The following is a 144179-nucleotide window of genomic DNA, read 5'->3' on the forward strand; positions in this document are numbered from 1 at the left end:
ATAATGCTAGTGTGTGTCCTGTCTAAGCTGCAAAGCAGGATGTTAATGCTGTTTTATTTTAGCTGTCCTGACTCCATATTTTCTTGTTGAGGACCCTGGTCCTGACTACCTAACTGTCCAACTAACTGCTAACACTTTTATGCTGGGTACACGGCAGTGGTAAACTTGCACAAATCCCTACTCGTGAGGTTTAAATTCTAGTTGATGAAAACTGAAAATAAAGAGATGGTTGTAAATTCAATAAAGAACTTTTCCTTTCTGAAGAAGAAAACATGAGAATGGGAGAGTATGTGAACCAGACTAATAGTATATTGAACAAATGTATCATGATGACTGTTCTATGACCTGAAGCCTTCTTGAGTGCAGCATTCTTTCCTTACATTTTTTTTCGTTTTGTTTAACCATACCCTTAAGTACATGCTCAGGGCATAACCTCCTTGACCACCTCTGGAGATAGGACTATGATACCCACCTATTCTTAAACATTCTTCTCTTGGGTGGTCCCTCAGCACCTACTCCCTAGCCTATACACTATAAAAGCACATCCTAAGGGTGATAGTTACAGAGGTCTACTTGTTTTGCATCTGCCCAAAATGTTCTTCTGTTCAGTAAGTCCCCTTAATAAACCATTTCTTGTCAAGCTGGACTTGTCAGCATTTTTCTAATGGCTCCTCCAGTCTTTGGAGGTTATTTTGCATATACCCCCCTTATTATGGAACAGACAGAGGCACCTGGGAGTACTGGTGGGGTTTGTTACTATTTTAGGTAAGACGGATGGAGAACAACTCACTATAAATACTTGACTTAAAGGTGGTGAGGGAGTAAGCCATGTAGAGATCTAGGGAAGAGTATTGAATAAAGATGGGAATGGCAAGTACAAATTCTTGACATGTACAAGAAATAGCAAGATGGTCAGTGTAGCTAGAGTCAGTCTAGAAAGGAGAGCTATAGAAGCTGAAGTTTTTGAGAAAGTGGAGCGTTTGACCTCAGAGGGTTTTGCAAATACATGCATTTTGGCTTTTACTTTGAATGAGATACCATTGATGGGTATAGGGCAGAAGAACAATTCACACAAATAAAGATTTCCTTTATTCTTTGTGATGCATATTTAAAAATGAAATGTCATACTAGTTGCGACTCTATAAATTTGTCAAGACTTGGCTTGGTGTGGTACACATATCTGGGGAGACACAGGAATAGGATAGGCCATTGGAATTTCCTTTCTTGGAGTGCGTGGGTTGCTCAATGGATCAAGTATCTGACTTCTTGGTTTTGGCTCAGGTCATGATCTCAGGGTCTTGGGATAGACCCCCATGTCATGCTCCACACTTAGCAGAGAGCCTGCTTGAGATCCTCTGTCTCTCTCTCTATCCCTCCATGTGCTCTTTCTCTTTCTCTCAAATAAATAAATTTTAAAAAATTCCTTTCTTATATTCATAAGTAACCTAAACAAGTTTGGGATACAATTTTCATTATTTCAGTTGAAATTATTCAGTCACCAATTTCCAGGCAAAGAAATCTGAAATGGTAGAAAAAAATCACTGAAGAAAGATCTTACAAGTCCACATAAATGGACAGAAAAGCAGCAGAGACATTTGAATTCTGACATGCCAGTTAATGTCCCTGGAGGGAAATAATCCAAACCATACTTACAGGATGATAAGCCTGGGGGTAAAAATTCACCAGATCTGTAGGTGTGACAACTGCGCTTTCAAGTACTTCTCAGAATATATTAATGATATATAGTTAATTAAAATAATTTTAGTTGCAATTTGGCCTTACAGACTGTTGTTATTACCATACCCCCACTGCAACCTCCACACATCTGTGGGTCATCATTATGATCGCCTTTTTCCAAGAATGTTAAGCAATTTGTCAGAGGACAGACATCTGGAAATAAACCTATGCTAGCTTGAGCATGGCCTTTTAGTTCTATAAACCATACTGCCTCCTTCCAGAAATTATAATTTCAGCCCAATTCCTATATTCTTTGGAAGAAAACAAAATTGACCATATGAACTCCAAGTTTCAAAAGAAAAACTAAATTCACTATAGTAAATAGGACTACTTTTTAAGACACACTTATCTCATGTAGCAATATTTAATCCTAGCACATTGGCAATAAAACAAAAAAAAAGACATACACTTACTATGCTTTTCAGCTTTTTACAAAGAGAGCAATGAAGCTTGAAATCTTTTATTTATTTATTTAAAAAAGTTTTATTTATTTATTCATGAGAAACACAGAGAGAGAGGCAGAGACACAGACAGAGGGAGAAGAGGCTCCATGCAGGGAGCCTGACACGGGACTCAATCCCGGGTCTCCAGGATCACGCCCTAGGCTGAAGGCTGCGCTAAACCACTGAGCCACCCGGGCTGCCCTTGAAATCTTTTAAAAATGAAATTTAAATATACACAATATGTGTTTATTGAGTTAATTCTACCATAATTGTAGCACCCAAAGTCAGCCATCATTGAGATTTAGGTCTATTTCCTTTCTGTTGGATCTTTTTATCTTGATTTTCTTTTTGACAGTGATAGAAACATCATCTTTATAATTTACATGTGCACATAATTTTACCTTGCGGTTTTACTTAAAATACTATGGAAGTATTTGCTGTTTTATAAACTCATCAAAATATAATTTCAGTGTAACATTTCTAAGATATTAGATGATCATGACCTTCACCATCTAAAGTTCTTTACTAGTTCCCCACCACCCTCAGTATAAAACTTCAGATTCTTTAGAGGAGAGTATGAGGCTTCTCATGAGTTCCCTCTGACTCTCCAGATTTTGTATTTTTCTCTAATTTCCCAAACATATCTTGGCAGCCTGACCAGCTGTTCAAGAATGACCTTTGTCTGCTAGGCTCCTTCTCCTTATCATCTAAAAGAATTTGTATTCTCTTTTAAGTTTCAGTTTTGTTTTTTTTTTCCTAATCTTTGTTCTGCAAAATCTGTGATCAGGTTATTTCAGCAGTCTGTTTCATGATCCTACTAAAAATCTCTTCTTTTCCTGCTAATCAGATGTTGGGGTCCTCTAAGATTTATGGCTAACTGGTTGTAGACAGTCTGCATCAAAGCTAAGAGAGAAAAAAAAAAGCGAGGAAAAAAAAAAGCTAAGAAGAGGCTCTTGCTTATTCTTAAACAGTTAAGTATTTATTTACCCCCCACAAGGGAGGGACTGCTATTTACATACTTACCATTACCTGTCATTTGAATACTGCTAATTAACTTACAAATACCTTTCCATAACCATCAAATCTCTACTGTTAACATTGAGATGATATTATGTATGAGAAAAAGTTTGGAGAACTGTCTGAAAAATGATTTGCACATGAATTCTATGTGTCTTGCTATATTTTTATTATAGTAGTCTTAAGTTGACACTGAAAAAAACAGGTATTTATTTCACAAAATTTTGAACATTCACAATTACTGTTTTTATGTACTGAGAATAAGGCAAGCATATTTTTCTCTCCTCAAATTGCTTACAGTCTAACGGGGGAAAATAGATACATGCACGTGTAACTATACTATAACTCTACTTTAATCTCTTTCAGACTTCTAAATAAGAACAACTCAGTAAAGATATAACCATATTTCAGTTTCTACATTTTTTTAAAGGTCAAAATGCCAAAACACTTTTATTTATTTTGCAATGTAAACAGCTTTAAATTATCAAAATAAATCTTGCTATGAGGTAGTGAAATGATGGGGTGAGGCTGCTATTTGTAAGAATTACTGGGACCTTTGTTGTAATCTTACCAAATTTATAGTTAAATATAGGTGTTGATCTGAATTTTTTTGAGGTTTGTTTATCCGGGTGATAGAATATGTTAATATTGGGGCTAATTTATAGCCTCCCTTAGTTCTTAATTGTAAACATGTGTGATACAGTGGTTTTGTAGACTAGTTTGTAGATTCAGCTTTATAAACAAGCTTTCATAGTCTCTCCATTTTAGAATTACCATGTGGAAGCTTCTTTAAGTTTAAGAATTAGTGTGCCTCTAAAACTTAGAGTTTGATTCAAATTGGAACGTAAATCCACCCATTGACATGCCACGTCATTATAGCTTTCACTGTGGTTATGTTTCCTGGTGAAAAAGATATGGGAATAGTTTTGTGATATATACCTATACCTCCAAAGTATAGAAAACATTATGTTAGAAATTCCTGATCAAATATATTAACATTTTGGATTTCAGAAAACTTCCATCTCCTGAACTCTGTGGGGATTCTCTCCAGCTCCGTTGTCTAATCACTACTTACTTGGTCAGGGAAGCAGGAGCTCTGCAGTGGTAGATGGAGTTTCTAGTGGTAGGAAGGATGGGTGCTAGTGGGAGAGGTGAGAAGGTCACTGGCTTATTGGAGAGAGGTGATCATGAAAACATGAACAAATTTATATCCTGTCACTCAATCTCCTTTGGTATTTCTCTTTGCTGGTCTTTTTTTTTTTTTTTTTAATGTATTTATTTATTTGACAGAGAGAGAAAGAGCCAGAGAGCACAAGCAGGCAGAAGGGCAGAGGGAGAGGGAGAAGCAGGTGAAGGAGCAGAGGGAGAGGGGGAAGCAGACTCCCCACTGAGCAGGGAACCTGGTGTGGGGCTCAACCCCGGGATCCCAAGGTCATAACCTGAGCCGGAGGCAGATGCCAACCAATGAGCCATTCAGGCGCCTCTCTCTCCACTGACCTGATAAAGACTCAAACACCTAGAGCAAATATAAGCCCCTTTCCTCCTCAGAATCAAGAGAGAGGTGATGGTGACAAGAATGTAATGGGAAAGACAGAAGACAAAGCGTAGGATTAACAATTATGAAATTAATTGGTAAAGGTACATTCTGAGAAATGTCACAATAAAAGCATTCCTGATCCTCACTGAAAATTAAATAAAGTCAAGGTCTGCTATTTGCTCAGACTTTTATGCCTGCTATTTTCTTGTGAAATTTTAGTCACCCGAGCTTTTTTCCTCAAAAAGAGGACATCCAGATTCTTCATTTTGAGGTTCTATGAGAAGGTAAGATTAATTTGTCACACACAGACCCAACCAGATCCCTGAACAACAACAACAACAACTACTACTACTACTACTACTTCTATTTCTTCTTCTGCTTTTGCTTCCTGCTTCTCCTTTTCCTTTTCCTTCTCCTCCTCCTCCTTCTTTTAAAGGAGAGGGAAAGAATCTCAAGCAGATAACCCATTGAGCATGAAGCCCAATGTGGGGCTTGATCTCATGACACATGAGATTATGACCTGGGCCAAAATTGAGAGTCAGAGGCTCAACTGACTGAGCCAGCCCCTTGAGCTTCTTTTTTTCCCATTCCTTTATTCTCACACAAGGAAGTGCTTAGAACACATTTTAAAGTCTGTGACTGTAACTCTCAAAAGAGCCTGGTTATGAGCAGAATTTTAGAGGTGGAAGACCTGCTCCCTACCAGTAACGTGACCCATCTTAGGCAACTTTCCATAAACCTCTGTCTCCTCATCTGCACTACTTCATAAGGTCATTGTGAAAATGAAGTGTGATAACATATGGAAAGAGCCAAGCAGAGGACTTAGTACATGATGAAAGCTCAATAGATGTATTAATATATTGTCTTTACTAGGTCTATTCCCTTCCCTTCTTCAATATCCCTTCTTTCCTCTTCCTTTCTTTACCACTACCAGTCCTGCAGTCACCACAGACTATATCAGTGATGAGCAAGGCAGTGGGGTGAGGAAAAGCTGGCTGTGCATGGGCTTTACCAGATTTCCTAGCAGGGTCTGAGACAATGAACTCCATTCACCAAGACCAGAGCTGCCTTGTATGTCCAAATAAACAGCCATTAGCAAAGGATGGGTAGGTCAGCTTGCAGCTGTGTTTTTCCATTGTCAGCTTTTGATCAACTTCCACTCCAAGTGGACAATTTACCAGAGTGGTTTGTAGTTATAAATAGGAGATAACTCTTTCAACACATTTCCTTTTATGAAACTGACTGTGGGTTGAATTTGCCTAAAAGAATGAACTGAGCTAGACAAATACCACATTTTTGTTTAAAATATTTCACTAAGACCCTTATATAGTAGAGTTCCCTATTTTCAGGAACTCTAGAGCAGTTGTCCCTTTTATTTTTGTGATTTGTACTATTTAGTTTTTTCAGTTTTGAGGTATAATTGACACAATGATAAGACATTGAAGGACACAACATGATGTATGTATGAATTCACTGTGAAAGGGTTTCTCCATTAACACATCCATTGCTTCATGTATTTATCCTATGTGTGTGTGAGAGAGAGAACATCTAAATTCCATTCTTTTAGCAAATTTCATTTATACAATACAGCATTCTCAACTATAGTCCCCATGTTATATATTAGATCCTCAGCCTTTATTCATCATATAGCTGAATTTTGTATCTTTTAGCCTATAGCTGAATTTTGTATCTTCTCCCTATTTCTACCCCCTGCTAGACCCTGGCAACCACTTCTCCCTTTCTAGCTTTTTCTTTTTAATTCCACGTATAGTGATACCATGCAGTATTTGTCTTTCTCTGTCTTATTTCATCAAGCATAATGCCCTCGAGTCCAATTCATGTTGTCACAAATGACAAAATTTCCTTCTTTTTAAAGGTCAAATAATACTCTTCTCTCTCTCTCTGTGTGTGTGTGTGTGTGTGTGTGTACCAAATTTACTGATTCATTCATTTGTCAGACACTTAGGTTGTTTCCATACGTTAGCTATTGTGAACAGTGCTGCAGTGAACATGGGAATATGGATATCTTTTCAAGAAATTGAGTTTGTGTGGGACGCCTGGATCGCTCAGTAGTTGAGCCTCTGCCTTTGGCTCAGGGAGGGATCCTGGAGTCCCGGAATCGAGTCCCACATCGAGTTCCCTGGAGGGAGCCTGCTTCTCCCTCTGCCTATGTTTCTGCTCTCTCTGTGTGTCTCTCATGAATAAATCAATAAAATCTTTAAAAAAGAAAGTTGGTTTTGTGGGATTGCCGGATCATGTGGTAGTTCTACTTTCAATGTCTTGAGGAATCTCTACACTGTAGCTGCACCAATTCACATTCCACCAAGATGTGTGAAGGGTCTCCTTTCTCCACATCCTCACCAGCACTTGTCATCTCTTATCTGTTTGGTAACAGCCATCCTAAAAGTTTGAGGTGATATCTTACTGTGATGTTGAATTGCATTTCCTTGATGATGAGTTTATGTACCTGTCGCCATCTGTATGTCTCCTTTGGAAAAATGTCTATTCAGGTCCTTCGCTTATTCTTTCTTCCGTGGAGTTTTGTTTTGTTGCTTTTGGTCTTCAGTTGTAGTTTCTTGCATATTTTGGATATTAACCCTGTATGTAGCTATCTCTTTTGAGATAAGAAAAGGACTTAAATTTAGAATTTTAGAATAAAAATTGCAAGTTTCAAATTGTATTCATCGGTGTTCAGAATGTTTGAAAGTTATCTAGGTAACTTCTAGGGGACCAGGTGAATTGAGGATCCCTACTCTTCTGCCATCTTGATGCCTCTGAAAGTTTCAAATTTTAAGTCAGCTTGTGTGATAAACTCAAAACTGAATGCCAGTTTGACTCAAAGAGTAAGAAGAAATGTTAAGTTTGTTATTTTATAAATAATTTATCCTTTAAAAAATCACAATTAGGAAGGACTTGAAAAATATAAAAAGAACTGCTGTTAACCAAATATTCTGTGCACATTTTATGTATTTCTTTCTGATTTTTGCACAGATATTTCAAAAAATGGGATTTCACTGACTACATATTTTTGTGTTCTGCTTTTTTCATTTAATATTAATTACCATTTAAAAACATTCTCAATGTTTAATATTCCATTGCATGAATGTACAATAATTTATCCATTTCTGTAAATGGGGGAATTTATCTCCTTGTTAATTGGACATTTGAAAATTCTTTTTTTTTAAGATTTTATTTATTTATTCATGAGAAACAGAGAGAGAGAGAGAAAGAGAGAGAGAGGCAGAGACACAGGCAGAGGGAGAAGCAGGCTCCATGCAGGGAGCCTGATGTGGGACTTGATCCTGGGACCCCAGGATCACGCCCTGAGCTGAAGGCAGACACTCAACCACTGAGCCACCCAGGCATCCCTGGACATTTGAAAATTCTTATACCTAAATATTTATCCTTATATGAAGAGCTTTGATGGGAAAAAATGATGCCAATGATTTTTAAAGTAATTTCGATTGTATTCTTCAGTTTTAATTGCGAAATTCAGAGAAAAGCATATGTGTTCTGAAATAAAGATGAAGGGATCTGCTAAAGAAGAGATGGCTAATACCATAGGAACCTCATCATAACTTTAATAAAAGTTGCACCAGAGATTTAGCTAGGATAGAGAGTGAAACAAAGATAGAGGAAGAAATGACAGTATTATTATCTGAAAGAAAGAAAAGACAAGTAGGAATCAGGCTGTCTTTAAGATTCTAAGTCAGGATTTCAGAAGCAATGGTGTCAAAGATTTTTATAAGAAGAAAAGACAAGAAACTATCTATATTGTAATTCCAAGAAATGATTGGATATTCAGCTACATACAGTTGTATGAGTGATACTAAATTCTAGTAAGAACTTAGAAGAAAATTAAGTGAAAAACCATCATTACATAGGTGACCATTAAAATAGTGAGACCAAGAAAGATGCCTTTAACCACATCCATATAGCACCTACCATAGAGAAAGGGATGTGATAGGTGCTCAGGGAATATAAAAATGAACCCCCAAAGCAAAAGATGAAGGGATGGGTCAACCCAAACAGCTGTGCCAGATAAATTGTTCTATTTAAACTATATTTTAATACATATCAGCTTTAGTTATGGTTACAAAGTAAAATAAACTAGAAGAGAAAATCAAATGGTATCAGTCCTCCCTTGTAATAATTAAAGAAACAGAATGACCATGAGGTGGTGCTCTTCAACAAGAAATCAGAAGCCACTCAACAGAAAAAAGTTGTTTCTTTTGGCATGCTGATTCTCTGAAAAGGCACACTGAAACTGTGAAATCATAAGGAAACAAACATTAGGCATTTAAAGGGACAAATTGGTGACTGCTCCATCTACCTCATTACCTAAGGCCGTTTTATTTTTTAAACATATTGCAAATAAATGCATTTGTGGTTTTCTAGAATTGGGAACAATAGCAGAGCTTGAAGACTGTCTGTGGGAAGGGCCTGGGTAAGTGGCTGTGGAGTGTCCACGTGGGCAGCCTGGGAGGCCAGAGCATTAGGAACTGGAAGACAGAGGCTTCTGTGTTTTTGCTAGTTAACATGTGTCATTTTCTCCAGAGCACAAGGCGCCTCCATGTGTTTGGCAGAGAATGGTTTTGAGCTGAGCAATATGGAATATTTTGTGAAACAGGCGTCGGCTGATTTATATTAATGTAAAAGCAAGTGTTTTAAAAACTGAAAAGTGGGGCAGTGACACTGGGGGTAGAGAAGAACAGTTCTGCTTTGGTAACTTGTACTACTTTCAGTTATTTTGAACCATTTGAAAATAAACATTGAATAGCTATATATTAAAACATAGACATTTACATTTTTTTCTGTAAGGCAGAGTTATAAACGGGATTCATTTTATATCTTTCATGAGACCTCTAAGACTGAGTGTGGGCTAAACTCATGTTTAAATTCTACCTTCTTTCTCTTGGATAATTCTGATGGTTTTTGCAAAATCCATGTGGTCTGTAGAGTTAAACCACCTGGTCCTTTAAAAGGAGATGCATTTGGAAGTGGGGTCAGATGAGGAAAGACCAACAAAAAGTTTCTCATATCAATAAAAAATGTTTATAACATCAGTTGGGGTTACAAAACATTTAGGAAATACCCCCAAAAAATGGGGGGGGGAGGGAAACAGACTGAGAAAACCAGTTGAAAATAAGGATGTCCACAGGCAAAAAAAAAAAAAAAAAAAAAAATTGAAATAAGAAAAATGAAGGTAGTTTAGGCTTATTGTATATTTGAGTGAAGAATTCTACAAAATTCAGTGGCTCTTTTGAATCAAACAGGAATTCTGCTATTTGGATGTGATGAGGGGAAAATTCATAATTTTCTTAGCAGCAAGTACATCTATGTCCTCTCTGTGCCTAAACTGGAAAACCTGTCCCAACTTCTGGGTAAGGCTCCTGCCGGTGGGATCTCAGTCTTTCATATCTAGACCATATGGGAAGGTAAAGGAACATGAGATGGGAAACTCTCACAAGAAAGGGCTGAATTGTAAAATCTATAAGATAATCAAGAAAGAGGAAAATGGAAAAAGAGAGTTAACATTAGGGACAGATTTAGGCCCTCTCTGGTCCCTGACTAGGGACAGAAAACTGAATTTCCCAGAGAGAGAATATTTTCTTGACTCTGTTGTCTTCTCAAACTCCAAACCTGATCTTGAACTTTCTTTTCACTACTAACTGCCAGTGATGCACCAATATCCTTCTACCCTTGTTTCCCACCCCCCCCCCCATATCCTATAATTTGGTTTCTCTATTTGAAACACTGCATGATGTCCTCCAAAGTATCCAGTGGAATAGCTTCCCCCCCACTCCCAGTCATTTTATTTTATACCTGACTTAATTCTCCACTGGAATTTGGCTTCCTTTGGCTTCTGTAAGGAGTTCTTCTTCCCTGTCTGGCCACCCGATCCTCTGGATGTGCTTCTCTCTTTCCTCTTTGACTCTTGCTCCTTGGATAGTGATATCTCTGATGTACACTCCAGGCTTCTTTCCTTCAGTGCTATGCACTTTCACAAGGTGAACTTCTTCCCCCTTGGCTCATCTTCTAATTCTTTGCTGATAAATCAAAAATCCTGCTCAATACCAGCTACTCCCAGAGCTGCAAATCTCCTTATCTCACTGAGGAACATCTCCATAAAATGTCTGCAGGCACCTCAAACTCAGCAGGTCCCTGAACTGATGGCCATTCTTTCCTGCTGAATCATCCCTCTCTGGTTTTTCTCAACAAAGACAGGGACTCTCCATTTCCTCGCCAGAAACCTTAGGGTCATCCTCGAGACTTCTCTCTCCTACATCCTCCACCTCATATTCATCAGTAAGTCATTGTTATGTGTTTTATATGTTTTGATACCTTATGTTAAATATGAAGGGGTTTTTTGCTTTATATGTTTAAACACAAACATTTGTGCCTATTATCCATCTCTTTGTTTGGACTTTAGTTTTTTTTCCCTGAATTGTTCCAATAACTTTATAACCTGATTATATTGTAGGACATACTTAGTTCTTCATTCAAACTAGTTCCAGGCCTAACTTTCCAGAAGACAAATCCTATCCCGTATATTTCCATTCTTACAAACTTTCTCTGGCTTCCCAGGATCCACTGATTAAAATCTAAACTTCCTAACACAGCATTCAAAATTATTTATGATCTGGCCCTAACATACCTTTCTAGCCTCACCTCATCCCTCTTAAATTACTCCAAAAGACATCATCACTACTATGCCTTTGCAAATTCTAGTGTCTCTGTCTCAAAGGTCTCTTTTCTCATTTTCCACATAGTATTATTGATCAAGACTCATATCAAACATCAAGTCCTTGGTGCACTGGGTGGCTCAGTTGGTTAAGTATCTGCCTTTGGCTCAGGTCATGATCCCAGGGTCCTGGGATCCAGGTATACATGTCAGTCTCCCTGCTCAGTGGGGAGTCAGCTTCTCTTTTTCCCTCTCCTCCCATTTATGTTCCTTTTCTCTCTTTCTCAGGTAAATAAAATCTTTAACAAACAAACAAACAGACAGACATCAAGCTCTCTATGACACTGATTCATATTTTTCTACTGCCTGTTACACATTAAGAATTCTATAAATGTTTTATTTTTTTCAATTGTAAGATGATTCAGATAATTAATTAAATAATGCATTTTGCAAATTTTGCATCAACTTTTATGAGTAAGTAACTTGTGTCAACTACCCTGCTAGGCCATGAAAAGACAAAAATGAATTAATCCTTGCCCTTGAAGGACTTGTTGTTTATTGGGTAATAAAGACAGAGAAATGCATTATAATGCTATTATTCAGCCCTTTGCCTCCATGAATGACTGAAACATTATTTCCTTTCCAATGACAAATGTGAGTTGTGTGTATATCAAATGGATTTCTCTTCTGTTAGACCTCAGGCACATATCTCAGACTCAGCTGAGTCCTAATATTCTTTACTATTTTGCATCATGACCAGGACTTGAAGGAAAAACTTGTTTTCCTCTCTCCTGTAAAGTTGCCTTACCACCATTTGATTTTCTTGGGCTTTCCTAGTTTCCTATAAGGAAAAGCAAACAGGCACTTTCATTAGACGGGTTTTACCACTGTATGATCATGATGGAGAAACAGCACAGAAAGGAAATAATACACAGGAAATAATCAAATTTAAGACGATCTTTCAAAATTAACTTAGCATGTCCTGGAATATTGTTACTGAAGGAACTGGGTGTCCCACTGATTTTTCTGCTTTGAGCTGTTATTCCAGAATGTAAACTTACTGCTTTTTTCCTTCTTTCTAACTGCTGTTAATGGGTTTGCCTATCCCATTCTCTTTGAAGATCTCTCTCCTGAGGAGGCTAGGAATGTCTATCAGAATAGCATAAAGGAATTTAGCCATCATCAACTTAGGCGCCCCTTTAAATTAAGGAGGTAATTCACTTCCCTGTAGACCTTCAGATCCCAGAGGATATCTAAGTCAACTTGACCCCTACCTCTCACAGGAAGGTTCATATTTGGTCTTTATCCTACAGAAACTTATTTTAATGGTACAGTTTACACATTTTCTGCTCTAACTTCTCTTATAGCTTTCCTGGAAATGGACAGCAGCTACATTCATTCACTGGAATTCTACTTCCTCACATACATGAAAGTTTATTAATAAGTAGTCATGTATTTTAAGGCTAAAGATGCACAGGGGCCACTAACAGTAAACTATAGGGGGTAGTAATTTTTTCTGTGTACTTATTTTATTGACTTGTCCTTAGTGCCTAGAATACTGCCTGGTAATTGACAAGCAAATATTATTTTGAAAAAATAAAGGCATTATGTTTTAGTGCACTAATTGTGATAGTCTCAAAATTAATCAAAAAGAATAATGCATTTAATAAATTGTTTTAAGTCCCATGAATAATGATGAGTGCTAATACAACTGAGACATTTTGGCTTTTTTAGATACAATTAAGAAAATTATCTATAAGCTTAGCTTTTTTTAGTGCAGATGAAGAAATTAAAAAATAATTTCTTCAATGTTTTCAGTTGTTTTGTAGCAATGACTTAAGTAATTTCTATATCAAATTATATATTGTTCATATTAAAATTTAAAATATCTTTATAAGAAAACCTTATCTAGTGAGCTGCTGGGTAGAAGAGAGTATTTTTAATTAATTGAGAAGAAATTAGCATAATTGTTTTTGAGTACTCAACAGGTTACAGAGAAAAAAAAACCCAACATAAATACATAAATTCAATGTCACCAATTCACTCTTGCTTCTGTCTTCTAGGAAACATTCTTAAACTCTACATGCATAAAAGCAAGTGGAATTCTTCATAAAGTATCGGGTGGGACTCCAGAATCTGAATTTTCATAAGTACCCAGGTGAATCTGGTACAGGTGGTGGTCAGGGTTCCAATTTGAGTACCTTGTTCCCAGAGTCAACTTGCCACATTTGTAACATGACAATAATATAGTCATTGCCTTTAGAAAGGAGGTCTGTACTTAAATTTTTGAATACTTATTATTTAGTTCATTATACTATGTGATTGAATATGTTATTACACTGAATATTCAGTTATTAAGTTAATATTAATTTAGTTAATTCTAGATTCACATATGTTATTATTTAGAGTGTGAGCTGTGTATGCAGACTGTGTAGATCCAGATTCTCATTCTGTGTTTCATGACTTTGTGGCTGTAATGAAGATTGCCTTGTGGTTTTGTCCATTGTATGCACTTAAAATAATTTTGTAGCTATTTGTTATTATATATATATATATACACAGATCTGAGTGTGTATACCCTAGTGTTTGCACAGAATAGTTCTAATTTATACCTGCTGTCCACTAATTCTCTCTGGTTTAGCATTTGTTATCTGTAAATTTTCATAGTCTGACAATAAATTATTTGGTCATTTTTAAGTGTGTAAATTCAATTGTATATTTTGAGAGCAAAAAATTCATAACTAAATAGCCAGCTATATAAACAAACATTTTTCTTTTATCCTTGACACATAAAATTTGGAATTTTTGTAGGTATAGTTTATCGTGGACTGTGCTAATCTGGCCCCATGAACTCTTATTTCTACAAGTATCTGAACTAAGCTAAGCTTCTCAGCTGTGACTCCACCAAGGAAGCGGATGCATTTGCCAGTTATCCAACCCTGATCCTTTTGAACACAAGGTTAGTTTTATGAATCAATGTTCATGACATTATTTTCTTTACCAGTGGGAATTGTGGCATCTCTCACTCAGAGCCAATTCTGTCAAATATGTTTGTTTGGAAAAGTAGGTATCCCTATCCTTTCATTCTCCCTTTTAATTTCCTAGAGATAAGTTAAATAACCCCACCTCCTGTTTACCTCATCTAATTGTATCTGCTTTCTATGATAAGCATATGTTGGAATATGTTATCTGAACCGAATCACAGAGCAGATACTGTAACCAGTAATTGGTATTTGGATGTTAAAAATTTCTGGTGGAAATTAGTGCTGAAAGTTCATTCAAATGTAGCAGAAGAGTTTGAAGAACTAGAACTGCTCCCATTCTCCTAGTTTTTGGCTAAATTACATGTCTCTTTTTTGGAAGCCAAGTTGAAGCTCTAAATGATGGGTTTCTCCTGGATCTGTGAACATAGTAATAATATCTGTCAGGGAGCAAATACAGATTTTTCTGCTTGACCCAAAAACGTCACAGTGTGTCAATGCAACATCAAACAACTTGACTCTACAAAGATACTACACAATATTCTTTTGCCTTCAGAACTGGTTATTCATAAATATTTCCTTTATAAAAAATAATTATAGATATTTAGCATATGCCAAATGAAACTGATCTATGATTATAACAAGCTGTTCAGGGAAATAAGCTATGGTATTAAGATGGTATATGTAGATATACACAAACACAAGCATATATAAACAGGCCAAAACAAGTTTTGGAAACCCTGTAGTCTTCTTTTTTTGAAATAAAATTAAATCTAGCATCCCAAATCAGTGAATGTCTAGCCTTATGTTTAAGCTTTCAAAAAATCTAGGATTTTGTAAAGCATAGGGAATATAGTTAATAATATGTAACAACTTTCTATGGTGACAGATGGTAGCTAGATTTATCGTGATGATCACTTTGTAATGTATATAAATGTTGAATCACTATGTTGTATACCTGAAACTAATATAATATTGTATGTCAACTACATACAGCTAAACAACAACAAAAATTCAGGGTTTTGTTTCTTTCCCATAGCTTCCTTTGTGGCTGTCATGATGCTTTCCAGACAGTGTAAGTTACTTCATGTCTAATTCAACTCTGAGAATACACCACAGTTACAGTTGCCAGAGATAATATAGGACACCTACTTAAATTTGAATTTCAGAATAACAACAAATAATTTTTAGTATATCATGAGATATTTAGAACAAATACTAAAAATTATTCAACACTTAAATTGTAGATAAAGATAAAAATAAACATTTTTTTACTATATATATGTATATATACACTAGATATCATATGGGTTATACTAAAAAGTTGTTATTCTGAAATTCAAATTTAACTTGGCATTCTGTATTTTTATTTACTAAATCTGACAACCTTAACCCAAATCTATCTGTCAATTGGATTCTTAAACTTAGAAAGGCGATAGCTATGGTTTAGTACTTTTAGCCCCAATGGAAAGAAAAGTATGATATTTGGCTGGTTAAAGTGAGGAAATAGGACTTGTGACTCCTTCATACAAGCAATATGCAACCCAGTGCAATGGATTTCTAATGTTATGGAGGAGTGTGAGCATCCCTTTAGAATTCATCATGATGGGATCTGACTAGGAATAATACGTTGACTATTATTAGCAGTTGGACATCAGGCGGGATGTGAACAGAATGATTGAAAAGAAATCTATACAATCTGATAATTTGAGAATCATCTGATAATGACATGAGTGCCTTGGGTACTTAAATGAAAATTATGATCATTGAACATACTTTTATCACCAGTTTGAGTGGTTGGGAAGACAATAACAATATGAAAAACAATATCAGAATTCAGAATAAAATGGCAAGTTGAAAAATAATGTATATAAATAAGACACAGTTGAAAGTAGAGGATGTGGGCTAATTCTGTTAGAAGAATACAACAATTTCTAAATATTCAGGTAAGAATGTGCAAGTAAATATATCTAGAGAAGATCTCAAAACTAGAAATATAGTAACTAGTAATGTACATTTATTTAAGGAGCAAAGGAGAGGTGTGTGGAAAAAAAAGAGTAAAACATGAATGAAGAGAAATCCTATCTTAATCAGCTTTGGTTGGAGTCAGGGTGAGCCTAAATGCTGAAGATTGTAAATTAAGGAAACTAATAGAAAATTTAATAGAGAGACAAGAAAATAAATGAGATAGAAAACTGACAAGGAACGAAGCACAAAGAGATGGTGATGATTTGGATAACAGAAGGAAAGGTTGCAATGAAATATGCTTACTAAAAAAGATTAAGAAAATAGAGATGAACACCAAATTGCTTTACTTTCTTTCTGTAAAATATCAGGAGAAAGCTCTCTGATACCCGAGGCCATTGCTACTTGATTTGTAGGGAAAAGGAACTGAAATTGGCATGCCTTAATGGCCTATACTTCCTCTGAACTACTCAACAGGAAGTAATAGTTAGTTACTTTTTTTTTTGTTTTTTGTTTTGTTTTGTTTTGTTTTGTTTTGTTTTTGGGGTTGCTATCTCTACTCAAACAGCTGTTCTGCCCTTACCTGTTATACCTTTATTTTATTGAAGATGTACCGAATATTATTTTAGGCACTGGGAATATACAAATGAGTAAGTTACACAATCTTTGACCTTACAGAGTTTATAGCCGTGTGTGTGTGTGTGTGTGTGTGTGTATTGGGAGGGATTAAAAGTAATTTGATATTTCTGAACTATAAATTTCACAGTGAGAAAATTTAAACAAAACATAGGAATGAAAAGAGTGCATATTTATCAGAACTTGATATAAAAGCATTAATGTACATGCAGAATCTATAAGCAGAGAGAACATTATTATGTTAGATGATAGCCCAGAACCTAAAAAGTTTGTTTCCCCCCATTATCTTAATTTACTTACTAGCACAGAGTACTTACAAAATCTGTATTCTATGCATATGTGTGTGTTGAGCATATGTATGTAGTATGCAGGGTTGACTTACAAATTCAATGTTACAGAATAGGCATGCATAAATGCAGTTGATCCTTGCATTCTTAGGGCTTTAAGACTTATTTTGTACCTTCTATGGATTCTCTATCAATCTCATTATTAATTTTCTGGATTTTTTTTTGGATTTTTGATATTAATTTTCTGTCTGGTAATGTTTGCCTCTCATCCTTCTCATTGGAAATGCCTTTCCTGCCTTTAGTTTGTTCTCATCAAATCTACCATGAGGGTCATGAATTGCTGTTTGGTTTGAGCCTTAATGAGAAGTCACTCCCATAAGACCCATGAAGAGAGACAAGGCCAGGCAAAGAGAGATTTCAGTTCCAAATTTCATGTTTTAGAGAACAAAAGCTGCACCATGAGGCTCATTAGGGGTTTCTAGTACCCGACCTCTAAGCTTGTCTCTTATAGAAATACTATGAGGTTTAGAGAAAGACATGCAATGAAAAGACAACTAGAATAAGGACAGAAGGATAATGAGTTTTTTCCTCATTTCTGGGGTCTTCTAAGGCCACACGTACAGGTAGAGTCTCTCCTCCTCAGATCTATCTACTGCTGCATCGGTCTCATGAAAGAAGAAAGAAATATAGGAATCTACAAGGAAAAAGGAGTCTAAGAAGAGGGCAGCTCTATCTCTTAATGATTTCCTCTTTGGACATGAGATAAGAGGACAGGTAGGAAAAAATATAGATGTTTGCTAAAAACCAAATAGAAGGGCTTGTGAGTACTTTACAATTCTTATGCCAAATTATCATGGCATTTATGCATCATCTTTTATAAATAATCTGCTATATGTCAGGAATTGTTCTAGTCACTCTCATGGAACTTATATTCTAGATTCAGGGTTGTCTTATGTTCATGTCTTCAGTAATTCCAGCCAGCTGAGGAATGCTGAAGGCCCTGTAGGCTCTGACCTACTACATTCAGCTCTGTTCCTACTCAACCTCACTAACACACAGAAAAGGTATTGGTTAAAGCTTTGCTGTGTCTTACTGATAACTTTTTGTCAGTGATTCAGCTCAGTTGTCTAGATTTTCAGTAGTAGATTTTCAATTATATTTATTTTGATGACCTCCTACTCATCATTAATACCTTTTCTGAAGTCTTTTCCAAACCCCTTCCTCCAACAAAATGGAATCTATAAGAACAAAGCCACTTGTTCATCCATGGGCTCAAGTTAACAAACAACATTAAAGTATTATGTTGCAAGATAGGCATGCTCCTACACAGAATGAGTGTTTGTTACTGTCAAAACAGTTATGGAGTACAAAAATCCTGAATGAATTACTCTGAGGTAGAAGAATTTTGTGAATGAATGAGTGCAAAGCATGTTAGGTTATCCCATAGCTACTGTGTTCCTAGTGAAATAGTGGTAAAATTAGGTCACCACAGTTCCTTCTAAATGGTGAGTAGTTGCATAAAGTATTGACTTGAGGTATTGTTCTGCATCATTAACTGTAGTATTTGACAATTTCCAGTCAAAGAAATGCTTGAGTCAGAATCCCAATGAAGTACGCAACAGAATAAGGCCTAATATGAAAGGTTCTAATATATTTATGAGATTATAAAATTAGCTTGAATGTTGACCAGAATGTGTCAAAGAAGAGAAATATTCTGCAAATATTTAAAAATACACATCAAATATATTGAAAATGGAATATAAAGTTTATAATTGACCTACAAAAACTTCAAGTGATTTATAATATGGATTAGTTAGTTGCATGTTGTAACAGAATTACTACTCACATAAATGTCTTAATGCTAAATATAGATCTGAATACTTACAATAAATATTAAACTTCTTAACTTTCTATTATAGAAAATTTGTTCTGCTTGTATATCAAAGTAATGACAAGTAGGTAAATCAATAATGCTTCATACATCTTGGCATCACCACTAACCTGAACCTGAAATAACTCTTAGGTCCAGATGAGATGGGTATTAGTAATGGTGTACTGAATGGAAAGAATTGGGCAGCCCAACTTCCTCATTTCCCCAGTCAGTGACCTTGAAAAAATTACTTAACCTCTATGAATCTACATTTCCTCACCTATAAAATAGGAACAATAGTACTGTTATGGAAAAATAAAATAAAATCACATGTGTAAAGTATTGAGCCCAGTACCAGTTCATAAAAGACATTAGGCAAATGTGGATTCTTTTCTTTGCTTGCTGTTCAAACTTAGATTGGAGCAGAAGGAAGGAAGGGAAAGTAGATGAACGTTACATGACTCACACCTTAATGCCTTCACACCTCCTGCCTGTCCTGCATATAATCCAAAGTAAACACCAAAGGATGAGAAAGAACAGAGCTGGGAAGTGGGAAATGCAGCAATCTTGGATGCAATTGCTTTATATAAATATAAATACAAATATATTATTTATATGTGTATATATTATTATTTATATATGTGTATACACACACACCCACACCCCCCCCCCCCCACACACACACACACACTCTTGAACCTCCAGGGAAAACTTAGAGTATGTCAGAAAGGATAGCCTGCATAGACTTCATCTAGGGTTACTAAGTACTCCATCAGAGCTCTGATTTTGCCTTTCTATCCAATGTCTATAGCTCTAAGGCTGAAAACCATTTGTCTTTAATCTTTTGACTTCTAAAATCAAAGCAGGTGAACTATAGTAGTGGATTCAGATTTTGAATTCTAAGTACATTTTTGTATAAGTTTATCATTTTCATCAAAAATTATTTAAATGATAGGGGTCCTGGGTGGCTCAATGGTCAAGCATCTGCCTTTGACTCAGGGCATGATCCTGGGGTCCTGGGATCGAGTCCCACATCAGGCTCCCCATGGGGAGTCTGCTTCTCCCTCTGCCTATGTCTTTGCCTCTCTCTGTGTCTCTTGTGAATAAGTTACAAGATGACTTAAAAAAATTTAAATGATAAACATGGATGACTGGAATACATTATTGTTTTTAAATGCATCACTTCCCTCATTGAAGTGGGCACAAGGGGCCATTTGAAGAATATTTTGTCACTTTGACAATTAAGATTGTAGATTTTGCCATCAGAAAGGGCAAAACTAGGTACACAGTTGTCCCTGCTTTATATAAATCAATTCACTAACTGGGGACCATGTTCTGCTACTAAGAAATTAAAGGTGATTTTTTTTCCTCTTTAAGTGAATAGTATTTCTTGTAACTCTAGCAAGTGCTTGAGTAGTCACTTTACACAATTCTTTAGATTTAAAAAATAAATCCTGGTAATGCTTTGAAAAATTAAAGCAAGCATCACGGATTTTGTGGCAGTAGTGAGAGACAGGGCAGAAGCAAGCAAAAATGATACAATTTACTAAGTCTCAATTTTGATCAGAAAAAGAAGTAAGGCAGTAAGATGTGTCACTTTATATAACCCAATTCAATCATGTCAAACATATCTTGAGGTCCCTGTCAATTTTATAACAAAACCTGCCCTCTCAGTCAATATTTTCATACTTCTTCAACTTATCAAACATCTTCTGACTTTTATCACTTTATAACATTTTGAAAATTCCCTTTTCTTTTGAACAAGATGTCACTGACAATTTGGTGGCAAAACTCACCCTCTGAAATGTATGTCCCAGTCTGAACTGCCTTTAACTCTGTTCTTCTGCTCTGATTACCTGATGCTCTTTGCAAATACTGATTATAAATGTCATGAGCTTTAGTGACTCACCTTCAGTTTCTAATGCTTAAGGAATGGATCATTAACTTATTTTAAAAATTTCCCCAAAATGGTTGGCTCTACCCACTTGTCCTTCATTTAATTACCAGCCTGCAAAATAGAAGAAACGGAAGCTGTACTAAATTGACATCTTGGACCAGAAAAAATAATAAGGTTGCCAGCAGAGCATATTTAAAAGAATGATTAATCTCTCTAAATTTGATAGTCAAAACATTTTGACACTAACTGGCAGTTTTAATGATCACTATAATTTAGCTGATAGGTTCATTAATAAAACTCCAGGACAACTTTGTAACATTTAACACTGAGATCACTACAGTTAAGGTTACAGAGGAAAGGGAGCAGTACCTTAGGACCTGTATAACATGCTCTCAGTAATCTGGGCAAGAGACTGTGCACAATCATTTCTGGCAAACAAGGAGCTATGAAAGTTATCTTGTCTGCCAGTAGCCCTTGGTCTTGTCCCATAAGTAAAGGGTCTCAGAACTCTCCCACATGACTCACCTATCTAGAGGGCACTCTATAAATGTTAGCTACTGGCAGGGGAATTAAAAAACACAAGCATTGTCAATCAAGGAAGTATAACAATTTTTTAAACCCCACTAGAAATATGAGGACTTCCTAAGGTTGGTTTTGGTGCAGTAATTTGGAATGGTATGGCCAGTGATTTGGAGATTAAAGTTCAAAACGCTTCTGCGAAATGCAAATTTCCTCCATGAAGCCTTGAGATTTAAGAGTCATAATTGAGTTCATCTCTCTCAATAAAAAGTGAAGTCATAACATTAATATCATTTAATTAAGTCAACTAGTAGCTCAGCAACTCTTTGGTGATGTTAGACAACCCTAAGTGTATCATGGGCCATTAGAAATTTAGTCATTATTTTAATAGCTTCAAGGCATAGTTCAGGTATTAGTCAAGGCCTGATAGAGGCTGCAACATTGAATACTCTTAACATATAGCTGGGGAGTAATTTGAGAAGTATCCATTTTGTCTGGATATGGGAGAACTGGCAAATGATGTCAAGGTGGAGAGTAAATATAATAACAAATATTCACTGAGTGATCAGTGTGTGCTACAATATCTTGGATAAAGCCTGAAAGACAAAGAGGCAAACCAAATCACCAGCAGTCCATATCTATTCTTCTGTCCTTCTATGTCTACAGAGTTTTGGCTGGAAACATGAGACCAAAACAAAGATCTCATTTCCTCGCCTTCCAGTAGCCATAGAATTAGGTTAAAGGAGGCAAGCGGAAGGATTACATAATATCTGGGAGTCTTCTTTAGGAAATAATATTCACATAACCTTTGTTCAATGCTTCTTCACTCCTTCTATACTGTTTTTTGGAATATACATATGCTGTTTTGGAGAGCGAAGCTGAAGCTACATGTTACAGAGCAACAAGACTAAAGGAAACATGTTCTCTGATGCTGTGAAGGGCTGTTCAGCTTAGACTTTCTCTAACGGAAAGGAATCAACTTTAAAATTATTTATATGGGGGCACCAGGGTAGTTCAGTCAGTGAAGCACCTGCCTTGGGGGCTCAGGTCATGATCTCGGGGTCCTGACATTGAGTCCCACATTGAGCTACCCACTCAGTGGGGAGTCTGCTTCTCCCTCTGCCCCTCCTCCCTCTCGTGCTCACTCTCAAATACATCAGTAAAAAATTATTTATACCACAGCTATTATGATTTCTTCTCATTGGTGAGCAAATCTAATCCTAAGTCTATCAAAATAGAGGCTAATTCTAAATCTGTGATTAATAACCCCTTATTCTATTTGAAACATCATCAGTAAATAAGTTCTATTTAAAATTTTTACTTTTGATTTCTTTTTTTAAAGATTATTTATTTATTCATTCATTCATTCATTCATAGAGACAAGGGGGGGAGGTGGGCAGAGACACAGGCAGAGGGAGAAGCAGCCTCCATGCAGAGAGCCTGACGTGGGACTTGATCCAGGGTCTCCAGGATCACGCACTAGGCTGCAGGCGGCGCTAAACCACTGTGCCACTGGGGCTGCCCAACTTTTGATTTCTGTAAAAAAGTATTTTACTCAATGCTTTCTCTCCTCTTTCTTGTTTTCTTGTTCTTCTCTCTCCATCCAAAGAATAGAAAGGAAATTTCCATTCTTCCAAAGTAATTTGTACTGTAAAACACCTCAATACACATACACACACTACAGAGGCATTCTCTTATTTAACCATGTTGAATAAATACTTATTCAACATCTACTATTTTTTCAGGTTTTCTACTATATAGTGATATCATCAAGATAAATGACATTATAAATGGTTTGTAACTCATAATGCATTCTGACAGATACTTAGTGTAAATATATCATCGGGACAATGGTATAACAAAGAGGTGACTAACTCTGCTTAGAAGTCTTGGGTTTCACATACTATTTGAATTAAGTCTTAAATGTTGGGTAAAAGGAGGCAAGACATTTTAAGCAAAATGGCCCATGGGATGAAGTAGCATTATGAAAAGCTACTGCATATTTCGAAAATGAACTTTAGTATATGGAGAAGTAGAAGAAGGTGATCTGAGCTGTGTGTTATAGTAAGGTCCTTAGACATTGTTAGGGACTTTTAGATATGAAGTGGCATGATCATTTTGGTGCTCTAGAAATATTACAGAATAAGCATTTAAGGGGATGAAATGAGAAGAAGGAGATAATTTGTGTAATATTGGACTGTTTATTAAATGAAAGTGGGTTTGAGATGAGGACATGGATTCCGAGATTTGGCCAGAGGCTTAGTGGTTCTTACAGGGTAGGGCAGGGAGTAGAGATCTGAGAAAGAGAAAGAATTTTTTAAATCCTTAGCATACAGATAAAAATTGAAGTCAGGAGGTGTGTTGACTCCTTCGTGGAGAGAGTATAGAAAGGCAGGATACAAAAGCTGAGGACACAACTTTAGAAAATAGATAGAGGAAAAAATAGCACGTGAAGGGGTTTTTGGGATAGAGGAGAAATCAAGGGAGAGTAATCAGGAAAGCCAAGAAAGATAGAGGAGGTGGGACAGGCTAAAGTAATATTTTTTTGATGATTTGATTAATGTCTATCTTCTCCACCAGACTGAAAGCATCAGAATGCTTTGTTCATTATCCTCTTTTAAACTTATAACTAGAGTTCAGTGACTAATGTATTGTAGCTTCTTATTAAGTATATGTTGAATGGATACATACTGAATACAGAGATTAATTGAAGCCTAGAAGGGACTCAAAGTTAAATTTTTGGGAGAGATTATATCAAGCACAACCCAATATTAAACTCAATATAAACAAACAAACAAACAAACAAACAAAAGACCATAGTTTAACACCCCCATCCTACTTCTGGTTTATGAAAAGAGTGAAACAAGTACATTGGAGGCTCCATCTAGAGAGATTGGGGGCTTTATGCCATTTATCAGAACTTTTATTTGTTAAATTAAGCATATTAACTCTTAGTATGGAAATGATGATCACCTGTATCATCTATAGGGAAAGATTACTAATGGATTCACACTTATCTGGCCATTTAGCTAAGTGAGACTACCTTGATGAAGAGACTGGATAGGTGCACCATGCTTAATTTACAAAACTGCTGAAACAACAGAAAATTGAAAACATAAAAAATCAAATAAAAAGACAAAACCAAAATATTGCATCTGAGTGGAGAATTGCATTTTAGGAAAGTAGAATTATTCTCTGAGCTCGAGACATATAGCTTCCAGCAAACATTAGTACCAAGAACAGAGAGAAAACTCAAATGAAGGAAATGTTAACAAGAATTCATATAGAGACAGCATAGAAAAAAAATCGAATTGAGATTATAAATATCAGATTTAATGTTACTGAGATCCTTTCTGGAAAACTCATTCTAAGCTAAAATATAAATATAATAGTTAAGCAATTTTTGGGTTATAAAGCCTTAAAAATTAAATTGCTAGGTATGGAATGTAGAATATTTTAATTTAGTTTTTAGTTTTTTCTGCATGATTGGTACTCAGATCCAGAGGGTTATGGAATAAACAAAGCAATGTGCTATTATTAAATAAAATTAAAGAGATTTTTTGCTTTGTGTCCTTTTATCTCTATTCTGATTAGCTAGGCACATGGAGACAATAAAACTATGTTCAACTTGACCTTTGACCTTTATAGTTTTCATAAAAATAATGAGATTTCAAAATAAAACTTTTATAGAAAATGAATTATGTTTAATGTTCAACAGGGTTAGGTTATACCACTTTCAAGTCCTACCCAATTATCAATGCTGAGGTTCTCCTTTTTCACAATTACTGTCTCTTTGTGTTGAAGACCCTCATCTGCCAATTCAGGAGGCCCATGAATGTCATTCCAGATGAGGCCTAGCAAATTCTTGGGTTATTTGTATGACTATTTAAGTTAGAAGTTCCATGGCCAAAGGTCAGGCATCTATACCCACTCCACCACCAGAGACATCCTGCTCTGCCCAGGTCATGAGTAGTCTCTATATATGGACTTGTCTTCCATAATACTCTCTGCTGCTGGCCACTAAAGGTGATGGGCAGTCTCCCCATGAGGACACTACTTCTCTCCATAAGGTTATTCGTATGCTCCGTGTCTACGCCTCTCCCTCTCCCTGATTTGCTATAAGGGCATGTTCCACATGATTCCTCTTTCTCATTTCCTACTACCTTCCTCCCTTGCCCAGATAAACTTGTATTGTCGCAGTGTGTGTATGCACATGAGGTGGTCTGTTTATTTACTACTCTTTATTCTGTTTGTAAGCTCTATACCATGCTTTCTTCAGGCATCCCTTCTACATTGACTCCTTCTTGCTATTTTTCATTCTTACTGTAAAAAATCATATTTTTCTTTGAGGAAATATGGGTACCACTGACTCACTGGTCAAAAGATCTCATATGCAAAAGTGAGAAAAACCAAACATGAAGATTAGTATTTCAATATGACACACAGAAAATGTAACATCAATGTTGTTGATATTTCATAGAAGACAAGTCTTAATCTGGATTTGGGGTCTAAATCAGCATATAAACCTAACATAAGAAGTAAGCATTGTGTACAGTAAGTCTCTCTCTCTCTCTCTCTCTCTCCCTCACTCTCTCCATATATACCCATCTCTTTCTATCTGCTTAAAGTATCCGGCTCTTTTTTTTTTTTCCACAATTTCAAACTCTTGAAAGGGAAATCTGGTCCAACTTCTGTTTTTAAGCCAGACCATTGAAGTCAAATTTGCCAACCTGTTGTGAACAAGTTATCTTGGATCAGATTCTCACCCTGATTTAGTTAAGTTGTGGAGTAACATGGTATTAAAAGTGACCACAACAGGAGGGGATGTTTATCTGTCTCCTCATATACTACCTCACCTTGAGACTTTATCTTCCTTAACTCTATGCCTCTATTGTCTTTCTCAGTGGAAACAGTCAGCTGTGGCTCAACATTGCTTATATTCTTCTAGTATATTTTACAAGATGAAATAGAGTTTTATTTATATACACACACATAAAGTATTTTGTCTTTAAGCCTAGTGAAAATAATTTAATAAATTCTCACCAAATGTATTTTCTCAGCAATCCTCAGAGATGCTTATATGCTGATAGGTATTGTCATACTTTCAAAGGGGGATACCACATGTATTTCCCAAACTTATTTAAATACACTAACAATGAGACTGAAGAAAGAGAAATTAAGGAGTCAATCCCATTTACAATTGCACCCAAAAGCATAAGATACCTAGGAATAAACCTAACCAAAGATGTAAAGGATCTATACCCGCAAAACTATAGAACACTTCTGAAAGAAATTGAGGAAGACACAAAGAGATGGAAAAATATTCCATGCTCATGGATTGGAAGAATTAATATTGTGAGAATGTCAATGCTACCCAGGGCAATTTACACGTTTAATGCAATCCCTATCAAAATACCATGGACTTTCTTCAGAGAGTTAGAACAAATTATTTTAAGATTTGTGTGGAATCAGAAAAGACCCCGAATAGCCAGGGGAATTTTAAAAAAGAAAACCATAGCTGGGGGCATCACAATGCCAGATTTCAGGTTGTACTACAAAGCTGTGGTCATCAAGACAGTGTGGTACTGGCACAAAAACAGACACATAGATCAGTGGAACAGAATAGAGAATCCAGAAGTGGACCCTGAACTTTATGGGCAACTAATATTCGATAAAGGAGGAAAGACTATCCATTGGAAGAAAGACAGTCTCTTCAATAAATGGTGCTGGGAAAATTGGACATCCACATGCAGAAGAATGAAACTAGACCACTCTGTTTCACCATACACAAAGATAAACTCAAAATGGATGAAAGATCTAAATGTGAGACAAGATTCCATCAAAATCCTAGAGAAGAACACAGGCAACACCCTTTTTGAACTCGGCCACAGTAACTTCTTGCAAGATACATCCACGAAGGCAAAAGAAACAAAAGCAAAAATGAACTATTGGGACTTCATCAAGATAAGAAGCTTTTGCACAGCAAAGGACACAGTCAACAAAACTCAAAGACAACCTACAGAATGGGAGAAGATATTTGCAAATGACATATCAGATAAAGGGCTAGTTTCCAAGATCTATAAAGAACTTCTTAAACTCAACACCAAAGAAACAAACAATCCAATCATGAAATGGGCAAAAGACATGAACAGAAATCTCACAGAGGAAGACATAGACATGGCCAACAAGCACATGAGAAAATGCTCTGCATCACTTGCCATCAGGGAAATACAAATCAAAACCACAATGAGATACCACCTCGCACCGGTGAGAATGGGGCAAATTAACAAGGCAGGAAACAACAAATGTTGGAGGGGATGTGGAGAAAAGGGAACCCTCCTACACTGTTGGTGGGAATGTGAACTGGTGCAGCCACTCTGGAAAACTGGGTGGAGGTTCCTCAAAGAGTTAAAAATAGACCTGCCCTACGACCCAGCAATTGCACTATTGGGGATTTACCCCAAAGATACAGATGCAATGAAACGCCGGGACACCTGCACCCCGATGTTTATAGCAGCAATGGCCACGATAGCCAAACTGTGGAAGGAGCCTCGGTGTCCAACGAAAGATGAATGGATAAAGATGTGGTTTATGTATACAAGGGAATATTACTCAGCTATTAGAAATGACAAATACCCACCATTTGCTTCAACGTGGATGGAACTGGAGGGTATTATGCTGAGTGAAGTAAGTCAGTCGGAGAAGGACAAACATTATATGTTCTCATTCATTTGGGGAATATAAATAATAGTGAAAGGGAATATAAGGGAAGGGAGAAGAAATGAGTGGGAAATATCAGAAAGGGAGACAGAACGTAAAGACTGCTAACTCTGGGAAACGAACTAGGGATGGTAGAAGGGGAGGAGGGCGGGGGGTGGGAGTGAATGGGTGACGGGCACTGGGGGTTATTCTGTATGTTAGTAAATTGAACACCAATAAAAAATTAAAAAAAAAATAAACCTTTTTTTTTTATGGATTGGTTAAGTCTCTATGGAATATCTTTTGGCAAAACATTGGCCGACAGCATAAAATACACATTCATTATTTGCTATATTTAGGTCTTCCACAGTCTGTATTCTCAAACTTATGTCCCATATATGAATTTTCTGGTTAACTATATAAAAGGACATTTCAGCCCCATAGTTTATACCTTTTTATTATATTTAGCTCTGCCATACATTTCTGGGTCTAATGGGCCAGAAAACAAACTCACTGTAACCTTTCTGGCTCTCATTGCTCTTCTTGTGCTTCTCTTTCTAGATCTCCCTCTTTGTCTTATTCTCCCTCTTTTTTCCCTCTTCTCCTTACCATCACCTTGTCCCTTTGCTTCTCTTCTCTACCTTTCTCACAAAATTGGTCACTTTTTTCATTTAACCGATTAACAAAAATCATAATGGTAAAGCCATAACCTATAAGTTTGGTATAGATTAAAAAATATAAAAGGAAGGAAAAATAATTCATCAAAATTTTCTAGCAAACTTAAAAAAATAATAGTTCCAGTTAAAATATTTCTAACAAGAAAAAACAAAATACTTTAACTGCTATAAGAATAATGAAAAATATTTAATAGACTTAGAAAAGTTTGAGGACTTTTTCATGAGGTTATCAATATTTTCATAATTAGGATTAACATGCTTGTATTCAGGGTATCTTTTAAGTCAAACTATGTTCTGGGCCAAAGAGCAATCATAAATGTAGGGTGGAAATATCGGGAGTAAGAAGAAATCTTCTATTTACTCACTCTCATTCCTTTTAATTCACTGGCATGTGGTTATAACCTGTTCATATGGTAGGGATATTTTCCTTCTACTTTACCATCCTGAGTCTAAGTGTCCTTCCTCTTTCTTTCTATCAACCTATTTTCTACTCATTCCTCAAGAATCCTTTCTCATGAAACATTCTGTGACAACCTTAGTTTACCTTAAAATCCTTAAAGAGTAATTATGTCAATGGGAACTTTCTGTCAATTACATATACTTAACAGCTTGTCCTGACAGCAGAGTCTGGTTGTGTATGTGTATTTGTGTGTGCGTGAATTGTGTACAACTATTGTTACAGGCTGTTAGATGGACAATATAATAACATTTGACTATACCAATGAAAAATTAAAAGTAGCAAGAGAATAGAACAATTGACGTACATAATTTTTGATGTGACTTTTTGAACTAAAAAATCATTGGCTAGTTGAAATAATGGTCAAAGTTAGTTCTGCTAAGGCACGGAGACTACTTCAATTGACAGGCAATTCTTGCACAATTTTTAATAAACTAATTAGAAGAAACAAATGTCACAAAATGTTCATTACGTATTAAAGATATATCAAATTCTTAATTTGTTTTTTTTAAATTCAAATGCTTTATTTTCCTATATGGCGTTTCCAGCAAAAGGCCAGATAGATCAAATTCTTAATTTGAATTCCAAGAAGCACAGGTAGCATGACAACTGCGAGTTTAATTAGCTTAGGTTGATAAATTGCATCTTAAAAATAAAGATTATATACCACCCAAATGAATCCTTTCACATAAGTTTAAAATTTATTAGTAAGTGAGGCATTCATAGACTAATTATAAAAGTTGTTAGGTTATGAATATAAAAGGAAGGAAAATAGTAAATTCATATATCTTGTCAAAGACATTTTAATTCCTCTTGTGCCCCAGTCTCTGGAGCAAATGAAAAGACCATAAAATTTCAGGAGAGAGGGTATTTATTAGTGTTACCAACTTTTATATTTCATCTAACTGAAATTGCCAGCTTGTCTTTCAAAGTACTTTCCCCTCAAGTTAGGTAGAAGTTTAGTTCCTCCAGAAAATATTTTCTATGGTTCCCTTAGCTCTCTCCTTTATTAAGTTCTATGTTGATTGGGTACTGATAATGAAATTTTAGAGAAAGTCAAAAGAAAAAAAAAGTGTATTTTTTCTATTTATTAAGTGATGATGTTTATTTCTAATAATTATGGATTTTTATGATTAAAAACAAAATTTTTTAGTAATTTTAATTTTCTTAAGAAAAAGAGACTTAGAAAAGTATTATTTTTGTCTTTCAAGTTAGTTTGATATTCCAACAAAAAGCCATGTTCATGGTACTCATTCCATTTTAAGTGTATACTTTCTTTTTAATGGAAATGGTCAAATTTTACTCTACCTCTCCATCCCCACTAATGTCCTATCCTGTCTGACATATTTCCATTCTTTACAGCTTTTCTTTAATAGTCCAAAGTCATCATTAATGATGATTCCCTTTGATAGTGTAAGGCTCTGTAGGTAGTGCCCCAATTTTCTGTGGGTAGGAAACAGGCTGGAAAATCAAGCTATGATTTTTTTTTTGAGTAATATCTTATGGAAAAGGAAGGATGACTCAAAGAGGGGAACCAAAAGCCTCAGAGAATCATTTCTTGGGAGCCAGACTATGCACTAATCAACTAACTAACAATACATATCCCCAAAATACATTCAAAATTGCAATGAACCAGTGACTACTTTGTGCTTACCTTTTTTTTTTTTTTGGTATGGGAAGATTTACTGTGATTATTCTGACTCTGTTTCTATATTTTGTGTTTAGTATGTATGTGTAGGAGCAGGTTCACAGACCTACCCATACCTAAATATTTAAATGACCCAAAATGGGAAAACACAAGATGCCTCAAATGCACTGAACCTAACTGAGATAACGAGGACCTGGATCTCAGACCTGAACCTCCAACTGAGCATGATGAGGTAAATCATTTACTTTCTGGGCCTTAGTTTCTTCATCAGTAAAATGAGAGGAATTAAACCAGATTATTTCTAAGGTCCTTGCTCTTTTTATGATTATATCACCTGCATTTTTCTATTACTTATATCACTTTACTATTTTGGCTGAATCAAGGGTGACTACATGATTTTACTGGACACTATAGGCTGTACTGGGTCTTTTCAGGTAAGAGATTCCCAGATCACAATAAGTATTCCTCTCTATATTCTCTAAAAATCTCCATAGTACCTATTTTAGAGCCATGTATCCATTAGACACTTAATAAATAAAAAATGATAATAGGACCATGTTAATCTGTAGCGTCCTAGGCTTATTGCACTGTGGCTGCTGACATTTCTTTTGCTTATTAAAACCATTAATGTGAGTATGTGCTTTTCGCTAGTATAACATGACAGGTGAGAGAACTTACACAGCAGTGACCTATTTCAGGACTTCACAAGTCACTGAAAATTGATTTCTAACTTCGTGATAGAATGAAGAATAATTTACTCAGTGTGAACTGTCCTTGGAAGATATTTTTCATGAGGTCATTGCCACAAAGGAGTTTCTCTTTCGTGGGTTATTTGGGATGTGTTTTGACAAGATGAACTTTGTTTCAAAGGGATACTTTAATAAGTAGCAAAGAGACCACTGATCAGCCAAGTGAAATACTTAAAAAAGAGACCTGAAAGCTAGGTTTCATAACTGAGGAAGGCTTGATGAACTATCTATTTGGGGGTGAGCGTGTGCTATGATGCATATCTCAGAACTGTGGTTTTCATCATTCACAGTCCCACTAAATGAAGGCAGAAAGTTTCTAAAGTCAATTTAAATAGAACTGTATTTTTTAAAAAGACTTATTTATTGATTTTGGAGAGAAAGAGAGAGAGAAGAGTGAGCAGGGGGAGGGACAGAGGGAGAGAATCCTCAAAGAAACTCCCCACTGAGCATGGAGCCCAAGACAGGGCATAGTCTCAGGACCCATGAAATAACTACCTGAGCCGAAACCAAGAGTTGGTTGTTTAACCGCCTGAGCCACGCAGGCACCCCAGAACCTTCCTTCTTAACAACCACTTTATTTTCAACCTGCAGCTTCTATGTGGACAAAAGTAAATAATAAAAAGATAAAAAGTCTCAAATTCTTTATTGAAATCCTTCTTAATGTCAAGTGTTTTCTAATGGACACTAATGCCTGCCTCTTGGTCCTTTAACCTGTACATGGAGGTTTGAGCGTTGAGTTTACTAATCAAAGGAAAACCAACCCTTGAGACTACTTTCAAAATTATGTCTAGAAGAAAGAAAAAAGAACCACGGGAATATTCACAACTGAAACAGTTTTTCCTCAGTAGGTATCACAGAAATGGTGGTTATATAGCATAAGAAAGATTAGTCTGTTGTCTGGTTAATATAATCAATATAATCAGTTAAAGGGAACAAATCTGACATTCTATCAGATGCATTTCCTATTTTTGTTGCTTGAGTGAATGATGTAGACCTAGTCTCTAAAACTAAAGGACAGGTTTTCAGTACAGAAGGAAGAGTCCAAACAATCAAAGCTATTATAATAAGCTTTGTCTCTCTCTTCTTCCATGTACACATCAACATATGTATATATAATTAAGGTATAAAGGAATTTTGAGACCCAGAGTAAAGTTATTTCTTACAGAAAGGACTGCTTTGCCAGTGTTATTACTTCCATCACTATTACCTGTCATTTGGAAATTTTTAGAGGAAAAAGGACTTTTCTTGACACACTTTGATTCCTTATTTTCAGTGTATTCTTTCAGCATAATAATTGAAATGAATTTCCAAGATAATGCTTAAATGAAAGACTTGATCTTTTGTAGTCCATTGACTTTGCAATGCTTCCAGTTGGAAAGATAGTAATCTTAGAAAACTGAAACCTCTGCATCTTATCTGACTCAGCACACTTCTAGATTGCTGAGCCAAAGAAAGCCAGGCTAGTCCTACTGGCAGCAGTAGGTCGGAGAAGTACTTCTTGCTCTAAAAAAACTGCATATGGCAGTGTCCCTGGTGAAATCTATTCTAAACTCTATGTGACTCTGGGGAAGTGCTACAGGAAAGAATAGACCCCTTGGGATGGCCCTGACCTCTGGTAGGAATCTGTGTCAGCCTGATGAATGAAGTCTTTCTAGGATAATTATCCCGAGGCTTTGAGAATTCCTTTAAATTTCTTTTGTAGCGTTAAAGAGCTCATAGGAGCCACAGGGCCCATTTTGCCTCTGCTACTTTGACCACTTCTAGTCCTGCAAGCTGGCAGCTGGGCACAAGTCACATTCAAGTTGTTCTGGTCAGGGCTTGGATTTCCTCCTTGCTAATGGAAAAGTTAAAGAAGAGAATTGAATCATACTCAGAACATTTCCATCTGAAGACTGTTTTAAGCAAGGATATGATTTTCACTTAATATTCAGAATTTATAGCAGTAAAAGCATCTTATTCCAAAACAACATTGAAATGAATAATATGTGAGTTTTTGGTTGATTTTATTATAATACATTTCTGCTAATGATTCTGGATCTTAGCCCAAGAAAGTCAAGAAATCAAACACTTTCCTTAGGACATAGACTTGTTCTTTTCCAGTTGTTTTCTCTAAACCTTCTCATTTACTAATAATGAAATTGATTTTGAGTGAGCCTTTTTGAGAATGTTCATGCTATATTTCTTAACTATATCTTCAAAATCTCCCCACATCTATTGATGGAAGGCATGATATATAGCATTACTACAATGAGAGTGGGAGGATGACTCACATGAGGCATAGATGCTGTTTAATCCTAAAGAAAAATAAATTCTTTTGTTCGTACTTAAGCTTCTAAAGTATTCATTATTTTTTAAAACCACTCAGTGTTCTCCTGTCAACACTCAATAAATCATGGATTCTGGAATTATATCAAACTGGGTTTAGTTACTGGTTTTGTCATTGAGCCATCTTACGTTTTTGGTAAATTATACTGCATAGCAGGCAGTGAAGAAATGTTGGCTTCCTTTCTTGATTTTTCCTGGTTTGCCTTTCATGTTACTTATTGCCCACTAGAAACACACTTCTTTCTCTTCATTTTAAAGTTCACTTTCTTATGCATATAAAACAGCACACTTTCTATGCAGGTGCTCCAAATATAGTATATGTGAGAATTAAATTGTACACATAACTGGAATATGCCTGCTTGTATGTGCACTTGTGCGTCCCCACATACACACACACACACACGCACGCACATCATTTCCAGAGCTGCATTTCTCAATCAGTAGCAGTTATGTCTCTTGGAGACATTTGCAAATATGTGGAAATATTTGGGGTTACTATGATGATGGAGGGGCACCTGTGGCATTTAGTGAGTGAGACCAGAGATGCTAAACATCCCGCAATGTATGGGACAGTCCTGCACATTTAAGAACTATTTTAATATCAAGAGCATATTTGATAAACATTACTCCAGAGGAAACTCTACAAAGAAAACATTATTAATGTAAAACTTTAAGATATCCCTTCCTATCTCTGGTTTCTACCAAAATCCCTCATAAATATGAGAGTTGATCCCGAAAGACATCCTCTCTCTCTAGTCCTAACTACAAAATATTTCTCTGATACTCATGGGCATTTGCCTCTCCTCTCCCTCTTCATTCCACTCAGTTATTGATTATCCGCTTCCACTTGGCCTATCTGGTTTCTTGCATTTTTCTCTGAATTTTCCCTTTATCCTCTAAAAGACTTCTAGAAACAGTTCAGCAAGCAAGAACCTTTTGCTTCTAAGAAGCTAGAAGAAGGAAAAGGGGAGAATTTGAGGATTCAAATGTTTATATTTTTATTCCTATTCTACACGCAAGTGGGCATTGCTGCTCTGTCAGCACCTATAGTCTCAAGTGAAAGAGATGATCTGGAAGGGCAGGATGGGGAATAGATTGCCACTCCTGCCAACACTTTTTTTTTTTTTTACAAAAAATTTATTATTTGAGAGAGAGAGAGAGAAAGAGACAGAGTGAGGATGAGCTGGGAGTGGAAGACAGAGGAAGGGGGAGAGAAAGAGAAGCAGATTCCTTGCTAAGCAGGGAGACTGACATGGGGTTCGATCTCAGGACCCCAGGACCATGACCTGAGCCAAAGGAAGATGCTTAACTGGCTGAGCCACCCAGGTGCCCCAACCTGTCAACAGTTTTATATGCATCTTCCCCAAGGCAGGCAAAAAGACACCAATACTGATTGTGACCATGTCCCAAAGCTGACACTGTAAGTAGACACCCAGGTGGTAAGTATCATCAGGAATCTGTGCATCTCTTTTGAATCTATTTACCTATCTATCATATATAGATAGGCAAATAAATTATATTTTCCACCTCAGCAATGTCTTTAAGTGTAAATATAAATGTTAATGGTATATAGGTATGTAAAACATTATGTTCTCAAGGTCTAAAATATTTGATAAAATAGGGGTATGTATTTTTAAGAATAAAATTTCTTCCTTAATATGAGTAAGCTCATAATTATGTTTTAAACTACTGAAGGGTTTTTATTTTATCAAGTCAATTGTTGAAAGAATTCAAGTCAATGTATAACATATTCTAATTGATAGTAAGAATCTATTCACGTGCATATCTCATTATGGTACTCAAATGGTCTTCTAAACCTATGCATTGACTTTATATTTCAAGAGAATTGCAAATAGAAGAAATTACCTTCATGTTGGTCTATCTTGCCTGTATTTGACTATGAAGATCAATTATGACTTGAAGCAAGGCATACATAATTTATGTAAGGGCAAGTTCAAAAAGTTAGAGATACTACCCAAACATCCATATCTTTCGCAAAACTTCTATGGCTCAGGGATGCCTGGGTAGCTAAGTTGGTTAAACATCCGACTCTTGATTTCAGCTCAGGTCATGATCTCAGGGTCCTGGGATTGAGTCACGAATCTCAGGATTGTGGCATCGAGCCCCATGACAGGCTCTGTGCTCAGCATAGAGTCGGCTTGCTTCTCTGCCTCCCTCCACTTGCTCTCTCTCTCTCTCAAAAATAAATAAAACCTTAAAAAACTTCTATGGCTCAGAAATTCAACTTTAAAATCATAGCTTACATTTAGAAAGAAAACAAAAATTCCGTTTCATGTATAGGCATGTTAGGATAACCTAAAAAATGTCATAAACACATCACATTCTTATTTTACTTTTGTTCCCTGTGCTTTCTTATAAGAGTAATTCAAATCAAAAGAGAATAGAAATGATATTCATACAATAGAAAGAAAAATCCATGGGGAATGAAGAAACTCTATTAAATTTGGAAAAACCATATAGCATATTAGGTTTTTAAATTTACTGTTTCACCAAACAGTATTTCCAAGGTAGGAAAAGAGGTCTTTAGTTTGGTAAAAGCTAACATTGAATTTTACTTTTAAAGTGAGTGCTTGTGAAAGTCCACTGGGATATTGCTGTACTTGGATAACTAATGTTCAAACTCAGTTGTTGGTTGAAGGACAATAACAGGAATTCTGTATTAAGAAAAAACTCAGTACAGGCAGGTCAGGAATAACATTCAATTCAATACATTCAAAACCATAGGTATTTTAAATTGTTATTTTGATGCAAGGGGATCTCTGGACCACTTACTCTACCTAGCCATCATGTCTTCACCAAGACTCCATAACTAAAGAATACAGCAGTTAGATATTCTATAATCCTATTTCTCTGGCAGAACTTCTGCATAAAATTGAAATAAGGCAAATATTCATTCCATGATGATGATGAACTTATTTATAATGTTTTGTTGGCATTATACATGATAATTCTATCATTTCTCTTATTACGGAGTTCAAGAATAATATGGTATTGCTGCCCTTTGACATTGTTGGATGGAAAATTATTTTAAAGCCCTAGGTATAAATGGAAAGACTATGGTGCAGGTAGACTGGATTGAGTACTTGATCATTCTGGAAAAAGCAGTGGTTTAGGAGTTGTTACACTTGATTTTGAGCCCTGGTAAAAGCTTTATGCAAGTCATTGAACTCTGGTTGTCCTCATTTCTGAAATGGGGATGATGCATTTCCTCCTTTCCAGCTTTAAAGGATAGTTGTAAACAGTACTTAGCAACCTTCTGTGCAGCATCACCATGCTCATTCTGTGATAACTTGCAAATCATTATGTTGTTGCACTTGAACATTAAAAGGGAATTTTTTAAGTTAGATGTCAATTCTTTATTAATCTGTAAGATTGAGGTAAATGGCCCAGGTCTTATTCATCTTTTTATCCTGAGCACTCAGGCATAAAGGCTGATACACAGTGGGTATTCAGAAACTCATTTGCTGACTAAATAAAAAATTTTCAAACTGTTAAGACTATTAATTGTACTCAAAATTAACTTTTTTCATCTCCATGCCATCTTTTCTGATTGCATTGTGTTTTTCTCTTTGCCCATGTTATTACCTAGTTTCAAGTTTCTTCCCTGAAATGTTTTCATATTAATGTAAATATGTATTTGTCCATGTTGAATAGAAAAGAAAGTGATCTAATTAGATAAATATCCCTTTTTAACTGATACATTTCACTGATACTGTCAACATAGCTAGAACCTCTTCAAATTAATTTCTAACAAGAATATAAAATATACAAAGTTAGCTAATTTTTTCTTTGGTAATATAAAGCATTTCAATATCATGCTGTGCCTTTGGGACATAGAAGAAAGGATGCCAGGGAGGAAAAAAGACAAAGAAGAGGGCAAAGAAAAAAACTAATATTTTTTTTCTAGGCCTCCATGTGCTAAGAGTGTGTTGTCTTCAGTTTTATAGAAAAGATAAGTGAGACTCAAAGATTAAGTAACTTGCTTAAGGTCACATATCTGATTGGTAGCAGAGCTACCCAACGTGTTTAACTAAAAAAAACTTGCCATCTTTCCACTAAACCATTTTATAGTACTCCAAAATATAGTTACTCAGTACAGGATAATTTAAACTCTGCTGAAAAATTATTGAGTTAAGCCAAAAACATATTTTTACCTATAACCATATATTTTAATAAGTACTTGAAAACCATGTTGCAGCCAAAGCCTCTTCCACTCTGCTCTGTGTTGGGTGGAGAACAGACCTTCATTCTGAAACTTATGAGCCTTTAGTAGGCTTATCTGACTTAATGGATTTTTGTTCTGTGGTTTTCTATCATGCTTTTTGTTGAAGAAAGCTCCTGATATTTGGGTGTCAAATTAAGGTGACAATTCGTGCTCTGTTTTTTTAGCCCTCAGTTTATGAGTCCAGTACTGTTCTGAGATTCACGCCAATTTCTTGGGCTATTATATATGAATTTTACAAAATATTCTGTTTGTATGATCTTTCTAACTGAATTAGAATAGTAGTATTTAAATCAATTTCATTCAAAAGAAAAATTTAGAGGCGGACAGATATAGGTTCATGGATTTCCCTTTCTTTCCACCAAATAAGTACAAATGTTCCTGTTATTTCTTTTGAATTGTGTCATTTTTTATTTTTCCACTCAGCTCCAATCCTTGATCAGTTATTGAGATTTCTTTGGAAAATATGAACACTTAAGAAAGCAACCCCTGAAGTGAATTCTCCCAAACATGGTGATTTTATTTTAATTAACATAATTTATAAACCCCAACCTGCTACTTCACTAAGGGAGTTTTCAGAAACTTGATGTGCAGACTGATTTTCCAGAAGGATGACTAAGTGAAGCCTATTTCTTAACTTTTAAAAATTACTGTTACTTGTAATAGTAGTAGAGACAGAGCTTCATAACCAGAATGCCTACTTTGGGAATGTTGCTGTAACTATGTAACTTGAAGGGTGAGCTTGTATGTGTACACTTATATACAAGCAACACAAAACAAAAAACCTCTCCTGTGAAACAGACTATTATATGACAAAATGCCAAAATAGGATTCTATGGTAGGCATAGTTATAAAAACCTACCAATTATAGAAGATCTTGTTATATCATGAACCTTTACCAAGTATATCACTGCATGTGAAATGTTGTGCTATACAATTTGGAAGACACAAAGAGTTATAATATCTACTCTCTGACTTTAGAGGTTTAAACTAAATGGAAAGAGAGCATATACACATTCACAAATAAATACAATGAAAAGTCAGTATATACATGTGGAATAGTAATAAGTAGTATCAGAATCACAGAGTGGGTAGAGAAAGCCTTGTGAATTCAGATAGTCATTAAAGCTCTATAGACATACAAGGTTCAAACTACTTGAAATAATATGTAGGAATTACATAGGTAGAGATGGGGATGGGATGTTCAATGCAGGAGGATGGCACATGCTCAGTGAGAAAGTGATGATGTGCAAAATCTCGTGGAAGATGGATGTGGCCAGAGTGGAAAATCTCTGGGCAAGAGTAGAAATGAAGTGGGAAAGACAGTTGTGAGAACCAAAAACACTAGATAGGCATTTAGATCTCATCCTATCTGAGAAATGTTTGAATGATATTTTAGGAAAATTAATCTGCAAGCTGCACATAGTATTATTTGAAACGTGGTGAGATGGGGAGGAAAAGGGGAACAAGAGCAAGTAGAGTGAGATCAACAAGACCACCACGTGCATTTGTGCCGGTTGTGCCCTGAATATTTCTGGGTACTATTATATAGACCTACATGTCTGTGTTCAGTGACTTTGCAGATAAAAGGGAGATAAGAATAAATGGTATCAAAATGGAGGGCAAGGAATTAAGAAATATAAGCAAAGAAAGGTTTAAATTAATGCAGAAAGTTGGGGCCCTGATTAGCAAGGTCAGATTATTTTTCAAAAAAACGGAAAATCTAAGCATGTGTGAAGTTCAAAGAAAAGGAGACAATGGCAGAATGATTAAAGAGAGATATACTGAGGGTGCCCAGATGGCTCAGTCAGTTAAGTGTCAAACTTCAGCTCAGGGCATGACTGGGATCATTCCCATATCTGACTCCCTGCTTGGCTGGAAGTCTGCTTCTCCCTCTGTCCTTCCTCTGCTCATACTCTCAATCTCTTTCTCTCTCTCCCTCTCTTTAAATAAATAACAAATAAATAAATAAATAAATAAATAGATAGATAGATAGATAGATAGATAGATAGATAGATAGATAGAGGTACTTCAAAGAACTAGTTTCTAGGGATCCCTAGGTGGCTCAGCGATTTAGTGCCTGCCTTCAGCCCAAGGCGTGATCCCAGAGTCCCAGGATCGAGCCCCACAGCAGGCTCCTGCAAGGAGCCTGCTTCTTCCTCTGCCTGTGTTTCTGCCTCTCTCTGTGTGTCTCTCATGAATAAATAAATAAAATCTTAAAAAAAAAAACTGGTTTCTAAAAAAGTTGGGATAGAAAGCCCAGATGGAAGACCTGGTCTGTGGTAACATTTGGATACTTTTAATTTTGAACCTAGAAGGAAAGAAGCAAAGATGGATATGGATCATTTCGTCATTATTTCCTCAAAGAACTACCACAAATAATACAGGTGGATTAACATACCTATGGAAAAAGTTAAAGAAAAGTCAGACGACTCTGACACACCCAATGCTACTGTTTGTCTATCTGGGAAGGTAGAGAGAAGATTTTCATATGATCCTGGGGCTAAGTGGCTATACTTGTTACAATGCTGAATTTTAATATCTGGTATTTTGGGGCCAGAAAATAAGCCCTACTGTGCCTTCCAGCAGCATATCCAGGTCTCTAATAATATATTCAGAGGGACAGGAGAGGTGAGATAATCATTTTACTCAGTCAATAAATTCATTGTTAATGTCATATTAACCTTATGTTATTAGGTCACTTTATACAACTTTAGCAATTAATTAGGTTGTGTAATTAATCAATGAATATTTACTTAACATTTTACAATAATCAAAATATTGGGCTGGCATTTAGAGGCCACATAGACTTATACTATTTGGTTATTATCCTCAAAGAGCATACTGTAGAGTTGGAAAGAATACACACACACACAAATAGGTATAATAAAAGCTAGTATAAAATACCAAATGATGGTAAAGTCAATAAATATTATGGGAACTCAGAGGAGAAATTAAATGATCATTAGGGGGCAAAACTTTGTAGAAAAGTGTGGCTGTCCTATACCCTGAAAGCTAAATAGTGATACCTGTTACACTGTTTAATTTAAATATGTGCTTTTGTTTAAAACCAAAGGGATACTCACACACAAAAATAATAATAAAAAATAATAAAACCAGAGGGATATAATAATCCCAGGTATGTTTATCATAATTTGTAGTGCATATTATATCTGTGAGTTCTGTTTTATTTAGAATTAAATTGCCATTTTGGACTATTAGAGGCTTTAATAATAGACATTTAATTTTTCCCTAAAAGTAATACACAATTATGATAGGAATCCTGAAAAATATAAAGAAGTGTACTTAAGTATTGATAAAACACAATCCCACCAGAGATAAATACTATTAACATATTGCCATATATTTTCCTATGGCAGGTTTGAATATTTTAATGTAGCTCTTATCTGAGTCTTTCTTGTACTTCTTGACTCACTTCTTCCATTAGAATGTCTGTTCCTTGAGTTCAGTAAGTGGAAATTTATCTTTTCTGTTCTCTATTGCATAAATCACCATTTTCTCCACATGTGTAACAAGAAATAGGAACCACTGCTTGCTTTTCACAGTAGATCAGTCAAATCCTCCTTTTTAAATTTAAATTTTCTGTAGAAAAAGTTACTCACAACTTGTTTTCAAACTAAATCTGGAGAACACTTCTTATGTGTATCTTATTGTAGTTAAAAGGCCTCCTAGGAATGAACTCCCCCTTCTTATTATAAGTGATGCTTAAAGATGAAGTCCTTTTTCTTTGTTATAGGTACATGATCTAAGTTCCTGTCCCATCCTCCCCTCCTCCCCAAGGCCACATATGAGATGTTCTTTTTCAGAAGCTTTTAGGTTTCTGAGACACTAATTCATTCTAAATCATTATGTACTCTGGAGTGGGATGAAATTCTGAGAAATTGTTGGCAGCTGCTTTCTGTGGAAGGAAGTTCTTAACCATGTTAAACACAGAATGAACTGTTCCAGAACAAATGTCTGTGACTTTTGTTCCCACTTTATTGCTTCTCTGAAGGTTCATGTGAACTGCTAGAGAGTGTTCCTTTAATCATGTTGAAGAGTCACAAATAGGATTTTGAATAGAGTTGGATTCCCAATAACGGAATATTTGCTCTTTTGTCTATGAGTCAACATAGTTTATTTTTTGAGTTTTAGACAAAGAAACTAAAAAATAGTGGCATACCACAGGAAACTGCTAAATTGCTCAATGGCTTATACTTAGGGGAGGGAGCTTGCTAGATCTGTTAATGGAAGTAGCTCATACCTACACAAAGAAGCATGATAATTAGGGCTATAACCATTCCTTTAACTTTACTTTAAAAATATACTTATAAACAGCATTTTTTATTGAAAAATAATGATGGTAAAAAATTCTAACAGTTCCATAGGCCTTCTTCCTAAAGACTATTTGTGTGTATAACTTAGGAATATTTTTTGTATATATTTTGAATATTTTTTGAATATATGTTTAATCTATTTTTTTCCATAGAACATACAATGCCTACACTATTTTGCAACAAACTTGTCTTTTATGTCTTCCATCTTTAAAAATTATCTTAATAAGATATCTTTTAAATACCTAGGGAATGATCTTGCATCAGTGTATGTCTATGTATATGCATTGTATTCATTACAATATATGATTTTTATATAGATATACTACAATTTATTCCCCTATAGGTGAATATGAAAATTGCTTCTGGAATTTATATACTTCAAACAATCTTCCAAAGACTATTCTTGTATATCCTTATCTTCATGTATTGAAATAATAGCTGTGGGATAATTTTGGTATATGCTATACAGAAGACTAAGAGACAAATTCTTGACTCTTTGATTTGATGCCAAAATGTAAAGTCTTGGAAGTTTATTCCAAGACCATAGAAACTGAGTTTAGCAAAACTATTATCATTTGAATGATCAGAAAACTTTGCTTGAAGGGAAATGGCGGGTCAGCTACTTGGGTTGTAGGGCAAAATGCCTTAGGGAAATAAGCCTTGGATGCAGTTCAAGTACTTATGAGCCTTTGGGAGCTATCCAAAGTACTGAGGAGCTGCCACAGGAAGCAGTCTGTTCCTGTAGACCAGAAACCTCAGTTTCCGTGTGTGTGTGTGTGTGTGTGTGTGTGTGTGTGTGTGTGTGTGTGTGTGTATAAAATGTCTCTCCTGCCTTGGATCTTGCCCTTCAGATTCTGACCACTTCTAAGTCAGCTATCACTCCTCAGCCTCTTCTTTGCCTGTTTTTAACTCATTCCATTCTCCATCACCCTCAATCCAAGTCTATTGTGCCTGTTTTTCCAACCAACATCAGCTGTGACTCACTCTTACCATTTAAGTCAGGATTTCATGATAAATAAGCTAAAAATGCATCACTAAAGTCATGGGAATTTGGCTGATTCCTGATAATGGTCTCAGTTTATATATCTATGTGTGTATATATATAGTCAGTTTAAAGTACATCAGAAGATAATACCAGAATATCTTGGAACATTCTATTTGGAGTCTGCTTTCCTTCTTATTATAAAGAATGAACTTCATAATATAACAGAATGACTTATTCATATGTCCAAATTATTTGCAAATTTCTTCTAGAGCAAAGAATTTTTTCTTCCTCCTGAAGGCATGCCAATGGATAACTTCAAAAAGCCAAACTATTCTATTCTATTCTATTAGTTTTGAGATTCAGACCACTTAATACATTGGCTGTTTGTGAGGGAATATCAGAATTCCTGGAGCTTTTCAGCTGGAAAAATGTAGGGGAGATATTTTTCTATATTTTTGGCTCACATATTCTTGGAAATCCTTTCACTAAAGTACTAGGTTATAGGAGATACGACAAAAGGCATAGGACAAAGGAAATCTCCCACCAGAGGACTCAGACTACTGGGGATAGGACAAAGTCTCATATATTTCTCTGATGATGATGAAAGGACGAGGTGGGGAGGAGAATCCTTGAATACAAGAATGAGGACACATAGTCAATATTGACTGGACAAAGAAAGTTATTAGTTAACATGACTGAACAGTCTAATAATGCACTTTAATTCACAGGCTTCAGATACCCACTATCACCTAGGTTGTCTATTTATTATTTATTTTCATCTTTGCTTCATTTGTGTTGACTTCCATCTCAAATATGTGGTCCCTGGATGACCACAAAAGCTCTAGCCCTACATTCTCCCAGATTCAAATTCAATGAATCCCTTTTCCTACCTTAGTGAAAGTCTAAGACTAATTACTGTCCTGTTATTTTTGCTTTTAGTCACATTGCTTATCCTCAATCACAGTAGATGGGGCATGGAATTTACTATCTATTTATTTATGGATCTCTTCTACTCTGGATCTGGTGAGAAAGTTGATTATCCCACTTATAACAAATTCAGGGATTTCTTATCAAAAGAATGCAGACTGGCCAATAACAAAAACAAAGATAAAATAAGAATAAAAATAAAATACACTACATAATGGGAAGTAGAAAATATACTAAGGGGAAAAACTGAGTAGTGATTATTTAATAATATATTGAAAAACTAACATTTATTAAAGGTTTTAATTTTTTTTAGATTTTATTTATTTATTCATGACACACACACACACACACACACACACACACACAGAGGCAGAGACATATAGGCAGAGGGAGAAGCAGACTCCATGCAGGGAACCTGATGTGGGACTCGATCCCGGGTCTCCTGGATGACACCCTGGGCTAAAGGTGGCACTAAACTGCTGAGCCACTGGGGCTGCCCAAGGTTTTTATTTGTTTTGTGCCAACTGTTCTTTGCTAGGTTCTTACTAGGTAGGTATTTTTTTTTATTTTAATAATCATATATAATTATAAAAATGAAGAAATTCTATCTTTTTGTAAAACAAGATATAAATTAGTTTTTTTTATGAACAAGATAGTTACATTTTGTTCCCAATTATCTCTCCCTTTTCTCAAATTAAAGGATTCATTAAAACAAGTGAAACTTGTTCACAGAAACTTATAAAACCTTAGCCTGGGGACTGACATTATGCTTGCTAAAAACAGATATGAATACTTTGTTTCTTCCAAACTTATCATAGGCTTTCAGAATGCACAATGTATAAATAGTGACTTTTTTTTTTTTTTACCTGGAGAATCCCTTAATCATTCTCTTCCACAATGGCAGGGCTGGACAGTATATAAGCAAAATCGGCTCATTATATTATCCACATAAATCCATCTACAATGGTACTTGATTATTAAGATCAAAGTAACAACCTATATAGGTTGTTTGTATTGTTGGTTGTTGTATTGCTTCCAAAGCCATCTTTTCCTTCAAATTGCCACTGGAACAGAGCAATAATCAGCCCCTGCATTTGGCTCTTTGGATGAACAGGAAACAGTATTACTTTATACTACTTGTCTGTTGTCCATTTTCATTTATTTGTTCCTACTATCCTATACTCATTCTGTTTTTAATACAACTCTGCTAACAATTCTCTTTTCTTCTTCTTAACTTAGTTTTATACCATATCCAATACTTCATTATGATGCTTCAGAAAATTCTCGTCCTGGCTTCACATCACAGTAGTAACATTTTTGAGGTTGCTGGTTGCCCACAATTTTCTTAATTTGCTTTTTACACTCTCTTTATAGTATAGTAATACTTAATATCTATCATCTACAGTCACCAATTTCTTATTTTATATGGTACCTTTCAAGTTAAATAACTATTTTATCATTAAGAAACTCAAACTCTGGGCAGCCCGGGTGGCTTAGCGGTTTAGTGCCTGCCTTCAGCTCAAAGTGTGATCCTGGAGACCCAGGATCAAGTCCCACGTTGGGCTCCCTGCATGGAGCCTGCTTCTCCCTCTGCCTGTGTTTCTGCTTCTCTCTCTCTCTCTCTCTCTCTCTCTCTCTCTGTGTCTCTTGTGAATAAATAAATAAAATCTTAAAAATAAAAAGAAACTCAAACACTGATTTGGTTTACTTGAGGAAGAAAATGAATAAAAACACAAAACTAGTGATTAATAAGTAGAATTCTCATCTCTTTGAGTTAATTCTTAAACAATAGAAGGTATCTAGAAGACTGTTGATACACACATATATTGCCCTTTTGAAGTATATTTTCTATACACACTTGTGCAAAGAGATACTAAGAGACATTTTAAAAATATAACTCAAAAATAAGTAACAGGATAATAGGAATTTCTCAATAATTCACACTGAAGTAATGTTGGAAATATAAGAGTAGTTAAGGAAATAATAAGGCTGGAAGAGAAAAAACCTAATAAATTTTATGGGGGAGAAATTGGAGAATTAATGCAAGCTTATATACATCTTATTGTTCTTAAATTATTTCAAAAGTATTAACCTTTTTATCTCCCTCACTACATTGTATTTTCTTTGTGTATCAGGATCATAGAATTTGACCTTTGAAATCCTAGGTCTTTCTGTATGGAGATCAAATTTAGTGGGTTTTGAATATTAAGACTAGGAAGATAGTCAAATCAACTGAATGAACTATATCTGTATCTGTCCACCACTGGAAACCAAGTAACAATCTAATACACAGTCACTTAAGTTATTTATGTGACTGTGACAGGATAACATTTATTAATATCCTGCCTTATCTGAATCACCATGGGAATCCTGTATTTTGTGATGAACCTTCAGAGAGGAGGAGTATTCTAGACAGGCAGCAGAAAAGAGTGGTTATTTGCTTGGGCCCTAATGCCAGACTTCCTGGCTTAGGGTCTGGAGCTGCCACTGACTAGATGTGGGCACTTGGGCAATTTACTCAACCTTTCCATAACTTTAACTAGAGATTATAATGGAATTTATCCTATAGCATTGTTTGAAGAATGAAATGGGTTAATAGGGTAGAGTTTATAGAAACGAGACTGCAACTTACTAAACTTTAAATAAGAGTAAGCAATGATTATAGGTAGGGAGAAGAGGAAAGGTTTGAGAAAAGTTAACATAATATACCAAATAAAAAATCAAGAGAAAGAAAAAGAGGCAGATGGAGTTGGAAGTGGGGAAGACAGGATAAGAGGAAAATTTGGTGAAACATTTTGGGGAATGATAAAATGTGAAGAAGACGGGCTTCTCCAGAGCAGGAAAGGAGATAACAGAGAGAAAACAGGTAGAAAATGTTGCCAAGATTGATCATGAATTACATTTTCTTTAATATTCTCTGAGAGCCATGAATAAAGAATGGGACTGCTTTGTAGATTTATCACATGGAGGGAGAGGATTTGTGTAAATTGGATACTGTTTTAGAACTAAGCCATATAAATTCTCACTTTTATAGGTTTTATTTATATGTTCCTTGATTCTCTGTCTTTGCTGTCCAGTCCTTTTGGTTATTGAGTTAAAGCCATAACCCTCAGAAAATATGAGTGAGAACAGTAATGCAGAGCTTATACTTCGAGGCTCATGGTAGAGAGAGGGCATGAAAACAAAGAGCCTTTTAGCCCCCTTATGAGCTTATAGGTGTTGAGCCAAGGAAATTGATAGGCACATTTTACCGTGATCACTTTCATTAGAAGAGTTCAAGTCCGTCTGAATCTGGAGATGCCTCCAGCTGCTTTTTCAATTGTTTGTGTGATACTCTTTACCATGGTTAGTATAGAAAACCAATTTCAAAAAGCAGTGTAGCTCTGATATGATGCTAATAAGAATGAATTTTAATGGCTTTTGGGAAAGTAAAATAACATATACATTAAAATTAAAAATCCAGATAAACTTTGTTCCATTGATCCAATATCTGGACATCAATTCTAGAAAAATAAAAGCACAATAGTAAGAACATAAATATATATATACACACAAGGAAGTTAGAACTATGTATGGATGAAGTGAAAAAAATTAACAGGCACATATATGATCTCAGTGTGTAGAGATAAAATTGAAGCCTATCTCAAAATACAAGAATATGAGCAGTAAAATATTAAGAGAAAATGTGTAAAAGAAAATGCAACCCATAATTTTACTGTTAATACATTAAAAATGAATATGCAGGAGCACCTGGTTGACTCAGTCAGTTAAGTGTCCAACTCTTCATTTCAGCTCAGATCATAATCTCAGGGTTGTGAAATGCAGCCCAAGTTGGGCTCCTTGTGAGTATGGAGCCTGCCTGACATTCTCTCTGTCTCCCTTTGCCCCTCTCCCCTGCTTGCATGCTTGCTTTCCCTCTAAATAAAGATCTTTTTAAAAAATTAACATATATTTGAAGAAATTATCAATAAAATGAAAAGGTAACCTTTGGAATCAGAGGAAAAAATTGCAAAATATGCATCTGATAAGGTGTTAATATCCAAAATATATAAAGAGTTCATACAACTCAATAGCAAAACAAAACCAAACTAAAAAAAAAAAAATCCAATTTAAAAAGCGGGCAAAGGACCTGATTAGATGTTTTTCCAAAGAAGATATTCAAATGGCCAACAGGTACATGAAAAGTTGCTTAATGTCATTCATCATTAGGGAAAAGCAAATCAAAACCACAGTGAGATATTGCCCCACACCTAATAGAATAGTTTTTACCCAAAACAAAAGAGATAAATGCTGGTGAAGATATGGAGAAAAGGGAATCCTTACAGACTGGGTGGGAATGTATATTAGTATAGCCATTATGAAAAACAGTATTGAGGGTTCTCAAAAATATAAAAATAGAACTGCCATATGATCTAGCAATTCCACTTCTGGGCATAAATTAAAAGGAAATGATCAAGGCATATCTCTACCCACATGTTCACTGTAGCATTATTTATAATAGCTAAGACATGAAAACAATCTAAATGTCCATCAACAGATGAATGGATACATACATACATACTGGAATACTGTTCAGTTGTAAAAAGAAGGAAGTTCTGTCATTTGTGACGACATGGTTGGAGAACATTATGCAAAGTATAATAAAGAAACACAAATACTGAATGATTTCACTTATGTGTGGAGTCTAAAAACAAAAACCAAACTCAGAAAAAAGGGATTAATTAGACTTGTGGTAACCAAAAGTTTGGGAGTGGTGGTGTGGGGAGAGGGGATTGGATGAAGGTAATCAAAAAGTACAAACTTCTAGTTATAAGATAAATAAATACTTGTTATGTAATCCACAATATGATGACTATAGTTAGCAACTTTCAAATATACCATTATGGTCATATTAAAAGAGTAGAACCCAAACATTCTCATCACAAAGAAGAATTTTTTTTGTAATTATATGAGGTGATGTATGTTAACTAAATAATTTGTGGTAATCATTTCATAATATATGTAAGTCAAGTCATTATGGTGTATACTTTAAACTTATCAGTGGGATGCATGCACCCCAGTGTTTATAGCAGCTTTATCTATAATAGCCAAATTATGGAAACAGCCCACATGTCCATCAACTGATGAATGAATAAGGAAGAAGTGGCATATATATATATACAATGGAAGGTCACTCAGTCACAAAAAAAGAATGAAATCTTGCCATTTGCAATGACATAATGGAGGTAGAGAGTATCCTACTAAGTAAAAGAAGTTCATCAGAATGTTTGTCAGAAGACAAACATCATGTGATTTGCCTCATGTGTGGAATTTAAGAAACAAAACAAGCAAAGAGAAAATAAAGAGAGGGAGGCAAACTAAGAAAGAGTCTTAACTATATAGAATACACTGATGGTTATCAGAAAGGAGTTGGGTGGGGGATAGGTTAAATGGGTGATGGAAATAAATGGGTATACTTGTAATGAGCACAGGATGATGAATAGGATCACTATATTGTACACATGAAACTAATATTACACTGTATGTTAACCAGAATTTGGATAAAATCTTAGAAAAGAGTATAAAAAATAACTTATACAATGCTGTACATCAATTATATCTCAATAAAACTGGAAAAAATAACAATAGAAATTAACTTTCAAACATTAGAGATGCACATTACCATAAGGTGAAAGTTAAAGATCATGCAAGCTTAAAAGGGGGGTATTGTTTATAATTATGGAGGGATGTTGCCAACTGGGATGATCCTGAGCAAAGAACATCTAGTTATCCTACCTATAATTTGCCCACAGCTGCATGAATATTCAAAACCCCACACAGTTGTCAAGACTACTGAGTTTTAGTTTCTCTGAGCCTTCCAGATAATCAAAAAATGTTAGAATTCATAAAGAGCTTAGAGATATCCTCTAGTTGAGTTACCTAAGTTTATAAAAGAGAAGACTGAAGCTCACATAGGAAAAATGACTTGTCCTAGGTCACACAATTCTTTGGCACTAAACTTATTTACAAAACCCAGGAGTTTGATACACAGTGTAACACTTTACTATACAATTTCATAAATAGTAGGAATACTATAAAGGCACTAGCATCTTTGGGGTGCCTGAGCGGCTCAGTCAGTTGAGCAGCTCTTGATTTTGGCTCAGGTCATGATCTTGGGGTCAGAGAATCAAACCCCACATTGAGTCTGCTGAGATTCTCTCCCTCTTTTTCTGCCCCTCTCTTCTTCAAATTAAAAAAAAAAAATCTTAAAAAAATTCTAGCAGCTTCTTATCCAAAGTCAGGATTTCTTGTTTGGGGGTAGATGGTGTTTCCATGTCAGGAATCAATAATGTAAGGTTTTCATTACAAAGTTATTAAGATCAGCCAAGAACAGGGTTTGTATATCTGAGCATAGGACACCTGAGTTTTTATCATAAGTCTCCCATCCTTTAATGAGGTTTACATTGCATCATTTGTGCATGAAGATTAACCACTGGTTCAACAGTCAGATCTAAATAGTGCCAGTAGCAGATTCACATGGTTCCCAGAAAGATAGAGACTATGTTTATAGTCCAAAAGCATCACAAAGATATATGAGCCAGGTGCCAAGGAGACCTAAAACTCTGCCAAAGACATTTAACTTAGTATTAGCCCAGAAGAAGCTTCCAATGAGAAGGTCGTGGCTTGAGATGCCCAGAGTGTAAATGATTCACCCAGGATCCTATAGGGTCAGAGTAAGTAAATAATGTAAATGTTGGTGGTCAGGAGTACTGAAATTTTAAGTGGGTTAGCCAATGTAAGCCTTTTGAGAAGGTGACATTGTGGCAGGATAGAATAGAAGATACAAGATAAAGGATAGGATAGTGGATACAGAGAATTCCCTATGTTCATTATTTGATTTTGTGAGTGTGAGTTCCAGACTTAGACTAGCTGGATTTGAAATCTGAACCCACTACTTTGAAAAAGTGACTTAACCTTTGATGCTGAGTTGTCCTAATCTATGAAATGGGGGAAATGAATTGGCCTTACCTTTAAGACCTTCAAGTTGTTGTATAAATGAGATACTACTCATGAGTAGCAAGCTTGGAATAGGGCCTAATATGCAGTCTGCAGATACTAGATATTAGCTGTTGTTATCACTGTCTGCAGAAGCAGCCTCAGGACAAGCAATGTGCCAGGGACCAGCACCATGAAGGCTGGCACTGGGGCGGCTTTCTCAGTCTCACAGCCTTCAATGCCACATCACTTCCATCATTACTTTGCAATAGGAACATATTGCAGCAAAAAAATCAAAGCCTGTTTTCTCTTCCTTCTAAACTTCTGATGGGCTCCCAAAGAGAGACAAAAGTTTTTCCTCTGTATTTGCCACCCATAAACTAATAGACCCAAAAAGGGAAGAGCATTTATTTATACCAAGGATATTCTTGCAACATAGATTTTCTTAGAGTTGCCAAACTCCTTAGTGACCAGATCCAGATATCTTGGTATTTGTACAGTACCTAGAATAATTCCTTGCTCAAAGTTGCAGATTAATATATATAAATATGATACATATGAATTTATAAATGTTTAACAATTAAATCATTGAAAGATTATAAATATAGGAAGAAGGCTGGCATTGAAAGAATAAAACTACATGGGGAGTAAAGCTTGTAAAGCCTGATTTGGTTAATTTAAAAAATACATTGAGACGAATGGAAATTACCAGCAAGAGGATGTGGAACCATCTGGAAAAAAGAAACTGAGAGACATTAGCCTAAAACAAGAAAGATGCCTGGAGTGAGAAGGGAATGAAGCAGAAATATAGAGAAAAAGAATAGAAAGTGGCAAGGAGATGAGAAGATGGAAAATAGGTACAAGAGGCATAGAGTTTTATAGGAAGATAAAAACAGTAGATTGAAACAACTGGGTTTTTGGCAACCAGAAAAAAGATAATGAGCATGACAAGCATGAAGCTGCACTGAATGTCTGTTCACAGACTATTTGTGACTCACTGATGCAGCTATTTCACAAGAGATTTAAAAAACTATTTGAGAGAAAATTAAGGATATTGTACACATAGGACTTTTTTATGGTTCATAATGATTATTTACTTTTTGTTACAACATATAAAACTATTATAAACTATGGCAACGATCTTCCTTCAAAATTTTGTGTAAATTGTTTTATTCTATATAAAAAGCACATCAGATTGGAAATGTGTGGAAGGGATGCTTCTCGCATTCAGTTTTATGTCCCCAAGCTAATTCCACTTCCATGCCAAGTGGATGTTGGAAATTTTCCGTTGACTATTACACAAATTTCAAAAAGCCAATCCATTGAGTCAGAGGATAGTTTATGGCCCATTAACAATACATTTGCTTCTCAGAACTGTAAACACGGCCTTATGGATCTTAATGTAATTGTTTAGGACGAGCGTGTTGGCAAGAACTGTTGGAGTCTGTTGACACAGTCTGGAAAGCAATGTGTTTTAAGCAAATCTGCAAAATGTTACCAACTCATTAAGCTAAGAGCTTTATGCCTCAGTGTTCTAAAGTAATTCTGTAAGACACATCCGAACAAGGCTGTATATCCATTTCTGGTTCTGCCATGATTGATGTGAATATAAAAGGGGCTGACTATATTTCTCATTGCATTATGCTGATGGTGTTTCATCATTATTGTTGCTTTTTTTCTTAAACATTATTTTTTCATTCTGTTATAGAACTAGAAGAATACAGAGGAGCATTTATATGCATTCTATGGAATTGATTTCACTGTGTTGAAATATGCCATAGGAAGTGCAAAGGTGCATCCAAAACTATGTTCCACAGATGTAGTACTAACACAGATACACTTCCACTCTCCTGTATGTTCCTTTAAAATTCAGTCTTCCATGGATCCTTGCTACCAGAAGAAATTTTAGATATCATACAGTCCAACCCTGTCCCCACTGAAGCAACACTTTCTAGAGTATGTCTGTTGGAGAGACTAAAATTCAGTACATTTCAAGTAAGGCAGTCTTGATTCAGTTAAAGTGTTTTCAAGCACAAATGGAAGAAACATAATTCAAACAAGGGGAATTGGTTCCTAAAACTGAAAAATTCAGCAGTGTTTCTCATTTGCAGCATGGGTGGTTTGAAGGTCTCAAAGTATATTACCATCTCTCTTCATCTCTTAATCTTGCTTTTTTTCCACATGACTTTCTTCTCTGTCTGCCTTTTCTTTGAGGTACCACTCAGGAGTCAGCATTACATCTTAATATCTCCATGGCCAGCACAAAGGGAAATTCTGTTTCTAACAATTCAAGTCTAAAGTTCTGGATTTGAGTGTAGCCAAATGACTTGCATCACAAACCCACCTCTAAACCAAACACTGGACCCAGGGAAGAAGAAAGATATGGAATGCTCAAGTTAGGTCATGAACTGACACAAGAGGCAACCACCAAACCAGGGCGATTTGGTCACATAACCGATCTGGCCTAGATTATTTACAATTGTTTTCTTTCTTTCACTCTCACCAACACAGTGAGGCACAATTCTCTCTTTTACCTCAACAGTCGATTCCTTCCTTTCTACTGATACTGCCTTAATTCAAATTGTCATTGAGACTTTCCCTGGCACTATATTTAGAGATAGACTGTCTCTAGTCTTCTCCTCTTTAAACTGTTTATACTGTTGCCAGAGTGATTAAACTCATATTTCTCTTCTGCCCCACACCAATCCAGCCATCCCTTTTAATATCTTTCTTTTTCCTTCTCAAACTCTACCTTAAGTCAAGATTGGTATTTCTCTCTTCCACTATCCCATAATTTTCTCTATCTTAATTTACATTAGGTCTTAGTTGCCTATGTCCTCCACTGGATTATGAGTAGTTAGAAGGCAAAAACCATACCTCATTCATTTTTATATCCATAAATATACTGAGCCTGAGGTCTTACCCAAAGTCTTTCAATAAGTGCTAGCCAAATTTAGTGAAATATGGAACTGTCCAATTTAACAATAAGTGTTTTAAGAATGCAGTCTGGGCCAAAGTACTCAAGGAAAGGCACATATATTGGTATGTAAGATTTTATACCTTACTAAGTGAGAGCCAAAGGTAAGTCCCAGTGTCTGCTCAACATCAGGAGATACTTTTCCATGGGTCTCTTGTATTTCTATAAATCTTGCAGGTGAAACACTGATGGCTTTATTCTGATCTATATTTTCAAAAATGTTTTTTTTTATTTTTTTTTCAAAAATGTTTTTATTGAAAACATATGGCCATTGAAAACAGAGATAGTACCTCCCTCTACTGCAAAATGCATGTTAGCTTATGGTGCATTATAAAACATTCACGTTTCCTTAGGGTTTCTGTTCTGTATGCAACCCACTGCATGTGGCCCTGAGTTAGTCCTCTTCACAGCATCCTGTGGGCATTGGGATTCAGGAAACTGATACAAGGAAATGGTGATTCTGTGGCTAGTTTATCTCAATGGATAGTTTAAACATCTAGGATAAGGTCAACAATTTGCTTATAATATCTATAGAGTATAGCAAGAACAAGCAGCAAATTGTCAAATTATAGCTACAGTTATTGACCACCTATTATGTATCAAGTGCATTAAATGAATTCATTGCATTCTGTATTCCTTATTAAATACTACCACCACTTACCAAGTTGTATAAGCAGAACACCTGGGTTTCTTCCCTAAGTTGTCACTCTCACTTTCCTCTATGCCTAATTAGGCTTGTATTTCTAGAAATCTTTATTTTTTTTAATTCTCTTCTTTTCATATCCACTATTTCTATCATAATCTCTCCACCCAGTTAATGAGATAATCTCTAGTCTTCTCTCTTCTCCCCATCTTGGGATCCCTACCATCACTTCTGTGTACAGAATAAGAATAAACATTCAAAAATGGAAATAGGACAAAATTACCTTCTTAAAAAGACTAATGTTGACTTCCATTGCCCTCTGGATATAACCTATATTCCTAAACTCCAGCTGCATTTAACAGAGACTCTGAATGCTGTGCATTAAATTAAATAGAAATGTATTTCTCTCAGGTATCATTTTAGAGATAGACCATGGTGGTTCTTCTCATTGAAGTTACCAAGCAAGAACATGCTAAAATGATCATGATTTATCTAAGTTGTATACTTCTAGATAAGCCAGTTTTTCTGGTCTCTACCCCATCCCTCATGAGAATAAGAGTAGAAAGTTTTTGAGAAACCTTCTATTCCTGACTTTCTCTGATTACAGGAAAGATAATCTTATAGAAATTTAGTTAAGAAAATAATAATGATCTTTTATTACTGAACTATTCCCAAAGGCTGGGCATATAGGTCTCTCTGTGCCTTTTAACTAGTTTTATTTTTTAAATTAATATTTCATACTATCTAATCCTCTTCATAGTATTTGTGGAAGCAGGATGACTGTAAATACATGAAAAATTTTTCTAGAATTTCTTTAGAAAGACATTTGCAGGGACCACTCTTAAATGGATAATGATATCAAGAGTTTGTTTCAGCTTTGCTGAGAGCTTGTGCTCTCAGAAGCAATCCTTGATGTATTTTTACAAAGAAGCAAAGGAGCATTGTGTCCTAATTATAACAATGATTGTACAGTTCTAAATAGGAACACTTGGTAACATAAGAACTGATTAAAAATGGTGGTAGTGGTAGGGAGGGGGCTTTGAATGCAAGGGAAATCCCAAATATTTATTACCTTTTATTCTTTTAAAAAGATATTTTAGTTGATATACCCATTGCCCATTTGTTTTCCCTTTCATCTTTGCAGGAACATGGAATCAGAAAATTGAAATCATCTACATCTAATTAAAATATACATGATCTGGGATGCCTGATTGGCTCAGTCAGTCAAGCATTTGCTTTTTGCTCAGGCCATGATCTTGGAGTCTTGGGATGGAGCCCATGTCTGGCTCCATGCTCAGCATAGACTCTACTTCACCCTCTGTTCCTCCTCTGCTCATGTTCTCTCTCCAATGAATAAATACATTCTTTAAAAAATATACATGATCTGTTTCTACATATGTATTCAAATAGAGGTATAAAGCTTGGAGATAAGGGGATAAATTAAATCTTACATCTTGGAAAAAAAACTTCATTAAACTTTAAAGAAAGTATCTTGGGTGAGGGAGGGTGCATGCTTACTGACCTTAGGTTATAGAGAAAACAGTCTTTTTCTTTTTACATACGTTCTTGCAATTGTAAAAATTGCCTCATGGCATATAATATATTGACTTTGGCAGCTTGCATATACCTAGTCTTGCCAATACAGTTATTTGGAATTAAACTTTCTTTAAAATGTTTAATTGGAAGCCTTAAATTGCTCAGCAGACTCACAGCCCTATTGATTGCATGTCTCCCAAAGGGCACCTCTTGACCACAAACCTCCAAAGTGCTAATTGTTTTACTGCCCAAAGCTCTAAGTACCAAAAGGTTGTGAATTGACTTGATGCCTGACTCAGTTATTCATTTACAATATATTTACATCACATATTATTATACAACAATCACAGACACTCTGGTGTTCAATTCAGAATGCCTGCCTTAATTAGTCCCAAAATTTATTTTAATGTGAAATGACTTGCCCCTTCCCAAAGATTTTGAAATCTGGAAAGTGAGGGTGATGGTGGTCAATAGGGATATATGTTGAGCATAAGGCCTAGAAGCAATGCTGACAATAAAGTTTTTTTTATTTTTTTTAATGAAATTTGGGAGATGCTTGCATTCCTTTCACTTCTGGACTTCCCTCTGTCCTGCAAAACGTTGTGGATGGGGCAAGAGTGCAACATAATCCATAAGTAGTTTTGAACATTGACCAGGTATCCTTAGCCTTAAAACAAGATATTGAGTTTTGCATCATTGAAAAGTTATTTTAAAGGTATTTATTTATAAAGTGGGTAGAATGAAGGATATATAACCTCTATGACAAAATTTCCAATTAAAAGGAATATCTCACAGAAGGAAAAAATGCATGGGAAGCAGGCTGGCAGTAGACTTTTCAATTATGTCAAAGATTCTCTTCTCTTAAAGAAAAATATGGGTCAAACCAATATTTTATTTTTGCCATCAACTGATGTCAAAAGAAGCAAAAGATGGCATAATTATTTATGAGATAAAGATACATACTTGAGGCATGACAGGTTCATATGACCCACTTATCACCTTAAATACACAATCTCTGTGTAGTTTGCATTAATCTATTGATCTGCTTATTAATCACAAACAGAAAATTGCTTCATTCATTTTTCAGTATTGAGCATAAAATGAAATTACCAAATAAATGTCAAATACCTAGCAAATTGGAGGCTCTCTGGCTTCAACCCTCACCTTAGTGTTTACTACTAATTTTATTTTATTTTATTTTTATTTTATTTTTTTTAATTTTTATTTATTTATGATAGGCACACAGTGAGAGATAGAGGCAGAGACACAGGCAGAGGGAGAAGCAGGCTCCATGCACCGGGAGCCCGACGTGGGATTTGATCCCGGATCTCCAGGATCGCGCCCTGGGCCAAAGGCAGGCGCCAAACCGCTGCGCCACCCAGGGATCCCTACTACTAATTTTAATGTGCTTTCTGATATAACAAAATAGAACCACTTACTCATCTGTAGGTATCCTCTTATGCTTGTTCACTTCCACGTCTTTGCTATTGCTGGTCTGTTGTTCTGGAAAACATTTTTTCCTAAATTTCCACAGTCAAAAACTTAACTATCTTTTAATTCCTCTTTAAATATCATTTTCTTGGTCCACCACTGTTCTGTCTTGGGGGAGAGAAATGATTCAAGTAAGATTGGAAGAATACTATTTTCTTCCTGTTGTGCAAAGGGGCCTAAGAGCAGAAGTAGAACAGTTACAAGGCTGATGGGATAGCCTAAGAAAGAGACAATAATGACCTGGAACAGAGAAAATCAATGGAGAAGGTGTGAAATGGGCAGATTGCATATATATTTTAAAAGTAGAATTAATTGATCTTCCTCATGAATCAGATATAGACAATTAAGTTGGAAATGTATATTACAGACCCAAACTGATAACAAAGGAAGGCAACTGGATACAATTCTGGATCTCAGAGGAGAATGTCAAGGCTGAAATTAGGAATATGGTCATTAATAGCACAGAATACCTTTAAAAGACATAAGAATAGCAGCTATTATCTAGGGAGATATGTAGAGAGGAAAGGACTCTGAAAGGACCAGAAAGGCAAAATGAAACAATGGTCTGATTTTGCAAAATCTTAGATGCTAAGAAAACATGGGAAAATTATCCATTGATTCTGGAAGCCTGGAAATCACCTGGAACTTTGACAAGGTCTTTGATCAGAAAATTTTTACATAGAATTATGAACTGAAGTTCAGAAAATAGAAAAAAAAAAAACAAGTGTAACAACAGATGAAAGCTGAAAAATAGGACAAAACTAATTGGACAATGTGGTGTTGTGGCAAGTTTCTCTTCTTTCATATGGAAGAACATGTCCATTAACGATCCAGTGAAGAAAAGAAGACTGAAGATACAAGAAGAGGAAGTCAAGGCAGCACATGTTTTAGAAAGACTCTAAAGATTTGACCCAAGGGACAAGGAAGGAGGTAGTGGCCTTTGGCCACAGAAATGGCAGTCTGAAAAAAAAAAAATGGCAGTGTATCATTTTATTCTGAAGAAGAGAAGATAGATGCAGGGGTAGCTAGAGCACAGATTTCGTTGTGGGGATGTGAGAGCTGGGAATCAGATAGCTTCTATTTTTGTCAATAAAGTGCTGGTTAAGGTCTTCCAGCATGGGAGCTGCAGAACATAAACCTGACTCCTAGAGGAGAGAGGAGAGTTTTTAGGTGTTGCCTCTGAAAGTGGGAAAGTGAGTTTATTGCAGAAGCAGATAAAATTTCATGGGTACTATTGTGTGCCCAATTGAGATTTGAAATGGAAACTTCTCAACCTGATTTTGTGATTTTCTTCACTCACATTCAACTGCATCTGGAAAGATGCAGAAAAGATCAGATTGCTTTTTCACTTTACATTATAGTTAAATATTTACATTTCTTATTTTTCCTCTATATAATAAAGTGATAAAGAAGCAATATAAAAAATATACGATTCCATCTGTATTCTCCATAGCACTTAGCACATTGCAATCTCTTAATAAATTTATCAATATGTTTTGGAATGAATGAACATTTTCCTTGCTGTCTTTGCAAATCAGGTAAAGGTTTTTCTTTGTTTTTGTTTTTCTTTAAAAAAATTGAATACTATTATTAATCATTGTTAATGAAACGAATGCAATACAAGAATGTCAGGCTTTTAAAATCAGATTTAAAATAAAATACTTGGGTTTTGTTTTGTTTTGTTTTGTTTCTTGGGGTCTTTTTTTTTTACATTCCTTTCAGTCTGTCAAGAATCTTAAAAAAATATGTCATATTGAATCTTCCAAAATTATATCCCAAGGTGGAGAAGCACAAGAGTGGCTGAGAGACAAAATAGAGATGCAGAACATTTCAGCAGATTGCCTCATTGGACTGTAAATGGTGTTGAGACAGTAGATAGTGAAGTCTTGGTGGTAGCCTGAATTTCTTGCTGCAAATGCCAAACTGAATCATAAAATAGCTAAAACTGTGATGCCTTCTTTTCAAGCAATGTGACCTGAAGCTAATCTTGATATGGAAACCTGTTTACATATTAACAGAAATCCTAACATTTAAAAGTCTTACTATGAGATCTCAAGTTGCTTTCAGTATTTTGGTAACTTTGAGTTAAAATATTGGCATAAATTCATAGTAAGCATAATGGGTTTAGGAAACATGTCTTCAAGACTTACTGTTTAGAAACTATAATATGCGTATATATTCACCACAACACAACACAGAACCATGACCTGTCACTTTGGGAAATGAAGGCTGGCAGTTGTTATTGTTTTCCCTTTAATTGGCCTTAAAATAATCCAAGTAAGTGATAGTATTCTCAAAGACTCATATATCTGACAACTTGTCTTTATCTGAAAAAATATAAGTTAAAATAAAAGAGCCAAAATGAAATGATGAATAGGAAAAATAACTAGTGAAAAGTATTTGGGGAATTATTTGGCTTTTCTTTCTCTTCTCTTCATGTCCGTAGAGAAATAGAATACATTAACTAATTAACTTTGATCCTGTTAAGGGAAACTTCAAAAAGAGAGATTTGCTTATGAAAATATAGTCTTATCATAACATGCTGCTTATGTACTTGTCAAGTTCTTGTACATGCACACAAACTAAAATGCCATCGTTCATTCAACTTACATTTATTGAATACCTATTATGGGATTGACAATGACTATAAACAAGGAACAAAAGGCAATATAAAGACAATGACTAACAATGTTCAGATTGGATGGTCAGTAAAGGCCTTGCTGAGGAGAGGATATTTAAGCTAAGATCTGGATGATAGAAGGGAGCAGTGCATGGAAAGGTCTGAGATATCTTTCAAGTAGAGGCAGTAGAGAGTAGCTTCAGCATTTTTATATGAGAAGATTTTAGGGATTTACTCTTTAAGAGGAGAACCAAGAGAGTCCTGGTATCCTATCATTGTATAACAAGCATACTTCTCTAAATCAGACTACATACCCATTTATTTTAGCTAGATAGTAGAAATAGACTAATAGAAAAAATATGATGATGTTAAAGCCCTCATTCAGTGTTTGATGAGTAAGATCCCTTCACGCTGCTCTCTGGGAAGGAAGAAATAGCAAATACAGGAGTCACAGGGTAGGAAAGCATCAGTGCAACTGGAGTTTTGGAAGAAGAGTGGTGTGAGAAGAGATGAAATGAGGTCAGGAAGGAGAGAGGCAGCAGATCATGTGGAGGATTGGGGCTAGGCCAAATTAAGATATATGTCTTTTATTTTGAGTGTAGAGAGCAGCTGTTGGAGGGTTTTAAATAGATGGATAATGTGATTTTACTTATGTTTATTTATTCTGCTTTATGAGGAAAGGATTAAAGATGTGCCCAAGAGAAATCAACTATATCAGTTGGGGCTGTGACATTGGCTGGGCAGTGATGAGGCTTGAATAGGTTGGAGACAATGCAGACTGAGACAGGATAGCTGGTATGGAGGCAGAGCATGCCAAGTGTATAAAGGACTGCATATTGGGAGGTAGCAACAGGGAAAATGATAGCCTCAGACTCTTAATCAAAACCAGAAAAAAAGTATATGTGTCTTTTTGTGTGGGTGTATGATTGTTGATAATTTATATTTTAATACAACTGTATACTAGTTAAAATTGATGTCATCAAGTTTCATTGTCTCCCAGTTATACTAATTTTGAGAGCAAGATATAATGTCAACATACTCAACTAAAGTACTTACTTTGATTTGTTAGTGATTCCAGTGTAAAATAAATAATATAGTGAGCTGCTAAGGAAGAAAAATTAAAATAAAATTTATTAAAAAGTATGAAGTAATTTCTAATCTCTTTTGTATTCATTTGTGTCATTAGCTACCATATACATTAAAAATTTATAATCTCTAGATAATTTTACAATTGTTGGAGGCTTACAAGATCTTAAATTTGAAACACAAAGCAACTAGGATATTTTTATATTATACCAGTGCACATGATATAATATCTTTTAAATATTGCTATATGATATTTACAAATATATGGTAGCAGACTGAAAAGCACTTCTCTATCAATTATCATTTTCTTTTACAGCAATTATGTGAAATGCCAGAATAGTCATTATGATTATTAACCCACTGAGAATACCAAGACTTAGGTTAAATGACTTGCTCAAGATTGCACAAATAATCACAGAAGAGCCTGACTCAAAACTCATGACTCCAGCTCTAAATAAATAAAGCTAAATAAAGCTACCTTTCAATTATAGGGAAAACGCTCACACACACAAATACAGAAGTAGGTTTTAATTTAGAAGTATGCTTATACATAAGCTAATTTATCATATCTACTAGGAAACATATCTACAACATATGTTAATACCATTGGATGACAGTGATATTTCTGGATAAAATATAGATCTAAAAATATTTTGGAAAATTATAAAAAGAATTTGGATAAATAGGTCTTCTCTAGAAAAATATTAAAAATTTAAGTCTTTAATACATTTTGAATTAATTTTTGTCAGTGGTGTAAAATAGGGGTCCCATTTCACTCTTTTGCATGTGAATATAGTTTCCCTAAGACCTGTTACTGAAGGGAATATTCTGGCCCCACTGAATAATTTTGGCTCCTTGTCAAATATTATTTGACCACATATGCATGGGTTTATTTCTGGGTTTCCAACTCTATGTATTGGTCTATGTGTCTGCTTTTATGCCAGTACTATACTGTTTTGATTACACCAGGTTTGTAATATAGTTTGAAATCAGGAAGAATGATGCCTCCAGCTTTGTTTTTCTTCAGTATTATTTTGACTATTCAGGGTCTTTTGTGGTTTCATACAAATTTTAGAATTGTTTTTTTCTTTCTGTGAAAAATGTCATTGGAATTTTTTTGTCATTGGAATTTTGATAGGGATTACATTTGAATCTATAAATGGCTTTGGGTAGATTGTATATTTTTGTTTGGTCGTTTTTTTGTTGTTTTGTTTTTTTGGGTGGGTTCCTTCAAATTTTCATTTAAATTCCAGTTAGTTAACATGCAGTGTAGATTTCAGTGATTCATCTACATAAAACACCCAGTGCTCTTCACAAGTACCCGCCTTAATACCCATCATGGATTTAACCCATCTCCCCACCCATCTCCCATCCAGTAACCTTCAGTTTTTCTCTATAGTCAACAGCCTTTTTCTTGGTTTGCCTCTTTTTTTTTTTTTTTCTCCTATGGTCATTTGTTACATGGGCATGTGGTATCTTTCCATATAATTGTGTCTTCTTCAATTTCTTTCAACAATATCTTACAGTTTTCAGTGTACAGATCTTTTACATCCTTGGCTAAATTTATTCCTAAGAATTTTAATTGTTTTTGATGCAATTATAAATGTGATTGTTTTAATTTCTCAGATAATTTGTTGTAGTGTATAGAAATGTAACTGATTTTCATAGGTTGATTTTGTATCCTATAACCTTACTGAATGGATGTTGAGTTTTGCCAAATCTCAATAAATTCAGAAAATGCATTTGACAAAGTTGCAAAGTTGTCAAATGCATTTGACTCACTCATGATAAAAAATCTCAATATATGAGATGGGTTACTGGAGCTTTATTAGTTTTGTTTGGCTGATTACTCACCATCCATGTAGCCTTGAATTTATACCCATGCATTTGAGGAGCAAATACTTTCTCGTGTGTTTACAGACTGGGTTTGGCAGTTAAAGACCTTCTCCTGCTGGGTTTGCAGACTAATGGGTCTGCTTCCAGGATTTTACTCAAGTGGGCCTAGTTCCAGGTCACATGGCTGTTTCTGGGTCTGCAGTTGGCAGGCCTATCATTAGAGACGTGGGCAGGCATAGTTCCTGCCAGATCCTGACTTTGACAAAATTGCCTCTGGGACCTTTGTTGAGCATGGTGGGAGCCAGTTACAGGGCTGCTTTTGACAGACAGTGGGCCTATTGCCAGAAGCATAGATGGTTCCCACTGGGTTCCTGAGGAGGCTCCCTCTGGGTTTCTGGTGGCTCTCTGGGTAGGCAGGATAACCTGCAGAACTGTGGTAGAGGGAGCCAGAGCCAAGTCATAGGGCTGCTTCAGAATTTGCAGTCTCAGGATTAAGGTTGGCTGGCCAGTAATACTGGAACGGGGAAGGGGGAGGTACAGGTGGAGGGTACAGATAGGCATGTCTTCTGCTAGGTCTCTGTGAGAGTAGGATTAATTCTGGACTGGTGGTGGAGCAGGGCTGGAGCCAGGTCACCAGGCTGCATCAGGGTCCACAGTTGGGTCTGTAGCTGGAAAGCCTGTTACTGGGGCCACAGATAGGTGTGCTCCTCTGGGTTCATTGCTGGATGACACTGGTTGCTGGACCATGACCAAGCAGGGCTAGAGCCAAGTCCATAAGGGAATAAGGCTGCTTTTAAGTCAGCAGGTGGGACCATGTTTGTTTAGTCTGCCACCAGGGTGCAGTCCTGCCTTCCAAAAACAGCACTGTTAATACTGGACTTCAACAGTGTTTTAGAATCTCCTACCTGGATCCCAAAGCTCCCACAAAAGCACTTGTGTTGGTAGATTTCTTTCAAATCATTGTGTTAAAAATGAACTGAAGCCTGAAGATCTCCTATTCTGTAATCATGTTGAAATTCTTGTTATCGTGTTTTTTATACTGGAACTCTAGATACTCCCTTATTCTTGGATATATGGAATATTAAATAGCAAGCGTTGGTACCTTGAAGAACTATGTTCCATACACATGAACATATTATTAAATTATATTAGTCTCAATCTTCTCTTCTCTGTATTAGATAAAACCCACTTTGCTCTAACCATTTCTTTAATTTAAAAAAAAAACAGGAACAGAAAAAATTGTTGTTCATAATATGTCTAGTCCATGAAATACTAAGACAATATCTTTAAAGGGTATTCCAGAGGAACAAGTTTCTATCAAGGAAGGCAATATTTCAGCTTTACCAATTTTTTTTTCAGGTTTTAAATTAGACAAGAGTTTTTAGTTTATCTTTGCTCTAAAAATAATTAACTATGATACTTTGAGTACTTCAAGGTACTTTGAGTCAAAGTAGTAGTAATTTATACTTACCAAAAGTTACCTAGGTTTATCTAGGTTTATCTTTTTACAAACCATGAGTGATGATACCAGATTTCTTTTTTAAAGATTTTATTTATTTACTTATGGGAGACAGAGAGGGGGAGAGACAGACAGACAGACAGAGACACAGGCAGAGGGAGAAGCAGGCTCCACACGGGGAACCTGACCTGGGACTCTATTCTGGGTTTCCAGAATCATGCCCTGGACTGAAGGTGGCACTAAACCACTGAGCTACCAGGGCTCAGATATATATATATATATATATAGAATATATATATATTTTTTTCAGGGCTCAGATATTTAAAGCAAATCGTGCTAACAAGATTTTTATTTGGTGATAATTTCTCTTAGAGAAGACGACAGATCAGTAATACACATGCTTATTTTCTTTCTCTGTTATTATGTTCTCTTGCATAGATTTTAAAAAGTCTGAAATCTCTTTATCCTTTGTTTTGAAGGTGGTAACCAAGGTTAGAAGTAACTCTTTTTCCTAATAGATAAAATTTTCCCCCAGAGGTAAAGTTTAGGCTGCTGCGTACACCCTGTTGCTATTGGCAGGCACACATGAGCTTAACCTCAGACTGGAAGAACTTACATTTCACCTCCAAGGGAGATGCGATAGGTTACATTGCATGTATACCCACAAGAAGTTTCATTAACAGCATCTGTTATTTCCACTCAAGAAATCAATACAGACTGTAAAATCTCTGTGGCCACCAATCTTTTCTACGGGGCGGAGCATTTATAAAATGCTTTTCTCCCTCTGGGGAGAAAACGTGTTAAGTGTGTGACATTACAGGGCTTTAACAGGCAGCTTTCTATGGTGGCCGCATCGATATTTGGTCTTGTTGTACTGGAATTTTCTAGTATGCTTCTAGGCACAAATGATATTTAGGCATGGACTTAATCATCAACCAGCTACTGCTTTCACTAAGGAAATTTCCCATGGGAGGTAAAAGATTTGGCCCAGACCTTATACTTTTGTCTGTCAGAGCACTCATAATTGATGGAATGCTGCTTGGCTGTAGGGTGGTAGGTAGTTTATTCAGAGATGCTACTGAGGACTGGGGTTTGGGGTTGAAATCTCACCTGGAACTTTGAGAGACTTCATACAACTCATTTAACTCTCATGTTGTCGTAAGAAATTAGTCTTCTAACTAGCACATTTTGCTCTTTCTCTATTATCAGAAATAAGCATTTGGCTCTCCACAGAAATGCACTGTGAAGTCTTTAGCAGCCTAAGGCAGTGCTTTTCAAGCACTCCTTTTTTTTTTTAATTTTTTTAAGGTATTTACTTATTTATTTATGATAGTCACAGAGAGAGAGAGAGGCAGAGACACAGGCAGAGGGAGAAGCAGGCTCCGTGCACCGGGAGCCCGACGTGGGACTCGATCCCGGGTCTCCCAGGATCGCGCCCTGGGCCAAAGGCAGGCGCCAAACCACTGCGCCATCCAGGGATCCCTCAAGCACTCCTTTTCTTTCTTTCTTTCTTTCTTTTTTTTTTTTTTTTAAGATTTGGGTTTGGATTTTAATTCAAAACCATTATTAAGATTTATTAGCTTCCTCCCTAAGAGTCAATTTTACCTTAATCCTATGTAGAGGCAAACCAAGAACAAAGCTTTGATTTTTGTAAAAAGGTATTTTGTTGTTTCTTGCTCTATTTACCCAAAATATTTAAGGAAGAAATCTCTCTCCTGGTTCTTAGCTTGTTTAGGTTGATAGAGAACACAGCTTTCCATGAGTGGCAGAGATAGTCAGGGAAACGTCCTTGGCTAATGAGCTGAGCTGTAGTAGGGACTCAGGTCGGAGTGATACTTCCAAAGGAATACCATGGTCCATGGAAAGGCTTAACTTCAGGGTGGCTTGTTCAAACTTTATTTTCACTTATTTACAATGCAGAGATGGCCAGAGCCTGGATTGAAAGAGGTCTCGTCCCAGAGCCTCATCATCTCCTTGTGGAATATCTATTACCTTTACCTCTGTACTTAGGGTCCCCTGTCTTGAGGGATAAATCTTCTATATTATATTAGTAACTGCAAAATTACAATAATTATATTAACTGTTTTAGCCATCAATGTGTACTTAACATTTTTAGTTAAATCCTTTCTCTGCCATTATTATAAGACATTTCAAAGGAGAATTCATGCTTTAGATACATTTTAAGTTTGGAAATAACTTCCTATTTTTAAGCAGACCAGCTTTCCATATGTATAAACAATATTTTCACAATATTTCCTTGCACTGGTGAGTGAATCATTACAAATATCATGGGAAGAAAAATGAGGGAGGCAGACCTATTCTTTGATATGCTGAGAATTAACCCTCCAAACTGTATCTATTAAAAAACAGGCACTTTTTTTTTCAAGTTTAAGGAACCAGTATAGTGAATTTGAATATTCCTGAGTCCTCAACTTAAGATATAGAAGAGTGATTATTAACAAACTATTTATTAAGGGCCATAGTTATTCCAGCCATTTTCTTCTTTCATTTTCTTTTCCTCCTTTCTTTGCTTTCTTCCCAACTTAGCTTATCTTCATCTAAAAATATTACATCTCAAGCCTAATATTATTTTGATTAACCCAGTGCAATTTGTTCTTACAGAATGGAAGGCTGTTTTAGTTCAAGTCACTAAAAAATTCAACTGTCCTAGGTTCTCAGAAATTCATACATAGGTTTCCATCACTTAAAAAGAAGTAGTAAAATTCTAGCAACCATATCCCACTTCTGTTCAAAATTTAACAACTGTGATTTCAAAAGTTAATGTTAATACCTAGAGTGCAGTTGGGTTTATGTAGCGAAGATAAACACAACCAACACCAACTCCTTCCTTAAGTGTCTTCCATATGGTTCAACAGCAGGAGTGATCTTTGTCCAATTCATTTTCAATATATTTATAGTGTTAACTACTTAACATTACATCGTCATAGAGTTCCTTTTCCCTGAGAGAATTTGCTAAATTTGCTTCATCTTTTCCAAGACATGTATCTGGTCATCTAGGAAATTTGTACCTAGGACTATTTAGATTTTAACATTTAGAATTTATAATGAGTTATAAAAAGTTCTAGTTATACTTGATACAAACAGAGCCTGAAGTATATAAAGCTATATGTCATTCTGACAATAAGAATGTATCAAGTCCCTCTTACACTTGTTGAAAACTTGGATTTTAATTTATTTAGAACCCTTTTAGTCACCAAGCAGAATTCATTTAAAATATAGCTTGATTTCCATAGTAATTTAATGGTGACATAACTGTCTAAAGTTAGAAACATCCATATCAAACTTCTAAATAAGGCAATCCAGTGATCTTCCTCCTTTAAACTTTCACTAGATTTACTTTCTATCTACACAGAATGGCATTTAAAAATGTGGACCTATACTATCCTTTAATAATTTTACTTGTTCTCCAGTTAGTTCCAACTTGATCCCACAATGCCAAATATACTTCTGGGAAGTTAGATACTTGCCTACTGCCTACGTACTCATTGAGTTCCTTAAAAAGACCTATATTTAAAGTCTGTATTAGGCTTCCTTAAATAAATCACTGGGAGCCAAGACTGTCTATATGGTTGTCTATCTTGATCAGAGTAACCAGGTAAACACATCTTATTCTATTCTTCTGTAAATATAGCTTTTTAGGCATTTATTACTAAGTGCTGAGAAAAGACAAAGTCTTTAAGATAACAAAACCAAATACTTTGCATTTGTGTAGTTCTCTAGAAATTCAATATACTGGTAAATTATAGTCACCCACTGAGAAAATAATGGGTGCTAGGCAATACGACAACTACTTTATATACCTTATCTTTTTTTTTTTTTAATTTTATTAGAGAGAAAGAAAGAGGCAGAGAGAGAGGGAGAGGGAGAATCCTAAGTAGGCTCCATGGCCAGCATGGAGCCCATTGTGGAGAGCAAGGGAGAGTCCAATGCAAAGTGCCACTTTGGGCTCAATCAATAACCCTGAGATCATGATCTGAGCTGAAATCAAGAGTTGATTGTTTAACTGACTGAGCTATCCAGGCATCCTGTATATACCTTATCTTTTTCAAAAACCATAAGCTTTTGAGACAAATTGCTTAGGTTTGGATTCTAAGTCCCAACTTTATGACCTACTACCTGTATGATCTTAGGCAAGTTAACTGATCTTTCTGCAGCTCAGTTTCTTAATCTGTAAAATGGACAGAGTAACAGAACATGCCTTAAAAGGCTGTTGCAAGAATTTTTTTTTTAAGATTTTATTTATTCATAGAGACAGAGAGGGAGAGGCAGAGACACAGGCAGAGGGAGAAGCAGGCATCATACAGAGAGCCTGACGTGGGACTCGATCCAGGGTCTCCAGGATCACGCCCTGGGCTGCAGGCGGCGCTAAACTGCTGCGCCACCGGGGCTGCCCTGTTGCAAGAATTATACAGGATATTTACATAATGAGAGCTTAGCTAGCACTTTGTGTGGCACATAGAAGTGCTCGATAAATATTATCTTTGGTTTACATTAATTCTGACAAATATCCTGAAAAGTAAAGGTTATTTTTCTAAATGTATAGATGAAGAAACAGGCTGAAGGAAAAAAAATACATATGGCATCCTTATACAAAGCTATTTGATAAAAATGCAAAGATAGCTCTTTTATTATCAGGACAGCCTAGATTGTGCTATGTAACATGAAAGTTCAATAACTCAGTGACTTAAAAGAAACAGTTATTTCTTGCTCATGGTATCTGTCTATTGTGAGTTGGCTGGAAGCTCTGTTGCTATGTCATCACTGTCCTCATTGCAGGACAGGCTGATAGATTTCCCAAATATTCACATGACAGGAAGAAAGAGAACTCTCTAGGTTCTTGCAGTGATGAAGTGACGCACATCACTTCTGCTCATAACTATTGGGCCCAAACTGTTATATGGCCACATCCAACTACAAAGATCTAAGAAGTCTAATTCTATCAAGGGTACTAATGACTACCACAGATCTCATTATTCATTCACTTCAATTATTGAATTCTTAAAATCTACCAATCACTTTTCTGGGCACTACAGATAGAGTAGGGAACAGGCCAGATAATGGAATAAATTTCCATGGTGGTTACAATCTAATATGGTAGATAATAAAAAAAATAACAGAAAGAATGAATAAATGGATAAATTATTTAATAAGAAAAATCATGTTAACTATGCAAAAAATTATAGAAGGACCATATCGCAGAAAGTAGTTTATTAGTTACTTTAGACTGATAAGTAGGGGGGAAAATCTGAGGAGGTGACATTTGAAACAAGATCTGAATAACCATTAAGAACTTGTCCCATTAAGATCAGGAGGAAACATTCAAAGCAGAGATACAGTGCAATAATTCCAAGGTAGGAACACATCTGCTGTGCTTGAGCTGAAGGAAGTACAGAGGAAGCATGATGGTTGAGGGAAAGAGTCTTAGAGGATAAACGCTAGAGGTAAGTCAGGGAAAAGTTTTGCATTTTGTGCTGTTTGATGGGAAGGTGAAGGGCGGGGGGGGGACATTGAAATAGTATAAGCTGGTTTGTAGTTTGATGGGATCCCACTGGGTATTGTGCAGAAATGGCATATTAAGGGGCAAGAGGGGAAACAGAAAGTAGATAGATATGACATATATTTTGAGGAAGGTCTATAGATCCTACTAATGTACTAAATGTGGGAGGTAGAAATAAAGATGAATCAGTAATGGTCTCAGCATTTTTTGGCTTGAGCACCTATTTAGATAATGAATTAGCACTAAGATGGGGAAAATTCATAATAAAAAGTTTGTGAGGGTAAATGGGTAGGAATAAGGAGTTCTGTGATGGTGATGTCAAGTTTTAGTTGAATAGACAGCATCTAAATAGAGACATAAAAAGGGCAGTTAGATATACGAGTTTGGAGACTAGATTAGGTTTAGACATAGAAGTATGGAATACGTTGCTAACTAGATGATATTTAAAATCATGGTACCAAATAGACTAACCTACCTAAAGTGTATAAAAGGAGAAGAAAAAATTACCAGCAGTGAGTCCCATATCACTCTAAAATGTAGTGATCTGAGCAAGTAGGACACTGAGATAGAGTGACCAGTAATAGGAAAATAATCCTTCACTGAAGCTAGGAGGTGAAAGCCTTTCAAGAAGCAATCGGGGGCACCTGGGTGGCTCAGTGGGTGAGTATCTGCCTTTGGCTTAGGTCGTGATCCCAGGGTCCTGGGATCGAGTACTGTCCACATCAGGCTTCCCACAAGAAGCCTACTTCCCCCTCTCCCTATGCCTCTCTTTCTGTGTCTCTCATGAATAAATAAGTAAAATCTTTAATTAAAAAAAAAAAGCAATCAGTTGGGGGCACCTGGGTGGCTCAGTGAGTTAGGCATCTTAGTTTGGCTCAGGTCATAATCTCAGTTTCCTGGGACCTAGCCTCGAGTGGGAGTGCCCCCATCACCTGGGAGTCTGCTTCTCAATCTCCCTCTGCCCCTCTTCTCCTCCTCCCCTGCTGTGTTTGCTATTTCTCACTTTCAAATAAATAAATAAAATTTTAAACAAAAAATGAAGCAATCAGTTGTACAAAACATTCTTGAGAGATCAAGTAAAATAAGAAGAGAGAGGTGTCTTTTGGGTTTGGCAATATGGAGGTCAGTGTTTGCCTTATTAAAAGCAGTCTCTGTGGAAGGATATAAGGAGAAGCCTAACTGGAGTGAGTTGAGAAGAGACTGAGGTGGAAAAGTGGAGGTGAGACTTTAACCATGAAGAGGATATAAATGGGGTGTTATTGGAGGAGGATCTAGGGTCAATGAAAATACTTAAAAAAAATGAGAGGTGATAGATATAATCCAGCAGGGGGAAGGAAAGGAAGGGAGATTGAGAGAGGAGAAAAGAGAAACTTACTGGTGCAGAAAAAGTTCAGGAACAAAGATCCTGAGAAGAAAAGTGTCTGGAATCCAGGATATAAGAGGACTCTAGCAACAACAGTTCATGTGCAATTGCAGGAAGGAAGGGGAAGTATGTGTGCAAACAGTGGTTTATCAGCAGATTTGTGGAGAGTAGAGGAGAGACTAATGGCTGGATTGCTTCCTTTTAAAATTTTAAATATAACTAAAACCATTAGCTGAATGTGAAGCAGGGAAATATAGGTGGTTCCAGGAGCAAGTTCAGGGTGCAAGCTAGTCAATTGGAAAGTGGTAAAACAAAAATAAGAAGTATGAAAATATTGTTGTGTTGTGTGATAATTTCATATTTGTGTTTCATGCATTTATAGTGAGATCCGTTATCTTGATTTTATATTACTCTCAGCAGAATTCAATTGTTTGGAGGCAGGCATGAAAGGGCAAGATAGGTAAATTTAATCAGAGATGGGGCTTTGCCAAGAAAGATGGAGGAAGAGCTATGTGAAATAATTGTTTGTAACAGTAATTATAATGCTAATTAGCTCTAAATTTGCTACACAGAAGTGAAGATATGACAGGTTAGAGGGTAGAGCTTAATGGTGAAAAATGGTATGGTGCTGGATTAAAAATCTTACTCTTTGGGGGTAGACAGGCATATAAATAATTAACTATAAAACAGTGTGATATATCCCATCTTTAGACAAGTTTAGAGTCCTATGGGAATAATTAATTCTGCCTAGGGGCAGGGGTTGGCGAATATATCTAATACACTCACTTCTAAGAATTATGCCAAATCTTTAGAGAAGAGGTAGCCTTTTTACTACCTAAGCCGTAAATAACATTCAGAATTAGGAGAGCCAGTCACTGTGTTGAGAACATAAGCATATTTTTCTACAACCCTCCAGAAACAGAGATATCTGTTAGGAAGCTATTATTGTAATCCGGGCACATGGAGGGAGATGCATTAAATCTTACCAGGCTCTCAAGTGACAATTGAAATGAAGAAATGATGCCCTGTTGAACATTAGATCCAGGGGACAAAAAGAGGGAAACATAAAAGATGTAGTTTGGAAGACTGGGAGAAATAGCAATTTCATTGTTTAAAAAAAGAGCCTGTCTAGGAGAAAAATGGTTGACATTGGGAATGAGAGATTTGAGGTGGTTATAAAACATGTTTTGGGGTCAGGTGGAAATACAGAGTTGGTGTGCCAAGACTAGAAATGAAGACCAGGAACCACTAGAATAGGAATAATAGCTGACCACCACATTTATCAAGATGCTTCTCAGCACAAGAACCTGTGACTGTTACCTATGTTATCGATTTTAACGGTACCATAATCTGTTCCAAACTAGACATCAAATTTTCCCCTCACTACTTCTGTAGTCAGCCCAGACACTTAACCAACCTCCACATATTCAGGTCTATATCCACTCCTTGCATTTGTTTTGTTCTGTTTCCTTTATCTGGAATGTTTTTTCCTCTTTCCTTCATGTATACATCAATCTTATCTAACTTAAAATCCACTTTTTCCTTAAAACTCTACTCTAGACCCATATTGTAGATCTGTAACAGACATATAACTTCTTTTTACATTTAGGGTTAGTAGTTGTTCTCGTATTAGCTCTTAATTTTTCCATGTGCTTAGCTTTATCTTCCTAAAAGAATTTACTGGCAACAGAACTGTAATCAAAGGAGCTTGGATTTGGGATCTTGAATCTGGCTTCAAATCATCTTCAGCTTTTTAACTTCACAGAGCAGTGCAAAACATTTTCCTAAACTGGTTTCTTCATCTATAAAACAAGGATTGCAATTCTTAACCCTCCGTTTATTGTGAGGTTGTGTGAAATGAAGTGATGTTAGAGTTTTTCATTTGTGGACCACAAAATCCACTCTAACTAGTTGTGATGGTTAATTTTATGTGTCAATTTGGTGAGGCCATGATACCTAGATTCTTGGACAAACATTCTAGATCTTTCTGTGAAGCCATTTTTTTTAGGTGAGGTTAACGTTTCATTTTTTTTTATTTTTTTTAATTTATTTATGATAGTCACAGAGAGAGAGAGAGAGAGAGAGAGGCAGAGACACAGGCTGAGGGAGAAGCAGGCTCCATGCACCAGGAGCCCGACGTGGGATTCCATCCCGGGTCTCCAGGATCGTGCCCCGGGCCAAAGGCAGGCACCAAACCGCTGTGCCACCCAGGGATCCCAAGGTTAACATTTCAATCAACAGACTTTGAGTGAAGTGAATTATTCTCTGTAGTGTGGATGGACCATATCCAGTTCTTTTTTAAGATTTTATTTATGTATTCATTCATGACAGAGACAGAGAGAGAGACACACACACAGGCAGAGAGGGAAGAGCAGGCTCCATGCAGGGAGCCCAACGTGGGACTCGATCCTAGGACTCCAGGATCATGCTCTGGGCCAAAGGCAGAAGCTAAATTGCTGAGCCACCCAGGAATCCCCCCAAAAACCAATCAATAGAAACCCTTAATAGAAAAAGACTGACCTCCCTGGGAGAGGAAATTTTGCCAGCAGAAGATCTTGGGACTGGAACCACAATTGTCTCCATGGCCTTCCATGTACATTTTGGTTTTGTCAAGCTGCACAATTGCATGAGCCAATTTCTTAAAATTAATCTCTCTATATCTATCATTTCGGATCTGTTTCCCTGCAAAACCCTAATACACTAGTTTAACGGGAAAGATATGTATCACAGTGTATTAGATAAGATAAAGAAGCTCCAGGAAGTTAAGGGAACAAATTTTGAATGCTACACAGCCAGGAACAATAAAACCAGAAAAAGCTCCCCACTATATACCGATAAATTCTTAATGGCAAGGGAGTCTGGAAATGTAGTTTTTAGTTTTCCAGTCTTTATTATAAGAAGACATGCTAAAGGGAATTACAATGGAGTTGAGTGAACCAGCTTACAGTATTTGTGACAGACAGCACATGGGAAAGTAACTGGAATTAGGCCTGACACTCGTAGAAATCCACATGCAGCTATAGAAGTACAAACTTCATGAGAATGTAAGTCATATGTTATTCCCCTTGCTGTGCTTTTAATGCCCCTAACTTCTGATGTCCAGGTCACATATTCTAATGCAATGCACCGTGGTATCACAATTTTAAAACTTAATTCCTCCCAGGACTAATTTTCCTTGTATTCCTGAAATCACATTTTAGTCATAATTTCAGTAGTAGACCCATATTTTTTTTAATGACAATGTCTGGAAATTGGTTCATTGATTGATTTTACTTTGGGTCAGTTGATTTAAAGTGTGGAAGAGACAGAGGTAGTAATTTTCATAGCACTCTGTATCAAGGAGACTAAAATTGATAAGCCTGATAGTTACAAAAAGGATAAAAGGGAGTAAACAAGTATTTTGATTACCACCAAGGTTAACCAAGCTTTAGGGCAGAAAGTATGAGGATTATTTTAAAATTCTAAGCCAACTTTTTTAAAAAATCTCTTTTTTTCCATGAAGAAATAGTATTTGTTAACTCCTTTGATTCTTTTTGTTGATCTGATGAAACTTTTAGGGCTGGACCACAAAGAACTGAAGACAGGTTCATAGCCAACAGCTAATACAACTGACTCCTATACTTCATGCTAGATACTAAATATTTAGCCAGGGCTAAATATTGCCAGTGTAATTGACTTAATTCTCACAATTGTCTTATGATGTAGGTAAAACCTCCCCATTTGACAATGGGTAAACTGAAAATTTGTAGCTTAAGAAATTTTCCAAAGGGCAGAACAGGATTAGAACAGGACTAGATATCAGGCTCCAGGTTGGACCTCCTAACCACTACATTTTACTATTTCTGACTGAACAGCATTATGGTTGGAGGGCAGTTACTTTTGGTTCTTATAGGTATGCTTTCGCTTTGATGGGCAAGAGAAAGAAGAATTCGTAGAACATGGCTTCCAAGATTTCACTATCTATACATGAAAGTAGCTTATTGGATCATTTTCTTTTTCTCTTTTTTTTTTTTTTTTTGGTCTTATTTTAGCTTTTCTCCTTTTTTTTTTTTCTATTAAAATACGAACATAATAGATGTAGCCCTAGAGAAGGAATACACTTTGACTCCTCTAGCACTAACCATGAGAAACTGGGTGCATACACTCAGATGGACGAATGGATGAAGTTGAAGGGTCTCTGAGGAGCAACATTTGAAGTAGTGCCTAAAGACTTGGTCCGGAAGGCAGAGGAGCATATGGTATATTTGGGGATATTCATATGCTTATCAAGTGAATTAAAGATTGAGGACAAAGAAGGGTATCATCCAAATAATATATCACAGTGCATCAATCAGATGATTGTAGAGATTTTCTCTCTGTGGGAAGAGGAGCCTCATATAAAACTAATTTGGTCTTTGGTGGGGGTGTGGGGGTGGCACTTCAAAAAAATTTCAAGTCTTAAGAGAATTACATAAATACAAAATTACATAATTACAAATTTTTTGAAGAAATGATTATAAATGGGGACAAAATGACAGCATAAGTTTCTTATTTTCTTTTTCTCTTAAAAGGTATTATGATTTCATTCATCCCCGATAGTGTTGGATTTCAAAATTAAAGCCTGTCTGACTAAAAATGAGAAGAGACTGTATTTCAATGGTTCTCCATTCTCTTTGTCCTAGGAGGTAATTATCAGTCATTTTCCTTGAGAAGTTTACCTTCTTTTCATGATCCTAACAGAATTTGCTTAACAATGAGGAGGGCAGAAACCTTCCATGATGGCACTACAGAATCTCCATCTGTAAATTATAAGGTTGTTTGAATTAGTTGGTTTTTTTTTTGGTGTGTTTTCTGAAAACAAGCACGAGAACGAGGAAGAAGAGCAATTTAAACGTGTGAATCCACTGCTTTTAATATTGCATGTAACCTGGGAACTGAAGTTCTGGAAGTAAATTATAACAAGAGAGGCTTCAATGTGGAATATGAAAGGAAACAGAATTAATCTCCGGAGAGCAGTTCTCACCATTTAGCAGGCTTGCCGGCCTGGACCCAGATAATATACAGGTATGCTGAATAATGTACTGAATGTTTGCCAATCCTTCAAGCTGAATTTTTCTTACCCCTGGGAGAGAAAAGTCTTTTGTGTATAGGCCTTTGTTCTTTTTAGAGTCCATAACCCTGTTTTATCTGCTATCGGTGCTTCAGCAGGAAGTAGGTCTGTTAATTTCAGAATATGTACAATGATAGCACTGTGAAGAAAATGGTACAAAGGAAGGGTAATTGAAGTGGAATTTTACATTTTTTTTTAAACAAAAATAATGGAATATTTTGAAGTTCATCTAGGAAGACTCCATATGTTCAGTATAATACTGAACTCCTCCTTAGTTTTTAAAAAATGTATCCAGTATATATTCCCATGAAACAAGGCAGGGGAGAAGTGATTTGCCCTGTGTTAACTATGGGAAAAATCCAGGTAAAGAGGTCAGGTGACTTCCCCAAGAGCTAAATGGAATTAGGCCAAATACTTTAGAATTTCTGGCTTACTTCTAACTGTGAGTTTACCTACTTGCATATTTGCTACTTTAATTATAGTATTTAGGTATTCCCTAAAGTTGCACAATTTTCATCCCTCAGAAGGGCCACCCCTCAGAGCAAGCCTAATGGGATGCACAAGGGTTGGCATTCTGAATGATTATCCCTACAACATGGCAAATATAAGGCATATTATGTCGGTAAAAAATGACTGGGGCCAGATGCTCTTTCCAGGATGAAATCACGACACTGAGCAGAAAAACCGCACTCCTCATGCATAAGTCCCCACACCCCTGTTTTTATTCCCTTTCCATACTTCTTCTACAATCTCAGGAACTCCAGATCCTCATGCTGGAACCTCTTTAATATCAAGGGCTCCTTCCCGAGGCATCTAACTCAATAGATTGAAAATCTTATCCAAATAACTACCATGTTTTGGTCTTGACTCCTTCTCTCATCTAAACTGAGCTGTCCTCTATTCCCTCAGGATATTGCTGTGCAGCAGGTGGCCTAATTCACTAAAAGTAAATGGGTTTTAACACCTCTTAAACCACATGTCTCTTCCCACAGGCTGTGCATACATTCACTCTCTCTGTTACAGATGTCCAGACCCAAAGCAACTTTCACTTTCAAGCTCCTTTCTCACTCGGGGCCATTTCCATACTGGTTTCTCCATACCAAAGAGAATGCTGTGTAAAGGCCAAGTAGCAATCTATAGATTGCCCTGGGAGGAAACAACCACGTGATTACAGTAGTACACCCCGTTTTTCTGAAGTTTACAATATGCCACTTCATTTTTATGAAAGACCTATGTTAGTACCGGTTTTCACTAACTGGAAGAAATCCAAAGAGGATTTCCGCTTTATGAAAAAAAAGGTTAAAAGTGAAAATGACATTTGGCCTTTGTTTTGCAGCGAGCTCTGTTATAGAGGCAGTATGCAACACGAGCAGTAAAAGTGACCCCCTCAAACTCCTTCCCTGGGAACTACATTCAGCATTTCCGCATCAAGTGGCTGTAGCTTTGAACTGTGTGAGCATCTGTGTTTTACATTGGTTTGAGTGTCCATCAGCAAAATATGTCTTAAGGTATCAGAAAAGCCTAACGGGTTATTTTTTTTTTTGCATCTGGAAATGTTTGAAATTTTTCCATGCAAATTAATAGTAATTGCTTCTTTATGTTATGCCATTTGGGCTCATGAAAGATTACCTAGGAATGCTCTACTTTGGATAGGAGAAACCTGCATAACTTTCCTTAAGAGTCTCTTCTCTCTCCAATTAGGGTGAAAACTCCTGGAAGTAGTGCCTGCTGTTTTTATTGCTACCTGCATTATCATTCTTGTCACTTTTACAAACTGATGCAATTTTACCAATAATGAAATTATCAAAAATTTAATTCTTTTTCATTCACCTTAAGATTTTCATCTCACCTCGATGTTCACCTATATGTGTGTATTTCAACTAAAAGCTCAACTGTAACTCATGCTCTTATCACTCTGAATGTTTCACAGTAATATTTCAGATATACGTAGGCATGTTGCTAGGTAATGCATGTGTAGGTGGAAATTGATTTAAAGTTTAGAGTTTTTTTCCTGTTTAGTTTAGTATTTTTCTTGTTTAGAGCTTCTAATGGCATGCACATAGCCCTGGTTAGTTAAAATATGTATTAAATATTACTTTAGAATGTAGAACTAAATTTCCAAGGTAGAAACTGGCCTTTATTTCTTCCTAATGTATCTGTCTTCTGTATACATTGACCAGAGTTTATCTGTTAGATATAGATGGGGAGTTTCTGAGTCATCAGAAAACTGGAAAACAAAGTAGGAATGATCAGAAGAGCAATGATGCACATTAGAAAATGTCAATCAAGCTGCTACTGGGTGTAGTAGATAAATTCTCAAATTGATTTGAAAAGACTGCTCTTACATATAAAGTTTGAAAATGCTCCTTTGATACATAACATTTCCAATTAGTGGTTTGCCCTATGTTTTCTGAAGAAAACTACCCTCAGGTTAAGAATCATGAGAATTAATTATTTTGATATTCTGTGGGAGCACTATTAACGAACACGTTGGAACAACAGGTATAAACTAGGACAGTCTGGTGGAAACCAAGGCAAATGTTTACTTTTCAAGATGTCATATGAACATCCCTATATCCACACGGGGAAGGCAATCACTATCAAGGTATTTTCATCAGAAATGTGTTCTGCTCTCCTAATGTGTGCATTTAAACCTCTTAGTTATTAGTGTCTTTATGGAAGTGTCCAACCCTGAAAAGTCTACATCTATTAAAATACTCTGAAGAACACTACAATAGCTCACATCTACTGCTTGAGAGACATTTGTCACAGTGGATAAGAGAATGGGCTTTGGTGTCAGACTTGGTTTTCAATATTAGTTTCTGCCCTTACAATTATACAAATTCAGCCTGTTAGACTCTATGAATGTCAGTTTTCTCATCCATTAAATGAGGATGATATTAATGGTACCTGACTCAAAATTGTCATGCAGATTAAATGCAATAAGGTAGGAAAGGACTTAGCAGAATATCCAGCATATAATCAATGTATAATGTCAATTTTGGGAGAGGCACTCACCATGGGCTCTGAATATCCTTCCTGAGTGTATCTAGAACACATGATACTGAGCTTGCTTACCCGGGCTATTTTACAAAGTTGAGTTTGCAGTGAATAACCCTGGGGGAAGGGAGGAGCAAAGTCTCCCTCAGGACAAAGAGCAGGCTTGCTTGCTGCTTGCCCTCAAACACGAGGTTCCACAAGTATTCCTCAGGGCAGTGCAAGCTGACTTGTACAGGCAGCATTCATGTGGGCCTTTTGTATCGCTCCATGGAACCTGGGGTCAAGGGGAACCAAAGACGACATGTTGATACTTATGCCACTTGCTGGGCTGTGAGTAATCGTCTCTGATCCAGGAGTCTTGTATCTTCCGCCAGTATCCTCATATCCTTAAAACAGTAACAGGTTAGCTTATTAGTTTATAAAGAAAAAAAAAAATCTCAGACTCAATAATTTTGGTGACAAGGATAGGATACTGAGAGACAGGTGGCTTTCTGAGAGAAGGAGGACAAAACCCCAAGGTTCAGGTTCAAGGATATAAAGGACTCCATGAAATCTGACAGGGAGTACTCTTGCCTAAGCGAGAATAGAGGGTGCTAGACAGAGTAAGGACCTTTCCTTGCCCTACCTATTAATGAGGCAGGTGGTAAGAAGTAATGTTGAAGCCATCTTCCCGAAAGACGCCTTGGTTGTAACTCTCTATCCTCCAGACAAGAGGAGGAAAGGTTGTTACCATGACAGTGAGAGAGTAAGCCTCACTGTGCCACCTGAAAGGCAAGGTGGCTCATGGTCGCAGAGCTGAGTAACCTCTACAGCAAGAAGATCAGCAAAAATGACCTCGTTATTTGACAAAGATCTTTAGTTGGACCAAAAATACAGGATGTTTGTTTAACTGATCTGCACATGAGCTGCTGCTTGAAACAAAGTAAATGAAAAACCATTTCTTAGAAAGCAGAGGCAGCCGTGTGTGAACCTGCTACAGCCCAACTTGGCTGCCAACAAAGACAGAACCCTGGGTAGAGGATGACCAGAGGCACGGAGGGCTGTGAGGTTGGAGCCACAGTGACATGGGTGGGGGCAGAAAGAGTCCTAGGTGCTTGGATGCTGGCAAGTGTACAGAGAAGAAAGCAATGCTGTGTTTGCATTCCACTCTGAAATAAGGGATCCAAAGGAGAAAAAAAAAAGTCTCTGTCCCCGACCTCCCTGCACTATCTTCTGTGAGACCGTCTCCTCTGCCATCCCACCCATCATGCATTCCCTGCTGGAAGAAAGTGTGGTCTCCCTGAAGCTGATGCTATGGGCTCTAACCCATACACCTGTTATCCTGTTGGTCTGTGTTCCCTTAGGGGAAAAGGGTGCTCAAATTCAACTGTTAGGGTTTTGATGGGGCTTACATTAACTGAAAGGAGTTAGTGCGACATCATGTGTGGGGCCCACTGGGATGACTCAGTGTACTCTTCTGTGGCTCCCACACCTGAATGTATAGTGGAATGGTGTGTTAGATGCCTGCGTGTCCCCACCCCATGAGTGCTGGAGGGAATTTTCTCGCTCAGGGTCTGTTGCACGTACTGTCTTTTCCAGGATGATCCCACAGAACCAATAAAAAAATCCCAGAAGGGGAAAGGGACATCATAATTTTAAAGATGCAAAGGCTGTAGGAATAGTCAGAGAGGTCATTTTCCAGCAAAACAGTGCCATCTGCCTGACAAGCCACCAAGTACACCCCTTTTGAAGTAACAGCTGTTGGCCTGCTGCTACTATGCTCTTGATGGAACTGAATACCCTACTCATGTAGACCTTGTGACTTTCCAGTTTGACATTCTTATTTCTGGGTGAGTAAACTTGAACTTGATGACTAACAAGGTAGATAGGACCTGATATGCTTCACCAGTTATATGGAAATAGCATGTTTATTAGTGCAGCTAGCCTGGCCTTGATGTCATCTCAGTTTTACATGAAAAGGAAACTTTCTCCTCAAAGAGAAAATTATCGCTCACTCTACTGCCTGAAGTAAAGCAGCAGGAATAATGGGTCCCTAGAGTCACAGAGATTCCCTTAGATATCAGGGCCTGGTTCAATGATAGTTTAGCTAAGTTGACGCCTGATGCTTTCCATTGGGCCATTGCCACTGCTCAGCCTCCAGGTTAGATACACAAACCAAAAGCAGATGCTCTCAAGTCAGTACTCCCAGCCCTGATCAGCCCTCTCCTTGATGAACCTTGCTACATTTTATTGACACCTGGACTGTTGTTAGTGATCTAGTCATCTGGCTGCCACTCAGAAGATCTCACAGTGGCAGATTAAAGAAACTCTTCTTTAGCTCAATTGCAATGGCCCATTCCCTGATGAGACCAAATAGAATCTAGAAGGTAAGCCCTACATCACCCAGGTCACTGCCATCACCACCTGAATTCATTATCACACCAGATGTGGTAACAGAGACACATCAGAGACTAGATACACAGTAAATGATTTTATGTTTCAGATGCAGAAGCTACCGCGGTTTGTTAGATTTATGATTCCTGCCAAGGTCGAACTATTCGTATTGCAGAGAAGGAAGACGCGCTGCTGGGGACATTGACCCTGTCTACTCCTGACAAATTCAATACATCAACTTGACCCCCTCATGGGCTATTGCTATTTTACCATTGTTGAAACTTCAGTTTCCCATCTAACCAGCCAACTCTGGCCACAGCACTATAGGGCTTGAAATTCAACTGTGTTATGTTTTCAGCTTTTCAGTCTATTTAGAGTTCAAAAATAGTTTTGTCACAAAAAAAGTGGTCCAGATGGGCTTGGTCCAAAATGGGTTAATTATTAAGGTATTTGATGGACATTCCACATTCCCTACCATCTTAACAAATCTCTTATTGCTGAGCATCTGGAAAGTCTTCCTTAGAAATCAGTTTAAAAATATTTGACACTCTCTCCCTCATCCCTCCCAGTCTAGACACCTTAGTGAAGTAGTTTGGTCCCTGAAGGCCACTGTCCTCAGAAACATGTTCATCTTTTTTTGTTTGTTTGTTTGACTTCTGGGTAATCATCAGTAGAAAAAGAGTTGGGGTTATATGGATCTATTTTGAACATTCAGGATTCCCCCTTGACCACTCCTGGGCATGATGCTTCCTTCTTTTCTCTAAGTGCACGCAAACCCACTGTGTGCAGATCTTCCACCCGGCTCTCTGCTCCACCCCCATAGGAGTCAGAACAAATGGAACGCACACATCACCATCACGCTGATGCTCACGTGGCTTGCTGTGCTGTAATAAAATCCTTTGTCTCTGAAGCAGGGGCCTATGTTTTCTACCAGAATCCATGAAACAATAACAAATGTATTTGTTTGCAAGAAGGGTAAAAATAAATTTCTCAGACATGACAATTAGTGATTATTTGCAACTTTCTATCCTTAGGTCATTGATCTGAAATCTAGGTTGCTGAAGCTTTCTTAACACTAACAAAAGGGAATTTGAAGCTAATGCCTAAGCCTGACTCAATATGCAAATGTTAAAGTTAAGGAAAACTGCTTTTATTTTGCCCTCTTAAAACAAAACAAGCTGATGATTGGGTGTCATGCGGACTAAAGATAATTATCTATGAATGTCAGATCTTATCTTTTCTAAATTACAAATTTCATGATACGGAGAGATCCTGAAGTTGGGGGAAGCTGTTTTATTATTATTTACTCAAAATTAGTGGTAAAGAATTCAGCTAAGGGGTAGGTTCACACACCTTAATTTAAGATGTTTAAATTAAAAGACTTAAGATTCACATGCCTTATTTAAGATGCTGAAATTGAGGCATGGAGAAGATTATAATAAAATGAGGATTTAGTCATACCTGGATTTTAACGAGGTGTATATTTTTGTAAGAACTCTGCTTTTCAAAAGCAATTGCTCTTTTTAGAGCTAAGATTGAGCCATTCATTACATGTGTGCCTTTGAAGGAAAATAAACACCAGACAACTTGAGGCCTTGAAAAATGTCTAAAGTGCTTCCTCATTGCTGTTAAGGCTGTGTGGTCTTTCTCTCCTGCTGTTCACCACCCACTGGTCAGTCAACGACAGTCAATCAGCAAAGAATAGCAGCAGTAACCAACGGGAGAGAGCACATACAGTTTAAACTGCCAGCCCAGGAGCTGCCTGTGAAAGGCACAGGCCTGAAGAAATACATATTTGATTCCTATCTGGCTTCTGTGATTTCCATCTTCGTCAAAAATATCACATAAAGAATAAGATTCAATTAGAGAAACAAATTTTGTTTTTATCATTTTTTGAAGATACGCAGGGAAAAATAGTTTGATTCAGGACTATGGCTCAGCTCTATCTCCAAAATTTCCTGAGTGCCTCCAAGCCAAGTGATGACAAATGATTGCCTTGTTTGCTGAAGAGTCAAAATCCTTTGCTATAATTCTAGGGTAAAATCTTTCATTTCTTATTGGTTTTCCCCAGCTTTCCCTGACACTGTGAACTATGAACTTGGTTCAGCAGCCTGTATGTAAGGCACAGAATAAAAAAGGGAACTTTTGAGATCCGAAACAGTAATCACATTGACCTACTAATGAATGATTGTTTTAAATTTCCAAATACATACTCAATAGACTGTGTAATACAAATATATCTGGATACATATATTTATGCACACACCATTACTTCTACATTGTTTGATGAGCTTTTATTTGTACGTAAATATTAGCTTTTTACTCATAATATCTTTTTTGATCTTTTAGGCATATATTTCATTTGTTTAATGTTTCAAGTTTTTATTTAAATTCTAGTTAGCATATAGTGTTATATTAGTTTCAGGGGTAGAATTTAGTGATTCATCGCTTACATATACCACCCAGGGCTCGTCACAACAAGCGTCATCCTGAAGAGCCATCACCCATTTACCCCAACTCCTGTCCACCTCCTCTCCAGCAACCCTCAGTTTGTTCTCCACAGTTAAGAGTCTCTTTTATGGTTTGCCTCCCTCTTTTCTTGTTTTTTCTTTCTCCTATGTTCATCTGTTGTTATTTTTTTTTTTTAATACCACATGAGTAAAATCATATGGTATTTGTCTCTCTCTGACTTATTTTGCTTAGCATAATACACTCTAGCTCCATCCACATATGGCAACATTTCATTCATTTTTACAGCTGAGTAATATTCCATTGTATATAAATTCCACCTCTTCTTTATCCGTTCATCAGTTGATGGACATTTGGGCTCTTTCCATAACTTGGTTATTGCTGATATTGCCGCGATAAACATCAGAGTGCATGTGTATCTTCAGATCAGTGTTTTTTATCCTTTGGGTAAATACTGGGTAATACAATCGCTGGGCTGTAGGATACTTCTATTTTTAGCATTCTGAGGAATCTCCATCCTGCTTCCCAGAGTAGCTGTACCAGTTTGCATTCCCGCCAAAAGTGTGAGAGGTCTCCCCTTTCTCTGCATCCTCGTCAACTTTTGTTATTCTCTATATTGTTAATTTTAGTGAGGCATATATTTCAAAGCTTATGTTAATTGATTTATTAATTTCTTAATATGATTATTCTTCTATGCAATGTATGGTACAAACCACTTACGCTGAGTGTTGTGGAGAAAAAAGAAAAGAATAATATAATTACTGGAATCTAGGATTTTACAGTTAGAAAAGGAAAATAGTACAAGAACACTATGCTAAGTCAAGGTCAGATGTTTATATATACTAGAATGGAGACACCAATAAAAAGCATAAGCTTTAGAAGAGCCAGAGGTCATTTTTGGCTTTGATGTGAAGGAAGGTTCATGAAGAAAGTACAATGAAAGCTAGGGCCAGAGTGTTGATAATGAGGCTGGAATCAATCACTGTGTTGTTGATTATTTAGTTAGAACACTTGCCACAACTTGTACTTTATTTTCACTGTATTCTCAGAAATGTGCCTGATAAGTCAGATTGGTCCTATCTCAAAGCAAGTCAGATTTTCCACAGAATTCTAGGATTCTAGTTCAGAATTTTCAAACACTTTGATTATGCCCACAGAAATAAATGGGTTTTACATCATGATCCAGTATACTGGATTTTAGTATACATTAGTGTACAACTAAAGCAAAATGTTGACATAAAAATAGCTACTCTCCTTATTTTTGTTTTTCATTTTTATGGAGGTAGAACTCCTAGAGTGAAGCACACATATCCTAAGTGTGCAACTTGGTGAATTTATACATGGAGGTATATAATACCTTCATGTTGCCACAGCCTCAATTATGATATAGGACTTTTCTAGGCCCCAAGAAGTACCCTCATGTTCCCTTACACAAAACACTCCCCAAAGAGGTAACCACTATCTAGAATTTCATCAATAAACTATTTTTTGTCTATTTTTGAATTTCACGTGAACAGAGTATCTGATTTCTTCCAATGAACATTATGTCAATGCTGTCTACTCTAATTTTTACTTAATTTCAGGTATATAACCAATATATTTTAAAGCTGAGATGTAATTCATATATGCTAAAATTTACTATTTTAAAGTATACAACTTATTGGTTTTTGGAGGGGGCCTGTGTGTCTTAGGACAAGAAATTTCCTGATTGTGCAGAGATCCAATTTCACCTGAAGGTGAGAGCTTAGGGCCCTCTCAGGTCTTTCCTGAGGATGTGCCCAGCCCTGGACACAAGCATAGTCCACTGTATGCATTTGGCCTTCTAGATTCCTAGAATTTTATCAGAACTTGGCAAAGTTTCCAATGGACATAATTTCTTAGATTTTCCTTTTAAGCTTTAGCCAGTTATTTGCCTCAGTTGTTGTTTACTGCATCGGGCATCTGTGATGTTCAACAGTTGCCTCTGATTGTTTTTAATAAGTGCCTAGGGTAAAAGCTGTTTCCACTGGTCAAGCTCTAATCAGGTAAATAAAAATCCAGTCTTATGAGTGGATTCTTCAAGAATTTGGATTTGTCATTCCAAATAATGACAATTCTCTGGGGATGTAGTATGAAAAAGCTCCCTCCTTGTTGGACCCCCTCCAGTGGCAGCCAGTCTGCTGGATTCATGATTGTGGCTGTTGTTCTGCAAGTCTACTGCAGGAGACAGAATTAGGGCAAGGTAAAATGCTACAAAACGACGTGTTTTTGCAAAGATCCAGCCAGCTCCTCAGTTTGCTGAAAGTCTTTGTTTAACTTTCCAAGTTCTGAAAAAGTTGATTCTATTTCACCTTCGTTTTTATTGCTTTTACGGACATTCTTACTTGATTATATTCCGTGACATCACCTCAACATTCATTTTTTTTTTTACACACTGTAAAATTTTTAGTCTTTTTGGTTGAAATAATGATTATCACTCACTAAATTATTTAATGGCCTACTCATGGGTTGAATTCCACAGATTGAAAAATCAGGAATCTAGTCACCTAATAGCATTTATGTAGTTTTACTACCAAGAAGCATAGGAACCTGTAGAACACAAAAATGAATGTAATAGCCATAAATGAGGCTGCAAAGGATGTACTAGCATACAGAGAAACAAAATGTGAGGGTGTTGATACTGCTGGATAACTCAAGCTCTCAACCTCCACATTTGCCTTGATTATTGTGAGGCAGTAGACAAAAATATATTTGACTCGGCAGCCCTGGTGGCCCAGCAGTTTGGCGCCACTTCAGCTTGGGGTATGATCCTGGAGACCCGGGATGGAGTCCCAGGTCAGGCTCCCTGCGTGGATCTGCTTCTCCCCCTGCCTGTGTCTCTGCCTCTCTCTCTCTCTCTCTTTCTTTCTCTCTCTCTCTCTGTCTGTCATGAATAAATAAGTAAAATCTTAAATATATATATATATAAATTTGACTCATTTTATCTATATGAGGCTATTTCAAGTCTCTACTTAAATTTTTATCTAAAGCTACTATTATGGGATGAATTTTGATGCCTAACCACCAGTACCTGAAAATGTGACAACGGGGCCTTTGAAGAAGTAATTAAGGTAAAATGAGCCATATGGGTGGGCTCTAATCCAATATGACTTTTGTGTTTATAAGAAGAGGAAATTTGGACACAGACAATATACAGATAGAGGACAGAGCATGTGTGAAGACAGAGAGAAGATGGTCATCTACAAGCCAAGGAGAGAGCCCTCAAAAGAAACCAAACCTGCTCATACCTTATTGGACTTCTAGCCTCCAGAACCATGACAAAGTCATCTGTTGCTTAAGTCACACAGTCTATTGTATTTATCACAGCCCTAACAAACTGATACAGCTACTAAATACATATACCTAATTTGCCTATGCCTCTTTTTCTTTTATTTTATTTTTCCCCACTTAATCAAAATAACATTGTCTTCAATGAAGTATTATACATGATAGGCATAAAGCCCTAAAACCACTTCCCCTCAAACAAAAAAAACAAAACAAAACAAAACAAAAAAAAACAAAAAACAAAAAACTACTTTGGCATGCATTTTGGAGATAAAATTAAGTTTTTTGAAAGACTTTACCTACTCAATGGAATTTTCTTGTGGGTTTTGAGTATATTTCAAATCCTGAATAAAATGTTAAGTTTACAAAAGCAACCGAGATAAACTTCTCTTTGTGGCTCCTCTTTTCCCTATCTTCTGAGACACAGCATCTACTCTATTTTTCTCTTAGTCTAGGCTACAAGCTTCATGCTGGAAGCAGGTGTTGTGGAGGTGTGATCCCATTTTCTTTGCTTGATCAGTACCCTTGGGTTGCTGAACCTTAGTGCCTCCGATTCTATGCTGTATCTTTGTACAAAGAAGGATCATTTCCCTGGTTTGATCAGCTCAGGTGGTTTTAAATCTATTGGACTAGTGAGGCTGTTCATTTGGGTCCAAACCCTGTGCTCCATTGTAGAGTGAAGACCGGATATGTAGAGGTTTACCCACTTTTACTGTGACCTACAACCTGCCATGTTATTCCAACTGAGTTCAGTATGAATGCCCAATAGCTTCAAGGCTTTTAAGGTCTATAAATCTCAACCACAATACAAAGAACAGAATCTTTGCACAATCTTCATGCATGCTGAGTATAATTTATGTGGAAATTATTTTAAGCAACATTATTTCAAAGACAAAAACTTTTAAACAGTATTTTCTTCTCTAGAACTGTTTCTTTAGCTGCTTGTTTAGGATATTTTGGTGGGAAGGACAAATTGTTTTCCTGTTGCATAGAGCTGATTTGTCTCCCTTCATGTCATCGTGATTTATGGGATTTTTTTTTTCTTTAATAGCTCAGACAAGTTATGTGCAGTGGATGTGAAAACTTAGCAATGTTTAAAGAGGATCATTTCCACAAGTCCAGATATTTTAGAAATGAACTACACCAAGAAACTAGAAATAAGCATGTCAGCAAACTATTAAGCTTTTATTAAGCATGCTAAAACTTTATGTACTTATTTATAACATTTGTATCAAGCATGTGTGAGTTGTTGGTTGAGAAACTGACATTTACTGTTGTGGTTGGCTATGACTCTATATACCAAAAGAGATAAATGACTTCGTTTGAAATGTCTCCTATATAAATAAATTTTGATTAAAAACACTCAAAGAATACAATAAATCAGTAACAAATAAATTATAATGCAACCTCTGGAACTTGGAGATGGTATACATTTTTTTACTATCACACCAATTATAGGTAATGTGGATGGAATGAGATTTCAAAAAGTTTTATCCTAATATTGGAAAAAAAGTAAATACTAGTTGTACTGAGTTATTAAGACTTGAAAAACAAAAAGGCATACAGATACTCAGCTAATATGCATGAGAAATTATATAAAACACCTCACATTATTTTGCTTATGTTTTGATTTCACTTTTGTCATTAATGCTGAAAGAACTACATTCTATTCTTAACCCTCTAGGCAACAAGGAATTCTTGATGCCTGTTTCTATCACATATAAGCTGTCTCAGGAGAGGAGTAAGGTGCTCCCATGCTGTGAAGCTTCACAGTGGCTAAACATCCAATTCTAAAGATCCATAGGCATCTGCTTCATGTTCAGAAGCCTGTAAACCAAGTGATAACCTGTGCGTTTTTCCCTCTCTGAGCTGGGAATACTTCAGCAGAGTTTTAGCAGCCAAGGGACTCTGCCTAATATAATGGATATATTCTCAATCTATTTTGACCAGTTGTGTCCACTTGGAAAAAATAAGACCCGTGAAAATCCAAATTTGGAAAACAAAATTAAAAAGTGGATAATTAAATCCTCAAATAATATAGCATTAGTTTTCTTGAATAGATGAGCCTAAGTGAATTTTAAAATGCAACTTGATTCAGTTTGAATTCAGTTAAATAGGGTACTGGGCATTGAGGAGGATACCAAAAATGTGGTAGGCAGGGTTGAGAAATTTTCACTTTAATACAGGGACAGACCCTGCAAACCTAAGCAATCAAAGTGTAAGATAAGGTGTAGCATTGCATAGAGTAGACTGGTAAAGTCAATTTAATTCAGGAGAGATCTGCTTACATATTTGATGAGACATTTGGTCCAAATGATTTTTGGGATCCCTTCAGGTTTCTGCATTTACATAGTATATGTACTGCAGATATTTAAAAAAGGGAAAAAAGTAGTGGCTAGTTAAAAAGGGTTGTTTATTTGATTTTAAAAATGGGAAAAGTGCTCAATTTGGGTTTTAAGAAAATGCAATATTTGGACTGATGTCCAGAGAAAATATCTAGTTGTAGAGAACAACAGAAAAGCAAAAAGGTAGAAATGATGTTGCATGCACGTGGAGGAAACGGTGGTGGTTTAATGGAACAATCATGTGTTTCAGATACTGGGGAGACTTAAATGATAAGCTAAGAAATTCTGATTGGTTCTTACAGGACGGCAAGTCCTATGCAGAAACTAGAGGAAAAGGGGGAGAGTGTTGTGAAAAGAAGCATTTTGGAAAATTATCCAGAAGGGGTCAACAAGGTAAATGAAGGACCGTGGAAACCAATTAGGAGGATACTGCAGAAATGAGACACCAAGGAGCAAGAGCCAAGGTAGTTGCAGTGGGCATGGAGAAATGATGCAAACAAGCATCAAGATGTTATTGGAAGTATGGAGTTATGTTGAAGAATTCTATTAATAATAGCGCAGAGGCCTGAGAATACTCAAATTCTGTTCAAGCTCCTTAGGCTTTGAATAGCTAAACATCTACATCATAGTTTTCTTTGCTCTATGTCCCCAGATAAGAATTTTAGCTTCAAACTGGGCTGGTTTTTAATTTACAAAGAGAATAAACTGACCATGGCTATAAGGTAGAAGAGAAATTTTCTGACAGTAGATTTAGTACCCTAGAGAATTACTAGATAATCTAGAACCAGGTTAGTGTTCTGCTAAGAACTAAGAAGACTGAAACTACAGTTAAAGGAGAAAGAGTCTTTTTTCTTTTTTTCTGGGACTTCTTACTTCTAGGTACATTCCTTTGATAAACTCATCCACCCTCTTGACTTAGATCAGCAAGTCCAGGAACAGAGCTTGTTGCAAAGGTGGTCAATATCTCCTTAGCCTCAGTAGAGACAAAGCAAGGAGAACAGCTTAGGTTTCTAGACAAGTCTGGGCATTGGAGATGATGGGCAAGCAGACAAGGAGGATAGGGGTCCTCTACCTTTGCCAAGAGCCAGAGTGCTGAAGGTCCTACCATCCTTTCCTCTGCCTGGAACTTTGCAGAGATAAAGACAATAGCTTTAGAATGCGTAGTTCCAGATTTGATGGGCCTCACACGCAAGGTGTACACAAACTACTATGCCTCTCTCTATTAATGTGTTCCCAATCAGAATTCATTGCCTAACCATCCTTCATCAACACTACAGTGTACACACACACACACACACACACACACACACACACACACTCTCTCTCTCTTCTTCCTTCTCCTGTAGTTTCTCTTTTAGCGAATAACATTTTTGTCCACACAATTTTTCAAGACCATAGTGTAGTTAGCATATTTAACCATTGCCTTTCCCCATTCCACCAGCCACATCTAATCACCATGCCCACGGATTCTTCTTCAAGATCCTTCCTTCTTCAGAGCATCACCACTACAGAATTACCGGTGCCTAGATAATTGGAATTGCCCCTTATGTGGGGGCATTCTGACTTCCATTTCTCCTCTTTGCAATCTAGTTTCTAAATTGCAAATCTTTAAATCATTTGAGTATTTCATCTAAGAAGGAATTTAAACTTTTCTGCATGGATTAGGAAAACTTCTCATTTTCTGTCTTAGCTTTGATGCTCTGTGTTCTAACCGCTTTAAGCTGGTGTGACCTTTTTTGTTTCAAGCCTGTCGCATAAGTGGTCCCCTTCTCCTAAAAACTCTTCCCACTCTCATTACCTGGCTAATTCTTACTTATTCTCCATTATTCTTACATATTCTACATTCTTCATTATTTCATTGTTCATTGTAAGTAGAACTTCCTCCAATGACATCCCCCAGCCATTTCCTCACCTTCCCCCCAACCCCCGGGGGTTTAAGCTAGATGACCCTCTTATGTACTGTCACAGCCTGCTGCACTCTACCATCGAAGCATTTGTTTCTGGTGTATCTTTGCCTGTTGACCTGTGGTATTTCTTTGAAACTCTAATCTCCTATAGATGCTAATCTGTAAAGCAGGGATTGATAATATCTATGGTGGTTATAATGATTGAACACCTGTGTAGAACCTGCAGTGTAGCAGCAGCAGATTAATAAAGAGTAGCTATTATCACTAAGATTTGCTATTCTATCCAGTTGGTTATAAAGATTGCCCTATTCCGAGAAATAATGCATGAGGATTTGGAAACAGGTAGAGAATGAGGAATAAAGAAATTAACTAGAATAAATGGAAAGGTTGGCATTGGCTTCTTAAATTACTTCTTAGACACACTTCATTACCAGTTGCTCGAATTTAGTGCAGCAAAAACCTTGTCTCTGTTGGGATGCATCATTTGGAGAGATGTGGGCTTTCCAGCCCAGCCTGATATGGTTGTCTCACTCTCATGTCTGTCCCCACCCTGTTTGAAAATAAGTCACTTCACATTCTCTGGCTCAATAACCTTGTCAGAGGGAATGATGGATGTAGGATTGAAACAACCCACATACAATCACAAAGAACAAGGCTGAGAATAACACTACAGCAAGTAATTAAAAACAATTCTGCTCCCTTGGAAACCGTCCTCTGCCTCCCGTCACCCTGGCCTGTATGTCTTGGCAATGTCGGTTTGCTGGCTGCCCTTCCTGCCAGCTCACTTTGGCTGGCTTTGGCACATGTGCAGCTGGCAGTCTTTGTCCCTATTACTGAGCTCCTCTTCAGAGCTGCCAGGCTTTGGTCAAAGGCTACAGGGGGCACTTTGAAGCCCTTCCAAACATTAGGGCTTATGGTTGGGAGGTCAGTTTATTATGATGTGCACTTAATCCACTTTTTTTCCCCTGACCTGATGTATCCTAGGTGATTTATAATTTTATTTCAGAATAGGGGTAAAAAGAAAAACTTTTTTTTACCTGCTTGAGAAGAGTGCAAACTCTACCTTTGTTCCTATGTCATGCATTCCTATATATCTCCAAGAGGAATAAGGCAGGTATATATATCAAATAGATATAATTTTAGCTAAAGCTACTTCCTGAAACATTTAGTCAGAGATGATTAAAACCAAACGGCCAGAATATCCTGTTGTACATGGAGTTTCCTATTTGCAAGCTGGTTTACAAATGTTGTTTTAATGTTGTTTTCCACAGGATCTTAGTCAGTTGTTTGGAAAATAAACCAGCAACTATTCTCTATAAATAACACAATCTGCCCTATTCTCCACTGCTGGCTATGGCCCAAATATAAACCCTTTAGGACTGGGAAGGGGAGAAAATTCTCTCATGGTGTTGCTCTCAGAATCTGACTCAGATGGAAAATTGAACTGGTGATTGCTGTAGCATTCAGCTAACTCCTTCCCTTTTGTCCATTTTCCTTCTAGTGTCAGAACCCAGTGAACAATGTGGTTCTCCAAAAGCAGGAATGCTGAGGACTACTGGATGTCAATGCTGCAAAGCCTTCTTTCTGCCCCACCCTCCCAATTACACAAAAGTACAACCTCCTGTTTGTTAGAATTGTCTTCCTCCACTCCTGAACACAAGCCCCTTTCCTCCTTGAGGGATGCAGGCTTGATTGTGTGCGTTTGTCAACATATTCATCAATGAAATGTTTATAAGTTCTCTACAAATATTATCTGGTCAATTCTGAAAATACTTCAGATGGGTTTTCATCTGAGCATGCTTTATAAGGGTTCTTCTATGATCCAAAGCAATTTTCAGACATCCTCATCACTGATCAAATCTGGGGTAAATTTCCAGTCTATTCCATCACACATTTACAGTCTATAGGTTAGGCCTGATTTTCACAGTATGGGGGAAGATTGTACACAATTGAGCCACTTTGGAAAGCTTTTATAGTTTTTTTTTTTTTTTTTGTACCAAAACAGGAGGTCACTGTTAGCGAATGACTTTTATCAATGGCATTCTCGCTTCTCTGTTACCACAACAGGACCCTACATATTTTTTCAATAATAGTTTTTTTCATAATTTGTTGTATAAGTTTTTTTGGTATAAATAATATTGTAAACTTCTTGAAAATAGTGACTTCTTTAATTTTTATTTCCATAATGCTTAATGCACAGGAGACACGTAAATTCTTATTGAAGGGTTAGATGAAAACCAAAACAGCATAGAAACCCCAAGTAAGAGCCACATGACATGAAACTACAAGTCTTCCCAAATCAAAACAAACTTATCTATGGTTCTCTCATGTACTTCACTGTGCCAACTTTATTGTAAAGCCTATCTGTTTTAAGAATGACTATAATTGCATTTTCTGTTCTCAAAAGATTTTCTCATTACTTACAAGAAGCTGCCCTAAGCTTCTCAGCACACTGTGAATTATCTTTGTTTAGTCCTCTGGCATCTTCTTGAGGATCCCTCCTTTGAGGAACAATTGCTAGTAGTTCTAAACTGGAGAGATGATTAAAAACAACAACAACACCCGGCTGAAGTATAAAATAATTGATGGGATGACTACCTCCAAGATTGGTTGTGATGGGGAGGGGAGAAAGCTGGAATTTTTAGAAAACTTAATTGTATTCTTTTACAAGATTTAGCAAGCTGACAAATGGCATCATTATAGCAGAGTGTTGCATTGAGCTCCATTCACCCTTTAGAGCTGGCTAAGAGCCCTCTGTAGACAATGGGCTGCATATAAGAAATGCACAGATGAGTTTAATCATAGGAGCTGCATCTGGCCCAAGCAGAAATCTCTTTCACAGTAATTGGCATATAGTTAGGACTGGAGCAGCAGATGTTGCTTTGCAGTTTGAAGAATCTGATCTACAATCCATTGAAAACATGAGCCTTAACTGCAATGGTTGGACCTTCAGTACATGACCCATTCAAATAGATTCTGAAGTTCTGGTCCTCTTTCAGGTTAGCCCACATATCTCTAGCAAGACAGGAATCTGTGGTAATGTGTTGCTCTTGGCCTTCAGGGCTTTTCAACAAAACAAATTTGACAGACAAAGCTTACTTCTATGTAAATGTGGGTAGGGCAAGGGAGATGTGGCTGGATTATCCCCTCTTCATCTCTGAATGAATAAAAACTGAGTTCAGACAAAAATAACACATTTCCTGCAGCACATTGGTTTTCTTCTCTCATTTAGGAAATGAACCAAACAAGTGGCAACAGAAAGTTTTCTTTGCTTTGGGGCAGTAAGTAGGATTCCAAAGTGTTAACCTCACTGCGACAGAACCATGGGGTCAGTATTAAGGGAAAGAATCACAGAAAGCTTTCATACAGCCGACCTGCCAATGGCTGGCAAAGCTTCTTATGCCCACATCTGAGCAAGTTAGAGATCATTTATCCAGAAGACTGGTGTCAGACTCTAAAATCCTCCCACCTCCCCACTAAAGTGATGCCTTCAGTATTCTCTCCCCAATTCATTAGAGCTATTAAAGTTTATTTTGATAAACAAGAGTAAACTATCTGAAAAATAAATGAATAAATCTTAACTAATGGACATAATAAGCAATCAAATTCTCTCATCCAACTCTTCAAAACTTTTTACTTCTCTATTTATAATTTTTGCTTAAATTTTTCCCCCAGAACTGATCATCCTTATTCTATAAATGAGGTCCTATAGACCAAACATGTTAAGTGATTATCTCATGACCACACAGAAAACTAGGAGCCAAACCAGATCAATAACTATATGTTTCCAATCAAGTGTTTTTCTAACTTCTTCCTCATTTCCCTCACCCAAAATAATCAACTTTCTCACAAGTTACAGATATCACATGTTTTATTCTATGTATTTCATAGGTTTCTTTCTTTAAGATGACAGATTTGAAAATGGCAAAAATAAAGTGAACATTCTAGGACCTATATAACTTAAGTTCTTTGTTTCACTCCATTTCTTGCTCCCCTCCCTTCTTCCTCCCTACCTCCCTGTTCCCAAATATCCGCCCTTTGCCTATCAACTACTATGCATTGGTCAGGTCTTCTGATCAATTAACAATATTTTTTTGCTGCTAGGGAATGATAAGATGGGAATTTTTATAATAGACATTGATAATCAAAGAATTATGAGAGGAGCAGCAAAGATACCATTAAGCCCAAAAGATTCTTCCTCTCTTAGAAATGGTGATTTCACTGTAGAATAAAATAAAGCAGATGGTGAGAACACACGCAGAACTAATAATTGATAAATGATAACAGCATCTTGTATTGTGACACTGATTTCCAAAAAGGCATGTTAGCAGAACTTCAAGTGGAATAAGAAGGTAGAGGGAGCACTCCCGGGATGGGGAGTAAGAAGGTACCTGGGAGCAGTTGAGGGATACAGTTTCAGAAAGAATACCAATCAACCAACCAATTCTTAGATAGGTATCTTAACTTTTTCTACTTTTAGTGATAATAAAATGACCTTATCTGACCACTCTGTGTGTCTCTTCATAACTTTTTCTATGCTTTGATACTGGCACTAGACCACCTATACTGAGAATGACCAGGTCATCTCTTTGGTTTCCAATCACAAGGCTGATCTCCTTGAAGCCATTTCTCCACTAATCAAGTCTTCTCATATAGGAGTGCAAAGGCCGAAGTTGCCCCCGAATCACTTGGAAAATATATTGCCTTCAGTTTTGCTCCAGTTCTAAATAGATCAGATGACAGTGAAGAGCGAATGAGCTATTACTCTTTGTATCTCTCTTTTACTCAATGCCTGATGGCTTGTCAACATCTACCACTATAATGTAAATTCTATGGGGGCAGAAACATATCTCTCTTGCATTTTGTTTTATTCCCAGCATATAGCACAATGCCTATCAGAGAGAATGAAAGAATAAATGAGGAAATGAATGAATGACCAAGGGGGAAAAAAAAACACAAATGAAATGTTCAATGGGAGGATCTATAAGGATCTGAGTCATTCATTCATTTATTCACATCTATGTGCCCTTCTACTTGGATAAACATTTTTCCTTTCTGTTGGGAATCATAGTTTTGTGACCAAGCATTGGCTTTCATCATGTAGATGTAGAGGTTTCTTCCTCCAAAAGACCCAAAGGCCAATCTCGCATGAAAAGCAATCTGTGAGCTTGCTGATGGCTTTTGATCACTTCCAGCTACACCACTGGGCTTCTTATTTTGGTAAAATATGCCTTTCCTAAATCATTGTGACAAGCCCACAGTGAACGTTTGCTGCTGACAAAGGATCAGATTCCAAGACAGAGAGGGACTATGCGGAGCAGGAGGAGAACATTTGCATCTCAGGATCAAAGCCAATGGACTGTAACCACACAGTCAACCTAATCCACTGAGGGGGACAGAGATCACCTCCAGAGAGGAGATTTTCCTTCCCTGACAAGGTTAGGACAGCAGGTGCATGAAAGTGCACAAGGACACAACCATAGGAGGAAAACCAGCCTGGAAATTAGACAATGGTTATGGAATATTTGATTACCATATATCAAATTTAGCTGGCCAGAACATTTATTTTATTATTTATTTGTACACTTTCTCTTGTTCTTACAGAAAAGATCTAAATTGGGTGTGCTAGAAAATATTTTTATCAGGAGTTAAAAACTATATCTGTTATTATAGGAAGATTAACGAGTGGATTGTTTGAAATGTATTTGTGTTTTAGAATGTTTTTGCATTCATATTTCATTTGGACATCTTTTCTGTTATAGGAGTCCATGACATTACAGAATGAAGCCACATTCTGATTCTGATTTTGAAGACCTAACCTAATTAGAACTCTTCTTTATTTACACACATTTCAAAATTTTTCACACACAATTATTAGCCCAAGATTTGCCATCAGTTTTAATATCTCAGTAAATTAGAAGGTAATTAAGTATTTTGGTTAAAGAAAAAGTGTGGTTTTAAAAAATGAATGAGGAGGAAAAAAATAATGTGTATATTTACTAAGTTAACAGTGGAAAATATTTTTAAGCAATAGTTGATTTTATGGAACCAGTATTGTGAAGTGTTTACTTTTTTTATTTTTTAAAAAGATTTTATTTATTTATTCATGAGAGACACAGAGAGAGAGAGAGAGAGAGAGAGAGAGAGAGGCAGAGAGAGAAGCAGGCTCCATGCAGGGAGCCTGATGTGGGACTCAATCCCGGGACCCCAGGACCACGCCTGGGCCAAAGGCAGGCAATAAACTGCTGAGCCACCCAGGGATCCCCTTGTGAATTGTTGATACCAATTTGGATCAACCGTTGGTTCAATTTCTGCACACAGATGAAATAGTCACTTTGTACCACATACCAGACTTGGTATAAACCATTCAATTTTTATGGATGTCAATATGACCTTCACTTCATAAGTAAAAATATGAAAAAACAAATATACAGAGAAAAAAATAAATCACATTCTCATAAAATTATCAAACATTCAACAGTTTTCATAATTTTGCCTCACTTGTTTTATCTTTTCTCCCTCCATTTTTTCTGAAGTATTTTATAATAAATCCCTGTAACATGTCCTTTTACCATTATATACTTTAATGCACATTTATAAAAAATATGGAAAATTTCTTATGTAACTGTAATCCTGTTATCATCCATTCAGTGTCACCTAATGGTCTATATTAAAATTCCTCTAGGTAAATACTCCTCAATCTTATTTGAATTTAAAACTTTTGGGAAAAAGGAATTTAAAATAAAAACAAAAATGCCTTCTTACCAACATAAAAATTACTGAACTTATATTTTTTAAAAACCCCATTCATTTGAAAAGACTGTGAAATTTGTTTTATAAGCACTATCTATTATGCACTGAGTTCAGGTTTGAAACCACATAGCTTTTTTAATAGTGTAAATATTTGCATGACAAATTGAATGTCATTTATATCAGTATCCAGACTACTTCTCCATTTTTCTCATATTTGCCTCATATAAAGTCATGTTTGTTTTCACAAACCTTTGAAAATAATCCACTGACATCACTGGTGTGTTAACTTCTGAGAAGGAACTGAAGCCACCCTTTCCAGCCCTATCTTCCTGCTTGTTCATGTTTGGCACTATCTACCATGGGAATAATATAGCATTCCAGTAAAACATGGAACTATAAGAAATGCCAAGACAGGTCAAAAAATATGGAGACAACTTGCCTGGTCTTTTTTGGTGTCATTTCCAGTAGTCCTAAGCTTAAAAGTAGGCTTTTAGCTCTGCAAACTGGCATCAAAGAGAGACTGCCAAGATTAACAGCTTCTCTTCAAATAAACCAGAAAGCTTCTGAAGATTCAAAGTAGCAGCATCAGCAAAAGCTTAGTGTGCCAAGCTTATTATACAATACAGTTCCTGCTTTCCAGAAGTTAGAGTCCTATGCAAGTTTTCATTATGACTACATTGAGATTTGTGTAGCTAGGAGGAACCCACTCTTACTCTCCAAAGGATGAAAACTACTGGGAAAGGGTAATCTCCATTTTCAGCTCTGCATTTCTGAAATTTGGTAGGCTAATAAAGTAAAAAGGTAGAAACTCTTTAGTGTTGAGATTTAGATATTGTGAAATCTACCCTTTAGAAAATCTTTTATAATAAAATGTGTACTTATTTAGGATATTGGTTTATTTTTAGACTTGTGTGAAGAGCCCACACCTGTAGTTGGCCTTTGCCACATTCATTCAATATTTACTTTGTTCCTATTTTATACAGTAATATAAAGCATGTCCTAAGTCTACAAATCTAGATAAGCAAAGTCCTTGATCTCAAATGGCATACAGTCAATTATGAAATACAACTGACTTAAACAATGGTCACAGAATAATAGAAGCAGCTAAACCCTGTCTAGCTTCTCACTGTCTTGCCTCATCTTTGTTGTTACCCTGATTCCACACTGCTACCTGACTATGAAAACCTGTCTTTTCACTCAATGCCTGGTCATGCTCTTTGTATAGTGTCTGACATTTATTTTTAGTCCTATCCTTCCTGGTCCTGGCTTACTGTTCTGTCTCTGCAAGTCACTTCCACCTACAGTCTAGACATGAACCATTTGAAGTCACTTTTAATTCTGTGATTTACAAATTTGTAAAAGCATGGGGGAGGACCAATAGAGGCATATGTCTTACATAAAAGTTAGAGTCTGGATATAGTTCTTTGCTGCAGAAGTCTTCATGGATCAAGTTTGCAAAACAATATCCAGTAAAATGGGAAAATGTTTAAAAGTTTCCAAATAAGAATTTAGAAAATAATTAATAGCATTAAAGTCCCTATTAAAATGGACTTTAAAATGGATGAGAAAATTCCAGCACCAGAAAAGCATTGCACATCTTATCTGTGTCAATGAACCTAACTGAGGGAGCAGTCTATACATTTTTGCTTGCAATTAGCCTTAACACAAGGGCTTAATGCTTAAAAGCCAATATTCACCATCACTAATTATTAATATTTCTGTTCATCATTGCTATTAGAGTTGTGACATTTTCCTGCTAAATGTGGTTTTGTTCCTCTCTTGGCTTTTCTTACTATGTCCATTGGAAAGAAAAGAATAAAAGTGGATCAACGTGGCTAAGTGAAATAAGTTAGAGAAGGAAAGATAAATACCATATGATTTCACTTATACACGGAATCTAAAAACCAAATGAATAAAACAAAGAACAAAAAAAGACCCATAAATACAGAGAACAGACCGATGATTGCCAGATGGAAGGGGAGCAAGGACATGGACAAAATGAGTGAAGGAGAGTAGAAGATACAGGCTACTAGTCATGGAATGAGTAAGTCATAGGAATTTAGCATTGGGAATATAGTCAATAATAGTGTAATAGTGTTGTATGGTGATGGTAGCCACACTTGTGGTGAGTATAGCATAAATATAAACTTGTCAAATCACTATGTAGTACACCTGAAACTAATGTAACTGGTCATCAGCTATACTCATATTTAAAATAAAAAAAAGAAATTCTGTAATATGCTATGATATGGATGAAACTTAAGGACATTTATGGCTAAGTGAACTTAAGGACATTATAGCTAAGTGAAATAAGCCAGTCATAAAAAGACAAATACTGTATGATTCCACTTATATGAAGTAGTGAGAGTAGTCAAAAGTCAAAATCATAAAGACAGAAAGTAGAATGGTAGTTACAAAGGTCCAGGGGGAAGGGATAATGAAAAATTATTATTTAATGGGCAAAGTTTCCGTTTTATAAAAAGAGGAAAAGAGCCGTAGAGATGGATGGTGTTGACCGTTGCACAGCAGCATAAATGTATTTAATACAGTGGAACTGTATACTTAAAATAGTTAAGGTGGTAAATTTTATGTATATTTTTACAATAAAAATTGAAAAAGAAAAAATATATCCATGTTAAAACTTAGTAGTTGGTATATGACTAATATTTTTCATTGGAGTTCAGTTGTCTAGCTCTAGCTCACATTCAAATGAGTCTAGAATCTCCTGATCATTCCCAAGTTTAAGAGTAACACTTTGGTAAAATGTTAATGAAGAACGTTCAGATCATTTTAACTCGGGCTATACAACGAGGGTTTATTGTTTTACTTAAGAGGCACTACATAAGTAATGAAAATTGTGCTTGAATTTTTACAAGAAGGAGAAGGGAAAGAGGAATGTGGCAAAGGTGGAAATAATTGCTAATGAAGAGTTGATTACTATTCCTTTTTTTTTCACGGTGCATAATACAGTTGAAGGAAAAACTGTGGCTATCATTTCCAATCTTCTGATCTTAACTTCTTTCCATAGGTGACCAATTTTAAAAGCAGAAACTTCCAACAGTTTCTATAACACACTGAAGTGTTTTTGTGGGCTAGAAGCTAGCAGGAGCCCAACCAAGTGTTAAGAAATCATTCTTCTAATTTGAGGCCTCTGGTTGCTCACTGCAGCATGGGTGCAGAAGCCAAGCCAAACAACAGTGAATTTTACTGGAGAAGAAACAACTTTTCAGATTTTAAAATTAGATCATAAGTTTTAAATTAAGAATATCATCCAACTTCTAGAAATTATTACTAACATCTATTTTTTATGAAAATATAAAATTGGAAGGAAAAGAAAAATGTCCCCTTCTTAGCTTAGTGGAAAGGGATCCTGGCGTGGTGTATCAGTGCTGCGCATTCATCCAAGCCCTTTGCTCATCCTGGAGATAAGACTGTGACAGAAGTTCCACTGATCCAACAGAGTTCTCTGTTCAAAATCTGTTACCCATTCATCTGAACAAATGAACTTGCTACTTACTCTCCTGGGTAACAGAAAAGAACTTTAAGAGGTTTAAGAACTCAAAACCCCAACTATTTTGTTCTGAACACATAGGCTCCCACAGAAGAGTGCTTTCTAGATAATGCCTCATTGAGTGCCAGTATACTTAAATCATCCATAAATATTATAATGACAGTTGAAAGAAAATTGTCAATCCTTAATTTTCTATCAGCTTGCTCTGTCCAGCAGTCATAATATCTCTGTGAGTTATGTTGCCACTAAAAAAATTACTACTAAGAACTCAAAAATATTGTCCAACTTGCTTCTCAGAAGATGATCAATGATGAGTATCTGTGAAGAGACATGGTCTGCCAATTAGAATGTTTTGTGAGGTCTTCACTAAACATTCAAAGTTCCCATCCCTGATTTTTGTCAAAGAAAAACTGGATGACGTTTAGAGTTACAAGCTGATAGATATTTGGAAACTAGGGTTTATTTACTTGAGGTATTTTTTTATTTCTTTGCATACAAAAGTCTTTACTTGGATATTTTCTATTATGATTTGCATAATCATACATAAATTGTTTAAGAGTCATACAAAATTTTTTATTACATAAGAATTATTTAAGAATTATATAAATATAATTATTTAAGAATTATATAAATATTATTATTTAAGTTAACTGTATAAGAATAAATTAAGTTAGATCATTTTACTCCAATCAGGATTACAGCTATATGCACCAAATAACCAGCTCAAATACTTATTTAGAAGTGAGAGATTCAGTTGAAAAACACTGCCTGGCTGTGAAGAGGACCTTGATGCTCTAATAAATAGGCTGTTAGGGTGAGTTCCAAAATGGTGTCACATGCCACGGCCAATCAGAGAATGAATGGGTTTGACCAGGATTACAGCTGGGCAGTAGATAGTGCTGGGAGGCTGCAGAAAGGTCAAAGAAGCAGGATATGCCTAAAAATGTTTGTCCTTGTTCCTTCTTCTTTAAACACCTTGTCCCTTACTTCCTCTCTTCAGTCACCTTGACCTCCTCACTAAAGTTGGCTGCTAGGAATTGTGCTGGTTTCTTGGCAACCACCCAGTCTTTTCTATCCCATAGCCATGTTCTGGATGTTTTCCCTCTGCCCTGCAGTTCCCTGCCCTAGCTTCCACAGCTTCAAGTCTTCAGCTCCACAGTGATGTCTTCTAGCTTTCCCCTGTACTCTGGGGGGGGGGGGGGGGGGGGGGAGAGAGATACTTTTAAATAAATAAAACTGTATGTATTTGCACTGTTAAATTCTTTTTTAAGATTTTATTTATTCATGAGAAACACATACGGGGGGGGGGAGAGAGAGAGAGAGAGAGAGAGAGAGAGAGAAGGAAGCAGAGACACAGGCAGAGGGAGAAGCAGATTCCACACAGGGAGCCTGATGTGGGACTCGATCCCAGGCCTCTGGGATCACACCCTGGACTGAAGGAGGCGCTAAGCCGCTGAGCCTCCCAGGGATCCCTTGCACTGTTCAATTCTGATTTTTGTTTACTCCCATCTCTGGAAATGCCTAAACTATTTTTGCCCCAATTGTAAACTAGTTTTTACCTGCCACTGTAAGTCTCACTCTAATTTTTGTGGTGGTTTTTGGTTTTCGTAATTCAATCCCCCAAGCCTTCTTGATTACCCTGATGAGTTCTTATTTTCTGCCTCCTCTTCATGCATCATTTTTACTTCTACATCATGTCCGTGGGGTTGTGGAAACAACTGACAATGTGGATGCCCTAAATCAATTGGTTCAACCTGGATCACTGGCAAGTTACCTTAAACAGTGACTTTATTTCTCCTTCTTTTAGATTTTTCATTTGTCCAATGGATGAGTCAGAACAGATGATCTCTAAAGTTTTACCCCCAAATTTCCATGACTCTATAACTACTCCTATTCCTCTTGCTCCTCTTGCAGCTCAGTTTTTAATGTTCATTTGGTGACAACTCCATCCTCCTCCCAACCTCTCCCCTGAGATACTGAATACCATTCATCAGGCTGTAATTAATTTAATTTAGATGTCATCTCTTTAAAAGTGTTCTTGAGGGAATAGAATGTGGCCTACTATGTAACTTATCCAAGGATAGATTCCATCAGGGTTAGTTCTATCTCCTTGTATTGATTCCTAAAAGTTCCAGTAGGGCCCTCCCTGGACAGCCATTGCTGCTCCAACATTTCTGTCACATGTATCATCCAGCTTTTTAGGTAACATAGGTTTTCCAACAGAGCATTTTAAAATACCTTGAAGGAGCCCTAGAAATGCAACTTAATATAGATGCAGTCTATGAAGTGAGCTGTCATCATAAGGGAATAAATAACTTCTGCAAGCAAAGTGGCTACATGAAGAAACAAAGGTTACAAATACCTTTGTCAACCTCATCAAGGAAAACAGTCATATTTGTCCCTACAAACACAAGGAAACTCCAAAATTAGAACTCTACCCATGAATACACATATATACTTGTATAGGCGTGAAGAATGATCAGTAGGAAAGAATGATATTTCTTTGCCAAGTTACAGTTTGTAAAGACAAACAAGATTGGGCCACAGAGCCATCATTTATAATATTTGCTGAAGATGTAAGTTAAAAATCTTACCAGTTTTTCCTCTCTCTTCATTTTATAACTTAGGACCAACATAGTAGACAATGCTTTCTGTGTTTTACTCATTATTTTGGAAAAAAACAATTTTTGACAAATAACTTTTTAAAACTAACCAAAATCACTGCTTCCTATATACTACCAATAATTTCTGCTCTTAGAAAGAAATGAAATACAGTAAGAATAACTAAATAACATAAATTTCTCCTTAAGATATAAGAAATGTAAAATTCTTCTTCAAACATAAACAAAGGTGCTATTTTGAACTCAAAAAAACCTTTAATATTTTATTCCTTATAGCATAAATATGAACACTTTGGGCACTTCCCTTTCATACTCTAACCATGAAGAGACAATAAATACACTTAATGCTTCTGGAAACCACAATAAGATGAGAGTGAATGAGGAGGAACAAAATGTCACATAGTTCAACTTTGAATGCCATTAATATAGACTACGTATTTACTCACATGACACTAACCAGTCCGGAGAGCTTGCTTTGACATTAAATTAGAGATTTTAAAGGCTACTTCAGATAAAGGTGATAATAAATAAAGACAGAGTGGTAATAATGTGGATAAAAATGTGCTTGAATTTACCATTACACTGATGGATGGATTCTATTTTTGCTGGGAACATTCATAACACTATTTCTGTCCAGATAGTATAGGAATAGAATTCTATAGCTGTGTACCAGCTGTTCTTAAATTATATACTGTGCATCGATAGCTCTTGAGGTCTTATTAAAACACGGATTACTGGGCCCCACTTTCAGAATTTTTAATTCAGTAGCTAGTACTGCTCACCCAGGAACCCCACTTTGAGAACTGCTGCTGTATAGGATACCGAAAAGCCACTTAATTTATCCCCCTGCCCTTGCACAGGAGATGGTGAACAAACCAGGAGGCATGACTTATGACAACTGGGCCCCAATTATATTCATTACATCATTAATGATCTAATTTTAAAAGCAGCCATGGGTCACAGGTCAGGGACCTTATGGGCAATATGAAGAACTGTCTGAATGTTCGTTCCTGGTCACAGGATCAGATAATAGATTGTCAATAGCAGGTCTGCCAGTGGGAGTTATGAGCTTCACCTCCCTCTCCCTGCCCATGGAGGCTCTTCAGGGAAGCTGTTACTCCTGGTGTCCTGTGGGTGCCACAGCTCTCCCAGCACTGCAGAGAGGAGACTTACGCCCGAGAGAGACTAAGTCTAAGTGATGGAAGGACAATGGGGGTGGGGGAGTCCATGGGAGATATTGGCAAACAATAGAATTTCAGGAAAAGTTGTGAGGAATGAAATGAGAGAACTATTACCATTGCTCATTTTCGAAATGCTATACAATGTTGGGAAAATCATTTCACCTACTTGAGTGTGTTTTCTAATTTGTAAACATGGCTGGGGAACATCTCCATTGCAGGAGATTTTGAAGATGAATGAGATAATAAATACATCTGTATTAAAAAATGCACTATAAGTCTAAAAGTTAACCTTTTCAAATATTCCCAGATATTAATATTTCAGTAGCTAAAGCATTGCCTAATTTCTCACTGATATTCTTCTATTCAATAAAATAGGCCCTTGACACTGTTAGAATAACACATTCATCTCTACTTCCTTCTAGGCTGGGGCACAAATGTATTTTTGTTTTAAAATTTTTTATCTTATTTTTTTTTTTAGATTTAAAGTATCTCCACACCCAACTTGGAACTTGAACTCACAAAACCTGAGGTCATGAGTTGTACACTCCACCAACTGAGACAGCCACGCACCCCCTAATTTTAAAAAGGTTTTAAATGTGCTTTGTAAACATTGGTCATTTTTTCTAAATGTTTCTACTTTATTATCGAGTGAAGTGTAGGACAACCAAGTATCTGGTGCTTTATTTTTACTTGACCTGTCATATTGATTATTCACTACTTGAACTTCTCTCAATTTTTGTACCATTCTTTCTGAATTAGTTCCTTCCTTGGATCACTCTTAGTTCCTCTACTTGTTTGTCTTCTACTACCCACACTTTTTTTTTTTTTTTACTACCCACACTTTAATTCGAACTTTGTATACTTTTGTTTTTAGCTCCAATTCTCATTCTCTAAACTATCTTTGGCAATCTTTTCCCATCTAGTATAGACTGTGTGTCTCTGTGCACTTAACAAATGCATATTTAAAGCCCTAACTTTCAGTGTGGCTATAGTTGGTAATGGTGAATCCAAGGAAATAATTAAGGTTAGATGAGGCAACAAGGGGAGGGGAGACCCTGATCTACTAGGATAGCAGTTATAGGAAGAGACACCAGAGAGCTTGCTCACTCTCCATGTTATACACGCAAAAAAGGCCCTATGATGACAGAGTGAGAAGGTGGCCATCTATAAGCCAGGAAGAGAGCCCTTAAACAGAAATAAAATTAAAAAAAAAAAAAAAAAAAAAAAAAAAAAAGAAGTCAAATTTCCCAGCACCTTAACCTTGGACTACCCAGCCTCTGGAGCTGTGAGAAAATAATTTGTTTAAACCATTTAGACTGTAGCATTTTGTGATGGCAGCTGGAGCATGCTACTGTACCATCTCTGGGTTGTAACTCCCAAACCTATGCTGACGAACAACATACTGAGGCTTCTTTCCTAAGCTCCAGTTATGTATGTAGTCATCAGTTTCCAAGACCTGAATGGCCACTGGTAAGCTCACACTCAACATTTCCAAACATAGACTGTTTTAGCTCCTCTCCAACCTGTACCTCTGAATGTGTTACGTATCTGGGTGACTCACTCATCACCCAGGCAAGAAAGTTGGAAATTGTTATTTCTTTATTGATGCCAGTCCTCTTCTAAGATACTTGAAGGTAAAAACCATGTCTTTGAGTTTATGTATCTCTAGAATGAGATTCAAAACCTGGCAGTTTTCAGGCACTGAAAAGTGAGTAAATAATGATTAGCTCTACTCTGCCACTTTGTCCACTCTACCCTATGCCTCTGAGTCAGCCAGACTGACTTGCCAGTTCTGATGAGAGCAAATTATGACACCTCCTTATACCATTCTCCAAGCACCCCTTTCTGCTAAACTCACTCCAAATACATTCTAATCACACCAGTCTTATAACCTAAACTTTGAAATATAACTATCTTTAGTTTTTGGTCTTGCATTTCTCCCTTTGGACTTACCAGCTTCTCTGTTTAATCTTGATTCCTCTGGCTTAACTTAGACCCTCTAAGGATTTTGACATGGAATTCAAACCCTGGATATTTCTGTTTTGAGCATCTTGTGGAAATTCTATAACTTTGCCTCTAGCTCTGGTCATAGAAGCCTGAGCAAGGTCACTCCAATCCTCTTTGAGGTGGGGAGTGAGTAGGCTTGTATACATTTTTTAATAATAATAATAATGATAATAATAATAGTATTTATTGAGTATCTGCATTTAGTGTTAAGCATTTTACATAGAGCTTCTCATTCATTTCTCATATTAATTCTAGATAGGAGATAGTTATTATTTCTATTTTGTCCATGAGGAGACTAAAGTTTAGGGACATATCTTACTGGAGGTCATACAGTTCATGAGTGACAAAACACAGATTGGAATCAAGTCAGAGTATTAAGCCCTATGCTTTGAGATTTTCCAATGATTAATTAGTAGATCAAATCTGAGTAGCAGATGTGTAGCGTGCACCCAGCTCAGGGTACATCCTGCCAATGCTGTGTCAGTTACTTACATAATAGAGTTCAGAGGTTGCTTGCTCAACTGTTCAGCAGTGGTCATTAAAATAAACACAGGGGTTAAGACTAGGAGCAAAAATGATCTCAGTGCTACAAGCCCATGTGGAATACAAAATTTATTCTTTCAGAGAAATAGGATTAGAAGAGACTAATTCTGTCACATATCAGAAGTGATTTAAGAAGCTTAATCACCCTTGGGCACGGGATAGTGCTTCCCTTAATGTTTTTCAAGAGGAACGTCATGGGCTGAGTCTTCTGTCCTAAGTGCAGCTGTGGAGCATATAAAATAATTTGCCTGCCATAAAAAGCACTTGTTTCTAATTGGAAATGTAATGGATTAACTGAATGCCACACATGTGACTCTTAGGAGTCCATTTAAAATAATAACCTATTTAGGAATAATCACTTAAAGTGTATCCTCTCTAAGCTGCTCCTGGAGGCAGGACACTTAAATTAGTTTAACAAGAGCGTTGTAAAAAGAAAATTTACAAACTGCTTGTTTTATCACTTTCTTTTACAGTTGGCTGTTCTTGCAAATGTACCAGTGTTATTAGGTTAATTTTGTTCTTTATCCTAATGTATTTAATAAGAGGAAGTGAAATTGTGTCTTAAAGAGACACTCATTCTCTTTGGTCAAACTTGGCAGTGATTACGCAGGATAGTTTCTCTAAGAGTAGGGTCAGCTCACCCTGGGGAAGTGAGTTGAGAGATCCCTTAACAAAACTCTTCTTCATATGAGCAACCATGTATTCAATGCCCTAATGTCACACTGCCTTTGCTCCATTAAAAACTCCTTTCCCTCTCCATCTAACCACCTTACTAGCAAATTAAAAAATATTGCATGGACAATGAGTTGCTATGTGCACACACGTTACTGAGTAAAGATCTCAGAGAATATTTACAAACTAAAGTACAACATATACATGGGGATTTAAAAATTATCTTAAGCAGCTTTGTTTACTTTTCATCTTATAAATAAAAGTTGCGTAGATATATTCAGTTAAACGTAAGCCAGTCCCCATGTAGCACTTCTATACACTATAGACAAAATGATAAGGCAAAAAATGACTGCTATGGGCTATCCAAAGATATAGACAAATTTTATTTAGTCTTAAAAAATGAAGATGAATTCAATTACTGTTCAAGCATTTTTATCAAATAAAAGACCACTTAGAGTGTCCTACAATCGGCTAGAATTTAGTGTAGGGGGTTCTTAGCCTGAAATCCATAAACTTTCCACCTGCCCTGCAAAGGCTTCATGAATTTTTATGTAAAAAAATTACCTTTTATTTCACTATCTCTAGCTGAAATTGATAAGTACCTTCAATTACTAAGATAGGAAAAAAACTGCAACACACCATTAGCAGTATCTATGGTTTTGTCACCAGTAAAAATTACAAATATTTTCATATCACATTACAGTTATGGCAAATATATTGAATTATTGTTATATTTATTTTGAAATTATGGTAGCTATTAAATGTATCACTTGAAAAAAATGTATCACTTGATCTTAATTATTAGTAAATAAGCATATATATTACTATTTGGATGAATCATATGAAATTGTCAATACTTGTACATTTTCTACCTAAAAAACTGACAGTTTCATATGATGCAGCCTAATATATCTTCATTTTGTTTTTAAAAAATATTTTAATGGGATCCTTGGGTGGCACAGCGGTTTGGCGCCTGCCTTTGGCCCAGGGCGCGATCCTGGAGACCCGGGATCGAATCCCACATCGGGCTCCCAGTGCATGGAGCCTGCTTCTCCCTCTGCCTATGTCTCTGCCTCTCTCTCTCTGTGACTAACATAAATAAAAAATTTAAAAAAAAATATTTTAATAACTGTATTTCAATAGAATTTCTTTGTTAATTTTATGTTTCCTTTTATGCTTTAAAAATATTTTTCTGAAGAGAATTCAAAGGCATCTCAAACTATTGGAGGGATTCACGGTACAAAAGTAGTTTAAGAATGCCAGTGGTTAAAGTCTCAGCTCTTAGTTCAGACACACGTTAATTTGACTCTTCGTTTTTTCACTTAATTAGCCATGTGACTTTGAGTTCGTTAATTTCCCTATGCCTCAATTTTGAGATCCAATAAAATCAAATGCAGAATATACCCTGATCTCCTCATAGAAGTCAGGGAGCTACTTCTTACTCAGTTGAATGATGCTCAATACATGTTATTACTACTACTCCTATTTCTATCATTATATTTGTTTTTTTGTTTAAAAAAAAAAAGATTGTGTGTGTGTGTGTGTGTGTGTGTGTGTGTGTGTGTGTATTTAAATGACTTCATAATAGGAGTTCCTGAGAGTCTCAGTTGGTTAAGCGTCTGCCTTCTTTCTGCTCAGGTCATGATCCTGAGGTCCTGGGATTGAGGCCTGCATTGGGCTCCTTGCTCAGCTGGGAGCCTGCTTTTCCCATTCCCTCTGTGCCTGCCATTCACTCTCTCTTTCTGTCAAGATGATGATAATGATGATGATGATAATAATAATAAAATGACTTCATAGTTGTTATGGGTTGAATTATGTCCCCCCTCCCCAAAGATAGGTTGGAGTCCTAAGCCCTTGAGAGTGTCTTAAGAACACTTGAGAATGTGACCTTATTTGGTCTTCAGAGAGGTAATCATATTAAAATGAGGTTATTAGGGTGGGCCCTGATCCACCCTAATAGAAATACACCTAGAAAGGGACAATGGAAAATGTGGACCCAGAGACAGACCTGCATAGAGGGAAGGCCACATGAAGACAAGATTGAGATGATGGATCTATAAGTCATGAATGCTAAAGACTGTAGGCTAACCAATAGAAGGCAGGAGGCAAGGACGGATTCTCTCACAGGTTTCAGAGGAAGACCACCTTGATTTCAGACTTTGAGTCTTCAGAACTGAAACAATACATTTCTGTTGTTTTAAGCCACTCAGTTTTTAGAATTTTGTTGCAGGAGTCCCAAGAAAGCAATAAAATAGCATTTTGAATTTTTATTTTTTGTGCACATCTTAGTACACCTTTGGAACACAGTGCAGTTTCATATACATGTATGTGTGTATATACATACACACACACACACACACACACACACAAATGCCATTCTTTGTGTATGGATCCTTAAGGCTCTTTTTAAATTCCTTAATGTGAATTAGAAATTGACAGTAAAAAACAGCTCATAAATGACTATGATTTTTAGAATAATAAAAAGGGAACATTTAAAGTACGAAGGGAACTGAATTATGTCGATGAGTAACCATAAAAAAGGCAACATATACCAATACTTTATTCCTCATTGCTTAGAGTAATACACTAATTTGTCATGAAACACTGCCCATTTAAAATGAGGTCTATGATCACTGTCTGTACAGAATGATGTCATTGAAAGGCCTTGCCTGGAAAAAGAAGCTGAAGAATCAATTTCTCTCTGTTCTAAAAGAGTAGCATTGTGATAAAATCGGTGTTTCGCCTCATATAGTGTTGTATTCTCTATGCTGTTCTAAAGGTCAGAAGGGGTTCCAGGGAATTACTTGTCACCTGTGGTGTTCCTTAAACAAAAGCCCTAAAACCTGAAAAAAGAAACCTGAAAGGAATTCTTTAGTGTAAGCTTTTAAGAAAACAATCATATGTCCTGATTTCTAAGATTTGCATCCATATTTAAAAATACATTTTATAATTTTCTGAAATGTGAATGTCATTGCCAAAGTAAGGCACATGTGGTCAGCTACTAATGTCTGAAGAATTTAGCTATAGGTGAAGGGAAAGCCTAGGCTGCTTGGGGCAAGATGTGAGTGTCCTCGAATTTAGCGAGACAAAAGTCAGGTATTCAAAACATAGTACTTCTCTACAGTTAGAAAAACAGTTATATTTATTTTCTTTTCTTTGGGACATAATGCTTTCCTTTTGAGGTTGTTTTGATGTTGTTTGAATGTAAATGAAGAAACAGCACATTAAAAAAAACACATAATAGCATTTATATTCACATTTTCCATCCAATTTTCAGTGCAAATAAAAATCAGATCCTTTTTCACTCAAATATTTCATGATGTGATATGCCCTGGTCTTGGTGAGAATTCATACAGGAATAAAGAAATGGTCACAAAATACTGAGAAAAAAATTGGTGGTCTCAATCATCAGTAGCTTAAGAAGTATTTGTATTTACTATTTTATTTAATTGATTTTATTTATTCTTGAGAGACACACAGAGAGAGAGAGAGAGGGGCAGAGACACAGGCAGAGGGAGAAGCAGGCTCCATGCAGGGAGCCCGACATGGGACTCGATCCCAGGTCTCCAGGATCACACCCTGGGCTGAAGGCGGTGCTAAACTGCTGAGCCACCTGGGCTACCCAAGAAGTATTTTTAAAGTCTTGTTATAGTGATAACTTCAAATTACTACCTTAAACATTCTAAAGGATTGCTGTTTTCTCTTACGACGGATCAACTTCCAAAGAAATCGCCCTTGTGATCTATATCATAAATCTAGGGAAAAAATGAAGCAATTGTTTTCAAACATTGGATTCTACAGAGCATGGACATGTGATTTCTTAGACAAGGGGAAGAGCACTGAACGGTCCAACTCCCTGTCGGATGGCAGTTTTTCAGGGCCCAGGGAGGAGAGGAAATCCAAACAGCCTGGAGATCTTACTGCTTGAGGATACCAAAATGTGAGTGGAGGAAAGCGTAGGCATGTCAAATGTGCCTGGCCAAGAACTGGAGCCCAGAGAGCTGCAGAAGAGGAGGCTTTAGAGATCAGAGGCCAAGGTCCTCAGTCTTGGGCCGAGAATGAATCTGCACATAGGCAAGGTGGAACTCCTGAAGACCGAGGAAACAAGCATAGGTCAAACAACCCCAAAGTCCCACAGAGCAGGCAATAGACTGTATTCCAAAGTGTTAGAGGAGGAATATCTGAAAATGCAAGAGACAGTGGGTAGCATCTTCAGTAAGAGTCTCACTTTAGTAAAGGAGCTAATAAACCCCTAAAGTAAAGGATGGGCCAAGCCCTTACTCTCAAAGCTTAAAAAGGATCACAGTTATTCCAAGTAACTTAACTGTGTGCTGCAGAAAAATCCAACGCTCTTTAAAGAACAAAATTCACTCAAAAATGTAAAATTCATATCTGAAAAACCACAAAGGTTATAGAGAAATAGAAAAACAGAACTCAAAAAAAAATCAATAAACAGACACAAATAGCAAAGATTATGAAATTATCAATCTTTTGAAACAGTGTATCATAAATATAAATATAGCCCATAGTGAAGCCTACGCACACTGTCCTGTTTGAAGTTGCAATTCTCCTCCCTTTAACCCAGTCCCTGCCCAGTTCTCCTATTCCACTTACCCTGATCTGTCTTTTCAGAACCCTTCATCTTCTAACAATATATGTAAAACTATTTTTTCATATTAGATTAATTTAAAATCTATTAAATGTACTTATTTAACCAATCTACCATCTGTTTTCCTCTGCTAAAATGTAAGCTGTGTGGGAACTAGGCCTTTCATCCATCTTGTTTACTGGGATAATCTGAAAGCCAATGATTTTGCCTGGCACATAGTAGGAGCACAAATAATATTGTTAGAAGAAAAGTTACTGATCATCATTTACATTTGCAAAATTGTTCTAGGTTTCTGGAAGCTACAAATTAATTAGCATCAATCTGGCCTCAGGTTCTTTGGCATGAACATTAGAATGTTTAGTTACACAAGCATATGGCTATAGAATTCAAACGTTTTCTCTTTAGAAATGCAAATTAAAAATCAGTTCAAGCCCATCTCTTCTTATTTTCCCTACCAATTTAAATATCACTTGAGTTGCCTCAGTAATGAGAGATTTGAAGAAATAATTTTGATGCATAAATAAAAATATTGTAGAAGTACTGATGTAAGTGGATCTCAAATGGAATAATTAAAAAAACTTTTCTTGTTTATACTCTTTCTTAAAAGAATTTTGGGATAAATGCAATAAAATCATATATACAATAAGACAATTATTATCAGGATTAGTAAAGGAGATATATGACACCAAAAGAAAGATTATCATCACAGAAAAATGGAAGATATTTTGAGAATGAAACATGGTTTGCTTTTAGACCATGGCAAAAAGGGAGAATAAATAATTACTCTTATTTTTAAAAGCAGTAACAACAGCAACAAAATGAAGTATATATCATTGTCTATAGAGGCAAACAAATTCCTGGCTTTAAATTCCATGCAAAATTTGTCACTCAGATTATGTATTTATAATATACAATTTACAATGCATAATGTAAGGAATATTATCCTCAAGCCCAATTTTATATAGAGTTTAGAAAATATTCTTTATATGCCTAGTTTTTGAGACAAATTTTAGAAATCAAAGCTCAAGAATAAATAGTAACTCACAGAGGGCATTCATATATGGAGGTATAATAATTTGCTGATGAGATACGTTGATGCCAGGATATGGTTATCTAAATCATCAAACGATTTTTCTCAAAATTCATATCAACAGTATTTTGACAGTAGTAGCCAATTAAAAGACAATTCAAAATTGAGCTCCCTAAAGAATGCAGATTTTTCTACAACATCAATAAGTTTTATGTGTAGGAAATAAAAGGCAAAGTCAGAAATCTGTTCTAAAAGGTGAAAAGACTGATTTGCAATCTAACCTTAAAGATAGGCTAACTTTCCTCTGCATGTGAGATACGAGATGGGGGCAAAAAAATAAGGCCCACTTTTTCTAAAATACACCTTTTAATTTGTTCAAATGACCAGGCACAATAGAGCCTTCGGGGTTGCTCCATGAACTCTGAGCAGATGTTCCTTTGGCAAATTTTAAAGGCAGGTGTTACCAATCAGTTGTACCATAAAACAATCATGACAAGACTTACACAGGATGTTAGGTTTTGAGTAACAATGCAGCCTGATGGACCAGCCAAAATGAGTAACTTGCTAAGGCTAACTCTAATGTAGCTAAATAGCTGAAGTAGCTATTATTTAATAGAATTAAAATTTTAGTATAAATCGGACAACTGCACACCAGGAGAATCCTTTTGAAGACCAGAGTTTGAGTATTTATTTTTTTAAATATTTTAAAATTCAGTTATTCATGAGAGACACAGAATGAGTGAGGCATAGACACAGGCAGGGGGAGAAGCAGGCTCCATGGAGGGAGCCCAATGGGGGACTTGATCCCCGGACTCCAGGATCACGCCCTGAGCTGAAGGCAGGCACCCAACCTCTGAGCCACCCAGGTGTCCCGAGTATTTATTTTATAAATAAATGTTACCTCACATTCTCTTGGGATTATGATTGGATTAAAACAAAGATTTTAAGAAAGTAATTATCAGTTAAAATATTATCTCTATATTATGTCTAGCAATAAGCAATCAGAAATTTAAACTAAAATGCTATTTACAATAGCCTCAAGATTATTAAATACTTCGAGATAAATCTGATATGTGTCAACCCTGTAGTAAAAAGTATAAAACTCTGAAAGAATTAGAGAAGAGTTAAATAAATGGAGAGAAACACAACATGTAGGTGTCAGAAGAACCCAATATTGCAGTTCTTCCCAGTCAGATTTATCAATTTAGTATAATCCCTGTCAAAATCCCAGAAGATATTTTTTGGAGAAATTCACAAGCTGATTCTAAAATTCTTATGAAAATGTAAAAGACCTAGGACAGTTAAAAAAAGTCTTTAAAAAGAATAATGAAGTAGGAGAATTTAAACTATCTGATTTAAGATAAAGTCAATATATAGAGATGCATCACATCTCTACTTACTAATAATGTAGCAGAAAGAGAAATTAAGAAAACAGTCCCACTTACAATGGTACCAAAAATAATATAATACTTATAAATAAACTTAACCAAGGAGGTAAAAGACCTATACTCTGAAAACCGTAAAATAATGAAAGAACTTGAAAAAAAAAAAAAAAAAGAACTTGAAGACGACACAAAGAAATGGAAAGATATTCCATGCTCATGGATTGCAACAATCAATATTGTTAAAATGTTCATACTACCCAAAGCAATCTACAGATTTAATGCAATTCCTGTCCAAATACCTATGGCATTTTTCACAAAACTAGAACACATAATCTTAAAATTTTCATGGAGTCACAAAAAGACCCCAAAGAGCCAAAGCAATCTTGAAAAAGAACAGAACTGGAGATATCACAATTCCAGATTTTAAGATATACTACAAAGCTAGAGTAATCAAAACAGTATCATCCTGGCACAAAAACAGACACATAGATGAGTGGAATGGAATGGAGATACCAGAAATAAACTATAATCATATGGCCAATTAATCTTTGACAAAACAAGAATATGCAGTAGGAAAAAGTCTTTTTTAACAAATGGTGTTGGGAAAACTGGACAGCAACATGAAAAGGAATGAAAGTGTATCACTTTCTCACACCATATACATACATAAACTTGAAATGTATTAAAACCTAAATATGAGCTCTGAAACCATAAAAATCTTAGAATACTGCATAGACAATATGTCTCCTGAGATATGTCTCCTGAGACAAGGAAAATAAAAGCAAAAATAAACTATTGGGAGTACCTCAAAATAAAAAGCTTTACATAGGAAATGAATCAACAAAACTAAACGACAGTCCACTGAATGGGGGAAGATATTTGCAAATGATATATCTGATAGAGAGTTTATATACAACATATACAAAGGACTTACACAAACAATAACAAAAACACAAGCAATCCAATTAAAAAATAGGCAGAAGACTTGAATAGACATTTTTCCAAAGAAAACATGCAAATGGCCAACAGACACATTGAAAAGGTGCTCAACGTCAATCATCATCAGGAAAATGCAAATAAAAACCACAATGAGATAGGACCTCCTGGCTGTCAGAATGGCTAAAATCCAAAACACAAGAAACAAATATTGGTGAGGATGTAGAGAGAAGGGAACTCTTGTGCACTGTTGGCAGAAATGCAAACTGATGCAGCTGCTGTGGAAAACAGTATGGAGGTTCCTCAAAAAATTAAAAATAGAATTGCCTTATAATTCAGGAATTGCACTACTGAGTATTGACTCAAAGAATATGAAAATACTAATTCAGAATGATACATGCACCCCTATTTATTGCATTATTTATAATAGACAAATTATAGAAACAACCAAAATATCCATCAATAGATGAATGGATAAAGAAGAGGTGGCATATAAATGCAATGGAATATTATGCAGCCATAAAAGAATGAAATGTTGCCATTTGCAACAATATGGATAGATCTAAAGAATATAATGTTAAGTAAAACAAGCCAGTCAGAGAAAGACAAATAACCATATGATTTCACTCATATGTGTAATTCAAGAAACAAAAGAAAGGAATGAAGAAAGTAAGAGACAAACCAAAAAATAGATTCTCAACTGTAGATAACTGATGGTTACCAGAGAGGAGGTGATGGGGGGATTAGGTAAATAGGTGAAGGGGATTAAGAGTACACTTATCATGATGAGCACTGAATAATGTATAGAATTGTTGAATCACTATATTGTACACCTGAAACTAATATAACACTGTATGTTAACTACACTGGAATATTTTTAAAAAGCAAACACACACACAATGAAGTCACAGTTAATCAAGAAATTGTGGTACAAATATATTAATGGAATGGAGTTCAGAAATAGATTCATGCATACATAGTCAACCATTTTTTAACAAAGGTAGGAAGTTAATTCAGGGAAGAAAACACTCTTAAATATCGTTGGCATGCTGGAATGTTTGGATATCCATATATAAAAAAATCAACTTGTATTCTTACATTGCATCATAAAAATTTATTTATAATGCATCACAGACTGAAACGTAAAACCTGAAATTATGAGGATCCCTGGGTGGCTCAGTGGTTTGGCCCCTGCCTTTGGCCCAGGGTGCTATCCTGGAGTGCTGGGATTGAGCCCTGTGTTGGGCTCCCAGCATGGAGCCTGCTTCTCCCTCTGCCTGTGTTTTTGCCTCTCTCTCTCTCTCTGTGTCTATCATGAATAAATAAATAAATAAATCTTAAAAAAAAAACCTTGAAATTATAAGATTTCTAAAGGAAAACAATGGAGAAAATATTTGTGATATTGGGTCAGGCAAAGCTTCAAAACATTGTCCAAAAAAGAAAAAGAAAATTGGAATTCATCAAAATTCAGAACTTCTTGTTTTAAAAGACAATGAGAATCGAAAGGACAAGCCACAGACTGAGAAAAAATATTTGCAAATCACATGTGCTAAAGGACTTGCATCCATAATCTACAAAGAGATCTCAAAACTCATTAATAAGAAAACAGTTTAAAGGAATCATGGAAAAAAAAAAAAAAGGAATCATGGCCCAAGAATTAAACATATATTCATGGCAAATAAGTGAGGATTTGAAATGATGTCCAATATCATTAACCATTAGAAAAAGGCAAATTAAAATGATCAGTGAGCTACTACTTTAAGCCTGTTACAAGTGCTGAAACTAAGAAGACTGACCACACCAGTGATTATTGAGCATACGAAGAAGGTAGGAATATAAAAAGTAGTCTTGGAAAACAGCTTGCCAGTTGTTTAAAAAGTTAAAGATCCACCTGCCATATAACGCAGCCGTTCCTATTTCAGATATTCAAAAATGTTTGCCTCACATACACTATTTGTCGGGAAAGTACTGGCAGATATTCTTGAGTATATTAAGAACATAAACCAAGAGATAAAAAAAAAAATAGCCCAGGCAAAAGGGGTCACACCAAGGACAAATTTAGAGTTTGTAGTGCAAGGATGTTTCAGGAAAGTAGGTGGTCTGCAATGAGCAACCCAACAAAACTGAAGCAGAAAGGTGGTTTTTAGAGGGAAAAAAAGTCACAACTGATAGGTCATTTGATGGGTTTAACAGTGGGGGAAATTTTATTTAAAAATGAAGGAGTACTACTGTAGGAGGTAGTAGAGAAATAAATGAAAAACAAACTGATGCAAGAAGAAAATGAAAAATTGACCAATAAACGGTCACAATATACTGCCTCAGGCACGGACAGTATCTTGGCACATGTTAATGAAAACACCAAATATTAATTTAACCAAAAATTGTTATATATTTTATAAGAAAGATCAGCAAGGGAGAAAATGTGTAAGGGAGCTGAATAAATAATTTAAGTATTTGTTGCAAACCAACTCGAACCAATCAGGTCCTGCAATCAAGCCCGGCACACACACCCGCACTTTTTTTTTTTTAAGTTAACACAGAAGCTTCCAAAAATTTAAGTGGGTGAATTTTAGTTATGTTCAAACATCCTCTAACCAGACTTTAATGAAAAAAGCCAGTCTCAGAACAAATTTGTCACATGTTTTCACCGATTGAATAAACATTTCTCAGCAAGCAGACACATAAATGGTTATACAATTTAGGAAGTCTCTGTTCTTATATGTTTAGATATTCTGACCACACCTAGCACAAAGAGTTCATCAAGACAAACCAAAATGTGTTTTTAAGGCAAAATGCAGTTGATCTTATGGTGGGCAACTGACAACCAGAGTCATCTCAAATTACTCTGTTGAGAGGACTCTCTAAGAATTAAGCCTAAAATCAGCCAAGCCTGAAGCTCCAGGCTTCTCCAGACTATTTCTATGTATGGGTAAGGGCATGTCTGAAATATTTCAGCCAGTCCACATATCTTGAATGCTGCTAATTTTGCAATGAAAAATCGTTCAAAATTTCTCTTTACAAGCCACTAATTCACCTATGGAAATTTACTTTTTTATATTTATTATCCTAATTATCAAGCCCCTAGTGTAGGGGGCAAAGAGCAAGACACACATTTGTAGTGACAGCCCCTAGGGGGCAGGTTTCCTGATTAGAATTCTCACTGACTGTGGGTAAGAGATATTTAGGGTTGTGACCATACACAGAATATCATTAAACCAACTCAAACATGGATCATTCTGTGCTAAAATATTTTATTTTTATTCAGTTTTAATTTTAATTCTAGTAAACAGTGTTATATTAGTTATTAGCTATATTAGTTTCAGGTGTACCCTTCCATATATCACCCAGTGCTCATTACAAGTTGTGCTAAAATATTTTAAAGTACTATAGATAGTATGATGAAAGTCAATAGATGAATGTTGAAAGTGAATAAAAGAACTAGGGATATAAGTATATTATTTAGAAACTTGAATGTAATATGAGAAAAAAGCTGTAATAGTTTCAAGTGGTTACCCCTAGAGATTGAGGGGTGAGCTGATGTGTGCAGTGGGGCAAGGAACAGCCACTGCATTTCATTTTAAGTCTTCTGGTACTGTTTAAATAATTTTTAAACCATACACATGTATTTCTTTGCTAAGCATAATATTAATTTGAATAAGATAAAAGGTGAAAAATAACAGCCAGAATAGGAATCCTTTCTTGGGGAATTGAGAGATGCTTCTGCTCCCCTATGTGGGAGGAAGGGATAAAAGCTTCCAGCCTCCTGTGCTTCAGAAAAACATGTCAGTTGTTCCTGGGATCCACTGATGTATGCAGGCATTTTTGCTGTTCTCTTTTGAATAAAACAGATAGATGATAATAAAATTAAAATTGCATACGAAATGGAATATAGATGAATTAGTGAAAGGAATATGCTTTGCTTCAAATCAATAAAACCCCACAAAGGGTTCAAGACCTTGGTTTAATAAAAATGAACAAGTTAGAAAATTCCCTGTATTATACAGGACTAGGCTGGGTGAGGATCTTTATAAGGAGAAGTGGAGGAACAGAATTCACTCAAGTCCAAGGCAGCCCATGGGTGCCCCAACACCCATCCTGTGTCAGACATTGTGCCAGCTGTTGCAATAGCACGGCGCCAAGGTGTTCAGTTTGGAAGAGGGAGGACAAACACAGGCCAGTCTGTTGATGGACATTATCCACGATGTCAAATGCCACAGTATCCTCTAAACATGTCTGTTGGTGCACGTCTGAAGGTTTCCTCTGCTGAGAATGAACAAGCTCACTTTTGGAATTACTAACTTCCACTTATCAAAGTTCTTCAAAACTTAAGTCTCACCTGTGCTGTAAAGCTTTCCTCTGCTTCCCTCTCCTCTCCCTCAGCCCATGTCACGTCATACTTCCATCACTACACTTGCCAGCTAAGCTGTAATAGTTGCCTTTCTAGACTATCTTTTCCAAACAGATTGAACATTTAAAAAAAAAAGGATCAGTAACCCTTATCATTGTTAAATAATAACGTAATGCTAGGGACGGAGGTGCTCAGTTAACGTTCCCTGAGTCATTAGAGAGAAATTTATTCTGGGGATGCTGGTGGAGACATGAGTTGATGCCTAAATGGAAATTTCAACATAAATAGGAAAGCATTTACAGGGAGATAAGGTAAGTATAAAGCACATTTTTGTGAAAGGGAGAGAGAGTTCAAAGATACGATGATTGAAACACCATGGGGAATTTAGAAAATTGCTTATAATTCAATTGCTATAATTAAGTGTAATTCAGATTGCTGAGAAGGGGGAATATTCATACTATAATTTAAAAAATAGTAAGGGATCCAATCACAAAAAGGCTTATATTACATTTATATGGGTTTCATCCTGTAGGTCATGGGGAACTATTTAGGTTTAAACAGAGAGTTAATAAGATGTGTACCTTTTTTTCCCCACAAATAAAAGAGCTTGTTCTTTTTTGAAAATTTAAATAGTATACATTCATTTTGAAAGTTCAAGACAACACAGAAGAAATATAAGAAAAAAAATGTTAAGATAGTATAAAAAAACCTTGTAAAATGTCTACTTCCTTGACATATCACCATTAATATTTGGCTATCTTTTCATGTATCTCTTTATATGAATCCAGAGATGAAATATACATTTTACATAAATTGAATCTTATGTCTATTTTTATCATGTAAATATTTTTAATTTTCTCTTCCTGTTTTAATCTACTCCTTTCCCCTTCTCTTCCTCCATTCCCTGTTAAAGTGTACACATTAATAATCATTTGTAAATATGATTTTTGCCATTATTTGAGAAAAATGAGTTCAGATAATGTACTATTTTATTCATTTGGCTTTTTCTACTTCTTACGTTATGGAAAACCCCTCTATGTCAACTGGTATAGATCTAACTCAGTCTTTTTTTTTTAACTCCATCTTTTTAATGGCTGCATAATATCCTGTGGTACAAATGTACTAGAATTTATTCAACCAGTTATCTACTGAAGGACTTCGGTGTGTCTTTAGATTTTGATACTGCCAACTATGGTGCAGTAAACTTCCCTGCAAGTATAATCTTATCAATTGTTGTTAGATGAAATTCTCAAGCAAGGGAGTGATAAAGTAAATTTAATTTTAATTGATGTTCCCAGATTTCTGTCTAGGAGTGGCTGTAGTAACTCATTTTTATACCAAAAATATATGAGATACCTTTCCCTCATATATTTGTAGTGCGTAGTTATTATCATTCTTTTCCAGCTTTTGCCAATCTGTTAAGTGAGAAGTAGTGTCTTATTATTTCTTATTTGCTTTTCTCTGCTACTAGGAGTATGCATCATTTTATATATGCATTGGACATTTGAATTGCTCATCTGTCAAGTGCCCGTCAACCACCTATCAGTATTGTTTGCCTATTATTATCCTACTGAGTTATTGAATCAATCTGTAAGAGTTCTTTCTAAAGCACAGATACTAAAAATCCTTTGCAGACAAGGCAAAGACATTTTAGAAATCATTATGACAACTGACAGGTGGACGTGCCTCCCTGGAGGCAAAAAAAAAAAATGGCTGAGGAGACCATTGAAACCAAGGTCAAATGACAGGTAATAAGCACCAAACTGACATTGGCAGTGCTCATGGAGAACAGGAGGATGGGAGGTAGAGATCGCGGTTAGGCATCTCCTATCCAGATCTTACTAATCACACAGCCCTTGGCTCCTCACACTTCAACTTCTATCTTAGTTTCCAAAGAAGATACAACACAAATGCTTTGAAATCAAAGCCATGACTCCAGTTAAGAGAAACAGAAAGAGCTACCCCTTCCAGTCCTAGTCTTCATATACTCCTTGCTAGTTCTTTGACAATATAAAATAATTTATGACTCCATGCCATGGAAGGATGTCAAATTATCCTCTGAACATCAGGGGGAAAGTATGCATTTTTTCAGTAGGTTTTTTTCTGTGATGTTTTTATTATTTTTACTTCTTTAAAAATGAGCCACCCATATTTTGATATGTGGTAATGCTCTCACAAGGAGGAAATTTGACTTCTTAATCATAATTTCTTAACTATTTCAGTATTATATCACAAATGAGCTTCCTGGAAGAACCAACTACTAGCCATGGGTTTCTAGTGAAATCCTAGGCCCTCATTTTAGCGAATAGATTCTGTAATCATTGTAACTGCCCCTGCCACCTTACTGGGTAATGGAAAGCCGTAACTAGAAGTTAGCTCCTATTTCTATGTACTGTTCAGTGTGACTTCACCCAGAAACAGAAATCTCTAAATGGCATTAATATGCAGCAAAGACATTTAGATGCAGCAGTTGTTAAGGATTTCAGGGCTGGGTGCATATAGTTATACTCAGCAGGCAATGTTTTGAGAATAAACCATCTATTTAAACCATTTATTTAAAAACTCTTTGGGGCACTTTAAAAGAAAGGAGTTGTGAAAATCCAAAGAATGATTTATTCATATGCTTTGAAAGAGAGGAATTCAGCATGATAAGACTGGAAAATTCCAAGAAAATAGCTACTCAACTGAAGTATCAACTATACAAAGAATTTTATGTAGATTCTTAAGGGTAAATTCTACTAATTCCAGGTATGAAAGATCCCCATTATCTTTTTTATTTTATTTTAAAAGAACATTCTATGATATTAAAAATTAATACATTTTCAGGCAACCCTACTAATCCAAAAAAAAAAAAAAAACATTTTATTTGCTTTCTTTGCTAAAGCACTTACTTATGGCCATTGAATCATTTAATCCTCGTAATTGCTCCATGAGAAAGGTATTTTTTTCCAGTTCAGGAAGCAACACAAAATGGATTTGTTGCCTAAAGCCACAAGGCTGATAAGAAGCAGGGACTTGCTCCCAGGCAAACTTGATTTAGACTGTATTTGTCCACTTCTCCAGAATTACCCTGGCTATTCCTGCTGTGGGGTCTCTGTTTCTCAGTTGGCCCTTTCCATGGGCTACACATAAACCCACCAATAAAGACATTGCCACATTACCATGCCAACCATATATAAGGTGGTCGTGTCACCTGAATTCTTCAACAACATCTGACTGAAATAAGACTGTCATTTTCCCTTTAGAAATTCCAAGAAAAGTGCTAGGCTTCGGTTACTTCACAGATCACTCAGAGATGGCTTTGATGCATAGTAGAAATTCAAATGAATATTAGTTTTTCTCTCTTTGGGCTCTTTCTCCAAGCACTTAGTTATTAACATTCATCATCATGATTTGCCAATTTACCAGTCTTCTTCACGTGATCAAATGTATTCCACACAGATATCCCACGAGGCAGATACAACATATATCTTCGTTTCCTACTTTACTGTTGTGTGGCATCAAGAGGCCAGTGTTGTTTGCAAATGTCCACAGCTAGAAAATGGTAGAGATATGTCTTGGATCCACACCTTTTGACCTTAAGGGCATTGCTTACGAAAGAACTGTCATTTGAGAAATATTTTGGTTGAAGTAGAAAAGTTTTCCCTTCCCAACAAAGCCAACTTAGTGCCAACAAAACCAATTAAGCCCTGAAGCTGATCTTTGTTTTATGCTGGGTGGCATAGAAAAGAATAACAGAAAACCAGCCAAGCTTCGTTGAGCACATTTATTGTTCAATGACAAAGCTGAAATCACTTTGTTCTAACAGTTGACTTTCCATTGAACTCTGAAAAAAGTAAGCAATTACTTGGTTCATGCTATTTCATCAGAATGAATTCTTGCTTGCTTCATTGTAAGCTTCCAGATTTGATCAGTCACACTAGAAATGATAATACCCTTCAGCAATTAGGGTATTTGTCATTTGTTGCTCTATTGTATATTTCTCTAAGCTCCAGATGAAAAACAAATCTCTTTTGAGTGTTCCATGTATAAACCATTGGGTAACAGCTACAGCTATGGCAGGATGAGGCTGGGCTAACCAAAGTAATTGTGAATTTCCTTTTCCAGTTTTCAGCCTAAAACTTTCCACAAAATAAAGTCCAAGGGGCCTGGAATGAGCTGAATGCTCTTTAGATAAATGGTTAAGTTCTGTCAGGAATCTTTTCATCCATTGCTTGATTCTATACTCTTTCCAGGAAACCACGAGATTTGCCTGTTTTTTGAGGTGGGGAATTTATTGTTTCTTCTCATTTTATCCATCTTGTGAAGAACTAAATTGTTCTTTGGAGGATAAAACTTAAGTTCCCATCTGAAATTATGGTTTGAACATTTTTCCCAATACCAACTATTTTCATTAAAGCTCCCTTTACTCAGTAAATGTTTAATGGTTATTTATCTTCGGACAGCATTATTGGAAGACAAAGATGAGTTCATAAAGTTCTTTCATGTTTTTTCAGATACAGAATTTGTGACTTAGTAACTAATAAGGAAAACCAGGATGAGAGAAAATACTTGCCACACCAAATAAATACAAACAGGGAAAGCTTTGTTGTTAGAGGAATAAAGGAGGGAATGATAGAATTTCAGTTTATTCAAAGATAAACTACTTTCTTCTATGCGTACCTCCGTCCCTTCAAAGTATACACATGTGGCTGAGATTTGTTGTATAGAATTGCTAGCTACAAAATATTTAAAAGCTGAGAGGTAGCTACTAAAAATGATGGTATTATTCTAAAATAGTTAACCTATAGTTCCTCTTGCTATCTGTATTAAAATAAAGGGGTTTTTATTTTTATAGATTTTATTTTATGTATGTATGTATGTATGTGAGACACACACAGACAGAGGCAGAGGAAGGAGGAGGCTTCATGCAGGGAGCCCAACGTAGGACTCAATCCCAGGTCACCAAGATCACACCCTGGGCTGAAGGCGGCACTAAACTGCTGAGCCACCTAGGCTGCCCAATAAAGGATTTTTAAAATGAGATTCCTTAACAAAACAAAGTCTTGTATTTTTGAGAAATGGAGATTTTCTATCATCTGTTGAAAAGGAAAAGCATCTTTCTAACCTTTCCAAAATCATATCAAATTAGGGTTAACATGAAAATAAAGGCAAGTCAAAACCTCTGACATATCTCCACCAGAATTTGTTAACTGATTCATCAATGTATCAATATCAATAAGATCAATATCAATAATAACCCCAAGGCTTATGACAGCCTGAAGGTACACACATGAAAGGTTGGCAGAAGTAACTGATGGCTTCTATTTAGCCAATACAGTTTGGTCTATAATAGATTCCTGTGCATAGAGTTACAGGTAAAAGTTGAATAGTAAACTGTCCCTGATCACTCCCAAAGGATTTCTTACAAGGTGACAAAGCTACTAAGGAAACTAAAAATAGAAGAGTTGTACCAATTTCTTGTTAATGTTTGTCTAGATTTTCATTTGCTTGAGAAGTCTAGGCTTATAGTTTATTGTGCAGGAAATCAGCCTGAAATTAGGTGGAATAACGTATATCCAGTGGGCTTACTTTGAGAGTTACCTATATAGAATAAATCAAATCCCTCTTCCACAAAACATCTCCTCCAATATCTGAGGGCAGCAATCCTATTTCCCCTGGCATGATGGGTTTCTTCAACCATTCCTTAAATGACATGATATCAAGTTCCCTCTACCACTGTCCCAGCTTTCAAAATAATCCTGGTAAAGCCTAAGTGATTCCAAGGAAAGAAATGTTATCATTGATGTCATTCTAGATGTTACATTACAGTATTAGAAATGTCATCATGAATATACCTTCGGATCACATTAGTTCCTCAGCAAATAAATCACACAGTTGAGTCATATTGTATTTGCAGTCAGCCAGTCCTCTAATTCTTTCCCATGCATCCTGCCTTAGCCAACTCTCTCCATTCTGCTTTGATCTAACTTGTGCCTTTGCATTACAGTCCAAAGCCTGTAATAATCCCCATCAAATTTTGTATTGCTTGATTTTGCTTATTTTATTTTACTATTCTTTTGAATTCAGATTTTGGCATCACTGTTTTTGCTGTCCATCCTGGGATCATGTCACTGGTACGTTTGCAAAACACGCACTCAAGGTTTTCACATAAGTTGTTGATATAAATGTTAGGACATAAAAGGATATGAAATAGGCCAGGGTTAGTTATTGTTGTATGATATCTGATAATTGCCTCAAAGTTATCATTAATTATTCAGCATTTTACGATGATTCAAAAAGTTACCAATGTATATTTAAACTACTCTGACAAGCGTTAGGTGTTGTCTTATGCCTTGAAAATTCTAGCTACATCCTGCCTACCACATTTTCCTGATTTATAAGTCAACTTACTCACTGAAAGTTATAGCCCTTGCTTTAAAAAGATTTGGTTATAAAAACAGGAAACAAATAATTTACACATACTTATTTGGGTTAGCACTTTCATAAAATTTGTTTATATTTCTCTTCTGTTAGAAACCCAAGATTTGTTAACTTCAATAAATATATTGTGTGTAGAATTCAGATTTGTCTTGTATTCTGACTAAAATCAAAGACCTAAAGATTCCATCTTCAAGGTTGGGTCATAGTTTGCATTCATCAACTGTTAACTATTTATGTGAAGATTAATGAGCTTCTGGTTATTAAAGATTGTGTACTCTTCTAATAAAATGGTACTAATTATCTTGTAGTAGTAATATTTCCTCATTTCTTCTCTATATTAAATTTTCTTTTGCTGGTCAAGATAAGAGCTTATCTTTTTTAATTCAATTATTTTCTCATTTCTTAGTTATAATTCTGATGGTCTAGAATACTAGAAATGCTATTCATAAGTGGCTGGGTTTCATACATCCAGTGATACTTCTAATATTCTCTTTTAAAGTTCTGGTTCAAAGGAAGGCAATTGTCCCAAGTACAGTTCTGAATAAAGGGTCTTGGTGGTCTCATTGTCATTTCTATAATCATTTATTGCTGATATTCCTAGTTTTGATACCTTATGCAGAAATAACGTTTGTGATGAGTTTCTAAGAATTTACAAGGACATGACTAAATATAGAATTCCATATGTCAAATACATAAAGAGTACATATACACTAATATTTAATAATATTGAATTGAAATTAATGTAAATTTAACTGTCAGATTTTTTAGTGTTATATTAATAGTGATATTAAATAATTACACATTAAAAACAAATTATATGATATATAGTAAGTTATTATACAATAAATGGTATGAAAGACACTCAGTCATTAAGACAGTATTAATTTTATAAAAATAAAAGAGTGAAAATTCACATTAAATCTTACTGAATTAAAAAAAAATTAAATCTTACTGAATGATTTCACTATCACCATTCTTGGAACAAACGACTTTAAGTACCAGATGTTTGTAATATGGTGCATCGTTAATATCACCCATATAAAAGGCTAGCGTAATTCAAATATCCAGACAGTCATCATTCCCATCAAGAGCTATCTCACAGTCTCTAAACTAGGTCTTGCCTTGTGATTAATGGTAGGGCAATCTTCTAGAGTAAGCAACCTAGTAATTGAGAAACATCTATCTGATCCCTATATACTATCATGGGCCCTGAAAGAGGAGACAAGAAAAACAAAGATTGGAAAGGAAACAGTCAAGATCCAAGGCAGTGGTTCTCAAGTGGGGCCAAGTTTGCTCCTTGGGATAGGTTTCTGGTGTCACAACTTGGGAGGTGCAACTGGGATCTATTTGGGGACAAACCAGGAATGCTGCTAACCACCCTGGACTACACAGAATAGCACTGATACAGAATTAGTTTTACATCTTAAAGCTAATTTTTTTTTATTGTTCCTTTCTAATCCTATGGGCACAGTACCTTGTATAAGGTGACTCTATTTTATATTGAAAAATCAAGGGACTGCCCATAGGATTATACCACCAACATTTTGACCTTCCTTTTTCGCATATTGTAAACAGCCTGCTGAGCAGAAATTAGTCTTTATTGTTCAAGGTTACTTTTGATTAACCCCCCAAAAGGTCATAAACAAATGACAAAAACACTCCTCCATAATCTCCTAATAATACAATTACTGTCAGGAAAAGCAGTAAAACATGGTTTGTAAAATGAAATGGAGGACTATGTTTAAATGTCAGATTGACTACATAATCCATTAAATTGTGTTTATACATATTTTTCTTCAGAGCTGAGCTGTTTTTCTAATATTTAAAGAGATTTTCTGCAAAAAGGTTCCAACTCCTAAAGTGTCTATAAAGTAATCTCATATATATCTGAGAAAGAACTGGACAACTTGGGTAATCAACAGGAAAACAGTGGATTTTTTCCATCACTCTTTCAAATGTTTTGAGAAAAGGGTTTTAAAGGCCACTGCTCTAATAGCCAGTTCTCTTAGTTCATTCTCAAGTTTGTCTCATCTGCTTCCGGAGAGACTAAATATTCAGGGACAACACAATGAATGTTATAAACCAAACAGAAAATCTAACATGTAAGTAGGTAAAGTGAATGAAATTGTGTAGACATTACATCTTATTTTTTTAAAAAGATGCTTTAATAGAACAGTCTCCAACAGAACTCATTTTCTGCACATGATCAAGGGCCTTGTACCCAGAGAGAACTATAGCACCCAAGGGAGATTGAGGATGAAGTGAGGTGAGTGAAACCGGAAATAAAAAGAGAAGATAATCTTTCATTTCTTTCATATGAAGGCTGAATAGCACACCTATATCTTTTGTGCAAAACAGAGAATCCAAACAGTAGCTTGAAGCATCACCAGGTTCTCAGAAAGATAGACTCAATCTAAGAGGTTATCAAAGGAGGACAGTTTAAATTTCTTTCCTGCATCCGTCTGGAGTTTCAGAGGGAAACAAGTGAAATTTATATTAACTGCTTTAATGGAGCACAAGTGCTTCTAATGTTTGGAATTCATATTTCTGCAGTATTATAATTTTTATGGTATATAAATATTTATACTCTAGGTTAGTGATCAAAGGAGATGAAAAATTCATTGTTTAAAGAGAATTAAGGAGTCAAAGTTATGTTGAGAGTATACTTTTACACATTCATTCATTTGACTAATATCTGTTAAGAGTATATGTGCTGTGCGAATGATAAAAATGGCATCAAGCAGGATGTCAACCATACCTTAATTAATGTTTCCAGGGATTAGAGTGATAATATTAAGGAGGCTCTTTGTTTCTTCTCAGAGAAATCAATCCGAGCACATGGGTCTACATATTAATATAAGAGGCGTAATGCTCTTTTATATTAAAAGACAAAGTACTGGTTATGAAAGTAATGTTTCTCAGTCTTGTATCCACTGTTCTCAGCTTTGGAACGCTAGGCCTGGGAATCAGCAAACTCCCCTTCTGTTTGCCAGACAGCTGTGTAAAGGGCACTGGAGGGAGCCTGGGAGTCTGGAGGGGAAGGGTCAGCTCCTAGCTCTCTGCTAGTGTCACCCTAGCCATTCTTCTTTACCCTGGCAGCATTAAGTCCAGGTTTCTGTTCTCTACCACTTTATTTTATTTTGGTTTTTAAGTAGGCTCCAGGCTGGGCCTGAGCTCAAGGCTGGAGCCCAACCTGCGGTTGAGTCAGGCAGCCCAGTTCTCTACCACTTTAAAAAGCCAAGCTTCGTGGTGCCCCCTTAGAGTCAGTCACCAGTACTATCCGGCAGTGCTCAGGGGCCTAACCTATATGGAACCCAACTTATAAATTTTAATAATCTCTGCTTCTATTTGTTCCACCAGCCCTAAAGGGAGTAGCTGCTTCCTGTATAGCTTCCACTGTCATAATACATTAATGTTTTCTTGTCTTTCAGTCTTCAATACTTACTCCAAATTATTTATATTAGATTATTTCTGTTAAAATAACAGTGGTTTCTGACTGAGCCCCAACTGATAGAAAGGTTAAGTACTTGCCAGAGAGCATGTAGTCTGATCTTTTTTTAGATTTTAGATTTTATTTATTTATTCATGACAGACACACACACACACACACACACACACACAGTGAGAGAGAAAGAGAGAGAGAGAGAGAGACAGAGGGAGAAGCAGGCTCCATGCAGGGAGCCCAACATGGGACTCGATCCCGGGTCTCCAAGATCACACCCACGGCCACCGGACCTGCCCGTATTCTGCTGATTTATGTTAAGGCTATAATATTAGTCACAATCAGGATCATGATAACTCAACCTGTGCTGTGTAATATTCAAGGCAGAGCACCAAAGTTCTTTTGGTTAAGGCAATTCTGGCAGTAATTACATGTGGTACATTATTTAAGCATACACACCTTAAGTGTGTTACTATTTGGGAAACATTTAACATTGAGTGTCTTCATATTTAGAAAACACACACATTTTACGTAAATAAGATCAAATAAAAGAGAAGATCAAATATCACTGTTCCTTTGCAAGTAGGTAGGTACATGCTATAAAAACCATAATGACCCTGTGTTGGCGACATGTAGTCTATGGCACCCAATCAACAGCACACACTTGCCATTTCCTTGGGTCTCATGGAGGGAATGTCTCTGCAACCCGTTAGCAAACTTCATGTTGGTTAATTCGGTCTCACATCTTCCTTGCTGCCCAGGGTTTCAGTGCCAAAAAGCATGACAGCACCTCCTTCATCTAACTTGCAATGACCTCATATAAACATATTTTACATACAGTTGACTTGAAGAGCTCAGGCTTAAACTGCCTGGGTCCCCTTCTACATGCACTTTTTCCATAAATACAGTACAGTGCGTTGTATTTTCTCTTATAATTTTCTTAACATTTTCTTTTCTTTTGTTTACTTTATTGTTAGGATATAGTAAATGACATGAAAAGAGTTTCTTCTAATTATCAGACAGGTGTAAATAGTGGTATACCAAATCCTTAGGCAATCACCCCAAAAGTACATTGATTTCCATGAATATTACAGCAACTTGTAGGTGAATTTAGAGTTGATTTAGAATTCACTATAATAAGGTATGTTCTGATTTTCCCAATAAGCCTGGAAGTTCTACAAACTACTTTAAAATGCTGAGCATTGTATACCAAAGACCTTCATAGATGCTTCCTGGGTCCTTATTTTTTAGACATAAAAGGAATAAAAAAACCCATTCTAATTGATATTAAAGACAGAATCTAGTATTGCTTCTCAATGAAACTCAAAGGCCTTTTCATGTGGGTTTGGTAAGAACTATCAAAAGTGAGACAAGATTCTTAAGTCATTTGTAGAAAAATACTAATTTTAAATTTTTTCTCAGTCAAGAAGTGTGGTATTTAGAGAAGGACCATTTTATTTCAATTGTGTACCCTGATCGCGAAAGAACTTTCATCATTTCTTTTGATTTCTACATTATAAATTACTATTTTTCTTTTCTATAAATCCAACCCAACATTTTATATGGAAGTTTATAGTAAGAAATAGAAACTATGATAGAAGTTTATAGTAAGAAATAGAAACTATGATATAATAACAATGAAATTATGGCAATTTTTACAAACAACAAAGGCTAACAACCATGAATCAACTGTGCTTGCATTGAAATGAAACCTTATGTTGCACCATCTCACACTGAAGGTGATTATGCTGTGCTCCCCAAAGTACTTTGTTAAAATCTGCATCATTTTCTGTCAGTATTTTTCTCTAGCAGTTTCCCATTTAGGTGAGTGCTTTAAATCAGCTTGGAAATCACTTGCTCCTTTACAGGATGAAATGTAGGATAGGTCCTTTTCCATGTACTTGGGATTACAGGAGAAAGAACAGAGGTAGGTGGAATGAGAAATTCCAGCTCTGTTGCAGAGGGAACTTTCAGGGCACCAAGCAAGACTTGTGGCTGGACTGGAAGACTTAGCAACATTAATCTTTACTGGCCTCACAATTTTGCCTGGGGTCTATACTCCGTATAAATAGGATACTGAGGACAAATACTTTTTATTTACATTTTAAATGTCCTAAACTCTGGCTCAATAGTAATAATTTGAGAAACAAATGGTATAAAGAATCCACTGTAGGAAAGGCACTTAAAGTGCTTTAATTTCCTTTGGAGAAAGGAGCAAAGAAAGACAACTAACTGAAAGCAGAGAACCTGTGAGGAAGAAGAACTCAGATTAGTTAGTTACAGATTAACTGAGTTAGTTTGCCAAGGCAAATAGGCAACTGGCACTATAACTGGAGTTGGTTTCTACAACCACTGGTCAGGTGTAGGAAAGCCAGGTAGATTCACCAAGTATTCCACTGTGATGTAAAACATTCTCCATTATTTACACTTTTTCATGCTCTCCATGTGTCTCCAAGAGGAAACCATGTGCTCCAATAAAAAAGACTTATGAGGGAGTTCTAGTGGTATCCAAACCAATAGAAGTTAAAGATATAAAACATCTTTTAGATATCAAAAGACAAATAGTACTTTAGCTGTTCTGTATATGTGAGAATAAAATATCCAAATAAGCCATAGCTTTTTTGCTTAAGTTTTCCAAGGGAGGAACCACTAGGTGACAGTGTAACTTTAGTACAAAATGAACACACATTTTCTGAGTTCACATTAACCCTAGCATTTGAAAATTTAGCATTTAGGCTTCAGCTACGTTATTTTTGGAGACAACAAAAATTACTACTTAAAGAGTTGCTTCTAGGTTTAAAAAATAAGATTAAAAGCTTAAAATATTTTCTACAATTCCAGCTGACTCAAATTTCTGACTTAATAGGAGGACAGGATTTTTAGTAAGAAATGATTTAAAGATTGTGACCTCCTTTGGGTGTTCTAGAAGATTCTTATGGGAGGTGGGTGCACTGCAGCATCTTTCTTTTTAATCCGAGATGTCCATTCCCCTGTTCTGCCTTCCAAGAAAGTATAACCCAGAGAGGCAACAAGTTGAAAGAAATAAGGTATCTTAGGGAGACTCCTGCCCAAAAATTTGCTTCCTGGTGTAACATGTGGACTCTGGATAATCTGAGAGCAATGGCACAAGTCTGTCATTTTTAGGCTCTAATGAACCTGAGGATAGTAGATATTGTACATTTTTTTTTTTATTCAACTTCAAGTGTTTTCCCCTTCCTTCTGTTAACATCTTGATTTCCTTATATGAGGGCATTTCTCCACTGGCTGTAGATTTGATAGCAGGAGTGTCTATCTACCCAGCCCCTCTCATGGCCACGGTATAATGAGAAAGGCAGATATATGACTAAAGTTCTGCTAGTTGGGAGGTTTGATTTCTCAATAGATGCCAAAGTTATAGGGATAGTTAAAAGTCAGTCAGCTTTATGTAGGCCGAAGTGTCCCTCTCTCTCTCAGACTCTGTGAATTGCTTAAATCTTTCAAATAAGCTTTATTTTTTCCCCTAGGAAGGCAGTCAAATTTGTTGCCCATAATCAAGAATCCTGACTCACTAGGTCTTCAGAAAGTGACTTATAATTGTGTTTAAAGGTAAGCAAATTCCCTAAAATAGACTGTACTCTACTACAAATGGCTCTATAAAGAATTATGTCCATAAAGACCAGGGTAGGAATAAAGAGAATTGGAGTATAAAAGTAAAGACTGCTTCTTAGAAATATAGACATTTAGAAAGTAAATAAATGACCTCAACAATAGTCTGACCCATGGCATGGCATGGAATAAAGGCAGGAGTGATACAAGAGAAAGCTGAGTATAGAGTAATAGAAAAATATGTTGTAGTAACTAGGTTCTAAGATATTTCAGCCTAAAAAGGAAAACATAAGGCTTATATCAAAATATGAATAAGTACATGAAACCATTATGTTATTCAAAAATGTTTACTAAAGATCTAGCACATGTCTAATACCATGAACTTGCCTTTTTCCTCCCTTAAAAACAGAAGAAAAGGTTAGAAATAAGAAATCACATCCGAAAAAGATATTCTATTTGGAAAGAATTATTTAAGGGCAGAAGGTGGTTGAAATTTCCTATGGAAAACATACGGAAGAATGTTTTTTTCACTCTAGAATGGTTTCATTGAAAACCTAAATTAGGAAAATATGGGTGTTCTGATTTCTGTGTAAAAAGCAAGTATTGTTATAATAAAATTATTTCAAAGGAACCCCCACTGCATAGAATGTTGCCACTTAGCATGTCATCAGAGGAACATCATCACTATCATGGACCTTGTTAGAAATGCAGAATCTCAGGCCTTACTCTGATCTAGTGACTCAGAATCCACTTTTTAGCACTATTACCAATTGATTTGTATAAGAACTTATTATATAGAGCACAGAGCAAATATTTTATTAAGTCCAAATCTCCTGGTTTCTAAGCTACTTTTTACAAGTCAACAAGGCATCTTTAGAACATGAATTACCTAGTTCACTAACATTTGCTTAATTTAGTGACATTCTAGGCTAAAATAACTAATTTTACTGACAAATTATATTCCAGGTTGAAATGATGTGATCATTTGGTTTCATTTTTAGACTCAAATCTAGAAATTAAAATAATTTTAGTGAAGTTAACATTCTAATTTATGTGGTTATGGTATAGAAAGTTAGAATAAAAACTAGAATGCCTTAATTTTAAACAAGAGTTGTATTTAGCCACAAGAAGAAACGAACTAGGGGTGGTGGAAGGGGAGGAGGGCGGGGGGTGGGGGTGAATGGGTGACGGGCACTGAGGGGGGCACTTGATGGAATGAGCTCCTGGGTGTTATTCTGTATGTTGGTAAATTGAACACCAATAAAAAATAAATTTATTATAAAAAAAAAAGAAGTGAGTCCCCTATACTAATAGAGGGAAAGACTTTACCATACTTTTAATAATTTCAGCTCAGAACATTTAACAGATGTGCTAAATATATATGGGGCATACATATATACATATGTTAGGTAGATAGTGAGACATGAATGAAGAGGGATGAAACAGATGTCGGGCACACCCTGGGAGCCACCTCCCTACCCCCATGGTTAATAGCCTCACCTTCAAAGCCACCTCTAAAGGCTTAACAGGAAAGGCCAAGCCACAAAGGTGGCTCGAAAGCCACAAGGGGACTTCCAAGAGCAGAGTAACACAAAAGTACAACTTGCCCTTAGGGTACCTTAAAGTCACAACAAAGCCCATTAAAAAGCCCATAAATATGTAATATATAAATAAATACAATTTTAACAAAATACATCATTGGTAGGCACATATGCAGAAGTAAAAATGTTATATAACCACTAGCTATCCATCAAAAACGTCAATCAAAGCAAAATTTACACGTACACAGAGCAGGCTTAAAAAAAAAACACACAGCTAGAGTTTCTTGGTGCCATTGCCTCTCTTGCTCCAACAGTGGCCCACTTTCTCTCTTGAAAGTGTTCAGTACTTATCTACTCAATAAACTCTATCTTCCAAAAAATAAAAAATAAAAAAAAAATAAACTCTATCTTCCATTTTGGTCTTGGGTCTCCGATTCTTTGGTGCATCTGGGACAAAAATTGAGCAACTCAGTAACACTTATCAATTTATTTATCTCCAGAATCCAAAATACATGCCCTTGTCTAGTCCCCTCCTACATTGTACATACAATGCAATAGAATATGGTGGAAGTGATGAACTTCCAAGACTAGTTATAAAAAACATACCTCCACCATGCTCCCCGGAACACTTGCTTTCAGGAAGCCATCCATCATGGTGTGAGAACACTCAAACAGCCCAGTGGAGAGGCCTCCTGTTAGCAGCCACCACCAACTTTCCAGCCATTTGAGAGCCATCTTAGAAGATCCATGGAGAGTGTAAACAGAATTTATTATTTTCCCTGAAGTAATTTATTACCTAGCAACAATTAATGCTAGATATAAAGATGTAACTGATCTGAGATTGGTATTGCATTATATCATATAAATTCACCCTACAATGTAAGTTTTAAAATGATCATCTGTAGTAAGTTTTTAGGGGTCATCTAATGTAGCACCTTATTTTCAGCAAGACATCACTCAAGCCATTCAAGATAAATTGAAACCCTTTGTCTAAAGGGTTAGGAAGATATTTTCTAAAAGCTGATGTGATGATCAAGGAAAAGAAAAGCATTTGGTCTGCCATATAAGTGTGCTAGTAAAATACAGAAATAATAATTATCATTATTTTTTAAGATTTAATTTATTTGACAGAGAGAGCACAAGCCAGGGGAGTGGCAGGAGGAAGATGGAGAAGGAGAAGCAGGCTTCTTGCTGTGCAGAGAGCCTGATGTGGGGCTTGAACCCAGGACCTTGGGATCATCATGAAGGCAGACACTTAACCAACTGAGCCACCCGGGTGCCCTTGGAAACAATTATTGTTTATGTAAAACCTTAAAATCTTGAGGGCAAAAACACGAATGCAGGCTCAAATTCATTCCTATTTCATTTTTTTCAGGTGACGTCTTTTAACAAACTGCATACGTGTTGACCTATTTTTCTCAACATAGTTTTATGCATATAAATAATCATTAAATAAGGAAAAACATGCTCCTAATAAAATAAAGAGCTGTTCAAGGTTGACCCAAATCAAAGTAAGAGAGTATATATGTAGTCTTATGATTCGTGGTTTGTACGCTAACTAAATCATATGCTTCTGCAGCCAGAATTCTGTCCTATGGTGTTGCTTGCAAGGTGTGGGAAGCGGCCTTCTGTTGAGTGCGAGAATTCAGTAATTCACTCATCTTGACAAAAGTTGCAGCCAGATAAGCCTCACCTCACTCCCTCAAGGTGAATAAGACAGAGTCAAAATCTGCTGGAGTTACTCTAACAGAGAGTAATTCTACAAGATCAGTACAAATTGTTGACAACCTCACAGAACATGCAGGCATTATCACAATATAAGGAAGAAAATCATCAGGAAAGGTCAGTAACAAAAATAGCCAGAACTGTGTAAGTACAGTTCAAGTGTGAGATTTGAGTCCTTGTAGATTGATAATGAATAATAGCAACAATTAATAATAAAGATCTTCACATTAGGAAGAGTCATTTCTCACCAACCAGTGTGGGATTAGATGAGAATAGAATTCACAGAAGATGAATAGAAGCTATAAAAAAGGGAAAGGAAAGGAGTCTGGGCAGGAACAGAGGCAATTTTCTTAGTCATATTTGACAAAAGTTTCATCAGTTCTTAGTAAAGATCAATAAGAAGTTAAAACCAGAACTCTGCTATTTTTTATTTATAGTTTACAGATATAACTTGTTCAAGTTAAGGGCATAATAAACTACATAGATATCATTCCAATTGGTCATGGTCAGTGTATTGATTCTTAATGCCTTTGTTATCTTACATAAGGTTCAAGCTTAAGACCCCCTTTGCTTGGAAGGCAATATATTGTGAAGTTTTGGTACTCAGAGAGTCCATAGGAGTGCAGCCTACATTTTCATGCATGTCTGCCTACCTGGGCAATAAATATCACATAGAAACAATGAACAATATTGGCTCAAAAAATTGCATCTGTCCAGATTATATAGTTACATGTTTTGTTATGTTTGAATTGAACACCTGAGGGAAAGGACAAAATTTAGATGCTTAATTGTCTGGGTTTAATTATTTTCTGAATTTGCTATGCAATTTTCCCTTTGTCTGAAAGGACAATGTACCAATTTTAAGGAATCAGAGACTGCAGTTAGCTGTAGGTATATACCATCTTAGAAATATATGCTACTGCCATCAGGATATTACTGCCCTTTAGAGTGGGGCTCACAGTAGTTTGTTCCTTTCTGTAAGCTTAGGAGAAAATTTGATTCTGGGAATTTGGTCTTTCAGGAAAGGTAGCGGCCATCTTTAGGGAATTGCCAGAGGAAAGGCTCATTTTTCATATCTACATCATATTTATGATTGTGATCCTTCTTTTTCAAGGACATCACTTTCCAGTCAGAGAAATGAGCCTTCTTCATCCCCCAAGGCCATTCAGTAATGATCTTCCTCACCTATTTTTACTGAAGCTACAGTTTATGATACAAGAGTTGAGAAGCTGCGTTCTTTTTTCTGGTTCTGTGGAATATTCTCCACGTATCCTTGTGGCATTTTTTTTTCCTTCCTATCTGTTTTCTCAAATGCAGAGACATTTTCATTCTTTTTTCTCTTCTCAGTAGGATATAGATGAAAAAGATCTGTGAGCTTCTTGGGAAAACACATCACATAAATGCTAGATAATATTTTATTCTTTACTATGTTAATTCTAGTGTAAGGGGGAAATCGAGGGATGTGGGCAAATAAGGTGGCTTCAGGAAAGTGTGGTAAATGTTTTAGAAGGATAAACTGCTCAGTCTTGATTTTTAGGACATTAACAGGAATAAATAGAAATACTCAGCAGAACTGTTTGCTGGGTATATACTACAGTCAATATAGTTGAGCTCAGAAATCTAGAGACAGAGGAAAGCTATAAACCTCAGAATGAAAAATGTTGGAATAAAGTGATGGTAGAAAGAACAAAAGGAGAAAGTAGATTTTCAAGACCTAAGGGGAACTTAAAATATTTACATTTTATCTTGATTTCAGCAAAATCAGATTCTCACTCTTAACTGTGTATGCAGCAAAGGTTTTGGCAAAGAGCTCAGGAGGCAGCAGTTGCCTGTTCCTTTTTTGTCTCATCTATTGGAATGAGATTTTCAAGGTCTGCTTTCATGTGGTTCTGAGAAGGATTTTATTGTTACTTCCATTGTGTATGTTAAATCTATTTTTTCCTTTTTGATTCAATGTCTATAGTTCAGGTTCATACCTCCTCAAAATTTGTATCACTTAATTCAGCATTCTTCCCAAGCCAATTGTGAGCAAAATAGTCTCAATATCATGGCTTTTCCACTCAGATCTTTTAGAGATTCCTCATTTTTACAAAACCAAGTAGAAATGTCTTGTTTGGGCACCCAAGGTCCACCACAGTTTGTTTCTAACCTACCTCTTTCCATCTCCCACATTTTTTTAATAGCAGATCTAAAGTCTGGGTTGTTCCCCATGCCCTGAATAGGCTAGCACTTTATTTACTCTGAACTTCACATACACTTTTCTCTTAGGCCAGCATGTTTCTCTTATCCTATTAAAAACAAAATTCTGAGGACTCCTGGGTGGTTCAGTCAGTTAAGTATCTGACTCTTGATTTAGGCTCAGGTCATGATCTCAGCATTGTGAGATTGATTCCTGTGTGGGGCTCTGTGCCTGGCATGGAGCTTACCTAAGATTCTCTCTCTCCTTCTCCCTCTGCCCTTCCCCACGCCCCACCTCCACCTCATTCATGTGTGCATTCTCTCTCAAAAAAATTTTTTTTCTGAAAACCCACCTGTGAAATTTCATAACATGTCCCAATTTCTGTCTCTACAATAATTTCCCTGATCCCCCCATTTGAAAATAAGTCCATCTATATGACATCAGCTTGCAACATTTATATGTCCTGTTCACATAACTACATAATTATAATTCATTCACTTATTATCTTTCCCCATTCATCATTTACTGAACTGATACTGTGCACCAGGGTTGAGTTGGGGATGCAAAGATATAAAACCTAATAGTCATTCTTCTTAACTTACAGACCGTTGAAGAACACAAATGTGTAAGCAAACAATTGAAGTATACTGTGAAAATTGCTGCAAAGAAGCAACATGTCACATCCAATATGAGCAGAATAGAGGAATGTGTAGGACTATTGAAAGAAGTAGCCATGGAATCTAATGAGAACGTAATATTAAAACAATATTAATAGTAAAATGAAGTGGCATTCTAGCCATTTTAGGTGCAGTAAAATTCCCTGAAGTACAATCATCATCACCACTTTCAGATGAAGAAACTGAGGCTCAGAAAACAGTTACCATTTAGCCCAGTCCACATAACTGGTAATTAGTATATCCAGGTTAACTAGCTCTTTTGAGAGAAAAGCGTCAGGAATCCAAACCAGATAGGGTGGCTCTGTCACTCTGGAGGCAGGAACAAGAGGCAAGATAGTTTACGTCTTGAATGGACAAGCGCTGGACAGTTAGAGTCAGTCTCCAGAGAGCTTATCTTTAATAACAGATTTCTTCTGAGGAGTAGCTGAGTTCATGGTTTTGTTTTTCAAGATGCTGATTCACCAAGATGTGAAAACTCCTCTGATTCTAGATACGATGATGGAAGAGGGCCACCAGGAAACACCCCAGAAGAATGGGTCAAATTAATCATCTGTAGGGCATTAGTCTTCCTCCAAAGACTGGTGGATGAGGAAGGTAAATTTCTTTTCTAAGAAGCAGACAACTGGACATTGTGCACTCATAGCAGAAGGAAACCATCAAGAAGTAGAGGACTGACCATGCTGGACAAGTGATTGAATGTGTACACCTCAACAAGGATTGCTCTGTGTCCTCACAGATGAGTGAGGTCGTGCCGGGACTTCCTTCCCCAGGGATCTGGCCTAACTGACATGCAGTTCTGTAAATGCACCTTTGTCTCATTATCTTTTTGTATAGTTTGTGAAAGTATTAACATAGTTTTATAAAGTAAATATTTTTAGGCTACAAAACTTGACCGGCCACCTTTGTATCATTAAAAAAACCTCCAAAAAAACAAAAAAAACAAAAAACCTCCAAATGTGAAGACAAATAAAAGGTTGTGTATTCAGTATAAAAAATAAGAAAAGAAAGGAGAGGAAAGAAAAAGAAAAAACCAATAGAGTGGAGGAATGCTGAGTGGAGAGAGATAGTCTATCCTCTGCTACAGAGCAAGTTATTTGATTTTAGATGTGAGCTCTTCTACAAGTTTCCTTCTCAGTATAGCTTACATAGTAGTGTCTTTACAAGAGCTTTTTAATATCAGTATTACTCAGTGTAGGCTGAAAGAAAGTTTAGACAATGCCAGGTTAAAGTCACTGGATTTTAGGCAACTTGGTAAATAAAATCCCCCTATCCTGTGCAGGTGTGGAATAAACTGGAGGTAGAAAGAGGAGCTAGGTTGGAAGTCAGTGAACCAAGTGGCCTGACAGCAACTTCCCTAACCAGTCATGGGCAGGTATAGAAAAGAGCAGACCTCCCTGCAGAGGCATAGCATGCCCTCACGACCTGCTACCCCTGAGCATACACAGGATCTAAGGAGAGGGAAGGGGAAGAGAGAGCCAGGACAATGCTCTCAACCAGTCCTTAGATGCCCATCTTCCCCTGGGAATGAGGACAGAGAAGCAAGGAGCAAGGCATGTTGTTCAAGTGGACTCCCTCCACGTAGAAACATATAGCAAGGGCAAAAGATTTTACCCTCAAAGAAAAGTGCTTGCTTTAGTTTTGGCTCTTCTTATGCAATGCTATGCTATTGGAAATTAAAGTACAAGTAGATTCAGTTAGGATTTAGAAAATGTGATTCCCCGTAACAACCCTGTCACTAATTGGTTTTGCTGCCTTGAAAAAAAAAATCACCTGGGATGTTTCCTCATCTCCGTAATTGGAGCATTGGGCTAGATCATTTTCTTTCATCTCTAAAATCCTACAATGTAGTCATTTAGGAGACAGCTCTCTTCAACTCTACTACTATGTGTGGAATGAAAAACTTGGGTGATTTCAATCATTCAGTGTTTAACTTTCACTTGAACCTTTTACTGGCATTTCTAAGGCTTGTGATTTGGATGCAAGGAGGAAATGGAAGGTAAGGAAGATTCCTAGTCACAGAATGTGGTAGGTCCCTGCAATAAAGTCACTAAACTTTGAAGCCACCCAGGATCTCCTTGGTCTTAGAATCAGAGAGAGATTGGCTTTGAAGTGTCCAGAGAGAACTCCCCAAATGTGCATGCTTGGGTTTGGTTTCATTGCTTCCAAAACCTTGCCAGAGCATGGTAAGCTTTTTTCATGTGGTTATTACTTACATTCAAGTTCTACTTTATCACACTACATCTTGTTTTGACATGCCTGGGCTCCAGAATGAAACTCAAAAGATAGCTCCAAAAACATTCTCTACTTTCTGATGCATGATGGATGGAATGGAACAATTATTCAACTGTGTGAATCATGGGACTTTATGACAAATCTTCTTAGCAAACATATGTTGAAATT

General features: G+C 36.3%; 1 long non-coding RNA gene and 1 pseudogene across 1 annotated transcript; both read left to right on the top strand.

The window, feature by feature from the left end:
• The first annotated feature begins 3023 nt into the window (after positions 1-3023).
• LOC112653617 (uncharacterized) lies at positions 3024-96571 on the top strand. Its single transcript, XR_007409733.1, has 11 exons — positions 3024-3150; positions 13483-13577; positions 14231-14378; positions 15440-15475; positions 17899-18062; positions 31133-31287; positions 76676-76789; positions 76967-77168; positions 78551-78722; positions 91007-91168; positions 94113-96571. It is a non-coding gene; the product is annotated as an uncharacterized LOC112653617 (long non-coding RNA).
• A 38479-nt stretch (positions 96572-135050) lies between these two features.
• On the top strand, positions 135051-142377 carry LOC112654003 (selenoprotein K-like; annotated as a pseudogene).
• The last annotated feature ends 1802 nt before the right edge of the window (positions 142378-144179 follow it).

This window comes from Canis lupus, chromosome 3 (assembly GCF_003254725.2).
Source record: "Canis lupus dingo isolate Sandy chromosome 3, ASM325472v2, whole genome shotgun sequence".
Lineage (NCBI taxonomy): Eukaryota > Metazoa > Chordata > Mammalia > Carnivora > Canidae > Canis > Canis lupus.